This window comes from Choloepus didactylus, chromosome 3, assembly GCF_015220235.1.
Source record: "Choloepus didactylus isolate mChoDid1 chromosome 3, mChoDid1.pri, whole genome shotgun sequence".
NCBI lineage: Eukaryota > Metazoa > Chordata > Mammalia > Pilosa > Megalonychidae > Choloepus > Choloepus didactylus.
This window is the reverse complement of record NC_051309.1, coordinates 172,004,874-172,149,052: the sequence shown is the minus strand read 5'-3', so window position 1 is coordinate 172,149,052 and position 144,179 is coordinate 172,004,874. Positions and strand designations below refer to the sequence as shown.

The window sequence follows — 144,179 nt, the reverse complement described above, 5'->3', positions numbered from 1 at the left end:
CTCATGTATTTTGTGGCACCTTGATTGGGTGCATAGACATTTACGATTGTTATTTCTTCTTGTTGAATTGCCCCTTTTATTAGTATGTAGTGGCCTTCTTTGTCTCTCAAAACATCCCTGCATTTGAAGTCTATTTTATCTGAGATTAATATTGCTACACCTGCTTTCTTTTGGCTGTAGCTTGCATGAAATATTTTTTTCCATCCTTTGACTTTCAGTTTCTTTGTGTCCCTGTGTCTAAGATGAGTCTCTTGTATGCAACATGGGTTCATTTTTTTTTATCCATTCTGTGAATCTGTATCTTTTAATTGGGGAGTTTAATCCTTTTACATTCAACGTTATAACCGTGAAGGCATTTCTTGAATCAGCCATCTTATCCTTTGGTTTATGTTTGTCATATTTTTCCCCTCTGTCTATTAATATCCTTTATTGTACCCATACCGAATCTCTTTAGTACTGAACCTTTCTCCAAGTCTCTCTGTCCTTTCTTTGTTTCTCTGTCTGTAGGGCTCCCTTTAGTATCTCCAGTAGGTCAGGTCTCTTGTTAGCAAATTCTCTCAGCATTTGTTTGTTTGTGAAAAATTTAAGCTCTCCCTCAAATTTGAAGGAGAGCTTTGCTGGATAAAGTATTCTTGGCTGGAAATTTTTCTCACTCAGAATTTTAAATATATCGTGCCACTGCCTTCTCGCCTCCATGGTGGCTGCTGAGTAGTCACTACTTAGTCTTACGCTGTTTCCTTTGCATGTGGTGAATTGCTTTTCTCTTGCTGGTTTCAGAACTTGCTCCTTCTCTTCTGTGTTTGACAGTGTGATCAGTATATGTCTCGGAGTGGGTTTATTTGGATTTATTCTATTTGGGGTTCGCTGAGCATTTATGATTTGTGTATTTATGTTGTTTAGAAGATTTGGGAAGTTTTCCCCAACAATTTCTTTGGATACTCTTACTAGACCTTTACCCTTTTCTTCCCCTTCTGGGACACCAATGAGTCTTATATTTGGACGTTTCCTATTATCTATCATATCCCTGAGGTCCATTTCGATTTTTTCAATTTTTTTCCCCATTCTTTCTTTTATGCTTTCATTTTCCATTCTGTCATCTTCAAGGTCACTGATTCGTTGTTCAACTCCCTCTAGTCTTGTACTATGAGTGTCCAGAATCTTTTTAATTTGGTCAACAGTTTCTTTAATTTCCATAAGATCATGCATTTTTTTATTTAGTCTTGCAATGTCTTCTTGATTTCCTTTGTCTCCTGTACTATGGTCTCATTGTTCATCTTTAGTTCTTTGAGTAGCTGCTCTAGGAGCTGTGTCTCTTCTGATCTTTTGATTTGGGTGCTTGGGCTTGGGTTATCCATATCGTCTGGTTTTTTCATATGCTTTATAATTTTCTGTTGTTTTTGGCCTCGTGGCATTTGCTGAACTTGATAGGGTTCTTTTAGGATTTGTAGACCAATTGAAGTCCTTATCTCTAATTTATCAGATCTACAGCTTCGTGGAGTACACTTTCTCTAACTAACCAGCAGGTGGCGTCCACGAGCCACCTGTTCTCCACAAGCCAGTTCTCCCCTGCTCAGCCTTTTTGGTGAGTGGGGGAGTGAGTCTTGTGGGGTCCAATTGGTGTACCAAGCTTGCGTGTGTAGTTGGTGTTGCCTGCCCTGTATATGGGGCGTGTTTCTGGGCAGTCAGGGAGGGGGAGGTGGCTCTAACAATCAAATCTCCCTGGTGATCCTAGAGTTTTAAGGCTGCTGCAATAGTCTAATCCTTCAGTTCAGTCCTGCCACAGTTTGTCTCTGCCACTGACCTACAAGTCCTTGGTATTGGCGTATGGCTCCTGAGACTTGCAAGTGGGCCCCTCTTCCAGGCCGTGCACCCCCTGGTCCTCTGTTGAGGGATGACTATGCTATGTCACAGGTGAGTGCCGTCCCCCCAGGGCAGTTCTGGGCTGCTGGGCTGTGTAGGGAGGCTCCCAGTCTGCTGAAATGATGGCTGAATGGGGCTTTGTTAATTCACACTGCTCTACCTTCCCAATTCTGGGACAATCAGCTGAGGTTGCAAGGAAGGCTAATGTCCACGCCCAGTTTTGTGGTGTGTTCCTGTTATTTGAAGCACTTCCGTCACACTGGGTTGTCTGGGGCAGTTCTGGGCTATGGGGCTGGTGATGGGCAGGAGTGTTTCCTGTCCACCAGGATGATGGCTGTGCGTGGACACCCCCCTTTTCTTGGGAAGTTGTGGTGTTTAGTGAATTTTCTCAGCCACTGGATTATTGCGTTTTGTCTCAGAGCTCTCCTAGTTGTGCTCTTGACTTGACCTGCCCAAATTGCAGGTCTTTGAAGCTTTCTGTATTGGGCTTCTTAGAGTAATTGTTTTAGAAAAAGAAAAAAGGATTAAAAAAAAAAAACAAAAAAACAAAAAAAACAAAAAAAACGGGCCCTCCTCAGAGATCTAATGGGTTATTGAAATGCTAAGAGACAAAGCAACCAGGGCCATTAAGGAAAGGTCCACAGGGCAGAGAGATCAGCTTTTCTTTGGGATTTGCATATGCGCTTCAGGGCCTGAGCTCGGGCCTGAGCTCTGCCCTTCCCCCTTCTATGTTCACCAGAACTCCAAAAATCCTCCGCTTTTATTTTGGAGTTTTTCGTGTTGTTTTTTTTCTATGCCTGTCTCCTCTCTGCTGGGCTGGCTGCTCTCAGATTCTCTGGTGTCTGTTCTCCATCTATCTATGGTTGGAGTTTGGATCAGCAGAATGAGTTTCCGATAAGGGCTGCCACTGCAGTTCTCCCTTCTCCTTCCCATAGCTGAGAGCCCCTCCTCCCACGGGACTGAGCCTGGCAGGGAGGGGCGCGGGTCCCCTGGCCGCAAAAACTTACAGAGTTCACTGATCTCAGCAGTTCCACGTTTTCATGAGTGTTGTATGAAGTATGCCGAAAGTCAGATTGCTCTGTGGTGTCCAGTCCACGCAGTTCCTGGCTTTCTACCTACTTTCCTGGAGGAGTAACTAAAACATACAGCTCACCAGTCTGCCATCTTGCCCCGCCTCCTAGTTCATATTTAGCAAAATTCACTTTTTATTATGAGAATGATCACCAGGGCTCAGTCTTTGTGGTATCATGATTGCATCTGTGACCCTTAACTTTGATTTTGTGAAAAATAAAAATAAATTACTACATATTAATTTCCACGGATATCTTGAATTTTGCTCTTCCAGAAGCTGAAAGGTGCTCTCATGAGTTCACAAGTTCTTGGCTTCCAAAGAATGGCAAGGTAGGGAGAGAACACCTGATCTGCCTAAGTTCACAAACTGACCCTGTGATTTTCATTTCATAATTACCTTTCCCGTCCACTTCAGTCATATCTCATTTTACCTCAACCTAGTCACAAATGTATACAGTCCACTTCTGTTTACTCATTTTCCTGAAAATATAATCTGTGTTTTCTAGGCCTGTTTTTAAAAAGCTGTTTATTCTCTCTAGACCAACCTATCCTCATCTTCTTAACTGTTAATAGTGGATGTACCATATTTAAAGGACCAGATCATAGTCCCTTTTTCATGAAACTATCATAGGTCCCTCAGTGAAAATTCATCTTTTCTTCCTTATATTTCTGTAGCTCCTTTTTTTTTTTGTCTCCATTAAAACATGTCTTATATTAGCCTTAATTATGTATAAATCTTTTTCTCCCTACTCATGTCCTCTCCCTAAAATTGAGTTCCTAGAAAACAGGTCTTTGTGTTATTTGCATTCTCCTTCAAACAGAGCTCAAGAACAGGCTTTGCCCACTAAAGATGTTCAACAGAGATGTTCTGGTAAATCACGTCGTCAGAAGGAACTATGGTGTGCATGGAAGAAAGGACTGGTTCTTCCCCAATGCCTGCAAGGGTGCGGTGGTCTTTTTCCCTCAGGGAATCCCTGGGCCACTCAGCCATTTCTTCCTGACAAACCTCATTTTGAACCTAAAGCCTAGAAGAGTGTCTGGCACATAGTTAACTTGCAAAAAAAAATCTGTTGAATATTTAACAAATTAAACTCTAGTCTTTATTATTTTGGGAACTACCAAAAAATATATCCTTCCCTTTTGAGTAAATTTTCGAATTGCTCTGTATCTTGGGTGTGGTGGTTACATGACCATGCCTTTGTTAAAACTCATCGAACCGTACACCAAAAAGAGTGACTTTTACTGCATGTAAACAAAATTTTAACTGAATTTTAAAGTCTTTTTGAGCCCAACAAAACATTTACAAAATTGGGGGGGGGGTCTTTTTTTTAGGAAAGGAGAGAGTAAGGACGAGGTCTTTCAAGTCGAGTAGAGCGACCAGACCACACTTACCTGACTAGACTCCTCAGGGACCGGCTAGATCCGCCTCAAAGCCGTGCGCCACAGGCCTGTTGTGACCTCCGAGGCAACCACAGAAAACCCGCCACTTCCTGCGCGCCACACCGCACCTGTGCGCAAACTCCAAGGGCAAGACGTGGTGCTGTCAGTGCGCATGCTCTCCCCTCGGCGCTCATCACACTAGGCCTGTGACACCGGTTCCAGAGTCCGAACAGTTCACACCTCCCCTCCCTCTTTCCTCCAGTTGTGAGGCCAAGGTGGTCTTGGGTTTCAGGGAGGACGAGCTAGAAGTTGCTCGGCTCCGCTGTCCAATTCTGCAATGGGAGAAACTCCACCGAGGGCTGGAGGCTGCAGAGAGGAGACAGGGACTGAGAACCTCCCCTCAGCTTTGGCTTGATCTTGATCTATAGCCTTTGCTTCTCCTGGGATGGTCTCAGCGTTAGGGATTTGGAATGAGAGGAGCTGCTGTGGACACTTAGGGCTGTGGAAGGCCAGCCAGGACTGGGGGAGCTACACTGTGAGAGCCGTGCAAGTGTGGGAGCCATGAGAGGAAGCGGGACTGAGAGGAAGCGGCACTGTGAGGAGCAGAGGATCTGGGCCCGGAATCCACAACGAAGCTCGTGACTGTTTTCAAGGGGAAAATGAGCCGGTCGTCATCGAGGGACCAGGCAAGGGTCCCTGCAACTGCATGGCTGAGAGGTGGGTATGAGGTCGAGGTCTGGGAGGGTGCAGTGCTGGTTTCACCCAGAGGGCGTGGGACAGGGGTCTGGGGGGAATGACCGACACTTCCTCAGACAAACCTTAGTTTGCCCTTTCAGGTGATTGGATGATGCCCACTCGCATTTTCAAGAATAATCTCTTTTGCTTAAAATCAGTTGATTACAAACATTAACCACATCTATAGAATACCTTCACAGCAATAGTTAGATCAGTGTTTGGTAGAACAACTGAGTGCTAGAGCTAAAGTAACTATGACAGATGATATTTCAGTGAACACTTGGAATAGGGCACCCCACAGACTTTGTTTGTAAGTGATGTTATAGCAAGTTATTTGTGTTAAGGTGTCAGATTCTTAAATAGCTAAAATTTTATTTTAAACTCCCCCTATTTTATTTTATACATATACTTTTTTAACTGGAAAAAGATTTTTTTTTAATCTTTTGGGGGAAAATGGCTCTTGTAAGCCTCATAATAAATTGGAAATTCAGAGTAAAAGAACTCTTCCTTTGAATTTCAAATATAGTCATGGGAAGGCCACAGAAATCTTGAATAAAATACATTTAATAATAATATATAGTTAACAAACGAAAGTACTGTGGTGGGGGCTGATTAATGGGATTTCAACTGGTGAGAGTTTGAGTAGCTTTTAAGTTTTGATATAGTGTCATAGTTGCAGAAAAATTGGAAAGAAAAGTACATAGAAATCCGTATGCCTTTCTTTTATGACATGCTAATCTTGTTACCGACCCTCCATGGGCTGGACCCTCCAAAACAGGTCTCCTGCATGGTGTTGCTTTCACCTGTAGAATGAAATCAGGTTGGGGAAAGCAAAGCAGCACCTTATTCTTTGGCCAAAGAATGGAGAAGGGTGGACTCATGTCCAAAAGACAACTTCTCCCCTAAGGGAGGCGAGCAAGATTCTTTTATGGGGGATGAGGAGGCATGGCTTGGGTATGTGCAAGTGGTTCCACTCAGCCCTTTCCATCTGCAGTCAGCATTCCTGTACTTTTCATCTGCACCTAATGTTCAGCCATGGATGTCTGGGCTGTTCTTGTGATATATATTTATATTTGTGTGTATGTATAAAATATCTTGCTCCCCATTAAACTTTTACCCATTGATGCTTCTCATCTGAATTGGTCATTTTCTAATTCCATCATTCCTTTAATATTTGTTAGTATAGATCTAAGGTAGAACTTTTCCTTCTCTTTTATTTGTTCATTTATTTATTATTTATATAAATATAGAATTGTAAATATGTCTTTATTTAATTTGTTTCTCAAATTGTCAAAATTTGGTCAGTTGAAACCTCTTCAAACCGTTTCCTGAGTCCATTTGACTACTCACCATTCTTGAGAATTTTCTTACTTTCTGGCACAAATTGATCAATGTTCGTCTTGTACTTTCTCTGCCCCAGCACTGGATCAGCCATTTCTTTAAGAATAACTAATGGATTATGTGGATAATGATATTTATAAACTGTCTTGTAGTTATCAGTCATTGGTCCATTCATTACTTTGATTTTAGAATTACTGTACATGATTGATCTCACATTTACTCTCCTTGTGCATTTCCCAATGTGAGATAAACTCTAAGAGAACCTTAAAAATATTCTATGTTATTATTAGTAGTATTTAAAATGATCCATAAAATAATATTTCACATTTATAAAAACTATTTTAAATCACTATAGCTTAGTGATATATTTTCTTTTGTTGTGTTGTGACTAACTTATCAGGGGGACAAATGACAGAACTTACTTTTTTCCACCACTCAGAAAGCTCAGGTCATTAAGTTTCAAGGACAGTTAAATATATATATATATATGTATGTTTAAAATATGTATATATTTTTTGTTTCTAAAGTAATTACCAGTTCCAATTTATTCTACATTAACATGTGCAAAACAATCGACCAACTTAATAAAAATAAACCTTTGATAATTAAAATTGACAGGTAAGATTTGCTTGTTCCATTTATATTTGTTGCCTAATCATCTATTTTCATCAGTGTGTTTCTATGGGAGACTGATGCTTTGAAATTTTTGAAAAGTGTAATTATGCTAATATAGTTCACAACATCTTTGACATCTGTTTAGACGTACAAAAGAATAGATTAACTCTGCAAGTGTGTATTTTTGGCAAAGGTAAATATCAGATTTTCCCCAAAATGTATTTTCAAATTTAGTCAGCTAAGTCCTGACTTTAATTATGGAATAGAGTACACATGAAAATCTCCTTGACTTTCTGCCATTGTGATCTTCTGTGTGGAGGCCACTTGATCTTCCCTGACTTCAACCTAGCCCCAGACCTTGGGATGATCAGGGGGATTTGTGAGTCCTGGACAAATGTTTCAATGGCTCCTCATCTCATCAGCCTTCCTACTGACACTACTCTGACCAATTTCCCCCAATAACTGGATATCTTCCTTAAGAACAGGCGCCTGCTGGGTCTGTTAATGGGATACTTCTCTTGTCCACAGTGATGAATCTCTTTAGACTCTTTAGTTCTTCTTCTATCATTATAACTGATACAAATTTAAATAAACTTAGTGTAAACCATATTTTAAAAGTATTTAGACAGATTTCAGTGGGAAAAATTTAATATGTCCAAACTCGCAGGCAAATATGAAAGCTTCCATGCTATGAATGATATATATGAAAAAAATCTATCAATAATGGCATTTTGTGGTTGGAGGGCCTCAGATATGGTATACTTCAGTTTCCTCATATCATAGATTTGCATATGAAGTTGAGATGTAGCTTTATTAAATAGCTCACTAACTCTTAACTTCTTTTGAAAAAAGTCTAAAATAACCCCCAAGTTCAAAATCAAGAGATGACTGTCTTCTCTCAGGCTGTTTGGTTTACTGTGTAACATCTCATTTCCTAATTCCACCTTTTCTTCTCTTCCATGGTTCTTCTGTTTACTTATCTTCTTTTATAATCTATAGCTAATCAGTTTGAAGGACAATTTATTAATCTGGCTTACCAATAATTTTAGTCTTTTTCTGCCTTCTGGAATCATTTGATTATTTTTTAATTACACCTGAATCTTTTAAACTTTTTGAAACCTTTGAATATACCTGAGTGTTCAATTTGTATATTACAAAACAATTTTGTAGTGTAAGAATATTCGCTTAGTACAACTGAAGAGAAGTTGTTTGTCCATAATGTAGTTCAAAAAGATTGTGTTGTATCAGAGATTATAACTCCAAGATCAAAAGAATCAAAACAAACATTTCAACAATTAGTCCAAAGGAATTTAGCATATCAGATTTGGTAACCAGCAGCTTCCAATGACAGAATCAATTTTAAGAGGAAAATCAGAAGATTTTGTATTAGGATATTAAATAGATTCAACTTACATGGTAGCTGATAAACTCACAGGGAACTGATTACTAGAAAAAGATTATTAACATTTTTCAACAAATGATGTGTGAGGAGGTCCCTGGTAAAATACTTGATGTGGTTTGTGTTTTTTAGGTTATTTCTCCATCTGTTTTACATCTATCACTATTAGCACAATTTTACAACTTCCCATTTACCTGAGAGAGAGAGAATATCTTGTTTTATGTCTCTCTTCTAACTTTCAAATTTCATACTACTTGAAGAACCACAAGAAACTGCTTTCAGGCAAGTGTCTGACTTTGGTGTCATTGTTTCCCTGTGTAGATTCAGCCCTAAACTGAGCTTCTCAAGAGAAATGAAAACATGTCTCAGAATATAACTCATGTTACTTCTCAGCTCTTTTCCTGTTTTCTCCCAGGGTGAGAGTTGCACTTCAATTTATTTATCTTAATAGGTTTCTATGGAAACTATGTACAAAACTCCTCATTTTTTATTTTAGATAACTGGGGATCATCTTCTAATGTAAAGTTCCACGAGGTGTATTTTTCCTTACAAGTATTAGAGGGAGCATGGCCCTCTCTACATCTTGATTTTGGACTTCTGGCCTCCAGAACTGTGAGACAATGCATTTCTTTTGTTTTAAGCCACCAAGTTTGTGGCAATTTGTTATGGCAGCCTAGGATACTAATACAGTATTAAAGTTTAAAGTATTGAATTTCTTTCAGCCTTTATCTCCAGCAATACTCAGCATGTGCATGCCCTTAGCTTGATCTGAAAATTTGCAGTCAGAGGACAATTGCTTATCTTCAGACCAGCCCAGCTTCAATCCACACAGCAACCTAATTATTGCCAAATATAACAGTCATTATTCATAACATAGTCTATTTTTGGGAAGTGCTCTGCCACTGTGTATTGATAGCTCCCTTGGCCTGTCTAAATGTTGACATACTGCTTTCTTCTTGTTCAAATTACTGAGAATAAAATTAAAAACAAATACAAGACATCTCCACTCAAAAATGTATCTTCAAGCACTCTACAAATATTAGAACTGTTTCTCTGCAAGGTTCCTTATTTATCATCAGTGATGTTTTGGAAGAAATTAAATTACTTGGATTGGTTATAATTGTAAAAGTTTTAAAAGAAAATATTTTTTATTATCAGACTGAAAAACAGTCTTAAATGATCTTTCAAACTGAGCATTTCACATTGTAATGAAATATAGATTGGTAGGCCAGATTTCTAGAGAAATAGAAAGAAATCTCACAGGGAATATTCAGTAATAGTCTAATATCTAATTCACTTCTGTTTAAAGCTGTATTAACTCTTTTAGACCAGTGCAAAGCTCTAAGTCAGAATTCAGCAACATGTGACTCTGAATGCTAGCAATGAGGTACTCTTCTCTGAGATCAAATATTAGGATCCAGGGAGAGAAAGATAGGAAAGACAATATATAAGACTATAATCTTGAGAGTATATGGTTGAGGAAAGGAAACAAAGGCTGTTGGGGTTGGTTAGAATGTCCCTGAAATTGCTTCAGGGGCCACATAGTGGTATGAATAATGTTAACTTCTTGTCCTCAAATTAATTTGTACTTTTTGTGATTTGCATTTTTTTCAAATGATAAATATTTTTCAAATGTGCCTAACACTGGCCAAGAGTGTTTTTCTCATAGGTAAAAATACACATGTGAGAAATATTTGTATTTACATTTTTCAAAACCAACAAATGTCTCTCTTAAACATCAGTTATATTCTGATGATAAAAGGCACTTAAGAAAGATGGTCTCTGTTCTGAAAGGCACCTGATCAGAATCAATCATAACTGGAGGGGTAATTTATTCATTCTGTAGGACTAAGGGAGAGTTCTCCTCAGAAATTGCCCTTAGAGAATAAATAGGATGATGCCACATCTTCTAGGCATCTCCTAGGCATTCTCCGTTCTAGGGAGTTTCAGGCCAAAGGAGCAGCAATGGGAATAGTTTGTAGGAATTGTTAAAATAATGGTTTTTGTCCACTTTCACATGCTTTAAGCCAGGGGTTCCATAATAAATGCCCAAAGAGTCATCCACATCACATAGTAAGCAACACCTATTCAGATCATTTTAGAATTTAATCATGTTTTGAAAAGGAAACATTACATCACTACCATAAATGGAAAACCATTATCACTGGCTATAGACAGTAACAGTAAAAATAAACACGATAAAAACAAAAACAGTTTCAGTACATCTTAAACTTAAAACAAAAAAATAAAATATAAATAATAATAAATCTAAACAACTTAAATAAAGTGCATACTAGAATGAGAAGAATGGACTTCATGAGCCATCAGTAAAAAAAAAGATATTCAGCTTAGTGTTTCTTAATTTCAGAGGAAAATTAGATTCAGCTCAATAAGACAACTCCATTTGTTTTAAAATATTAACTAGCACAGAGAATCCCAGCCTATGTTACTCCCATACAAAAATTCTTTGGTAATTTTTATTCAACAAATTTGTTTCATGGCCCATAATTAAATGTTCTGAAATTATCCATTTATTTGGTAATGTACTCAAATCAATGGAAAGTGTATTTCATTTCTATTCCGTTAACTGCTGCCTTCCAGTCATGGAACAAACTTATAAAGATCTGTTATTAAGGCTCTCTCAAGTCTTTATAATATTCAAAATGTTTTCAGGCAGTCTGCTAAAATTATTCATGACCAAGTCATTCACAAAACAAAAAGTATGCAACATACCATCATCAGGAAGTGTATCCATAGTTCCAATTTTGTTGTCACATTCACTGCTAGTGCTCAAAGGAAATAGACGCACTTGAAGTTTGGTTGGTCAACTGGGAATATAAATGTGTAAAATATGTTGATGTACCAAGCCAGTCCCAATCACTTAAGAGTGATCTGTCAAGTTGAAGATTTTGTCCAGAAAATCTTGAAAGTTTTGATACTTTATCAGACTGGTGAGAATATTCTGTGCAAAAAGCTGGGTTGGAATGATACTTGTTTGTAGACACTGTCCATATCTATAAAAAGCTAGGAAAAAAGTTAGAATTCAGTGGCCTATGCATAACCTGATCAGCAATTGTAATAATGTCATGAATATCCTAGTTTTCCAGAGCTTTTATCACAATGCCAAAATCAAGTTGTGGTTTATCAAGAATTTATTGGCTAATGGTTTTGAGACTAGAAGAAGTCTAAAATCAAGGTGTCAGCAAGTAATGATGCTTTCTTTCCAAAGTCTGTAGTTTCTGGTGATGGCTGCCAGTAATCCTTGGGGTTTCTTGGCTTTTATCTCTACCTGCCATCTGTCCTCTCCTTTCTCCCTTTCATGACTTCTGGTTCTTCTTTTTAAGGCTTCCAATAATCCAGATTAAGGCCCACCCTCATTTAGTTGACCAGCACCTTAACTAAAAATAGCATCTTCCAGAAGTCTTGTTTACAATGTGTTCATACCAACAGGAATATGAATTAAGATTAAGAATGTGCTTTTTTCTGGGGTACATAATTCAGTCTAGTGCAAATGAAGAACCTAAATATTCAAAGAAATCTTGGATGGTGATGGCCTCTTTTGATAGACTAGACTAAGTAGGTTTCCAATGCAACAGCATATAAAAGTGGATCAGGCCCAATTTTTATTCCCATCATGGCTATAGCACTATCAGAGTATAGTAGGTGTCCTGCTTGTTATCGCTTCTCATGAAGTTATTACAAGTAGGAATGTCCATAACCAGTCCCTGATATCTGTATACTATCTTACTTTCAGTCATGGTGGAAAGTTCAATGACCAAAAATTGCACATATTTACATACTATGAATAAGAGATATTACCACTTGTTCTGGTTTGCTAAAGTTGCCAGAATGCAATATACCAGAAATGGATTGGCTTGTAAAATGGGGATTTATTAACTTACAAGTTACGATTTAAGAATTGTAAATTCTTATATTTACATGAAAATGTTCAAATTAAGGCATCAACAGGATGATACCTTCTCTGAAGAAAGGCCACTGGCATCTGGGACACCTCTGTCACATGGGAAGGCACCTGGCCAGTGCCTGCTTGTCCTTCTTTCCAGTTTCCATTGCTCTCCATTTCTGGTTTCAGTGGCTTACTTTCTCTGCTCCTCTGGGGGCTTTTTCTCTTTGTCCTGCAGGTCCTTTCTTAGCTTCTCCAGGGTTTTTCTCTCTAAGCTCTTTTGGGTTTTTCTGTCCTTTATCCTCTCATAAATGATTCTAGTAAAAGGATTAAGACCCACCTTGAATGGGATGGGTCACATCTCACACTGAAATAACCTAACTGAAAGGTATCACCCACAACAGGTCTGCACCCATGGGAATGGATTAAAACAACATAGCCTTTTCTGGGTACATAACAGCTTCAAACCAGCACACCACTATATATACAAATTATCTATCTATCTATCTATTTGTTTTGTTTTGCTAAAGCTGCCAGAATGCAATATACCAGAACTGGGTTGGCATTTACAATGGAGATTTATTAGCTTACAAATTTATAGTTCTAAGGCCATGAAAATATCCAAATTCAGGCATCAATAGGATGACGCCTTCTTTGAAGACAGGCTGCTGTCATCTGGGAGACCTCTGTTACATGGGAAGGCACATCTCAGGTATCAACTAGTCCTTTGTGAGTTTCATTGTTTTCAGCTTCTGGTTCCAGTGGCTTCCTCTCTCAGCTTCTTTGGGTACTCTGTTAGCTTCTCTGGGGCTTTTCTCTATGAGTTTCTGTTAATTTCATCTCTTAGCTTCTCTGGGGCTTCTCTGAGCTCCCTGGGATTTTTCTGTGTGTCCTTTATCTTAATCCTTTATCTATGAGGATTAAGACTCACCTTGGGACTGCAGATTGAGCTCAACCACGTGGACAGTGATTCTATCAGTCATGCCTATGTAAAAAAGTAATGAGATCCCACATATATTCATGGCACTAAAAGGAGCTTCCAAGATGGAGAAAATATATCTCTGTTCCAGGAAGGTGATGCATTCTGACTCCACGTGGAGAGGAAACATGGAGATGTTTGCCTTTGAGACCCTCCCAGACCTCATCCTATGGGTTGCCTCTTTTTGAGCAACAGTTGAGATGATTGATTCAATGCTTATCAGAAACATTATTGAATAAGGAGAAAAAGAAACCATGCAGTTAGCCCCAGGTGTGCCCTAGGCCTAGTTATGCTCCAAGAGGGACAATGGTTGACTGGTATAAAACGCAAGCCAAAGTGATGTCTTCAACATGGTGAATTAAACAGCTACTGAAAACCTCTTTCCAGAGAGTCATGAAACAAACAAACAAACAAAAAAGGACAATTATGAATTGTTCAGAATTCTGGAGGAAGATATAGACTGAAGGACCATAAAAATACCAAATTGAAGGAAGAGAAAAAATATCAGATAGGGAATCTTCTTTCCCAGACCAGCCAATCCTCTCCCCTCCCTTCACTCACTCAGTCTCACACAGCGTGGGAAAAGCACAGAAACAGCAGCTGGGACCCCTCCCACTGGGGACACAGATATAAAATCTCTCACAGGAGTGTGATAGATCCCCACCATTTGGAGACCCGGGGGGCAGGGGAGGACATTTCAAGGCCCAGGTCAGTGAGAGACAGAGTCTGAGAAAACATGCATAGAGACTGTGTTTCCAACCCTGGGTCAAAACTATTCCCCCACCCCCAAGAGAAACAGCCTCAGGCAACCATTTCCTTGCTGGGGAGTGGCTGAAAAACTGAGACAGCTGGGGGAGTCTTCTGCCACAAGTAAAGTGGGGGACACAGCCCCACATTGAGCCTGAATTTGGCCTACAAAGTGAGGGCATAGGAATCCCACAGTTTTAGCCCCACCTATTCAGATACAGACTGTGCTTGGGGGCAAAACAGCGTCTGAGGACAATTAAGTCATCAAACAGCACTATATATTGGACAGATCAGAAAGTGCAAGGGAATTGGAAGTGTGAGGTCTGCCAGTTGCTAAATATTTCTTTCCTAATTATGCATTCTGGAACTGGGGAAATAACCACTGAATGGGTCTGGAAATGCACTGGACCCACTGTGAGATGGATCTAGGCTAATACCATATTGATCACCTGACCTCCATAAGTCCTTCTCTGACTGATGGACAATAGTGATGTTGAGTCTCCTGGAATTAATGTTCAGAGCCAGTGTCCAGTAATACCCAAAATATCTGATCATTTCTTTTTCCCCAATGCAAAATCACCCTGGTGAAAGGCCATAGGTCCCTTTGGGGAAGGCTTGGAGAAAGATTAACAGTATAAAATTTTGGCAGTGTAGCTGGGTCCTTCCCCAAGGGGGCCAAGACTTCTCTTCTTACAAGAGGTTCTGGGTCTGTAATCTGAGTTAAGTCTGGGAATTGATTGAGGGACTATGACTCTCTGTTTTTGTGATTCAAGTCAGATTTTTTGTACACTTGATGTAGAACTCTTGTGTTTATACTGATCAAGTAATGTAGCAGAATGCCATCTATTTCGCTTCTAGGCACCCCCATGATCAATGAGCCAATGCCATATGTATCTGCAAGTCAGACTACTCTGATTACTGCTTTGACTCTGCTGTCCATTACTGTAGCCAGGCCCACCTTGTCTTTGGCAATTAAATGCTGCCATTTGACTCCTCCCAATGTGGAATCTGATCATCCCCATGTATTTAAGGATCCAAGTTCAGTGGCAGCAGTTCCCACAGTAATATCTTAACCTACACAGATGAGCAACCACAGCACTCTTCAGGGATGATGGTTCTGCTCTCAGGCATTCATTCCTCACAGGTGTGTCCTCTGGAATTTCCTGGGGTGGTAAATAGCTCATTCATGATATATTCACTTAACATTCCAATCTCTCTAAGCCTTTGAAACCCCTCATCCACATTATACCAGGGCGCTTCTGGCATTTCTACTTCAGTCAATGTTTGACTGAAGAACAAGCTGTTTGAGCCCTTTCAAATCCTTTGAGCTAAAACATTGACTCCAGAATCTCTACTTAGTGGATGTATATCAATAAATTCAGCAATATCCAACTTCATATTCCTTCCATCATTTTCCCATATCCTTAATATCCATTTCCATGCATATTCCCCTGATTTGTCTGTATAAATTGGGAAAATCATACAGTACTTTCAGAGTATACTGCACCTCTTAATGGGTCACACTTTGTATCTCACTTTTTTAGACCTATTGGGAATTTATCTAGTTATAGGTCTGGAAGAAAAGAGATGTAGTGTTTCACCAGTGTTTCATCTGGTGAAATTGAGTTGATCTCTTCAGATAAAGATACATTGCAGTTATATTATATACCCAAATCAACTAACCAGTTTTCCGTGTTCTAATTGCTCACTCAGCATTATAACATTTCTGTTTAGTTGTCTTTTCAAGTAGCTTACCTTTGGGGAGAAGATGCATCAGACAAGTTCACATGGCAGATAGCTCTTATTAAAACTAATGCATGATAATTTATACCTATCTCTTCTGTGCTTTGATAGTTTGAGTCACAATTACTGGGGCCAGTCCACTCTGGGGCCACTATGATTTTGACTTTCTCAGCTTTCAAGCCTGAAGGTCAGATCCCAACAGTGATGGAATCTATGAGGACAATACTTGTCAATATCTGATATGGCATATAGCCAGGACTGACCTGGTGATACCCCCTTTCTTTTATTTTACACATTCTTAGAATTTCTGTTATATTATTTTCTCCATTTTACAGATGAGGAAACTGAAATGTAGAAAGTGTACTATACCAAAGTTTCCTCAGATAACATGTGGCAGAGTTGGAGTTTAACCTGAGTCTACGAAATGGCAGAACACAGTCTCATCAGTCACTACATTGTATGCCCTTTCATAAGCTGTACTGAGGTATACAGAAGCAGTAAACCCCCTAAATTCACTAAAAATGATTATTCCATGTGGCCAACCTTGTCATAATATGATTATTGATCCTCTGTCTAGTATAGAAAGAGTTCATTTGCTATATATTACAAAATAAATAAAAGTAAATATCCATCAGAGAACACAGAATACATAAAAATCCTAAATAATATAAACACAGAGGTAGTGACTTTGTTTTCATTCTGTCTACTATATGCAGCAAAGATATTACAACAACCGTTAATCAGACTTACTCCTTACACTTATATTTTTCCAGGATAATGGTGTAAGTAAATCCTTTCTCCTAAGTATACTTGATGAGAATATAATAATGAGCTCTTCAAGTTACAACACATTAGTTTACATAATAATGCTTTCATTTCATCATTGCTCTTGTTCCTCCAAATAATCCGCTCTGTTAGGTAGGATTGCTCTTCTTTATTTTCATTGATTGTGAAAACTTGAGTGTCAGATTGTCAGAAGTGGTTTTCAGACCTTTTAAATAATCCTGGATGTGTAAACTAGCATAAGGCAATCAGAAAATGTTTGAGTGCCGACAAGTACATTATCTTTCTTCTATTTTGACTTTAACATATATCTGATTATTACTTTATTTTACTAGCTGCTGCTTTTCACTTTGTCTCTGCACCCTGGTTAACCCAATTTGGGAGGCCTTTTTCTGAATTAATCCCTTTTCTAATGATTGCTGATACCATTTTGTCTTCTGGGCGCCTTGCTTAAGTGCTCATTTTGTACTGCTTTCTGCTACAAGTCTCTGTAACTTCGCCTTTCCCATTTCTATTCTCTACAGCAGTCTGGCAAAATAGCACATTTTCAAAGACGAAGCAACAAAGGCTCAGAGAGGTTATATTATCCATTGCTAAACTGTTTGTAAGTGGCAGGGTTGGGGTTTTAACTTATGTCTTTCTGACATCAAACCATATGCTCTTCCCAGTAACCACACTACAAGTTACTCTTAAACATGACTATTTGCCCAACTCTTTGTATTAATTCTAATAATGATTCTTGCAGAACTCAAGTGAATCCTCAACTATAATTTTTTTTCCTGTCAAAGACAGAGAACAGTAGGGTTTAGTAAATCACATGTCAAAGCAATATTCTAAATCGGATCCAAGGATCATTTGCATCCTCACTAGTTGCTCCTCTTGAATTTGGAACATTATCATTGTGTGAACTATTTAAAAGTTTTGCCTAAGACATTTACATGTAGAACATATATCACAGGCAGACCTACTATTAGAGGTGTACGTAACAATAGTGAAACAAATGCAAATCAGTTTTATTAACTTCCTCTGACTCTTTATTTTTATCCATCCTTTTGTAAAGTCTTAAAATTTTAAAATGTTGACAGTACCACTTTTGGAATTTTATGTTAAAGAAAAGTATTTATCTCTTTATATTCTTCGGTAAAAAATGTTTGATCCCCTTTCTAAAACTGTGATATCCTTCATGGTTGGTTTCATGTTGAACCAATTTAGTGTAGATTAATGTTGTGTTTTGGAAAACAATAGAGTAAAAGGGGCAGTCAATAATTATTCTAGTCAGTAAATGCATATATCATATAAGAAATTCATACAGATGACATTGAACAATCCTCTGAAAGTAAAGCTTCTAAAGAACAAACACAACTTTTATAAATCATGCAGAGCTAGACTGCTGGAGTAGGGCAGATATCACAAGACTGCTTCTATTTGCCTCACCCAGTAAAAGCTAGACAAAGCCATTGTTTGGCCGAGTTGGGAAGTCATTTAGATTTGCTTTCTGTGAAAACAAATACTTTAAGGAAGGATGATAGCTAGCTCTGTTCAGGAATGGGTTGACTTGACTTTATTGAAGTCAGTTTTGTCATTCATAGACAATTCTTGTTTTCAGTCAGGAATTTGATTGTAGGTCTATTAATTGTGAAATGAAAGGTTTGCCCGTTGTTAAAGCTATTTCAGTCAATAGCATATTTGATCTCATTAGGTACAATAGATTTTATGTACCCACAGTGATTCTTCACGAAGAGGCAATATCATGCAATGGTTAAAAGCATGGGTTCTGAAGCCAGACTAGCCAGGCTTGAACCCTAGTTCTGGCATTTGTTAGTGGTGTGTCCCTAGGCAAGTTCCCTGCTTGTGCCTCCACTTTTAAATCTGTAAAATGGAGGAAATGACAGTAACTATGTTATGTGAAGATTGTATACTAATATGTGAGAAGTATTTGGAGCAATGCCTGGTACATGATGAGCATTCACAAAGTGTTAATTACTATTGCATTTGAATATGCTAGGTTAACATGGCCCACATAAATTAAAAATCTAACAAGAAATATATTGTGTATATTCTACATATACTGAGCCAGCCTCACACTCTGTAATTTGACCCTTAATCTTCTTTCTTCTTGGTTATAGATTTAGTAGACTAGGTATCAAGCCTTGGGTTTACCTGCCTTCAGGGGTAATTGCTTAGAGCTATGCTATGATAACCCCAGTATAAATAATAATCACTAGCTACATGTGATTATTATGTGAAAGTGGATATTAAAATTAAAATGTATTAAAATGGAATAAAAATGAAAATATTTAGTTCCCTAGTCACATTGGTCACATTTCAAGTTTTTAATAGCCACATGTGGCTAGTGATTACCATATTGGATGGTATAGAACTATGGAAAATTTTCAACTTTGGAGAAAGTACTATTGAGTAGTACTGATAGAAGGTTTGGTGCTGTTTTATCTCTCTTGTTCCATCTTAACATATATCTAGCATAAACAGCTTCTAATTTAAAAATGAGATGCATCTCAAAAGTTAATTTATAAGTCTGTAAAGACTTTGTAAATCTCCCTATGGACCAATTATATTAAAATTATGTTCACACAAAGCATATGCGGAGACAAATGGCTAACAAACATAAGAAAATGTTCAAGAACATTAGAAGCAGACATTAAAATAATGAGCTTAGTTTTGCTTACCCACCTGTAAAGATTAAAATAATGATCATATACAATGCTGGGAAGTGTGCAATGAAGCAAAGTGCTTCTGAGTGTATAACTTGGTAAAATTTATCTGTAAAACAATTTGGTAATGCCTAGTAAAGTCTTAAAACTGTATTCTTTGATGCTGTTATTCACCTTCCAGGACACTTAATCGAAGAAACTAATCAGAGATGCTTCCAAGATTCAGTACTAAAGTATTCATAAAGCAGTAATTATAATGACACTTGGAAACAAAATGTTTTACAGTTGAGAAAGGTTAAGCCAATTATGAAATTTTGGTATATTGGAACATGGTATATCCATTAAATATGTTTTTGTAGCATATTTCAAAACATACGAAATAGTCATGTAAAAATAAATGGAAAACTATTAAATACTGCATAGTAGGATAAAATGAAATAGTCTTAGGAACTGCTTAGGAAAAACAAAAATGTTAATAGCTATATTAAGTTTCGTGGGATAGTATGTGATTTTTTCTTTTTTATATGTCATATGACTTCAGCTTGTCTACAGTGTGTATGTGGTCCTTCTAATATCAGGGAAAAGAATAACTATAAAAGTACACTAAAAATTTTATTTAGTGCAGATTATTGATGAATTGTGAATCTAATAGTACTATAACTCCTCAGATGAATAAAAATATTCAATAACTATTGATAAATAGTACTATGTCCTGTGTGAGATGCTTACTATTAAAAATGAAATTGGACATTGAGTAGAATGAATTGAATGTGAACAAATAGTCAGATTAGGGTTGTCAAATGAGATATAGACATTTATTTATATGCCTCTCCCAAATTGTAGTTACTTATAACAAATATCTATTTTTGTTCATGTTATATGTCCCTTGAGTGTTGGCTGCGTTTGTGATCCATGTTCTCTTCACTTGGTGATGAAGGCTAAAGGAGATCTGCTATCTGGAACATTGCTGATCTTCGTGGCATACAGAAAAGAGAGATAGTGGAACCCATAACAGCTCTTAATGCTTCTGCTACGATGGGGCTTACTTCACTTTATATTTCATTGGTCAAAGCAAGTCCCATGGTTAAACCTGATATCAGAGGGCAGGAAGTATAATATTTCTGCAGACCAGGCCAGTAGTGGAGTAATAGAGGTGAGTGGTTTGGATAATCATTGAGTACTTTGATGTTGATGTATTCTGCCACATCCAGCCCTGGAGATTTTCATTTTATAGGTAAGACCCCAAGAAACTGTACCTTTAACAGTTCCGTCTATGATTTTGACAAATCCAATAAAGGGACTCATGTTTGGTTATAAATAATTTAGAATAGAAGAAAAGTATTACCACAATCTATAGCAATTGTGAGGTATAAGTAAGTAGAATGAGTATAAATCCTGACCTGTCAAGACTTACTAGTTGGCCTTAATGTAGTTATCAAGAGTATCCCTTTTATCCTCAGAAGTATCCCAGTTCATAAGATAAATAATATGGTCATTCTAAGAATAAGTCATTCTTTATTGAAGTTGGTAAGATATGCATAGTCCCTTGCCCTCTTCATATTTGCTTATTATATAAACAGTATCTCTTTATCTCTGATGGATAGTATTTCAGCCCTGATCACCCCTTAAATTCACTGGCAACCTATTTCTAGGAATACGTAGGAATAAATTTGCTTTCCAGAAAATTTATTGTGGTAAATTGTATTATTGCCAAAATAATTGCTTCCCCTCTCTATTGGATCACTTCTATCAGGCATCTCTCAACCCACTTGTCCCTGCAAAATGATATAGGTTTTGTCCCATTGATGTTGGGGTTGACCATGACACTTGCATTAACCAGTGAAAAGGTGCCAATTCAGAAAAGAAGTTTTAAGCACCCTCAAATGGTTCTGTCTGTTGACTTTCCCCTCTGCCACAACAGAATGTCCCAGATAGAGGATAATCCTTCAGCCTTGGTCCCAGGAATGTAGAAGATGCAGAAAAAAGCCACAGTCAAACCTCAAAGGACAAGTAGCCAAAGCAAGTCATAGACCTTTTTGAGTAAGCCAGTACAATTCTAGGATCATTTGTTAATGCAGTACGACTTAATCTAAGCTGAATGACAGAATTTCCAGGTAGTAGTTTCCATTTGTTTTCTCTTCTATTTCAGCTCTGTCATGATCAGTCTCTGATGCCATGAAGGTTAGAATGGTTTTAAAAAGCCAAGCCATTGGTATGTAGTGGTATGCTGGAACACTGATGCTGCAATGTTTAAAATTGCTACAGCAATGCCGAAATGACCTGCCTCATCACTTCTAGGCCAAAGTTACTGCTCCTGTGGAAGCTCAGCTGTAGAGGATATGCACTGTTTTTGTTTGATTTACATCCTCCCTTCCTTTGTGAAGTGGTCTTTCCCTCTCTTCAATTATGTTGCTCTATTGGGGAGCCACTCATAGAATCCTGCTTCCTCATGCACGAGTCAACATGAGACCCAGGCCTACTCATTCCTAATATTTCATTCCCCTAGGCCCAGTGATTTATCCTAGGGTGACCATGTAGCTAATGTCCTCTTCTTGGACTTGTCAGTTTCTAGCTGATATAGAAGGTGCTTTCCTTGTGATGTGCTGGAGCTAGAAGAGTATGTAGCTGGAGCTGCTTGTGAAGGGTTTCACTAGCATGTGGGGATGGCCCTTGTGTAACAGAGACAGTGAACTAAGCAAAGACAAGTAGGACTGAGAGACAGAATTTTGGATAGCAGGGGTGAAAAGGAGTAAGATAGGAGGACAGAGGGAGAGAGACAGGGCACACACCAACTCTGAGCTGAACTCTCTTCCCAATTATACAAACGAAGTAATTTATATTTACCTTAAGCTGGTTTTTGTCAGGTTTCTGTTCCTTGAAATCAAGATATCTAACTAATTAACCCATGAACTGAGCTAAGGCGAAGCCATACAGAAGAATGCTATTGCAGCACATTTTGCCAGTACCTACAAATGATAACTACAAATGCAACAGAGACTGTAATTTTTTCAAATCCTCACCGTGCTTTTGGTAAAGCTGGGGGCTAACCTTCTCCTCTCAACTTCATTTAACACAAATGCCAGAGAAGGGCTGCCACTTCCCGCAACTTTATGTAATACAAATTCCAGAGAAGGGCTGACTGAGGTTTTAATATGAAAGCTCTTAGTTTTTACGTATCCCTTTCTCTCCTGTAGGCTCAAGTGTATGGCTATAGAAGCTGGGCCAGAGGATGACCTAAGTGACAAGCTCTGTACAATATCCAATCCCAGTGTTACTCTTCATAATTTTTTTTTTCCTTTTAAAACTGTAGTTGATTCCCATTTGAACAGGAGACTCATATTTCTGGTTTTATGTTCTTTTCATAATATAAAAATGGACTTTATAGTATCATGTCTTCACAGTACAACCAATACTTCTTTATTAAGAAGAGGGAGGAATGGGTAGGAGTAGCCTCAGGGAAAGCTGGAAACATCTCTAGTAAGGATTCTTTGTCATGAAAGAGTAAGGAAAAGTGCAGACATTTCACCTTTATTTGGTCTCGTCTAGATTGACAACGCAGAGAAGAATCAGAAGAACAGAGATAACCAAATGAGAACCTGTGAGCTACATGGTTTTTCTTGGAGCCATGTTCTTTGACTGGGAGTATCTTCCCTCTCTGAACGGAAAACAACAAAAGATGAAGGGACACAATCCATTGGATGGGAACACAGTAGATTTAGTTTAAAAGGATTGTGGAAAAAAATACTGTAATTAAAGCTACAATTAAGTAGACCCCACATACCCAAATTTATCAACCCTGTTTAAAAAATATGATATTCAGAAAGTTCCAACTTGTGACCTTTACTTTGATACTAAAAAATGCAGAAAAGATAACAAGTAAATGGCAAATTAAGAATACACATAAGTAGAAAACTTTCTTTAGTAAACACAGAATGAGACATCTCTTTATAGTCATAAAGAAATTTTGGGCCCACTTGTGGGAAAAAGACATCTAAGGAGATGTTCATTAAATAAAAAAAGGTAACAACTCAACAGAAAGATAAGAAAATTAAGTTATCAAAGCTCAGGAAAGAAATTATAGACAACAATAAGGCTATTAGGGAAATATTGCTTACATCAGAAACAGGAAGAGTGAGAATTGGCCCTGCTGATTGACAGAGTCTAGAAATTTACACAGAAGAAAAACTACTTAGAGAAAAGGTGAAAGGTATGGAAGAGAGACATTATTTATGAATGGACTCCTTAAGTAAAGAAAAAAATTGGAAAAAGAGAAAAAATATTCAATGACATAATAGAAAAACTTATAAAATTAAGGCAGCAAATCTGCATAAAATGGGGCACATTTTGTCCCATTCTGATGAAGGTGCTAAATTTCAAGTGTAAATAATCCTTCATGATCCAGTTAGAAAAAGAAGGGGACTAAGATGGTACTAAACTTTTCTACTGCAAACTTCACTTCCAAAAGGCAAGAGAACAATGCCTATAGAATTCTGATGGAGTACAAGTATAACTTGAGAGATTTAATATTTAGCTAAGTTGTCATTCATATGTACAGGTAACAGAAAGCATTTTCACATATGCAAAGATGTCTTGAAAAACACTACTTAATACATTCATGCAACCAAGGATTAATACAGAGCTCAGGAGTGGGGAAGTTCAATTATAAAAAGACTGACAGTGAGCATTCTAATTAATACATAACCACTGCTATACAATGGTGTGAATCAAGGATAGTGAAAGAAGTATAAATGTCCTAAATCTTGACCATGAAAATCGAATTATATAACTAGCAATATTTGGTAGGTGGAAGGGTAAATTTATTGAAGTTTTTTGGTTCTAATTTCCTTACTTTTTACAGTAGAACATTAGTAGGTATTTTAAGTTATATAAATAAGAGTTTTAAATGTACTATCATATATATAAAAGCTACCACAAGAATAGAGCTTCTCAAAAGTTTGTGTGTATCACACTGGAGTACTATGCAGCTATGAAATAAATATGAAAGATCTCCACTAAGTGATACAGAGGGATTTCCAAGATACATATTTGGGTTAAATTTTTTTTTGAACAGCATATATTAATATGTTGTCTTTATGGAAAAAGGAAAGGGAAAATATTTATTTTTGCAAAAAGAGGTACAGCAAGGATAACCAGACACTAACAAAATGGTTACCTATAGGGGTTGGGGCATGAGAGAGAGATTTCTTTAACACATTTTTATATTGCTTTGCCTTTTAAACTATGTATGGGAACATTTGAAATATTCAAAAGGTAAAAGTATATTTAAAAAATTTGAGAAAAACAGACCCTAAAACTGAAAATAAAACCAAATGAATCTAATAGTATATCAAACTTATAACCTAGCCACATGGAAAAAATAAATAAATTCAAATAACTTTCTACTGAATACCTTTAGTAGGATGTATTCTAAGGTCAAAACTGCAAAAAATTCTTGAATTTTACTTAGTAGATTTGTTGTTAGTAGTGGAATTGTGTAGTAGTTCTGAAACTTATTTTGTGCATATTGTAAGACACAGCAAATGAGTAAATATATGGATATTGTTTGGGAACCAGTTTTCTAACTGTGGGAAAGGAAGATGCAAAAATGAAATAGGGAAGATGAGAAAGAACCTTGTGGTATTAGTTTTGAATTGTTGGTCACAGTTTGAACTCATGAGTTTTTAAAGATATATGCATTTCCTACTTCTGTTCATTGTAGGAACCTAAAAGCAATGAAACCTCAATAGCATATATACCACATATTGCACAGATCTTGGTTTCTAAATATCATTTCCCATTAAAAGGAACTAGTCTCATTGGAGGAAGGGTTGATCAAAGGTTTGGGTGATGAAGGTAGAAGGCAAGTTATTGTACCAAAAAGCAAGAAAGTGTCAAAGACTGATGGAGGCATTGAGGGGCTCATACTGGCTAAATTTGAGGACTTTAAATATCACAAACAATAATATGATAATGCATTATTATATACAGAGCGACAACAACAGTGTTTCCATGAGTTCATAGAAAAGGAGAGAGGAGGGAAAGTTTATCTCTATAGAAGAATGCCAGGTATTAAATGTATGATTGATGATTAAATTACAAAATCATCTTTGCAACCTCTAATTTAATAATTTATTCAGGCAAGGATCATCAATGGATGCTAAAGCCATTGGAAGAAAGATAGTTAGGAGACAGGAGATTAACACACTCTGAAAGGGACATTTTTACAATGGTTAAGGTAGGAACCACCTTAACCAAATTATCCAACTCAGCATCAAAAACAATCATATATATTAAGATTATATGCCACCTGATGTGACGTGAAGCATACAGCATTAACTAGGGTTAGCCAAACTGCAAAGTTTAGGGAACAGTCCCCACAAGACTGCCCTCACTTCAGATACCAGTCACAAGTTCAAAAGTCCCCAGGAATACCATCATTTCAGACCAGCTGGCTAAAAGGTTTGGGGGTCCCCATGGTCACCCTCAGTTTCAATAATTTGCTAGAGCAACTGACAGAACTCAGGAAAGCACTATCCTTACAATTAATAGTTTCATTATAGCAAAAGGATACAAATTAAAACTAACCAAGGAAAGAGACTCAAGGGCAGATTCTAGGAGTGGTCCAAATGTAGAGAAACCTGTCTTCCTCTCCCATGGGGCCTTGGATGGTGTTACCTCCTCCTGGTCATGATATGTGACAAAATACACAGAGTATTGCTTACCAGGGAAGCTCACTCAAGCTTGGATATCCAGAGATTTTATTGGGGCTTTATTATGTAGACATGATTGATCAATTGCCCACATGGTTGAATTCAGTCTCTAGATGGATTGAGCCTCCATCCTAAATCATAAGATTGGTCTCACCCTAAGACTATCAGGAATGGTTGGCTCCACCCTGAGTCACCTCATTAGCATAATCTATCAGTTGTGGTCCAAAGGGCCAACCACACAAAACAAAGACACTCCTGTCACTTGAGAGATTCCAAGAGTTTAGAGGTTGCCTCCCAAAGTCCAGACCTTTCTTCAGGGGAGGCCAAATTCCTTACTACCCAAACACTAACTATTGTATTATGACAAAAATATTTATGCTAAAGTTATTGATATGGAAACAATCAGAGAAATCAAGATTGTGGGATGTACTGACCTGGGTTTTGGAAAAAGTCAGTGTCAGAAAAAGACAAATAAATTAGGAAAGGGAACAACTATAAGTAAAAGGAGACTGGAGAAACATGATAACTAAATTCAATGTGTGAATTAAATGGATCCTGGATCAAAAATGAGATAAACAGCTATAAAAGACATTATTTTGACAATCTGGATAATTTAAATATAAACTCTGAATCAGTTGTGTGTTGCTGTGCAATAAACCCCAAGTGGCTTAAAAAAAATAATTTAATGTTTCTCAGGATTCTGTGGATTGGTTGGGCGAGTCTTCTGCTGGTTTCACCTGCACGCGCTCATGTGATGGTTGGGCCTCTCTCTCTTCTTGTGCTCTTTCATTCTCAAGGAGACTAGACCTGGCTTCCTCATGGTGGCTGCGGCCTTCCAAGGGGGGCTCACCACACTGTTCAAGTCTTTGCTTGTAGCGTGATTCTTTGCTGATGTCCCATGGCCTTGGATAGTGGCAAGAGAGGTTCATTTGGATCATTAATGTAGCAATCTTCCACTGATAGTTTATTAGATATTTTTCATCAATGTTAACTTTCTTGGATATGTTAATATTTGGTCATAAGGGAGAATATTCTAGTCTTAAGCAATAAATGTCAAAGTAGTTAGAGGTAATGTGTCAGGATTAGTGGAACTTGCTTTCTGATATTTGAGAGGGGGGAGGAGAGAGAGAGAGAGAAAGAGAGAGGTAGGGATAGGAGGGAGGGAGAAGTGGAAGGGAGGGAGGGAGAGAGAGAGAGGGAAAGAGGGAAACAGAGAAAGAGGGAAAGAGAGAAAGAAAGAGGGAAAGAGAGAAAGAGAGAAAGCAGGTAAGCAAGCAAGCAAGCAAGCAAAGGGGCCAAAATGTTAACAATTGGTAGAATTAGATGAGGGGTGTACATGTGTTTATTTTACTACTCCTTCAAATTTTCTACAGTTTTAACATTTTGAAAAATTAATCTTGGCAGGGAAGGGTATTTAGTGTGCAAAAGGATCCCTGGGAAGTTTATTAAATAGCAGGCCCCAACTCTTCTCCACATCTTAGGTACCGATTCATTAGGCCTGGGATAGTGCTTAGGAATCTGCCTGTGTATAAAGCACTAAAGGTGACTCTTATTATTCTGTGGACCACACTTTTAAAAACACTATGCTACACTAGGAAAACAAAGAGAAGCCTATGCATGCTCTAATTACAAGGGGCAGATGGAGGGTAGAAAATACAGATCTTATAGAAAATGACTGAAAAAAAGGGAGTTACTAAAAATCAAAAACAAAACATAAAATAAGAGGAAGAATTGAGACCAAACACACTTTTTATTATGATAAATATAAATAGGATAAAATCATTTATTAAATAAAAAGACTCTCATACTGAATCAAAATTCAAATTCAATTATATGCTTCTTACAAGCAACTCATCTACAATCAAGTGATTCAGTAAGGTTGAAAATAAAAGATGTTCAAGCCCCAAAATAAAAATAATACACAATTGCAATATTAATTTCAGATAAGACTGATTTTAAGGAAAAAAAAACACTATAGAAGACAAAGAGTAGAACTCTAATAAAGATAAATTTTTACCTTTTGTAATGAAGATTTCATTGAAATAATTCTTTCTACATTAAGCAGTAAAATATCAGAATTCATGAAGCAAATCTGCAGTAAATATAAAGGGAAATTGTTAGAAAAACAGTACTTGCAAGAAACATTATCTGATAGATTAAATATACAAATAATTACTTGATTTAAAGGATGTGGAAAGACAATAAGTTCAGTTTAATGGGTATATTCTGAATTTAAAAACCTGAGAAGAGTTAACGTGTCTTATTTTCAAGTTTCCATTAAGCATTTACAGAAATTGATCCTATATGAGTGTGCAAAATAGCTTCATTAACCTTTAATAAATAGAAAGAATATAGATTACATTAATTGTATGAAAAATAGAACTTTTAAAAAATAAAAATTTAAAAACCTCAACCACCTGGCAATTTAAAAATGCTATCTTAATTATTCTTATGTAAAGTAGGATATTGATGCTGATAGTACAGAATATCTAAGAAATAAAAATAGAAACTCTAAGATAGAACTTTTGTGATTTGTCTAAAACTATATTCATAAAAATATTGAGACTTAAATACTGTACTTTTATTTACTGAATCATGTTTACAAAAAGGTATAACAAATTCAATGACTTAAGCATTTAACTCAGGCAAAGTAAAATAGAGGATTAAAAATAAAAAAGAAATATAAAAATTAGATAAACAATAGAATTGATAAATAAAACCAAGAATTGTTACTTTAAAACAATAATAATAATTTAGAAAACTATGAGGTAGCATTATTTAGATGTGCAAAGATACTGGATGTTCTTGAAAAGGAAGACAACATTTGAAAGATGCCAGTTGTCCCTAAATTAATTTACATATTCAGATGTTGTCAAATAAAAAATACTAACAAATGTTTTTTTGTTGTTGTGTTTGTTTATTTGGAACTTGATAGTCTTTAAATTCATCTGGAAAAGTGAACATGTAAGAATAGTCAGGAATAACCTAAAAGAGAAGAGTAATGATAGTGGACAAGGTAAATAGATTTAAGATACATTATTAAAACATAGTTAGTATAACTCTGAGGTCCTGGCACAAAAAAATGATTACATAGTCCAGAAAATGAATGAAGTCTTTATTGGAATTTGGCATACATTAAAGATGACATTTCAAGACATTGAAGAAAAGCAGAATTATTCAAGGAATGTTGGTAAGATAACTAATTAGGTGTTTAAGAAAAAAAAAGTGAGTCTTCACTCTTTACTCTAAAGGTAATTCCATATGCATTAAAAATTTAAGTATGAAACATGACAATAAAAGTGCTAGAAAAAGTATCTTGGGATAATGACAAAAATCTGTATGTTAAAAAGGAGCATTTGATACATCTGATCATATAAAAATTAATTGTATGGTAACTGGCACCATCAACAAAATAAAAAAAAGAAAATTAAACTAGAAAAAAATTTACTAAAAATTACCACAGGCAAAGAGATTAATTCATTTATTATACAAAGAGATCTTACAAATTATAATTTTAAATATCAAAACTTTATAGAAAAAATGTCAAGAGATTTAATCAGGATGGAAAGTCCCCCCAAAAAAGAAATAGGGGGGCATATAAACATAGAAAGAAGTGATCACTTCCACTCAAAATTAAATTAACATGCACTTAGACACACTTAGATGCCTAGATGCTATTTTAACCAACCCCCTCACATTGGGAAATGTTTAAAGGATTGATGAAAATCACTTTTGCAAATGCGTGGAGAATCCATTAGTGAGATTAAAACTTAGTTATATTTTTGTATAGATCTATCTATCCAATTAAAAGTGTATCTATCCTATGATACAATTCTACTTCTAAGAATATCCCTTGCAAACATATACAACAAATGCATAAAAATATATGTGCAAAGATATTAATAGCAGCATTTGGATTTTTATGACTGTATGTGTGTGTAAGAAAGAAAGAAATTGAGAGATTGGCAAAAAGAAAGAGTAGAAGTACTGTTTAATTTTCGTTTTTATACTTTTTTCTTTTTCATTATATTTAAAACAAACTTGTTTATTTATAAACAAAAAAGTAAACAAACTTACTCAAAAACCCAAACTATTTCCATTCCAGACAGAATTCAACGAACACAAGAAGTAACATTTAAAAAAGGGGGCGGGGGGGGGCAGAATCCTGTTCTATAAAGAACTTTCTTTTAATGTAGTTTTCTTCTTGCAATTTTATTGAGATATAGTCACAAACCATACAGTCATCCAAAGTGTACAATCATTGTTTGCAGTATCATCATACAGTCATACATTCATCACTGCAATCAATTTTTGAACATTTTCATTATGTAGTTTTGAATGCAACAGATATGAATAGCAATTTAAGTCAATGCGCTTTTCTCTCTCATGGGAAAGTAACTGCAAGTGATTGGATCATTTTGGTCCTGGAAGATTTCTCACAGCCTTTTCTGAAAACTTTGCCTGAATGAATAGAAAGTCAAACAATTGGGGTTGCAGAACCCAGTAAAACCACTCAAAAGCCGAGGAGGAGTAATGACCATGTTTTCTTCCTTTGGTTTATGATCTTGAAATGTCTTTTTAGGAGGAGAACTCTCACAAAGAAAGCATCTAAGTTGGCAATGATTAGCATTTAGAATTTTTGCAGCAGCAATAAAAAGGAGATACACATTTACATAAAATAGCACAGCTGGTAGAGAGAGCCTGGTGTCTGCAGAAAATCCCTCATTTGTGAAACTACAATACCATGTTACCTTCCATTCCCTTCACACCAATAAATGCATAAAATTCTGTTGGAATCTATTGTGAGGTTTAATTTTATATGTTTTGTTATCTCATATTTAGGAATATGTCACATTCTCTTATTAAAGTTGATAGTCTTTTTATATTACTAAGGCACATATATGTAATATGATTCTGTATTTCAGACCTGAAGTATCAATTAGAAGCATCAGGGTTAAGATAAAGGACTCTTAGTGTATAAATGAAAAGAAGTGAACATTCTGCAAAATATCTCAGATTCATGATTTGGGCATTTTAGACATATCCCTCTGTCCACGGAAATGTGTGTGTGTGTGTGTGTGTAGAGACTTTCTATTAGCAATTTCAGAATTGAAACAGGCATTAGGCTCATTTGCTTTTCCTCTTTAGTTCACACATTAACCTTCGTAAAGCATAGCCCTATACCCAGGAAATAGGAATCCAGGACACACCTTCCTTAATCTAGTCTACCAGTGATGATTAATCCCATAAGAATCCATATTCAGTGAACATCCAATTACAGCAAACAATTGATTTAATAGCCTATTGGGAAAACATTTCAGCCTCTTGGTTGCAAAGAGGTCTTCAAAAATAACAGGACAAATAGTCCTAGGTCTCTGTGACCTAAAAGTCTAATAAAGCCAAAGAATTATTGGAGCATTTTTGAGAAACCTGAAGCCATTTGGCCTAATGATTTAGTAATGATGTCTTTGTCACTGGGTCAGAGAATAATATGGCTTCAGTTTAGAAGTTATCCAGCAATATTCACTGATGTTGATAGCACTGACAAGAAGGAATTCTGTCCTAAATATTCTGGGGGAAGAACACACTCTTCTATTTAAGTAAGTTTAAAAATGGATTTATTTTATGATAAGCCTTTAAATTATAAAATCAAATGATAAATTCCAAATAATAAAGTCTAAAGAGTAATGAAAACCCAATGATTGAAAAGCAGATGTCACATTAAGAATTAGACTGATAACAGGATATATAAGAAAGATAGATTTTGTTCCTATTTCAGATTTTAAAAATCAGTAAATGGCTTTTCATGAAGATGGCACTGAAAGTGAGGAAGGAAGCCCCCGCCCCTCCCAAAACTGAAGCCAAAGCAAAGCTTTGAAAGCCAAGAAGGCAGTACTGAAAGGCGTCCAAAGCCACAAGAAAAAGAAGATCCGCACTTCACCTACATTCTGGCGGCCCAAGACGCTGCGTCCCCAAATATCCTCGGAAGAGTGCCCCCAGGAGAAACAAGCTTGACCACTATGCCATCATCAAGTTCCCCCTGACCACTGAGTCAGCCATGAAGAAGACTGAAGACAACAACACACTTGTGTTCATTGTGGATGTGAAGGCCAACAAGCACCAGATCAAACAGGCTGTGAAGAAGCTCTATGACATTGATGTGGCAAAGGTCAACACTCTGATCAGGCCTGATGGAGAGAAGAAGGCATATGTTCCACCAGCTCCTGACTATGATGCTTTGGATGTTGCCAACAAAATTGGGATCATCTAAATTGAGTCCAGCTGGCAAATTCTAAATATAAGTTTTTGACCATAAAAAAACAATCAGTAAATGGTGGATTGTGGTCATTTCAGAGGAGAGATGAGAAAGAGCAAGAGAAAGAGAGAGAAAAGCCTCTCCCCCATCCCCCCCAAAAAAGTGTTACATTTTATAACACGAGACTGTCACAATCTAACCTATACTTCCCTCTGGTGGATAAATTTGAAAATATTTTTACAGAGATGAATTAAATTAATGATTTTTAAAAGTACTTTAATAACTAAAGGTAAGGCAACCCAGTGCCTCAGTTGTGGGACTATACCATTTTAATCAACCTACCTGACAATAATATTTCCCATCATTATTAAAGTTGAATGACTCCTCCTGGGGGAGGTCCCCAATTCTTATAAAGTTTTCAGCCTATTGCAGGGACTATGAACAATAAATTGTATTGGGTGATACTAACTACTTATATACTTGGAATATGGGTGTTCATGTATGTTATAACTTATGCAAAAATAATAGGAGGGAATTTTTCCTAAATATCTTAGACCACTTCATTTTAAGAAAGTAGACTATGAATTATTCAATGCCTATTTTATCATGCATCCTAAAATGAAAATGCTAAGAAAAAACATATACATTATTGTCATAGAATATCAGGATTTAAAATCTTAAACCAGAAACCAAACATAGTGCATTTTGGTGGTTATTGTGTATAAATAGTATATATATCTTACAGTATTGATCCTTTCTTATGGGAGTTAGGGGACCCATACATATTGAACCAATTACAGCTATAAAAACCGTTTTTCTTCACAAATTACTTGGAATATTAATTTTTCTATCTGGAGAAAATTAAAGCCTTATTTTTCTGGCATACTTTTCCTAGGTGCTTATTTTCAGCATCATCCTGGATAATTTTAAATGGTAGCCAATAGAATTTCTTTTTACTAATATACTCCTGAAGTCTCAAAGAAAAAAACAAAGAAAAATATATAATTTTATTCCTCTTCTCTTTTTATTCTAATCATGAAACTTTCTTTAAGGAAGACATGATAGAATTTGTAAATTTTGCTTTTGTTCTTTCTGATACAAAGGAATTAAAAGGTTTTCCCATTATACTTCTACATTCAATACACTGTATTAATTGAATGTGAGCTATTATTAAAAGTGATGTTGCATGATGAAATGGTAAATTGCCTTGAATTTTAATGTCTTTCAAAAAAAATCTGACTGTTTCAATGTGAAACCTGAAAACAGGATACAAGATAACATAATTTTAAGATCAAACGAAGCCTATAGGATTTAGCCACTACATGAACATAGAGAAAGGGGCAGACAATTCAACACAGAGGGTGCATTGGTTTTCTATTGATGCTTTAAGAAATTACCACAAATTTATAATGGTTTAAATTAACACATCTTTTAATCTTAGAGTTTTGAAGGTCAGAAGTCTGACACAGGACTCACTGGGCTAAAATCAAGGTGTCAGTAAGATTGTGTTCCTTTCTGTAGGCTCTATGAGAGAATCTATAATCTTGCCTTTTCCAGTTTCTAGAGACAACCTGCACTGCTTGGCTTGTGGCCCACTTTCTCCATCTTGAAAGCCAGCAGCAACGACTGTTTGAGTCCTTGTCACATCGTATCACTCTGAACTCTGCTTCTGTTTCCACATCTTTTCTGATACTCGCTTCCATGTTATTATTTTTTTTTATTAGAGAAACTATAGGTTTAAAGAAAAATCATGCTTAAGATACAGTGTTCCTGTATACCAGTATACCAACTTATTGTTAACATCTTGCTTTGGTATGGTTTATTACTACTGATGAAAGCACATTTTTATAATTGTACTATTAACTATAGTTCATGGTTTAACTTAGGGTTTATTGTTTATATTATGCAATTCCATGGATATTTAAAAAATTTTTATTCTGGTAACATATATACAACCTAAAATTTCCCTTTTTAACTGCATTCAAATATATAATTCATTGCTGTTAATTATGTTCACAATGTTGTGCTACTATCACCATCATCCATTACCAAAACTTTTTCATAGTCCCAAATAGAAACTCTGTACATTTTAAGCATTAACTCCCTATTCCTTATTTAAAACCCATGCCCTGGTAATCTGTACTCTGATTCTGACACTATGAGTTTGCTTATTCTAATAATTTCTTATCAGTGAGATCATACAGTTTTTGTCCTTTTGTGTCTGACTTATTGTACTCAACATGATGTCATCAAGGTTTATCCATGTTGTCATTATGCATCACCACTTCTTTCCTTTTTACAGCTGTATAAGAGTCTACTGTGGGTAAATTTACCATTTTCTTTATCCATTCATCAGTTGATGGACACTTGGATTGCTTCCATCTTTGGCTATGAACATCAGTGTGCATATATTTGTTCAAGTCCCAGCTTTCCACTTTTCTGGATATATAGCTATAAGTGGGATTGCCTAGTCATATAGTAATTCTGTACTTATCTTTCTGAGGAACTGCCAAATGCCTTCTACAGCAGCTGTACCATTTTTCATTGCCACCAGCCATGAATAAGTGTTCCTACAGACCCCTTCACAGAAAATTTCATAAGGTGGAAAAACAAGAACAAAACTCATAACCTTAAATCCTAGAAGAGAAAACCATCGTTAGCATATTTGTTCCATGCCCCCAGAAATTTCCCTCATGACCCTATGCAGTCAATTCCAACCCCTTCTCCCCCACCACTCCATGCAACCACTATTCTTATTTTTTCCCCATAAATTTGTTTTGTCTTTCTTTACATTTCATATTAATTGAATCATACCATATATTCTATTTTGCCTTTGGTTTGTTTCTGCCTACATAATGTTTTTGAGATTCAGCTGTTTTGCATGTATCAATAGTTTACTTCTTTTTATTATTGAGTAATATTCCATTGCATTTTATGAATATACCATAAATTGCTTATCCATTTTCTAATTGGTTTTAAAAAAACAGCAATTTTGATTCCAATTTTAAATCAAACTACAGGATTCAATCACATGCTTACTTCAGTGGCCTCTGAGAGAAGGAAGATGGAGGATGAAGACAGTCCCACGCAAACCAAGTGGAATGGGCTCTGTATTAGTTTCCAAGGACTGCTGTAACAAATTACCCAAATTGGGTGGCTTAAAACAACAGAAATTTATTCTCACAGTTCTGGAGGCTAGAAATCTGAAATCAAGGTGTTGACATGACCATGCTCCCTCCAATGTCTGTAGGGAAATATCCTTCCTAGCCTTTTCTAGTTTCTGATAGTCCCAGGCATTTTTTGGTGCGTAGGAACTCATCACTCCAATCTCTGTCTCAGTTGTCACATGATATTCTCTGTGTCTGTGTCTGTATCTGTGGGTCCAAATTTCCCTCTTCTTAAAAGGACACCAGTCATTTGGATTTAAGGCTCACACTAATCCTATATGAACTCATCTTAATTTAACTAATTACATCTGCAATGACCCTGCTTCTAAATAAAGCCATACTCTGAGGTTCTGTGTGAACATGAATTTTTGGAGGACACTATTTAACCTAGTACAAGCTCTCTGCAGGAAAATAAAAAGTTTTTGTTACCCAAAGAAATGCCCAGACAAAAAAAAATATAGGGACCGTATGGCCATACTATGTCATACTATGTTGTATTTGGGAGTGATGCTGTGGAAGTATGTTAATGGTTATGAAAATATGTCCACAATATATTCAATAAAAAATAACTTTTCAAAATAGTATACATAGTACAAACTAGCTTTTACAAGCAAAGTGTGTGTGTATATACATATATACACACACACACTCATATATATAAATTCTGGAAGGTTCTATATCAATGTATTACAGTTGAGAATTTTTTGAATATCTACATTTAAAACAATTTTAATTTGAATTTTATTATGTGCACAATAAAAAATATTTTTTTAAAAGAAAAAAAATTGAAATCAAGGGTATCAAATGGTTTTGCTCTAGGCTTCTTTCCTGATGGAATCCAGGTGACCTAATTCAATCCAATGATTTCTCTATTATTTGTCAATTATGATAGATGAACTATTACTAACAATAATTTAACTTTTTCTTTAATTAAACTTTCATTAGAATATCCTGTTGCAATTTGCTCTCCGTCTCATCTCAGATGCTAATCCCTTTGGCACAGGTCATCAGTATGGGATTTTAGACCTAAAGACCTCAGAGTTTCTCAGAAGAATCATTCTGGATTGCTGTTTCCCCAGAATGTTATTGGAGTCACTAACAAAAGATGCCCACTTTCCTCACTGGGGCTATAAGGCAGAGATGAAGGAATTTCTCCGTATTTATCTGTATACTTAAAAAGGAAAATAAAACTAAATAATTAAGAATGTTTGCAAGATTAGACAAGGGCAACTTTCCACTTGCTCCTTTGTCCCCTCTCCCTATTTTCCTTACCTCCACAACAGATTTTTCTATTAGTAATTGCTGGAGAGGTATAACTTTAATTTACATAAATCAATGCTTATCTTACCCATGTTTTGTCAACCTACATAATTCACAAATTGCCTCAATAATAGTAAACCTATTAAAATTTCCCACACACCTCTTTCTCTTACTATAGAATACCTTTAAACCAAATATAAATAGTTTTTGAACATAGGGTCTTAACATGTTTTTCTCCTCACAATTTATGGAATGTTTATCTCAGAATAAAACATTTTATGTACTTCAAAAATTCACCAATCTCTAAATGCTGTGCCCAGTAAAGAATATGATAAGTGATGACTTCTTTGTTTTGCAAGGGCTATATATCATAAGTTTTAATTAACAGATACATTACTATATGTAGAAAGAATATTGAATTTCCTCTTTCAGACTGCACAAAATTTCTTAAAAGTCTAACCATGATTTTATCAGGCTCCTTTCCTCCTTCACTTATCTAGAGCTTAATTTTACTTCAAGATAAATGAATAAAAGTCTAATTAATGCCATACCAGGTATGGTCCAGAAGAAAATGTCTTAAGAATTGCATGTTTCTTTGTGCATGTGTAAGAAACATATTGTTTTCACTGTAATCTCAGACACATCATAAAGCAAAGCAATCACAACAGAATGGTATTATCAAACTGTATTAAATGTTTAAACTGAAACATCTAATTCTTTTGAATTTAAATTCTTTTTAATTTAATTCTTTTTGTATTTGAAGAACTGTATACCATAAAATGGCTTATATATGAGTGTTAGCAACCAGGATCTTTCAAACATTAATAATAAAATACAGAAGCAGTTAAAAGAGATCATTGGAGTAAAGCAGATACTAGCCAATCAAGAGTAATTACATGTGAAGATTGGCATTATCCTGTTTTATAGAGAGTACTCTTAAGTGGCTCTAGGCTAAGTTTACTCCAAAGTCAGTGTAAGCAAATAATGAAAAGCCACATCACATATAATACAACTCTGTTTTAGTTTTATTTTTTGCTTTCTTCAGAATCTTTAAAAGATAGAACAACTGTCTTCCAGATAGTTTGTCTCAATAGGAAAAAAATGACATGGTTTCCCAGATAAGGACTTCAGTGGCCAAAGAACAATTTTGTTTACTCTGATGTCCTCTGTTTACTAGAAGAATCTGACAATAACAAGAAAATTAAAAAAAAAATCTGGTTATTTTTCTTATCTAATTCTTGTCACAGCTTTTATCTATATAGAGACTTCTGCCTAAAATTCCTTACACAGCATTTCAGGTCATCAAATTAGTCTACTTCTTAAAAATAAGCAACCCCCCCCCAAAAAAAAAATAAAAAAAACAACAAACAATTGGACACATTCTACTTCATCTCTTAGGGAAGGAGAGGCATGCCCCATCCCACACACCTAAAAATGAAATGTTCAATTCTGATGCAGCATCAAAGGCACTTTCTGTGACCTTTACAACATTTAATTTTTCTATTTATTCTTTGCAGTCTAGCAACATCTTTATCTTAGCGATAGTATTGCCAGCACTAAAGGTGGCAACAGGTTGGATTTGTGCATCTTATTTTGTGCATTGTCTGGTATATCACTGGATTAGAGATACCTAATCATTTTTTGCTATAACTCATTAAAATGTGACAAAAGTGCAGTTTTCATTAAAATGCTAATCAGAGGACTTCTACTTCTGACCAAGATGGCCTAATAGGAAATAGATTTTGCCTTCCACCGTAAAGAATTTTTCAAAATAGCTAAAATACATGAAACAATGGTTTTCTGACATTGGACAGTAGGCGGCACAGGACAGTGATCCCTAACAGGAGAAACAAAAGAATTGAGCCAAATTGTCCAATCTTACTACCTGGAGAGAGTTTTCAGGCTTCAGCCTGTAATGGGGAATACTGAGCCCAGTATACATTCTGAGTTGAGTAGACAGAGTTGAGAATTTGGGGAGGCCAAGGGAAATGGAATATATATGGCAAAGTAACAGAGTTGAGACAGTGGGGAGAGAGAGAGAGAGAGAGAGAGAGAGAGAGAGAGAGAGAGAGAGAGAGAGAGAGAGCTGGGGGAGTGGGGAGGGCAAGGGTGGGACAAGCAGCAGCTATGCCGAGGATTTACCCTTGAGTCTTGAGTTTTCAGTTTAGTAATGATGAACAGATGTGTGGATGTGCTGGTTTGAATCTGTTATGTACCCCATAAAAACCCATGTTCTTTAATGCAATCTTGTGGGGCAGACATATTGTTGGGTGGGACTTTTTGATTAGGTTATTTCCTTGGAGATGTGACCTCACCCATTCAAGGTGGGTCTTAATTAGTTCACTGGAGTCCTTAAGAGAGACAACACAGACTGAGACACTTAGAGATGCATACAGAAAGACATTTGGAGATGCTAAGCTAAGAGATAAAGCCCAGAGTTTTGCCCTGGAGAAGCTAAGTGAGAACCCATGGACACTTAAGGAGAAGGCCACTGGAATCAGAAGCTAAAAGCAACAAAACCTGGGAGCAAAGGACCAGCAAACACCAGCCATGTGCCTTCCTAGGTAACAGGTGTTCTGGACTCCACTGGTTTGCCTTCCGTGAAGGAATCCTCTTGTTGATGTCTTGGTTTGGACACTTTTATGGCCTTAGAACTTTATTGTAACCTAATAAATCCCCTTAACAAAAGCCAATCCATTTCTGGTATTTTGCATATTGGCAGATTTAGCAAACTGGAAAACTGGGCAAAAAAAATAAAAATAAAAATAAAAAATAAAAAACCACACACTAGAAAGGAGCAGGAGAAAAATCCCCCAAAATGAAATAGGGCTCGGAAGAGTTCACATTTCCCACAGTCAAAAGAGAGAAATCTCATAACACAAAAGGCATTTGAATACCAGATTATTAGCGTACAAAGTACTGGCATACAAAGAAGCAGGAAAATACCAACCATAATGAGAAAAACCAATTTATAGAAACAGGCCTAGAAATAGCACAGGTGATAGAATAGACAAAGACATTAAAACAGCAATTATAATACACTCCAAATGTTTAAGAAGGTACAGGAAAGCATGAGCATGTTAAGAAGAGACATTAAAGACATAAAAAAGGCCAAAGTAAAATTTCTAGTGATGAAAAATATGTCTAATATGAAAAATACATTTAATGAGATTAACAGCAGATTAGGCACTGCAAATCAGTGGATTTGAGACAGATTAATAGGCACAATCCAAAGCGAAAGAGAGAAATGCCTGAAAATGAACATAGAATCAGTGATGTGTAGGACAACTTTAATGGCCTAAAATACATGTATTTGGAGTCCCAGAAAAGAAGGGGAAGGGAGAATAAGAGCAAGGTAAACCTGAAGCAAATAGAAGACAGAAAGCAATAAGAGCATAAATGAATGGAATCGAAGAAATAGAATAGGGAAAACTTAGGGGAACCTAAAGCTGATCTTTGAAAAGAACAAGAAAATTGATAAACTTTTAGCCACAATATACAGGAAAAAGAAGAGATTATCAGTATCAGAAATTAGAGTGGCTATCACTACAGAACCTACAAGATTTTTAAGTGGTAATAACAAAATTTTATTAACATTATGCCAGTAATTTCAACAATATAGATGAAATAAGCAAATTCCTTGAACAATACAAACTCAGAAAGCTCACTCAATAAGAAAGATGACCTGAATTTCACTAGATTTATTAAGAAATAGAGAGATGTAGATGGCTTCACCAGTGAATTCTACCAAACATTTAAGGAAGAAATGATATCAGTTCTTAACAAACCTTTCTAAACAAAGAGGGAACACTTTTCAACCAATACTTTGAGGCCAGCACATGATCCTGATATTACAGACCAATATCCGTTATGAACATAAAAGCAAAAATTGTTGACAAAATTTTAGCAAACTGAATCCAATAATATATGGAAAGGATAATATATCATAATCAAGTGGTGTTTACCCAAGGAATGCAAGGTTGATTTAACATATGAAAATTAATCAATGTAATTCATCATATTAACAGAGAAAAAAGAAAAACCCTAAGATCATCTCCATAGATGCAGAAAATTTTTTCCAAAATATTATATTAATGATAAAAACTCCCAACCAAGTTGGAATAGAAGGGAATTTCCTCAGTCTGTTAGAAAGCATCTATGAAAAAACCTAAATGTAACATTATATTTAATGGTAAAAGACTGAGTGCTTTCCCCCTCTGATCAGGAGTGAGATAAAGGTTCCCTCTTACCACTTGTATTCAGATTGCAGTGGAGATCATAGCTAGTACAATAAAGCAAGGAAGAAAAAAGGCATCAATATGGGAAAGTAAGAAGTAAAACTATTTGCTGGCTGTGCCAGTTTGAATGTATTGTGTCCCCCAATGTAGTGTAGTCTTGTGGGGCAGATATTTTGGTGCTGATTAGATATGCTTGGAATGTGCCCACCCAGCTGTGGGTGATGGCTCTGATGAGATATTCCCATGGAGGCATGGCCCCACCCATTCAGGGTGGGCCTTGATCAGTGGAGCCATATAAATGAGCTGACTCAAAGAGAAGGAACTCAGTGCAGCTGTGAGTGACGTTTTTGAAGAGAGCAAGCTTGCTAGAGAGGAACGTCCTGGGAGAAAGCCATTTTGAAACCAGAACTTTGGAGCAGACGCCAACCACGTGCCTTCCCAGCTAACAGGAGTTTTCCGGACGCCATTGGCTATCTTCCAGTGAAGGTACCCGATTACTGATGTGTTACCTTGGACACTTTATGGCCTTAAGACTGTAACTGTGTAGCCAAATAAACCCCCTTTTTATAAAAGCCAATCTATCTCTGGTGTTTTGCATTCCACAGCATTAGCATACTAGAACAGATTTTGGTACCAGAGAAGTGGGGTGCTTTTGCTGCTGAGTCTGCAAATACCAAACATGTTGGAATGGCTTTTCAAATGGATAAGGGGAAGATTCTGGAAGAATTGTGAGGAGCTTGATAGAAAAGGCCAAAACTGCTTTAAAGAGACTGTTTATGGAAATATGGACTCTAAAGATATTTCTGATGAGGACTTGAGCAGAAATGATGAATGTGTTGTTGCAAACTGGAAGAAAGGCGATCCTTGTTTTAAAGTGGCAGAGAATTTGGGAAAATTGAGTCCTGGCGTCAGATGGAAGGAAAAATTTGAAAGTGACAACCTGGAATACATAGCTGAGGAGATCTCCAGACTACATGTGGAGGAGGTACCCTGGCTTCTTCTTGCAGCTTATAGTAAAATGCGAGCAGAGAGAGATAAACTTAGAACTGAACTCTTGGGTACAAAGAAACCAGAAGCTGATGGCTTGGAAAATTACGAGCTTCTGGGGGTGGAATCCCAGAAGCTACAGCCCAATGTGAGGATGTAACCAAACATGGAACCCAGCCACCATTTCAGTACAAGCCAAGATTGGAGATGGAATTATCCAGAAAGGATTTGTGGAAAGTCCTATAGTCTGATGGCTTTGACCCCTGCATGCTTCATGCGAAGCCAACAGAATTTTTGTGAGATCTTTACAGACAGAGCCATTGCCAGTCTGGACTGGAGAAGACAGACAAGGAACAAACTGAAGGAAAAATTTCTTCAAAGACAGAGCCATGGAGATTGAGGTCTGGAGTCAAGAGGTCTTGGGCTAGGAGGGCGGAGTGGCCCACACGCATGGAAAGGGTGAGTTTGCCCTGGAGGTCGAGGGCGGGCCTTCCGCCTCGATGCTCAGGAAATGTCTTGCCACCCCAAGCCCCAAAGAGGGTGGAGCACATTCCCAGGGAATTGGGGAGAGCCTGGCTGCCACCACACTGTTCTGAAGGGGTTGAGCATGTGCCCCGGAGATGGAAGGGAATCTGGGAGCTGCCCCAATGTTTGAGGAGGGTGGGGCTGAGAAGGTGGTCTCCCCAATGGGTGGATATGTTGGAGCACTCACCCAAGTGTTTGGAGAGGAAAGGGCTGCCACAAAGGCCCTTAGGAAGGGTTAGACTTCCGCTCTCTCAAGCCCCAAGGATGCAATGTTGTTCTGTAAATGACTCTCAGACTTTGAAATCTAATGGAGTTTGTCCTGCGGGTTTTAGGAACTGTTTTGGTCCTGTTAACCCTGTTTTCCCTACTCTTTCTCCTTATGGCAATGGGAATGTTTATCATATGAATGTCCCTCCTTTGTATATTGGAAGCATATAACTTGTTCTAAGTCCAGTCCACAGATCCAAAGCTAAAGGAGAATTATGCCTTAGGACCCACCACGCCTGTAATTGATTTTGATAGGATCTTGTACTTAACTTTTGTTACTGAAATGATTTAAGTTTTTGTGATATTGTGATGGAATGAATGTATTTTGTATTTGGAAAGATAATGTCATTTTGGGGTCCAGGGGGTGGAATGTGCCAGTTTGAATGTATTGTGTCCCCCAAACACCATTATCTTTGATGTAGTCTTGTGGGGCAGATGTTTTGGTGCTGATTAGATTTGCTTGGAATGTGCCCCACCCAGCTGTGGGTGATGGCTCTGATGAGATATTCCCATGGAGGCATGGCCCCACCCATTCAGGGTGGGCCTTGATCAGTTGAGCCATATAAATGAGCTGACTCAAAGAGAAGGAACTCAGTGCAGCTGTGAGTGACGTTTTTGAAGAGGAGCATGCTTGCTAGAGAGGAACGTCCTGGGAGAAAGCCATTCTGAAACCAGAACTTTGGAGCAGACGCCAGCCACGTGCCTTCCAGCTAACAGGAGTTTTCTGGATGCCATTGACCATCCTCCAGTGAAGGTACCCGATTACTGATGTGTTACCTTGGACACTTTATGGCCTTAAGATTGTAACTGTGTAGCCAAATAAACCCCCCTTTTATAAAAGCCAATCCATCTCTGGTGTTTTGCATTCCACAGCATTAGCAAACTAGAACACTGGCATAATGATTATCTATTTTAAGAATCCTAGGGAAGCTGCAAAAAACCTATCAGAGCTAATAGCTGAATTTAGCAAAACTATAAGATACAATCCACCTTTTAAAAAAAAATCAATCAGCACAGAAAACTTTCTTACCTTCTTTTGAACTCACTGTGAATAACTAATATGGCCAAGGTCTTATTTTATGGATTATCTTTCATGATCAGTTCCCCTTATTATATGCTCTCCCAGCACCCTGTCATTTTCCTTCACAGCCCTCTAAGTAAATTTTAAGATTTTAATTTGATATTTCTAGGACTGTCTAATTAAGTTCCATGGCTTGTTTAATGATATATCCCAATGCCTAGGCTTAGTGCCCCAGATGCAAAAAAAGGACTCAGTAAATAGTTAATGTATGATTCAGTAAATTACTGAGCACCTGCTATGGAAGAATCACTGCTAATAAATTTTTGCACTGCAAACACCACTACCTACAGGATGTTCTTCAAGGTACGTGACAATACATAATATTTTTTTCTTGTGTGCCATGAACTGGGCTAGGAATATGGATTATAAAGATGAATGAAACAATCTCTACTTCAAGGAGTTCACAGTCATGTTTGAATGTTGCATGGATACATAGCCAATATAATTCTCAAATATTTTTTGAAAGACATGAAACAATTAAGCTTTCTCTGTTGGAAAACAATATTTGAGGTGAGTTTCAAACAATAAAACTTTATGATATACTGAAGGGCAGATTTATAAATTCTTTAGTTATATAAGGAATGAATGAGTTAGAAATAGTGCTTATAACTACCTTGCCAGTAACAGAAAAATAAAAATAGTGTCTTAGCAGGGCCTGTTAGGTTCTTCAGAAAACCATGTGGAAAGCTTTACTGTTACAGAGTCTAATCTTGTTGCAGCATATTATTTGCACCCAAGAAACTATCCTCATCTTCCTTTCAAGTTAAACTTAGTGATTTATTTAGTTAGGGTTGTTGGAAAGTCTCCATTTGGAAATTTGTAATTTTGTTTGTTTGTTTTCATGGAATCTTGTCAACATGAATTGTGTTAGAGGTTCTCTTACTGGAGATAGAAATAATTATTTAGCAGACTCTGAAATGAAAACAGACCTGGCCCCCAATTTCCTGGAGGTGATTTAGCATGTGAAAGTTAAGCGCTCTGAGCCAAAAAGAAGAGAGATAATATGATGCCCAGTTATTATTATTAATATTTTCACCAAAAGAATTTCATTTAAACAGATTGTCTTCAGGCATTTTATTTTCTCTTCTATAAGATCCTCGTAATATTTTTAATGGATACTTATTTCTTTTTCTTCTCTTTCTCTTGGAGTAGAAGATTATACTTTCTTTTTTTTTTAAATTCAGTTCTTTTAAACCTTTTAAATACTAAATTTTAAGTCATAAATGTAGAAAATCTATAGCAACAATGTGATGAGAATCACCTAGGTTACTTATAAAAATGAAAATTCACACTTTCAACTCCAGAGATTACAATCCATTAGGTTTTTGTTGGAAACTCAATAATATACATTTTTTCTCAACATGTAGAATATGGAGGTGATCTAGTTTAAGCAATCTGACTGACATTTTACAGCAAAAGAGAACATTATTGAGTGGAGACAGACTAAAAAGTAGCTAAGAATTCTTAACTAGATCTTAATTAATTTGAAACATAATGAATTTCTGGAATATTACACATCAAACACTTTAATATCAAAGTTTCAAATATCAATAATTTTAAATTTAGTTGTTATTTTGAATGCAAACATCTGCTTTCTTCCTTTAGAGCAAATCATTAAGAATGGATTATAAAACTAACCTAGACAAGTAAAAATTATTGAAAAATGGTTACAATATGAAAGAAGCCAGACACAAAAGGGTCCATATTGTATGATTCCACTTCTGTGAAATTCTAGAATGGGCCAAGGTAATACAGAGTGACAGAAAACAGATCACTGGTTGCCTGGGGTAGGGGGTAACTGCAAAGGGCATAAGAGAACTTTTGGGGATGATTAAGATGTTCTGTATCTAGATTGTAGTGGTGATTACTTGAGTGTGTATATTTGCTTACTTATGGAATTGTCCACTTTAAAAGAATGATTTTATTGTATGCAAATTTACCTCATTAAAGTTGATTAAAATAGGCTGTAAGATATTTTTAAGTTTTTTTTAAGTAAGGCCAAGTTTCAAAACAACTTTATGTTTTTTTGTCTTTGTGTGTGTGTGTTTTAAAACTTTAAAAAGTACTGAAAAGAACAAGATGAAAACAACATTCACCAATATTCTAATACAGACTCAATTACCTTAACATTTGGACATTTACCCACTTCTTTTTTTGCATTGATTCTTTTTTCTTTTTCTTTTTCTTTTTTTTTTTTTGGCAAGAACTTTAACAACCATCTAGGTCAACTGCTCATGGGATAAACAAGAAAAGCAAAGCCTGGAGTATTGATTCTTTATCACATATTGACGAATACATTTATAATCTCATTGCCATAAAAATTAGAATACTAAAGATAATGCTAAAGTCCACCTCGACCCCAGCATTGTCATTCTAATACCATTCACTCTCACTAGAAGCAGCCACTATTATGAGCTGGATGTTTTCAATCTATTACATGTACACTTATAAAAGTATATCCTACTTTGATTTTTTAAAATTTACTTATGGTATCATGCTGTGCACATGATTCCTCAACTTGCCTTTTTCACTTAATGTGTTTTTTTATCAATAGATAATTCTATCACTATTGATATATATAGGTCTACAAATATCTACAAATAAACTACAGATAGTTTATTTGCCATAGTTATATGTAGAAATAAATCAGTACAACAGGAATAAAAGCAGATTTAATAGTTCAGGGGAAATGCTATACTATTAATCTTTTAAGACACATTAGTATTTTGTGTTCCTATGATAGAAAAGTTCCATAATCTCGATACCAGTCTTAATGGGCTAATACTTCTTTATTTAATGTAGTGCACTCTGTGTACACAAGGTGGCAGAATCTCTATGGTACAGATAAGGGTGGCATAGAAAGGTGAGACAGCTAAGCCAGAAAAAGTGAAAAAAAATGTGAGGTGGGGAATGGGGAGTTAATGCTTAATTGGTAAAGAATTTCTGTTTGGGGTGATGGAAAAGTTTTGGTAATGGATGGTGATCACAATAGCACAACAATGTGAGTGCAATTACCACCAATGAATTATATATTTGAATATGATTAAAAGGGGAAATTTTAGATCATGTGTATGTTATCAGAATAAAAAAAATTTAAAAAACAATAGAACTGTACCACACAAACAGTGAACCCTGATATAAACTATGGATGACAGTTAATAATATAATAATATTGTTTCATCAATTGTAGCAAGGTACCCCATTAATGCAAAGGGTTAATAATAAGGAAAACTGTGCACGTAAGAGATCTGTATATGGGAACTCTGTACTTTATGCATGATTTTTCTTTATACCTACAACTTCTCTAAGCAAATAGACAAACAAATAAATGAATATTAAAAATAAAAGAAACAAAAGAATTTTGCCATAATGAACAATAAGGAAACGTAAAAGTTCAAAATTTCAAGAGAGATAGGCATTTACTTCCCAAGGTAATTAAAGAAGTAGATTTGCAATCGCCCATTTAGACAAACCTCTAATTACTAAGTTGTCTGTTGGGTAATCATTTTGAAAACACTTGTTTTTTTCCACACTGCTCTTACTAACACTATAGGCATTGTCTGGTAGGAGAATCTATATGGTGTTAAGAATTTTTTTTTTCATTTTTCTTCTGCAACTGCTTTATTTCATATTTAATAGTTTGCATATAACTTGGCAAACTAAACTAAAAAATAATTAAACACTACCAAATATAAAACTCTAAGAATAAATTTAAATGAGAAAACAGCTTTTGTATCATGTTAGTTTATTCAGTTTCCCAGCATAATCAATGACATTTCAATGGGAGATTAAAATGAGTTTTATTTATTCATAAGCTGTTACAGTCAAATATTTTACTTATATAAGCAAGTCAACATTTAAACAGAGACACCAATATCATAAGTTTGTATTGATAGATAGAGGAAGAAGTAGAATTGTTTGGATGAGAGGTGAGACATAAGTTTTTACAAGGTATTCTCCAATCTACAGACACATGTTTACTTTCTCAAGCAATACATAATTATAGTAACAATTATATAGTGCTTGCCAAGTGCCAGCCACTCTTGAACTTATTTTACAGATGTTAACTAATTTGAGCCTCCCATGTTAGGTAGGTACTATCATTATCTCCACTCTACAAATTAAGACTCTGATACAAGGAAGCTCAAAAACTTGTCCAAAGTCAAACAACTAAGAAGAGGCAGAGGTAAGATTTAAATTCAGGTAGGTTGGCTCCAGAGTTCATCATTTAAGCAGAATGCTGTTCTGTCTCTCCTGCACATCAGTGTCATATAGTAACAGGTGAGAGCTTGTAGAATTTACATTTTTCAGGAGTTTGCGAAGCATTGTGATAATACATTGCACTAGCATTTACATTTTACTTTCCATAAAGAAATAAAACCAGCGTTTCTGTCATTTCCCTTTGCGTAGTGGAAACCACAAGTTAACACAAGCGGAAAACGGCAAAACCACCAGTTACAACAGAGATTCTAGGAATTTCAAAAAAACAAATTATACAACTGAAGAAATGTTGGTCCACTTAAAATTCTCATTCTGATAAGCTAAAACCTCACTTCAGTGACTTTAGAATGTTCCCCCAAACTTGGAATAGTATACTTCTGTGTGTGTGTATTGTATGTATCCTCAGTTCTCTGAGGAAGGATTTTATCTGAAGATAAAATCATTTAGAGCTAAGATGGTGGATGAGGCAGAATTGGGCAGTACTAATTTGAAACAAAAATAAGTTTTCAGTAAAAATGAAATGTCCTTTTGAACATTCAGTTACCAACCTTGACATTTTCTCTATCTAGAATCCCGGTAATTTGGAATTTAATTCTATTATTATAGAGTAAGTTTTTCCTCCCTTAGGTATTTCTGCCTTTCTTGATTGAGTGTGGTAAGATGGAAATTTGGACTGTAAATTCTTTGTAAATGGGCTCCATATGGTTTTCTAAATTATGCAATAATTACGTATTGTGGTAAAAGGAGCTCTTTCAGATGTAATGCCATAAGAATGTAGACATTTCAATCACTCAATTAAGTCCTACCTTCATATACAGCTCATCAGAAGAATTTTCCATTTTCATACTTGAATGAAACCCAGTTTTCCGTCTTTCTCACATTTGAGGGGAAAAAATCATTTACAACTTCAAGAATGGTTGAGATCCATTTGCAATATGAAAATGAATTCTCTGCGTCATCTCTAGTGTCTTCAGCAGAAATGGTCTCTTAACCACTGCTGCCATCTGCTGGTTTTGAGATTGTTAGATTTTAGAAAAAGCAGTGCATAACGCTCCAGTCAAGATGATACAAAATGCAAATATCATTAATATGTAGTTTTGTAGACCCTGAATAATAAAAAAATAACTGTAATTAAAAAACCCAAATCAAATACACAAAAAGCACAGATTCTCAAGATTGCCAGGGAACTTACTCCCTAACGCACAGGCTCTTTTGCTACCTATCCAAGCAATCATCCAGACTCTCCTTGAAAGACTGCAAGAGCTTCACTAGTTCACATTCAGTAATTACATGTTGGCACCCTCCAAGCCAACATGTGCTGAGATTAAAATAGCGAGCAAAAATGGGGCATGGGAGGCAGAAATCAATCAAATAATCATATAAAAGATTGTTACAAAGTGAGAGGGTGTTGATAAGTAATGTACCATGGTTGTTTGAGGGTGTGTTATAAAAAATACTAACTTGTCTGGTGTGGGGAATGAGGGTTGAGCTGCTAACCATGAATACCAATATAGTAGGCAGGGGAAAAGCAGCAGCAGGTAGAGATTCTAGGAAGAAGGAATTTATGTGCATGATAGCCCTGTTGTATCAGAAAGCATGATTCTTCCCAGAGACTGAAAGATGGCCAATGTGAATGGAACAATGAGAGTAAATTGTAGCAAGATGAGCTTGGAGGGCTATGGGCTCAAGCACACAGGGATATTTTATGTGACATCAAGGCTTTTGGGTTTTATTTTAGCAAGCAATTAAAGGAAAGGGAAAGTGGGTGTTGTGAAAATATCAGATTTGCATTTTCTAAAGTCCACGTTTTGCAGATTCAAGGGGACCAAAATGGATGCAAGAAGACCAGTAAGGAGGTGACTGTAGTCTTGCATGGGAGAGATGATAAAGGACAGATGGAGAAGCAGAGAGGAATGTAAAGGGTGAGGAAGAAACAGAGAGCAGTGTGAAGAATGACTATGTTTGGGGGCAGTGGTTTTAAAGATGGAAACCACAGAACCACTTCCCAATGTAGCCCAGTCCATCTTTGGATTAACAAAGAAATATCTTCCTGTGTTAAGTAAAAATATTTTATTTCCTATAAGTTCTATCTCTAGGGGCACAGATATATTGGTTCTAATATCTTTTCCACAAAATAAGCCCTTTAACATTGAAAAATAACTATCTTTATATCCCCTGAGGCATCTCTTTTCCTAGTTAATATTTTAGCCCCTTCAACTGTTTTTCATATGGAATGGTTTCAAGCTCCCTTGCTGTTTTTACTGTTCTCCTCTGAATGATTGACAATTTGTCTATATCCCTCTTTAAATATAGAGCCCAATACTCTAGGGCAAGGTTTAAACATCACAAAGTAAACCAGGACTAGTGCCTCTCTAATTCTTGATATATGATCTAAAACTACATTCAGAGTTTTTAATAGTAAAATCATATAATATTTTTAGATTTATTAAGACAAATGCTAATTAACACATAGCCCAAACTCCCCCAAAATGTATAGCCCCTTTCTACAACTTAATAAGGAATTGGGTTAGAGTGGATTAATTTAGCTTTGTTTGATAACCAGAGACGGGTTTTGTAAATTAGGTTGGGGCCGGCTGTCCAAGTCACTGTAAGCCTCAGCACTCCTAAAAATCACTCTAATCACAAACTCTATAAGTGAAAGACAGCACCACAAAGCATTGCCAATACTGAACAGCTTATTTTAAAAATACACACACACACATACACACACGTGTGTGCTCATACTCAAATCCTGCATTAAGGCTTTTGTTTTCCTAACACCTTTTTCTTAGTTTTTAAGACTGCAACGTTTACCTAAATACTAGTATTAGTACTGGTGCAGAGTAGGCACTCAATAAATATTTGTTGAAAGAATGAATACACTCAGATGATTTCCAAACATACTCAGTGAATTAGACCATCGATGCAATGGTCTTACTTTAAATAAGAAAAAGCAATATATTGGGCCTCAATTAACAGCACTTGATGACCTAATTATGTGAATGCTTTACTAAGCTTTCTCTTTATTGTCTATGAAAGACAGAAGAATAATGTTTTCAGGGAGTAAAATATTTTCCCCCTTTAAGGTTAAAATCTGTCAGTATTGCCTAGTCTTCTCCCTGGGTTCTAGATTACTTTGGTAGAAAAGGCTGATTATATTTGGGCAATAGCAATGGTTTGACTAAAGTACATTGGTAAAAATATAATTTATTTATCTAGCTTAAAATGGCTAAATGTAAGATTCTAAAACAAACTTCCCCAAGAGTGACAGATATCAGATATTAAGAACATCAGAAGTGCAAAACATCCAATAGATGCAATGACGTCATTTTAACTAAACAAAATCATTAAACTCTTTCACACAAAAGGAGCTTGGATCTCAGCCTAAGTGTTTGCTGCTGAAGTTGTAGGCTTTTAAATATGTGGTTCAAGCATTGTTTCAAGATACATGATTGATAGGACTTAAAAGTTATAAAGGTATGTGTTTTTGTTTTGTTTTTCTCTTTGGAGTTTAGAGGATTTTGTTTTGTTTCCAAAAAATACTTTAAAAATTCTGAAAGGATTTTAGTTTCAGTGCTTAGTTTATGACTTTTTCTTAAACTGGTTGGCATGTAAAGTGCTTAAAAATTTCCTTAATAGCAGCCCTTAAGAGGCAATTAGTCATTGCATTGAATGCTAAGCACCTCTGGATATCCTTTACATTTTGTTTGTAGACAGCCTAATGTTTTTTAACTCTATAAAGGTCTAATGTTCAATGTTCAAAGCCTCTTATTTTATAAGGAAACTGTTCTAAGCTAACCTAAATTAAATATGTGTCAGAAATATGGGGAAATTTGTACTGTTATTATTTTTATTTTTTATTTTTGCCTGTTTACAGATTGACTTCTCCTTTCTTTAGAACCCATTCTCTAGTCCCAGAAAGAACTCTACCAGGATTTTACAAAACTCACACTTAACGTAAATGGAGAGAACTAACCTAGTTACAACAGTGAGGTGTTCCATCAGGAATAGGGATCTTCTCTTTATGTCCCATAGTAAATTTTTGTAGTGAAATAAAAGATTGTATGAACCTGGCACAATTCTTATTTTTTTTAAGATTTTTATAATTTTTGTGGTTATCAAAATATTATTATTAATAAAACATTTTCTCTTTTTTATTTGATTAATGATGGTATATTGGAAGGCTATTTTATATTTATCTTGTATCTTAGCACTTTACTAAATTATCTTATTGGACCTTAATATTTGCTTAAATATTTAAAACAGATAATGTTATCTGCAAATGATAATTTTTGCATTAACTTTCCTATATCTATTCTTATTTCTTATTCTTGTCTTACCAAACTGGCTAAGGTCTGCAGAAAATATTGAATAATAGCAGTGATGGAGAAATCTTTGACTTCCAACTTACAGAGAACTCTTAGATATCTCATTAAGTATGTATTTGCTATTATTTTTTGATAGAGATTCTGTATCAACTAAGGTTTCTTCCTATTCCTAGCTTTTAAATAGGTGGTTTCCTTAATTAAAAATTGGTTTTTAATTTTGGTAAATGCCTTTTGAGTATATATTATCACATAGTTTTTTCTGTTTACATAACATTGTAATAAATTACATTTGCATGTATGAACCATCTTTGCATTCCTGAATTAAACTCTACTTTGTCATGGCATATCATTCTTAAAAGATATTTGTCCATTTGGTCTTTTAAAAGGTGTTTAAATAATTTTTTTTATTCGAATGTTTTCTGATAGCCTTTCAGAGGATTCTGAGGAATTAGCACAAGGCTTAATGGTTAAGAATTCTCTCTTTCAGGGAGATTCTTATATCTATGTAAGAGGATTTTCAATTTGTATTATGTAGTAGTAACAAAAATGCTTTAGAGTAAATCTATTCTTAGTGTGTGCTACTTTATACCCGATTACCAATAAATTGTGATCACTTTTTTTAAACTTTATCAAAAAATAAAAAAAAAAAAAACTTTTCAAACAATGAAAAATGTAAAATAAGTATTTTATATTGTAGAATTAGGGGACTTAGCGATAGACCACAATTAGCGAAGGGGGAATGATAATCTAAATAGAACAGATAAGTTATGGAGAGTAATCGTAATGTTATGGGAATGCTCAGGAATGACTATGGTTTGTTAATTTTCTTGGGGTATGGTAGGAACATGTTGGAAGCAATGTAGTTATTTTAGGTTACTTGTTTTTCTTATTCCTTTGTTTTGTTTTGTGTGATCACTTTCTAAGGCAGCTTATAAAAAGCATATTATACTGGCTAATATCCAATTCTTGAATAGAAATCATTAACCTTTTTGAGAAAGATGAAATATTTTCAGAGGGATTTACAATATGTTTTGGACATAGAGTGAGTTTTTGTGGAAAGTAACCCTAACTAAAATAAATGAGAGATATGCACGAAAGTAACTTAGGGTCTGTAAATGTTATATGTTGCCTTTAATGTATTTTTAAAAAATCAGATTGTGGTCTGAATAACTTCTTTTTTTTTTTTTTTTTAATCTTCATTTTATTGAGATATATTCACATACCACGCAGTCATACAAAACAAATTGCACTTTCGATTGTTCACAGTACCATTACATAGTTGTACATTCATCACCTAAATCAATCCCTGACACCTTCATTAGCACACACACAAAAATAACAAGAATAATAATTAGAGTGAAAAAGAGCAATTGAAGTAAAAAAGAACACTGGGTACCTTTGTCTGTTTGTTTCCTTCCCCTATTTTTCTACTCATCCATCCATAAACTAGACAAAGTGGAGTGTGGTCCTTATGGCTTTCCCAATCCCCTTGTCACCCCTCATAAGCTACATTTTTATACAATTGTCTTCGAGATTCATGGGTTCTGGGTTGTAGTTTGATAGTTTCAGGTATCCACCACCAGCTACCCCAATTCTTTAGAACCTAAAAAGTGTTGTCTAAATTGTGCGTAGGAGTGCCCACCAGAGTGACCTCTCGGCTCCTTTTGCAATCTCTCTGCAACTGAAGCTTATTTCATTTCCTTTCACATCCCCCTTTTGGTCAAGAAGATGTTCTCCGTCCCACGATGCCAGGTCTACATTCCTCCCCGGGAGTCATATTCCACGTTGCCAGGGAGATTCACTACCCTGGGTGTCTGATCCCACGTAGTGGGGAGGGCAGTGATTTCACCTTTCAAGTTGGCTTAGCCAGAGAGAGAGGGCCACATCTGAGCAACAAAGAGGCATTCAGGAGGAGACTCTTAGGCACAAATATAGGGAGGCCTAGCCTCTCCTTTGCAGCAACCGTCTTCCCAAGGGTAAAACCTATGGTAGAGGGCTCAACCCATCAAACCACCAGTCCCCTATGTCTGTGGTCATGTTAGCAACCATCGAGGTGGGGTAGACGAATACCCCTGCATTCTCCACAGGCTCCTCAAGGGGGCACTACATCTTTTTTTCCTTGTTTTTCTTTTTTTTTTTTAACTTTCCCTTCTTTTTTAAATCAACTGTATGAAAAAAAAGTTAAAAAGAAAACAAACATACAATAAAAGAACATTTCAAAGAGACCATAACAAGGGAGTAAGAAAAAGACAACTAACCTAAGATAACTGCTTAACTTCCAACATGTTCCTACTTTACCCCAAGAGAGTTACCTAATATAGCAACATTTCTGTGAATTTGTTCCTACTATATCCATCAGAAATTAACAGACCATAGTCATTCCTGGGCATCCCCAGAACGTTAAATAGCTTATCTGTTCTTCTTGGATTACTGTTCCCCCTTCTTTAATTGTTCTCTATTGCTAGTTCCCCTACATTCCACATTATAAACCATTTGTTTTACATTTTTCAAAGTTCACATTAGTGGTAGCATATAATATTTCTCTTTTTATGCCTGGCTTATTTCGCTCAGCATTATGTCTTCAAGGTTCATCCATGTTGTCATATGTTTCACGAGATCGTTCCTTCTTACTGCCACGTAGTATTCCATCATGTGTATATACCACATTTTATTTATCCATTCATCTGTTGAAGGACATTTGGGTTGTTTCCATCTCTTGGCAATTGTGAATAATGCTGCTATGAACATTGGCGTGCAGATATCTGTTCGTGTCACTGCTTTCCGATCTTCCGGGTATATACCGAGAAGTGCAATCGCTGGATCGAATGGTAACTCTATATCTAGTTTTCTAAGGAACTGCCAGACTGACTTCCAGAGTGGCTGAACCATTATACAGTCCCACCAACAATGAATAAGAGTTCCAATTTCTCCACATCCCCTCCAGCATTTGTAGTTTCCTGTTTGTTTAATGGCAGCCATTCTAATTGGTGTTAGATGGTATCTCATTGTGGTCTTAATTTGCATCTCTCTAATAGCTAGTGAAGCTGAACATTTTTTCATGTGTTTCTTGGCCATTTGTATTTCCTCTTCAGAGAACTGTCTTTTCTCTTTTGCCCATTTTATAACTGGGCTGTCTGTACTATTGTCATTGAGTTGTAGGATTTCTTTATATATGCAAGATATCAGTCTTTTGTCAGATACATGGTTTCCAAAAATTTTTTCCCATTGAGTTGGCTGCCTCTTTGCCTTTTTGAGAAATTCCTTTGAGGTGCAGAAACTTCTAAGCTTGAGGAGTTCCCATTTATCTATTTTTTCTTTTGTTGCTTGTGCTTTGGGTGTAAAGTCTAGGAAGTGGCCGCCTAATACAAGGTCTTGAAGATGTTTTCCTACATTATCTTCTAGGAGTTTTATGGTACTTTCTTTTATATTGAGATCTTTGGTCCATTTTGAGTTAATTTTTGTGTAGGGGGTGAGGTAGGCGTCCCCTTTCATTCTTTTGGATATGGATATCCAACTCTCCCAGCCCCATTTGTTGAAAAGACCATTATGACTCAGTTCAGTGACTTTGGGGGCCTTATCAAAGATCAGTCGGCCATAGATCTGAGGGTCTATCTCTGAATTCTCAATTCGATTCCATGGATCTATATGTCTATCTTTCTGCCAGTACCATGCTGTTTTGGCAACTGTGGCTTTATAATAAGCTTCAAAGTCAGGGAGTGTAAGTCCTCCCACTTCGTTTTTCTTTTTTAGAGTGTCTTTAGCAATTCGAGGCATCTTCCCTTTCCAAATAAATTTGATAACTAGCTTTTCCAAGTCTGCAAAGTAGGTTGTTGGAATTTTGATTGGGATTGCATTGAATCTGTAGATGAGTTTGGGTAGAATTGACATCTTAATGACATTTAGTCTTCCTATACATGAACATGGAATATTTTTCCATCTTTTAAAGTCCCCTTCTATTTCTTTTAGTAGAGTTATGTAGTTTTCTTTGTATAGGTCTTTTACATCTTTGGTTAAGTTTATTCCTAGGTACTTGATTTTTTTAGTTGCTATTGAAAATGGTATCTTTTTCTTGAGTGTCTCTTCAGTTTGTTCATTTCTAGCATATAGAAACATTACTGACTGTGCCGGTTTGAGTGTTGTGTCCCCCAAATGCCATTATCTTTGTGGTCTTGTGTGGGGCAGGCGTTTTGGTGATGGTTGGATTTGCTTGGAATGTGCCCCACCCAGCTGTGGGCAATGATTCTGATGAGATGTTCCCATGGAGGCGTGGCCCCACCCATTCAGGGTGGGCCTTTATCGGTGGAGCTATATAAATGAGCTGACTCGGGGGGAGGAAAGAGAGTGCAGCTGGAAGTGATGTTTTGAAGAGAAGCAAGCTTGCTAGAAAGGAACGTCCTGGGAGAAAGCTGTTTTGAGGCCGGAGCTTTGGAGCAGACACCAGCTGCCTTCCTAGCTAGCAGAGGTTTTCTAGACGCCATTGGCCATCCTCCGGTGAAGGTACCCGATTGCTGAGGTGTTACCTTGGACGCTTTGTGGCCTTAAGACTGTAACTGTGTAGTGAAATAAACCCCCGTTTTATAAAAGCCTATCCATCTCTGGTGTTTTGCATTCTCCAGCATTAGCAAACTAGGACACTGACTTATGTGCATTAATCTTGTATCTGGCTACTTTGCTAAATTTGTTTATTAGCTCTAGTAGCTGTATCGTCGATTTCTCAGGGTTTTCTAGATATAAGATCATATCATCTGCAAACAATGACAGTTTTACTTCTTCTTTTCCAATTTGGATGCCTTTTATTTCTTTGTCTTGCCGGATTGCCCTGGCTAGCAATTCCAGCACAATGTTGAATAACAGTGGTGACAGCGGGCATCTTTGTCTTGTTCCTGATCTTAAAGGGAAGGCTTTCAGTCTTTCACCATTGAGTACTATGCTGGCTGTGGGTTTTTCATATATGCTCTTTATCATGTTGAGGAAGTTTCCTTCAATTCCTACCTTTTGAAGTGTTTTTATCAAAAAGGGATGTTGGATCTTGTCAAATGCCTTTTCAGCATCTATTGAGATGATCAATTGATTTTTCCCTTTTGACTTGTTAATGTGTTGTAATACATTGATTGATTTTCTTATGTTGAACCATCCTTGCATGCCTGGAATAAACCCCACTTGGTCATGGTGTATGATTTTTTTAATGTGTCTTTGGATTCGATTTGCAAGTATTTTGTTGAGGATTTTTGCATCTATATTCATTAGGGAGATTGGCCGGTAGTTTTCCTTTTTTGTAACATCTTTGCCTGGTTTTGGTATTAGATTGATGTTAGCTTCATAAAATGAGTTAGGTAGTGTTCCATTTTCTTCAATGTTTTGAAAGAGTTTGAGTAAGATTGGTGTCAGTTCTTTCTGGAAAGTTTGGTAGAATTCCCCTGTGAAGCCATCTGGCCCTGGGCATTTATTTGTGGGAAGATTTTTGATGACTGATTGGATCTCTTTGCTTGTGATGGGTTGGTTGAGGTCTTCTATTTCTTCTCTGCTCAGTCTAGGTTGTTCATGTTTCCAGGAAATTGTCTATTTCCTCTACATTATCCAGTTTGTTGCCATACAGTTGTTCATAATATCCTCTTATAATTTTTTTAATTTCTTCAGGATCTGCAGTTATGTCACCTTTTTCATTCATTATTTTGTTTATATGGGTCTTCTCTCTTTTTGATTTTGTCAGTCTAGCTCGGGGCTTGTCAATCTTGTTGATCTTCTCAAAGAACCAACTTTTGGTGATATTTATCCTCTCTATTGTTTTTTTTGTTCTCTGTGTCATTTATTTCTGCTTTAATCCTTGTTATTTCTTTTCTTCTACTTGGTTTAGGATTGGTTTGCTGTTCATTTTCTAGCTTCTTCAGTTGATCCATTAGTTCTTTGATTTTGGCTCTTTCTTCCTTTTTAATATATGCGTTTAGTGCTATAAATTTCCCCCTTAGCACTGCTTTTGCTGCATCCCATAGGTTTTGGTATGTTGTGTTCTCATTTTCATTCGTCTCTATATATTTAGCAATTTCTCTTGCTATTTCTTCTTTAACCCACTGATTGTTTAGGAGTGTGTTGTTTAACCTCCAGGTATTTGTGAATTTTCTAAGTCTCTGATGGTTATTGACTTCTAATTGTATTCCATTGTGGTCAGAGAATGTGCTTTGAATAATTTCAATCTTTTTAAATTTATTGAGGCTTGTTTTATGTCCCAGCATATGATCTATTCTGGAGAAAGTTCCATGAGCACTAGAAAAGTATGTGTATCCTGGTGATTTGGGATGTAACGTCCTGTATATGTCTGTTAAATCTAATTCATTTATCAGATTGTTTAGGTTTTCAATTTCCTTATTGGTCTTCTGTCTGGTTGATCTATCTATAGGAGAGAGTGATGTGTTGAAGTCTCCCACAATTATTGTGGAAACATCAATTGCTTCCTTTAGTTTTGCCAGTGTTTCTCTCATGTATTTCGTGGCACCTTGATTGGGTACATAGACATTTACGATTGTTATTTCTTCTTGTTGAATTGCCCCTTTTATTAGTATGTAGTGGCCTTCTTTGTCTCTCAAAACATCCCTGCATTTAAAGTCTATTTTATCTGAGATTAATATTGCTACACCTGCTTTCTTTTGGCTGTAGCTTGCATGAAATATTTTTTTCCATCCTTTCACTTTCAGTTTCTTTGTGTCCCTGTGTCTAAGATGAGTCTCTTGTATGCAACATATTGATGGTTCATTTTTTTTGATCCATTCTGCGAATCAATATCTTTTAATTGGGGAGTTTAATCCATTTACGTTCAATGTTATAACCGTGAAGGCATATCTTGAATCACCCATCTTATCCTTTGGTTTATGTTTGTCATATTTTTCCCCTCTCTCTATTAATATCCTTTATTGTACCCATACCGAATCTCTTTAGTACTGAACCTTTCTCCAAGTCTCTCTGTCCTTTCTTTGTTTCTCTGTCTGTAGGGCTCTCTTTAGTATCTCCAGTAGGGCAGGTCTCTTGTTAGGAAATTCTCTCAGCATTTGTTTGTCTGTGAAAAATTTAAGCTCTCCCTCAAATTTGAAGGAGAGCTTTGCTGGATAAAGTATTATTGGCTGGAAATTTTTCTCACTCAGAATTTTAAATATATTGTGCCACTGCCTTCTCGCCTCCATGGTGGCTGCTGAGTAGTCACTACTTAGTCTTATGCTGTTTCCTTTGTATGTGGTGAATTGCTTTTCTCTTGCTGCTTTCAGAACTTGCTCCTTCTCTTCTGTGTTTGACAGTGTGATCGGAATATGTCTCGGAGTGGGTTTATTTGGATTTATTCTATTTGGAGTTCACTGAGGATTTATGATTTGTGTATTTATGTTGTTTAGAAGATTTGGGAAGTTTTCCCCAACAATTTCTTGAATATTCTTCCTAGACCTTTACCCTTTTCTTCCCCTTCTGGAACACCAATGAGTCTTATATTCGGACGTTTCATATTATCTATCATATCCCTGAGGTCCATTTCGAGTTTTTCAATTTTTTTCCCCATTCTTTCTTTTATGCTTTCATTTTCCATTCTGTCATCTTCCAGGTCACTGATTCGTTGTTCAACTTCCTCTAGTCTTGTACTATGAGTGTCCAGAATCTTTTTAATTTGGTCAACAGTTTCTTTAATTTCCATAAGATCATCCATTTTTTTATTTAGTCTTGCAATGTCTTCTTTATGCTATTCTAGGGTCTTCTTGATCTCTTTTGTATCCCGTACTATGGTCTCATTGTTCATCTTTAGTTCTTTGAGTAGCTGCTCTAGGTGCTGTGTCTCTTCTGAACTTTTGATTTGGGTGCTTGGGCTTGGGTTATCCATATCGTCTGGTTTTTTCATATGCTTTATAATTTTCTGTTGTTTTTGGCCTCGTGGCATTTGCTGAACTTGATAGGGTTCTTTTAGGATTTGTAGACCAATTGAAGTCCTTATCTCTAATTTATCAGATCTACAGCTTCGTGGAGTACACTTTCTCTAACTAACCAGCCGGTGGCGTCCACGAGCCACCTGTTCTCCACAAGGCAGTTCTCCCCTGCTTAGCCTTTTTGGTGAGTGGGGGAGTGAGTCTTGTGGGGTCCAATTGGTGTACCAAGCTTGCGTGTGTAGTTGGTGTTGCCTGCCCTGTATATGGGGCGTGTTTCTGGGCAGTCAGGGAGGGGGGGTGGCTCTAATAATCAAATCTCCCTGGTGATCCTAGAGTTTTAAAGCTGCTGCAATAGTCTAATCCTTCAGTTCAGTCCTGCCACAGTTTGACTCTGCCACTGACCCACAAGTCCTTGTTATTGGCGTATGGCTCCTGAGACTTGCAAGTGGGCCCCTCTTCTAGGCTGTGCACCCCAGGTCCTCTGTTGAGGGATGACTGTGCTATGTCACAGGTGAGTGCCATCCCCCCAGGGCAGTTCTGGGCTGCTGGGCTGTGTAGGGAGGCTCCCAGTCTGCTGAAATGATGGCTGAATGGGGCTTTGTTAATTCACACTGCTCCACCTTCCCAACTCTGGGACAATCAGCTGAGGTTGCAGGGAAGGCTAATGTCCACACCCAGTTTTGTGGTGTGTGCCTGTTATTTGAAGTGCTTCCGTCACACTGGGTTGTCTGGGGCAGCTCTGGGCTATGGGGCTGTCAATGGGCAGGAGTGTTTCCTGTCCACCAGGATGATGGGTGTGAGCAGACACCCCCCTTTTCTTGGGAAGTTCTGGTGTTTAGTGAATTTTCTCAGCCGCTGGATTATTGCCTTTTGTCTCAGAGCTCTCTTAGTTCTGCTCTTGTCTTGACCTGCCCAAATTGCAAGTCTTTGAAGCTTTCTGTATTGGGCTTCTTAGAGTAATTGTTTTAGAAAAAGAAAAAAGGATTAAAAAAAAGGGCCCTCCTCAGAGATCTAATGGGTTATTGAAATGCTAAGAGAGAAAGCAATTAGGGCCATTAAGGAAAGGTCCACAGGGCAGAGAGATCAGCTTTTCTTCAGGATTTGCATATGAGCCTCAGGGCCTGAGCTCTGCCCTTCCCCTTTCTATGTTCACCAGAACTCCAAAAATCCTCTGCTTTTATTTTGGAGTTTTTCGTGTTGTTTTTTTCTATGCCTGTCTCCTCTCTGCTGGGCTGGCTGCTCTCAGATTCTCTGGTGTCTGGTCACAGTCTATCTATGGTTGGAGTTTGGATCCGTAGAATGTGTTTCTGATAAGGGCTGCCACTGCAGTTTTCCCTTCTCCTTCCCGGAGCTGACAGCCCCTCCTCCCACGGGACTGAGCCTGGGAAGGAGGGGCGCGGGTCCCCAGGCCGCAGAAACTTACAGATTTCGCTGATCTCAGCAGTTCCACGTTTTCATGAGTGTTGTATGAAGTATGCCCAAAGTCAGATTGTTCTGTGGTGTCTAGTCCACGCAGTTCCTGGCTTTCTACCTACTTTCCTGGAGGAGTAACTAAAACATACAGTTCACCAGTCTGCCATCTTGCCCCGCCTCCTGAATATCTTCTAAACATATTTGCTTATTTTAATCTGAGAACCTTCCTTGTATTATAAAATTATAGCTTTTAGAAATAAAAGTTTATTTGGAATGCTTGAAATTGATGCTTTAAATCGAAAATTAAACAATCATTTTAAGGATCAACCAGGAATACAATTCTACTTACGGTTTCTAGAGATAAGCAACATCAGCTCTTCTTAGTATCAGAAATTATTTGCTATTATAGCTGCTTATTAAGACAGAAAATACTATGATCCCTTAACAGTGAATCTTCAGATTTATGTTGTTTTTAATAAAAAGTATTACAAAAATACTCTTCATATACACTCCTCAACTGAAGACTTTTTCCACAAATAAGGTAAATGGGAAAAGTTTTAAATTATTTTTTAATGAAAATACACACACACATATACACACGTGCACACTCATACACATTTCCTAAACTATTTGATAAATGCAATTTTAAATTACCATCATTAATATTTGAAAGGGAATTGGGCTCTCTGTGGGGCATGGACTGTTGGAGATGTGTTAGTAGCCACCTGTTAGCATGATGCATTCTTAAAAAGCTGTTGGTTTGATTTGGAGACCTTTGGGAGGAATGAGGGCCAAAGGAATTATCTATTCCCAAATCGCATTTGCCTCAAGGGATATTTTAACCTTTGAGATGAAAAATATTTCACCTTATCATTTTGTACCCTGTTAAATTTACTTCTATCATATTTTATTTGGTTATTTAACTAAAATAACGTAAGGTAAATTGAAGTCAACTAAAGCATTTTCCCACTGGGGGTGGGAATGGAGAGAAACATGATGTTTCTTCATACGTATCATAACTACTATTTTCTTTGTTAATTAGGGATGATAACATTTGAACATTTAACCTGTCAAATCTATTAGTGTGTTGTTGTCCCTGGAGTTAGGTGTCACATGCAGTTTTTAAAAAGTAACATGAACATAATATTAAATATCTTTTTACATGAATATACCCCTATTTTCTAAATTTGCCTTTCTTGTACATACCTGTATTTCCTTAAACATGAACACACCCCATATTGCTGCTATAAATCCTGGACCCTTAAATAAAAATAAACATTAATTAAAATGGATATTTTTGCATGTCTATATTCTGTGTAAATATGGTAAATTGGGGAGCTGAACTAACAATGTAATCAATTTTCAAGAAAAATGAACCATAATCTGAACCTACTCAACATTAAATAAAACATCAAGTAACATTCAGTAAAAAATGAAGACTTCTTATAGCTTTTCTTCATTTCTGTTATTTTGATGGTTCTTAATATTTTGTGCCATAGAATGCTTTTCTTTAATGTGATATATTTATAATAAACAATATTTTAATAAATAGAGTTTTTTCTATTGAACTAGTTCCTCAGGATACGAGAAATGGGATTAAGAAGAAAAAAATGTATGAAGCTTCTGACTTTCAAGTGTGATAATATACACAAAAACATTTTTATATTTATAACTGTTATGCAAAAAAGGATTAATAATGTTATAATTAGCAAATTATACAATGTTTCAATAATGGCATCAGATAAAATGAGCAAATAAAAAGTGCCAGAACATGAAAGTTACAAATTAGCAAACCTGCTAAAATGAGATTAGAAATGTTCCTTAGCAATCAAAGACATAAAGATTAGAGAGTGTCAGTTTACCTAAATCTATTGATATTAATTGTACTTCCAAATAATCAAACTCCATGACAGTCTTTAGTGATTCACTAAGAATGCTTCAGAGAAATTAGATTTATAATTGAAGAAAAATTGGAAAAACAATTCAGCTACTTACAGCAGTGATTATTGGAAAACTGACCACAGCACTTAGAGAGTGATTAGCTATTAGCCAACAGCAGGTAGCTATTGCCCAAAGTATTCCTGAAAGGAATCCTGAAACACAATCAACATCACACATTTACAAACCACATGCTTCTCCCGAAAAAATCTACAATAAGAATATGAATATCCACATATAAGTATATTCTTTTTTTTTTTTTTTAATTCAGTTTTATTGAAATATATTCACAAACCATACAGTCATCCATGGTATACAATCAACTGTTCACAGTATGATCATATAGTTATGCGTTCATCACCACAATCTATTTCTGAACATTTTCCTTACATCAGAAAGAATCAGAATAAGAATAAAAAATAAAAGTGAAAAGAGAATACCCAAACCATCCCCCCATCCCACCCTATTTGTCATTTAGTTTTTACTCCCATTTTTCTACTGATTTTTTTTCAATTTTTTAACTTTGTTTATCAAAAAAATTAAAAACAAACAGGCAAACAACAACCAAAAAAACCCCACAACATTTCAAACAAAGCAATGGATTAAGGAAAACAAATAACCTAAAATAACTACTTTGTTTCCAATATGTTCCTACCATACCCCAAGAAAATTAATAAACCATGTCCAAACAGAGGAGTAAGAAAAACAAATAATCTAAAATAACTACATTGCTTCCAACATGTTCCTTCCATACCCCAAGAAAATTAACAACCCCTAAGAAAACAAAGGAATAAGAGAAAAAAAAAACCTAAAATAACTCTATTGCTTCCAACATGATCTTACTATATCCAAGAAAGTTTATAAACCATAATCATTCCTGAGCATTCCCATAACATTGAGATTACCCTCCATAGTTTATCTGTTCTTATTAAATTATCATTCCCCCTCCACTAATTGGTATCTCTAGGTCCCCTACATTCTACAGTATAAAACATTGTATATTTTTCACAGAATTCACATTAGTGGTAACATACAATATCTCTCTTTTTGTGCCTGGCTTATTTTGCTCAGCATTATGTCTTTTTTTTTTTTTTTTTTTTTTTTTTTAATCTTCATTTTATTGAGATATATTCATATACCACACAGTCATACAAAACAAATCGTACTTTCGATTGTTCACAGTACCATTACATAGTTGTACATTCATCACCCAAATCAATCCCTGACACCTTCATTAGCACACACACAAGAATAACAAGTATAATAATTAGAGTGAAAAAGAGCAATTGAAGTAAAAAAGAACACTGGGTACCTTTGTCTGTTTCCTTCCCCTATTTTTCTACTCATCCATCCATAAACTAGACAAAGTGGAGTGTGGTCCTTATGGCTTTCCCAATCCCCTTGTCACCCCTCATAAGCTACATTTTTATACAACTGTCTTGGAGATTCATGGGTTCTGGGTTGTAGTTTGATAGTTTCAGGTATCCACCACCAGCTACCCCAATTCTTTAGAACCTAAAAAGGGTTGTCTAAAGTGTGCGTAAGAGTGCCCACCAGAGTGACCTCTCGGCTTCTTTTGGATTCTCTCTGCCACTGAAGCTTATTTCATTTCCTTTCACATCCCCCTTTTGGTCAAGAAGATGTTCTCCGTCCCACGATGCCGGGTCTACATTCCTCCCCGGGAGTCATATTCCATGTTGCCAGGGAGATTCACTCCCCTGGGTGTCTGATCCCACGTAGGGGGGAGGGCAGTGATTTCACCTTTCAAGTTGGCTTAGCTAGAGAGACAGGGCCACATCTGAGCAACAAAGAGGCATTCGGGAGGAGGCTCTTAGGCACAACCATAGGGAGGCCTAGCCTCTCCTTTGCAGCAACCGTCTTCCCAATGGTAAAACCTGTGGTAGAGGGCTGAACTCATCAAACCACCAGTCCCCTATGTCTGTGGTCATGTTAGCAACCATGGAGGTGGGGTAGGCGAATACCCCTGCATTCTCCACAGGCTCCTCAAGGGGGCACTACATCTTTTTTTTTTTTCCTTGTTTTTTTTTTTTTTTTTTAACTTTCCCTTCTTTTTTAAATCAACTGTATGAAAAAAAAGTTAAAAAGAAAACAAACATACAATAAAAGAACATTTCAAAGAGACCATAACAAGGGAGTAAGAAAAAGACAACTAACCTAAGATAACTGCTTAACTTCCAACATGTTCCTACTTTACCCCAAGAAAGTTACCTAATATAGCAACATTTCTGTGAACTTGCTCCTACTATATCCATCAGAAATTAACAGACCATAGTCATTCCTGGGCATCCCCAGAACGTTAAATAGCTTATCTGTTCTTCTTGGATTATTGTTCCCCCTTCCTTAATTGCTCTCTATTGCTAGTTCCCCTGCATTCTACATTATAAGCCATTTGTTTTACATTTTTGAAAGTTCACATTAGTGGTAGCATATAATATTTCTCTTTTTGTGCCTGGCTTATTTCGCTTAGCATTATGTCTTCAAGGTTCATCCATGTTGTCATATGTTTCACGAGATCGTTCCTTCTTACTGCTGCGTAGTATTCCATCGTGTGTATATACCACATTTTATTTATCCACTCATCTGTTGAAGGACATTTGGGTTGTTTCCATCTTTTGGCAATTGTGAATAATGCTGCCATGAACATTGGTGTGCAGATATCTGTTCGTGTCACTGCTTTCCGATCTTCCGGGTATATACCGAGAAGTACAATCGCTGGATCGAATGGTAACTCTATATCTAGTTTTCTAAGGAACTGCCAGACTGACTTCCAGAGTGGCTGAACCATTATACAGTCCCACCAACAGTGAATAAGAGTCCCAATTTCTCCACATTCCCTCCAGCATTTGTAGTTTCCTGTTTGTTTAATGGCAGCCATTCTAACCGGTGTTAGATGGTATCTCATTGTGGTCTTAATTTGCATCTCTCTAATAGCTAGTGAAGCTGAACATTTTTTCATGTGTTTCTTGGCCATTTGTATTTCCTCTTCAGAGAACTGTCTTTTCATATCTTTTGCCCATTTTATAATTGGGCCGACTGTACTATTGTCATTGAGTTGTAGGATTTCTTTATATATGCAAGATATCAGTCTTTTGTCAGATACATGGTTTCCAAAAATTTTTTCCCATTGAGTTGGCTGCCTCTTTACCTTTTTGAGAAATTCCTTTGAGGTGCAGAATCTTCTAAGCTTGAGGAGTTCCCATTTATCTATTTTCTCTTTTGTTGCTTGTGCTTTGGGTGTAAAGTCTAGGAAGTGGCCGCCTAATACAAGGTCTTGAAGATGTTTTCCTACATTATCTTCTAGGAGTTTTATGGTACTTTCTTTTATATTGAGATCTTTGGTCCATTTTGAGTTAATTTTTGTGTAGGGGGTGAGGTAGGGGTCCCCTTTCATTCTTTTGGATATGGATATCCAACTCTCCCAGCCCCATTTGTTGAAAAGACCATTATGACTCAGTTCAGTGACTTTGGGGGCCTTATCAAAGATCAGTCGGCCATAGATCTGACGGTCTATCTCCGAATTCTCAATTCGATTCCATTGATCTATATGTCTATCTTTGTGCCAGTACCATGCTGTTTTGGCAACTGTGGCTTTATAATAAGCTTCAAAGTCAGGGAGTGAAAGTCCTCCCACTTCGTTTTTCTTTTCTAGAGTGTCTTTAGGAATTCGAGGCATCTTCCCTTTCCAAATAAATTTGATAACTAGCTTTTCCAAGTCTGCAAAGTAGGTTGTTGGAATTTTGATTGGGATTGCATTGAATCTGTAGATGAGTTTGGGTAGAATTGACATCTTAATGACATTTAGTCTTCCTATCCATGAACATGGAATATTTTTCCATCTTTTAAGGTCCCCTTCTATTTCTTTTAGTAGAGTTATGTAGTTTTCTTTGTATAGGTCTTTTACATCTTTGGTTAAGTTTATTCCTAGGTACTTGATTTTTTTAGTTGCTATTGAAAATGGTATCTTTTTCCTGAGTGTCTCTTCAGTTTGTTCATTTCTAGCATATAGAAACATTACGGACTTATGTGCATTAACCTTGTATCCCGCTACTTTGCTAAATTTGTTTATTAGCTCTAGTAGCTAATTCAGGGTCGGCGGGGCAAGATGGCAGACTGGTGAGCTGTATGTTTTAGTTACTCCTCCAGGAAAGTAGGTAGAAAGCCAGGAACTGCGTGGACTGGACACCACAGAGTAATCTGACTTTGGGCATACTTCATACAACACTCAAGAAAACGTGGAACTGCTGAGATCAGCGAAATCTGTAAGTTTTTGCGGCCAGGGGACCCGCGCCCCTCCCTGCCAGGCTCAGTCCCGGGGGAGGAGGGGCTGTCAGCTCCAGGAAGGAGAAGGGAGAACTGCAGTGGCTGCTCTTATCGGAAACTCATTCTACTGATCCAGACTCCAACCATAGATAGACTGAGACCAGACACCAGAGAATCTGAGAGCAGCCAGCCCAGCAGAGAGGAGACAGGCATAGAAAAAAAACAACACGAAAAACTCCAAAATAAAAGCGGAGGATTTTTGGAGTTCTGGTGAACATAGAAAGGGGAAGGGCCCTGAGGCGCATAAGCAAATCCTGAAGAAAAGCTGATCTCTCTGCCCTGTGGACCTTTCCTTAATGGCCCTGGTTGCTTTGTCTCTTAGCATTTCAATAACCCATTAGATCTCCAAGGAGGGCCCGTTTTTTTTTTTGTTTTTTTTTTTTTTGTTTTTTTTAATCCTTTTTTCTTTTTCTAAAACAATTACTCTAAGAAGCCCAATACAGAAAGCTTCAAAGACTTACTATTTGGGCAGGTCAAGTCAAGAGCAGAACTAGGAGAGTTCTGAGACAAAACGCAATAATCCAGTGGCTGAGAAAATTCACTAAACACCACAACTTCCCAAGAAAAGGGGGGTGTCCGCCCACAGCCATCATCCTGGTGTACAGGAAACACTCCTGCCCATCTCCAGCCCTATAGCCCAGAACTGCCCCAGACAACCCAGTGTGACGGAAGTGCTTCAAATAACAGGCACACACCACAAAACTGGGTGTGGACATTAGCCTTCCCTGCAACCTCAGCTGATAGTCCCAGAGTTGGGAAGGTAGAGAAGTGTGAATTAACAAAGCCCCATTCAGCCATCATTTCAGCAGACTGGGAGCCTCCCTACATAGCCCACCAGCCCAGAACTGCCCTGGGGGGACGGCACTCACCTGTGACATAGCACAGTCATCCCTCAACAGAGGACCTGGGGTGCACGGCCTGGAAGAGGGGCCCACTTGCAAGTCTCAGGAGCCATACGCCAATACCAAGGACTTGTGGGTCAGTGGCAGAGACAAACTGTGGCAGGACTGAACTGAAGGATTAGACTATTGCAGCAGCTTTAAAACTCTAGGATCACCAGGGAGATTTGATTGTTAGAGCCACCCCCCCCTCCCTGACTGCCCAGAAACACGCTCCATATACAGGGCAGGCAACACCAACTACACACGCAAGCTTGGTACACCAATTGGACCCCACAAGACTCACTCCCCCACTCACCAAAAAGGCTAAGCAGGGGAGAAATGGCTTGTGGAGAACAAGTGGCTCGTGGACGCCACCTGCTGGTTAGTTAGAGAAAGTGTACTCCACGAAGCTGTAGATCTGATAAATTAGAGATAAGGACTTCAATTGGTCTACAAATCCTAAAAGAACCCTACCAAGTTCAGCAAATGCCACGAGGCCAAAAACAACAGAAAATTATAAAGCATATGAAAAAACCAGACGATATGGATAACCCAAGCCCAAGCACCCAAACCAAAAGACCAGAAGAGACACAGCACCTAGAGCAGCTACTCAAAGAACTAAAGATGAACAATGAGACCATAGTACGGGAGATAAAGGAAATCAAGAAGACCCTAGAAGAGCATAAAGAAGACATTGCAAGACTAAATAAAAAAATGGATGATCTTATGGAAATTAAAGAAACTGTTGACCAAATTAAAAAGATTCTGGACACTCATAGTACAAGACTAGAGGAAGTTGAACAACGAATCAGTGACCTCGAAGATGACAGAATAGAAAATGAAAACATAAAAGAAAGAATGGGGAAAAAAATTGAAAAACTCGAAATTGACCTCAGGGATATGATAGATTATAAGAAACGTCCAAATGTAAGACTCATTGGTGTCCCAGAAGGGGAAGAAAAGGGTAAAGGTCTAGATAGAGTATTCAAAGAAATTGTTGGGGAAAACTTCCCAAATCTTCTAAACAACATAAATACACAAATCATAAATGCTCAGCGAACTCCAAATAGAATAAATCCAAATAAACCCACTCCGAGACATATACTGATCACACTGTCAAACACAGAAGAGAAGGAGCAAGTTCTGAAAGCAGCAAGAGAAAAGCAATTCACCACATACAAAGGAAACAGCATAAGACTAAGTAGTGACTACTCAGCAGCCACCATGGAGGTGAGAAGGCAGTGGCACGATGTATTTAAAATTCTGAGTGAGAAAAATTTCCAGCCAAGAATACTTTATCCAGCAAAGCTCTCCTTCAAATTTGAGGGAGAGCTTAAATTTTTCACAGACAAACAAATGCTGAGAGAATTTGCTAACAAGAGACTTGCCCTAGTGGAGATACTCAAGGGAGCCCTACAGACAGAGAAACAAAGAAAGGACAGAGAGACTTGGAGAAATGTTCAGTACTAAAGAGATTCGGTATGGGTACAATAAAGGATATTAACAGACAGAGGGGAAAAATTATGACAAACATAAACCAAAGGATAAGATGGCTGATTCAAGAAATGCCTTCACGGTTATAACGTTGAATGTAAATGGATTAAACTCCCCAATTAAAAGATATAGATTCGCAGAATGGATCAAAAAAAATGAACCATCAATATGTTGCATATAAGAGACTCATCTTAGACACAGGGACACAAAGAAACTGAAAGTGAAAGGATGGAAAAAAATATTTCATGCAAGCTACAGCCAAAAGAAAGCAGGTGTAGCAATATTAATCTCAGATAAAATAGACTTCAAATGCAGGGATGTTTTGAGAGACAAAGAAGGCCACTACGTACTAATAAAAGGGGCAATTCAGCAAGAAGAAATAACAATCGTAAATGTCTATGCACCCAACCAAGGTGCCACAAAATACATGAGAGAAACACTGGCAAAACTAAAGGAAGCAATTGATGTTTCCACAATAATTGTGGGAGACTTCAACACATCACTCTCTCCTATAGATAGATCAACCAGACAGAAGACCAATAAGGAAATTGAAAACCTAAACAATCTGATAAATGAATTAGATTTAACAGACATATACAGGACATTACATCCCAAATCACCAGGATACACATAACTTTTCTAGTGCTCATGGAACTTTCTCCAGAATAGATCATATGCTGGGACATAAAACAAGCCTCAATAAATTTAAAAAGATTGAAATTATTCAAAGCACATTCTCTGACCACAATGGAATACAATTAGAAGTCAATAACCATCAGAGACTTAGAAAATTCACAAATACCTGGAGGTTAAACAACACACTCCTAAACAATCAGTGGGTTAAAGAAGAAATAGCAAGAGAAATTGCTAAATATATAGAGACAAATGAAAATGAGAACACAACATACCAAAACCTATGGGATGCAGCAAAAGCAGTGCTAAGGGAAAAATTTATAGCACTAAACACATATATTAAAAAGGAAGAAAGAGCCAAAATCAAAGAACTAATGGATCAACTGAAGAAGCTAGAAAATGAACAGCAAACCAATCCTAAACCAAGTACAAGAAAAGAAATAACAAGGATTAAAGCAGAAATAAATGACATAGAGAACAAAAAAACAATAGAGAGGATAAATATCACCAAAAGTTGGTTCTTTGAGAAGATCAACAAGATTGACAAGCCCCTAGCTAGACTGACAAAATCAAAAAGAGAGAAGACCCATATAAACAAAATAATGAATGAAAAAGGTGACATAACTGCAGATCCTGAAGAAATTAAAAAAATTATAAGAGGATATTATGAACAACTGTATGGCAACAAACTGGATAATGTAGAGGAAATGGACAATTTCCTGGAAACATATGAACAACCTAGACTGACCAGAGAAGAAATAGAAGACCTCAACCAACCCATCACAAGCAAAGAGATCCAATCAGTCATCAAAAATCTTCCCACAAATAAATGCCCAGGGCCAGATGGCTTCACAGGGGAATTCTACCAAACTTTCCAGAAAGAACTGACACCAATCTTACTCAAACTCTTTCAAAACATTGAAGAGAATGGAACACTACCTAACTCATTTTATGAAGCTAACATCAATCTAATACCAAAACCAGGCAAAGATGTTACTAAAAAGGAAAACTACCGGCCAATCTCCCTAATGAATATAGATGCAAAAATCCTCAACAAAATACTTGCAAATCGAATCCAAAGACACATTAAAAAAATCATACACCATGACCAAGTGGGGTTTATTCCAGGCATGCAAGGATGGTTCAACATAAGAAAATCAATCAATGTATTACAACACATTAACAAGTCAAAAGGGAAAAATCAATTGATCATCTCAATAGATGCTGAAAAAGCATTTGACAAAATCCAACATCCGTTTTTGATAAAAACACTTCAAAAGGTAGGAATTGAGAGAAACTTCCTCAACATGATAAAGAGCATATATGAAAAACCCACAGCCAGCATAGTACTCAATGGTGAGAGACTGAAAGCCTTCCCTCTAAGATCAGGAACAAGACAAGGATGCCCGCTGTCACCACTGTTATTCAACATTGTGCTGGAAGTGCTAGCCAGGGCAATCCGGCAAGACAAAGAAATAAAAGGCATCCAAATTGGAAAAGAAGAAGTAAAACTGTCATTGTTTGCAGATGATATGATCTTATATCTAGAAAACCCTGAGAAATAGACGATACAGCTACTAGAACTAATAAACAAATTTAGCAAACTAGCGGGATACAAGGTTAATGCACATAAGTTCGTAATGTTTCTATATGCTAGTATATTCTTATCAACACTTTTGGTCAACATGGATGTGTTTCACATCATTTGGGAAACCAAATGATTTCTCTGCTTTTGACTGCTGTTGATCAATCCTTTCAATTTACTGACATTAAATAGAGTACCCGCAGTAATGGTTGACGTAAAGATGGGGTAGAGAAGAGAGGCTTAGGGAAGATACATTTACTTTAAACCATGAACATAAAAAGAAGTGAAACTTAGAATGAAGCTATAGCTAAGAAAAGAAAAACTAGTATTTAAATGAAAATACCAGTTAAATTTTCACAATACTTCAGTTACGAATTCAGTGAGTTTTCTATCACTTTTTATAAGGCGGCATACTTTGGCTTAAATGAATCAGGCATTCAAAATCAATCAATAACATGCTTTATTAAGTTGTTTTGAAAATATTAATTGTGGACCTAATGAATTAATAAATTCCTAAATAAATGGGAAATTATGTTTTCACCACCAGTGCCTAATGGTTTCAATCCAAAAGCATGTACCTTTTTTGAACCATAAAACAATGTCTCTTTACTTTTTGGAGCAATTGTTTCTTCAAAACTACAGATTCCTATTTGTTGAAAATTTTTTTAAATAGAGTCACAGGACTCTGACTCTTAGAAACCTTAGATACTAAAAAAGAAATAGTAAATATTGATGGCCAGTGTAAGTTGATGGTCAACTTGTCCTAAGAAAAAATCTGAGATTCATTGTTTAAGTTTTAGGTTCTGTGAGAATGACCAGCATTTCATATCCAGTTTCATGGTTTAAAAATACTTAATATTAGGTGGTGAACTGGACTACAGCAATTAAGAGATCCATGAAAACATACACACGCAGAAACATAGACATACAGAGGATGATTTGGTTTCCAGGAAATAATTATTCAAGCTAAATGAGTAGAGGATAGTATTTTCACAGAGTAAGAACATTTGAAGATTTTTTTTGTAGTAAATATTCTTACCTGGTAAGATTGCTTCGGGATATAGTTTAGGACTATTTTTCATGGCTACACAGTAGACCAGAAAGTAGACTGTACTTGTAAGAAAGATGCCACTGCAGTGTGCAAAAACATAGTCTAAATCTGAAAATACAGATTATAAAACTCTCAAACATATCATTTTAGTGTTTTTAAATATATTTAGATTTCTGAAAAATTAAATACACAAAAAAATTAAAGGAACCTTTACTTATATTCAATCATTCAATTTTTCTACATGTTTATATAGAATTTTAATTAACTTATATAAAACATAAAAATATTAAGTAGTAAATAAGTTAACATAAACCTGAAAGGTTGGTTTTAAGATCAAGCAAAAGAAACAATAAACATATGAATGCGATGTTAATACCTCCTTTTTAAGACTAGGTATTTAGAACTAATTTTACTTATGACTCTATCAGTTGTAGAAAATCCCCAGGTAGATTGTGGGGGGTGTGTATGTGTGAAAAAGATTTGGGTACTAATGTCATATGGTCTATTGATCAATTTGGAGATGAGCATATCCATTGCAGATGACAGCCATACAGAAGGATAATCAGGAAGTTATTACAAAGAGGGTTTTATTCAACTGTTTATTGTAAACCTAATTACAGGGGGGAGTTAGTCATACATGATGATGGCACAATCTATGAGAAGACCCAACACCCCTATTACGGGCACATTCCAGGTTCTGGCTGAAATGCGACGTTGCATTCAATGTTTCTCTTACCTAAAATTTTGACAAAAATGAGTGGTCATGTTTAGGGAGGAAAGCTTGAAAGACAAGGAATTGTCTGCCCTTCTAGAATCTTAGCTCCTATTTCTGGATCATAATTTATGGACCACCACAAAAAGACAACATAGCACAGAGATTAAGAGCACAGACCACCTGGATGCAACTCCTTTTTATACTCCTCACTAACTTTGGGACTTGGGCAAGTTACCTAATCTATGTCTCAATTTTCTCAATTGCAAAGCAAGGATAATAGTATCCAGCTAATAAGGTTTTGTTTTTTTAATATAATTTTTTATAGCTAATAAGGTTTCATGAAGTTAATTTGCATTGTTTGCAAAGTGCTTAGAATGGTACATAGCACAGAGCACATAATACATGTTTGTTAAATAAATGAAATAAAAATGTCCTCCTAAAATTATCTTGAATATACTGAACTAAAATATTTTACTATCTAACTACATTTAGACTTGCCATAAGAAACATCCTTAAGAATGCACTGCTCTATTACATAAAGAGATTGTTGAGGACATTGTTTATTATGTCCCAGTACCAAGAACAACTGTACTCCTGAACAACTGGTTGTTTTTATCTTGTGTTCACGAATTATGGGACTGATATGATTTCCGTTGTGAGCTGGCTACAAGAAATCTTCAGCCAAATTCATGCCTCATTTCTAGCAAGTGTACAAATATGGAACAAATTGTTTAGACTCATTTTTGGTTCTGTTTTATTTCATCACCCTTGTTTTTACTTCTCTCTTAATTTACCTTAGCCTTATATTATTTTATTTTTGTAAGTTTTATCCTTTAAAATTAGAAAAATAAAATACAATATTTATCCAACATCTTAACATTATCATAAAAGAAAGACAGAAGTCAATAAAAGATTTGAATACTGTACATGAGCCTGAATATAAACAGGAGGAATAAAACTATTGTTATCTATATAGAGCCTATCCACTCTTTTAAAGTCAAGTTCAAATCACAACTTCTTAATCAATCTATCCCTAATGACTTTTGCCCACTAAATTTCTTCATCCTTATCTGAACCGAGATCACATTAATTTTTTGCATCATCCAATTTATCACTTTCTTATACATGATCTCATTCTTTTATTATTTCTTGAGAGTAAGCTCCAAGTTTCAACATAATTATTGGACCCCCAAAGTAGATACTCTTTCATTCCCTTTGAATTTATACAAGGTTATTGCACACAGGGTTGATTTTTTGCCAGAGATTAAGTCTATCACTGGAAACCAAGGAAATCTGGAAATTGTATATAGTGCACTTCTCTGTAGTTGAAAAATAATATCCACAGACTAAATAAGCTATACTTTGACCTTTAGGAACATTTACTTGATTTTAAAGTACTACTTTTTTAAAAGGAGGAGATGAATACATATTTTCCCAGAGATCATCTAACTAGAAAATAATCTCCAAATATCACTGAGAAACCTGAAACCATGTGTTAAGAACCAAGTAGCTGAAATGACTCCTGACTACAGTTGACTATATTTATATGTTGAAGACCACATACAAATGTAAATACTAAAACAGTCCTTTATTACTTTTTGTCTTCAGTACTTACTCAAAAAAGTAAGACAAATCTATTTACCAATACTTATTAACACAGTTCTTTTTATATCCTAAAATAAAAAAAAATCATTTTAATGAGTTTATTTATAAAGTGAAATAAAATAACTTTTTGCTCTCACCATATTGACTTGCCCCTGCATATATACTACCATTTCTTTTACTGTGGTCCTTGATATAAATAATTGGCACAAATGCGGATCCATAAAGTATTCCAGATATCGCTGCAAGACTACAGCCCCTGAAAACAAATAAATCATTAATCATTACTTATAACAGTATTTCTGACATACACACAAATGGAGTTATAATGAAAGCATGCCTCAAAATGTAAACCACAGGCGCTTATGCAGAAATTGTCCCATCTACTTCAAGCTCTATGACTGGTGAAAGTCAAAGAACTCTTCTGTGGTGTCCAAGTGGCACTGAGACTAAGAGTGTGATTTTGCTTTCTGCTATCTAATTTTGGAAGCACATTATTTGCAGAAATTATAATGGATTCTCAATATAGGCTTCCATTACCTAGATGAGAATATTGCTATCATTATATAGTCTACATAAATTTAGTTCTCAAATTAAATTACAAGGTATTTGAGGATTGACACTATGTTTTTGCTTCTTTTTAAACACTCTATAATATCTAGCAGCTAGGGTAAACCAAGTACTAAATATACTTATGTTCAAAATAACCATTGAGATCCTTAGTTAACTATGGCATGGTCAAAAGGAAGTGCTGAATCAAATAAATCTGGATATTTCAGATAAAACTTTCCTTTTTAAAGGAAGAAAATGTTTAATTTTCAGCACTGGAGCCATGTGGGCTCCTTAACTTAGACCTTACCTGCATGAAGCAAGAGTATCCAATGATTTTGGGGGTAGACGGTTAATATTTTGCAATTGTTCTTTTAACATAATACAAAGGACAATGACATGAAACTGTTTTAGCCAAAAACTATTCCCTCCAAGCTTAAAAACAAATTCCCAAAATCTACTTTAATAATGTTTTCAGGAATACGAGACAGTAGGAACTCACAGGGCTACCTTAGCTATGTACTCTATTCCCACTGGAAATCCCTGTGTCCTGGTGTGATGGTTAAGTTCATGTGGCAACTTGGCCAGGTGGTGGTGTCCATGTGTCTGGTCAAGCAAGCACTGGCCTAGCTATCACTGCAGGGACATTTGTGGCTGGTTAATAAACCAGAAGGCTGGTTTATTAAATCATCAGTCAATTATGGCATCTATGGCTGATTACATCAACGAAGGGCGTGTCTTCCACAATGAGAGAATTCAATCAACTGGATTGAAGACTTTTAAGGGAGAAGAGAAAGAACTTTCACTTCTTCAGCCAGCCAGCCTCTCCTGAGGAGTTCATTGAACACCTTCATTGGAGTTGCCAGCTAGCTGCCTGCCGTACAGAATTTGGACTCATGTGTCCTGCCCTACAGAATTTGGACTCTTACATCTCTAGTTGCATGAGACACTTTTATAAAATCTCATATTTACAGATACATACTGTTGATTCTGTTTCCCTAGAGAACCCTGCCCAATACACCTGATGAAGTCTCGACTTCATACACATAGACCAGGCCTGGCTAATTATGTGACAATCACAAATATTTTTCTTAATAAATATTCCCTTAATGGAGGAGACACTTTCTGAAGAAAATGTTTTGTTTGAGAGATCTATTTTATTCTGAAGTACCACCCACAAAATCTGCAACATTTATTTCTTCCAAAACTTGTTTGTTCATTAATTCATTAATACATTCAAATATTTATTGAGCACTTACTATGCACCAGGCATAGCCTCTTCCCCACGATAAAAATAGTGAACATGGTGCCAAAGGAAAAGCTTTATATTTTTGAGGCAACAGAAAGTGTCACCATATAAAGTCCAAATAGCCATTAAATGTACAATGTAAGTTATATATTATCACATATTTTCATATTTCCTTGCCAGTGAAAAAAAAAACAATAAAAACCCCAAACATAAAATATAGGGCCTGATGTTGAGCTAAATCCTTCCAGTCCTCATGGAGACATTGGGGTAGGACCCACATAAACACAGAATATGCCACTGTATTTGGCAATGAATGTCCTGGGAATGTAAAATTGTCTAACACAAAAGTGGAGGGATTCCTGTGTATGGCAGACATCATGGGCAGAGCAGTACTGGAGAAGTGTGTTGCTTAGATTCCATTGTGTTTGTTGAGAGCATGTGGGTCACCATACACTGTCCCATACTAGCATTTTACTTTAGGCACAAAAATCCTGCAAAATGACATTTATTTTGTAAGCTACTTATTGGCTAGAGATACTGCAATGGCTTGGTAAATCCTTGGGACCTCTATACCTGAGCTCAAGTACCTCTGTATCCAAAAAGTCAGCTGAGGACAAAGAAAACTTCATGGAGCTAAGAAAGTCATAGCTAGTGTTACCATTTTCCTCTTGAATTTAGATGAGTATCACTTCACTCTGGTAGTTCTTGCTTTAACCAAAATATGAAACAGAGTAATACAGCAAAGAAGTAACCTCTTCTTACACTATGCGGTGTTGCACTGTAGAAAGTTTATCCACCCAGGAATAATCACGACAGTTCTCTTGAGTTTGGTTGATTGCCTATTGAAAACCGTGGAACAAAACAAAACAAACAAAAACAGCATTCAGTTGATAATCACACTGGTGATAAAAAGATTTCCAGTGTTTTGCTTTCCTCTCTCAAACATGTTTTAAAATATGAACATGTCATACTACACATTTTGATTCTGTAGGCATCTCAGCTCCACTGTTCCTATTTCTGTTCCTCTTCTACTTAGAATGGTTTGGCAGCTGTCAGGTTTTTCATTTAAATTTTTCAGTTTATATATGCCTATTTTGATTCAACTATTAAAATCAACAAAAGTTATTAACTCTTGTGTTTTATTTGCATATATAAATTATCTTCAAAGAAGTTACAACGAAGGAAAACTCAAGACTCTCCTAGTACAGAATGCCTAAGATCAAAATAGTATTTATACTGAATTAGCTAACAAAATGCTTTCAGTCATGTTTCAAAATTAGGCTTCTTCTAAGCTAGGAAAAATTATGGAGCAAATTTATAATATTTCCATTAAATAATCATATGTGCCTCTTAGCTTAAGTTTCCTTGATGTTATAGTCACTGCTACTTTGTAAGAGATAAGAATTTAGATTTATGAACTCTTTGTAACAGGCCAAGAAAATATTTCCTTTGGCAATAGTCCTTTCTTTAACAATGAGGAGACTATGAAGTATAGTTGGATGCTAATCAAACATGCTGTTTATCTGTCTTTAAACTTAGTTTGTTTACATTCTTCCACTTGCCTAAAAGAATCTAAGGCAGTTAGCCTGGTATATATCTTTTACCAAGTAGGTATATTTTATTTTCTTGACCCTTATATTGAGAATGGCTAGTTAGGAAGTATCTGAATCCCTTAAGAAGGCTAGGAACACCGAAACTTTCTCCCAGTCCCAACTCCTTCAATCTCCCTGAAGCACTGCGCCACTTAGAGATGTCTATAGATTAATAAATCTCTTCTCTATTACACTTAAGTAATTATTACTCAATTTTAGTGTCCATTCAACTAAGGATTCAGTTGCCTTAGTTGATAAGAGTTTTGATAGGGGGAGAGGCAGCAATTTCCCAGGAAGCAACCCTCAATGGGAATGTGGGACGTTGGATCCAGAGGATAGCTAGATAGTACGGGCCTGTGGCAGGCAGAGGAAATACTTGAAATAGGAAGGACTAGAGTCTGTGTTCATGGCAACAGGGATGGCCCCTGGGATCACTTTTATATATGTAGTCACTGGCATTTTGCTGTGTCTGGTCTCTTTTAAAGGTTCTCTCCATTTAACCCAGACTTGCTATTACAGACTAATTTAGATTCTACCAGGTCAAATAGTGATTCCTTATATATTCCCTGTCTTTACTTTTCGGTGGAACAGGATATGGCAGGAAAGAGAAGTAGGAAAACAAAGAGAAGAATAACAAGTCAGATGCCTACTCTCATATAACTTAACATTTGGTTGGCTTCCTCTCATTCATTGGGCATACTTAAAAATTCCTTCCTCCCCTTAAGTCACTCTCATATTCCTCTAAAGTATTCCCTATTCCCCTATTGTATAAATCTTTAGCCATTCCAAAATATGAGGTTGTATCTAGATCTTCTAGCAGAGATCTTCTGTTAATAAAGTTAAGTAATACTCTGTGCTTGCTGAGAAGCATTACTATGGAAATACTGATTGCTACATAGACCTAGGCATAATAAATATGCTAAGATATTTTATATAACCTCTATTGAAAAAAAAAGAAAATACCTTCTCATGTGTTTCAAATTTATGTTTTTTCCTTTTATCTTAATTTTATATTTCAGATTAAGTTGTCTCTCATACTGTCATATACCATACTCACATGTTCTGTGATTAATGGTGTGGTATCCAGGGAGCATGTGTTACTTGGTATATCACTTTTGATGAACAAAAATATGAAGGCACTGTAAAGAAAAATACACTTTAGTAATATTTATCGTATTCCTGGTTTTTAATAAAGCTGCCTGATTTTCAAGAGAAAACAGAGTTTAAATAAATAAAGTCTATTGATATGATGATTATCTCCAATCTGCCCCTTCAGCAGTCCTGCCATTTCTCCAGAACTGCCATCCTCTTTGTTGTCTCTCATTTTCCTTAAATGCAACAGGTTAAAGGCTAAACCCACAAACTTTCCCCCCAAATCAGATCTGTCTTTGACTTCCTTGTGTCAATCAATGACATCCCCTTTCCCTTTATTCATGCTTAACCCTGGAATCACAAAGTAAGAGAAATACAAATGAAAACACATGGAAATGGTATTTCTCACCTATTAAATGGACAAACATCCAAAAGTTTAAGGACATTTTCATTTGGCAAAACTGTAGGAGACAGGTACTCTCATACAATGCTGATGTGAGCACAAATTAGTACCCTCAGGGAGGGGAATCTGGAGCTATCTACTAAAACCACAGGTGTGCCCACACTTGGCCTTAGCAATCTCACCTCCAGTACTCTAACACAGGTACACCCAAACTCAAGAAGAAATGATCTATATGCCCACACAATTAAATGCTACACAGTTGAACAAAATGAATGAGGATGCACTCTATGCTCTGATATAGAAAAATCTCCATGACATATTTGAAGAGGAAAATAAACACATCTAAGCCCAATGCCTTTTTTTTCTTTAATGTTTCTCTTATTATCTTCCCTTGTCCAGTATCTTTGAGACAGATGCAACACTTACTATTGACTCTTGATCCATGAAAATATGTTAAACTATATTAAAACATTAACAAGAAAACTAACAACTTATTTCCTTTTTAATACTTTTGAATACATTTGCAAGGTTCAAATGTTAAAACAATATAAGAAGTTTTCAAAGCATGTATGGGACTGAATAGAACAGGTAGCTAGATGCAGAATAGTGTATATGACATGCTATCATCTTTTTATACAAATTCAAAATTTTCTAGTTGTGTTCCTTAGTTCAGCATCTTACTTGCTTTCATCCTGAATGTGGCAGTTTGAAGCTGCTATATACCGCAGAAAAGGTCATATTCTTTTAATCCATTCCTGTGGGTGCAGACCTATTGTGGGTGGAGAACTATTTTAGGTGGGACCTTTTGATTAGGTTGTTCCAATTGAGATGTGAACCACCCCATTCAACGTGGGTCTTAATCCTCCTACTGGAGTCCTTCATAAGCGGATAAAAGCCACAGAAAAGCTAGGAGATGAAATTAAGAGAAGGTTGCAGAGAAAAGCACCACAGAAGCTAAGGAGGATCCACAGGGAACACAGAGGAAGCAACTGAAGCCAGAAGCTGAAAGCAACAAAACCTGGAGAAAAGGACCAGCAGATGGCAGCCATGTGCCTTCCCATGTGAAAGACGTGCCCCAGATGCTGGCAACTTGTCTTCAGAGTCCAGGTATCATCCTGTTGATACCTTGAGTTACATTTTCATGACTTAAGAACTGTAAATTTTAAGTTAATAAGTCCCCATTGTAAAAGCCACTCCATTTCTGTTATATTGTATTCTGGCAGCTTAGCAAATTGAAACCCTGAGGACTGTGGAAAGATGGTGGCGTACGGAGCTCCAGGACTCAGTCCTTCGACCAAAACAACTATTAAACAGGCAGGAACTGCCTGAAACAAAGATTTTAAAACTCCAGAGGCCAAAGGAACACTGTACAACAGCCAGGAAAAAGAGGGAGGAAGATGCTGATAAACTAAGTAATAACAGTTAATTACTCTCTCTGTGCAGTGGTTATTGGCACCTATTCCCCTACTCTCATAGCAAGCCACTGTGCAGTCCAGTCCCCAGCTACCTGCTGGTGGCAGAAAGGGATATAAAAATCTCTTCCCCAAGAAAGGGGTGGGCACATCACTGGTCACAGCTTTTAATTAGTGAGTTTGGATCACTGAGGGTCCAGCTCTGAGGACAGCCTTTGTTTCAACCTGCCCCAGACAAGGGTGGTGGCAGTGGACACTTAAAGATGCCATGCTTCCTCAGGGCTGACAGAGACAGTTACTTGAAGGACTGCATTTACTGGGCAGGCCAGGGAAGCTCAGCTTTGGGGAGCTGTCAGAGAAGCTCTTGGTGCCCTTCCTGATCTCCTCCCCAAAGCATGTTGTAGCTTGTCTGTGCCCCCTTTGTGGGTCCCTGGCCATTTTTGGCTAGGAAAGATTGACTTGGGAAAGTCTTTGCCATTGTGCCCCCCTCCAAGAATTTGCTCTTCAGGCAAAAGCAGCTTGAGACAACAAAAGGAGGATAAAAACTATAAAGGACAGTCTGGGACAAAGGCCTTCTAGCTTCAAACACCCAGGAAAAGGAAGTCTCTGTCCTGGGAAACAGAGGGCCCAACCAAACACCTGTAAACAGGGGAACTCCAAAACAACTAACAAGTAAAAGCCCAAGACAAGACAAAAGCCCAGAAAGGGAAAACCCTGTACACTGCATTCACCTTGGGCAGACCTTCCTGATAGGAGGGCTGAAGTTCAAGAAAATCTCTGTCTTATCACCAGCTGATTACAAAATCAAGAAACAGATATCTCAGGGATTAATTCCTGAGTTAACATTTAAAAATATTAAAATATACAGTGTGCAGTAAGAGTACAAGACAAACAAAGAAACAAGAAATGATGACCCATCCAAGGAAAGAGAATAAAATCCAGAAAACACGAATGAAGAAGATTAAAATGTGAACATACCAAACAAAGCCTTTAAAAAATGATCTCAAAAATGCTCAAGGAGACAATGGAAAAAACAGAGAAAGAACTAAAGGATATCAGGAAAACAATGAGTGAGCAATATGAGAGTCTTCATAAAGAGATAGAAATTTTTAAGAGGGACCAAATAGAATTACTGAGTTGGAGACTACAATAACTGCAAAGAAAAATGCCTGGTAGGGTTTCAAGAGAAGATTGGAGCTGGCAGAAGAATCCGTGAACTTGAAGACAAGATACTTGAAATGGGTCAGGCTGAGAAGCAAAAGGAAAACAAGAAATATTAAAATTGAAAATAGCCTAAGACATCCATAGGACACCATCAAGCACACCAGTATACACATTATGGGAGTCCCACAAAAAGAAAGAAAGGGTCAGAAGGAATAGTCAGAGAAATAATAACACAGAACTTCTCAAACTTAGGAAAAGACATGAATATGCACATCCAAGAAGCCCAGAGAACACCAAACAGGAGTAATACAAAGAAAAATATACCCCATCAAATATTGAACACACTATCAAATGCAAAGGATAAAGAAAAGTTCTAAGTTCTTAAAGCTGTAAGTGAAAAGCAACATGTTATGTAAAAGGGAGCCCCAGTTAGATTAAGTGCTGATTTCTCATCAGAAACCATGGAGCCAAGAAGGCAGTGGGTTAAAATATTTAAAGTGCTGAAGATAAACAACTGCCAGCCATGAATTTTATATCTGGTGAGACTTTCTTTCAAAAATGAGAGAAAGATTAAGACATTCTCTGATAAACAAAAGCTGAGGGAGTTCATCACCACCAGACCTGCCCCTCCAAGCAACACTAAATGGAATTCTTCAAAAGGAAAGGGCACTAGACAGTGGGTCAAAGCAGCATAAAGAAATAAAGACTGGTGGTAAAATTAACCATTTGGGTAATTATAAATGGTAGTATTACTGAAGTGTGTTGTTTGGTATGTAACTCCATTTCTTAATTTCTACAGGTACTAAAATGCAAATGAATAAAAAGTAATGAGAAATCTATGTTTTTGGACATATAATGTACAAAGATATAGTAGTAACAGGTAAAAACAATGGTGAGGGGATAGAGGGGCATAGGAAAACTATACATGCATACTATTGAAATTAAGTTGGTATCAAACCAAATATGTTTAGTGTACATTGTTAAATTTTAACCCCATGGAAACCACAAAGAAAATAGATAGAAAATATATACACATAGAAATGAGAAGTCACTCAATATGGTACAACACAATAAAGAAAATAAATATAAAAGTAGGCATTAACAGAAGTGAGGGGAAAAGATATAAGAATTACAAAGGCTAAATAGCAAAATGGCAGAAGAAAGTCTTGTATTTTCAGAAGTGACTTTAAATGTAAATGGATCAAACTCTCCAGTCAAAAGTCAGAGACTGTCATAAGAGATTAAAAAAGCATGATCCAACTATATGTTGTCTACAAGAGACACACCTTATATTCAAAGATAAAGTAGGTTGAGGGTAAAAGGATGGAAAAAATATACCATGCAAGTAGTAACCAAGAGAGAGCTGGGTGGCTATACAAATAACAGATAAAATAGACTTTAAGTCAAAATCAGTTATGAGTGACAAAGATGGTCATTACATACTGATAAAGGAGACAATTCAACAGGAAGAGGTAACAATCATACATATAAGCACCTAACATCTAAGCCCCAAAATATATGAAGCAAACACAAATTTGAAGGGAGAAATTGACAGTTCTACATTAATAGTAGGAGACTTTAATACACCACTCTCAATAATGGATACAACATTTAGTCAGGAGATCAATAAGGAAGTACAAGACTTGACTGATACTCTAAACCAACTAGATCTAACAGATATACACAATATACATTCTTCTCAGGTGCACATGGAACATTCTCCAGGATAGACCACATGTTGGGTCACAAAACAAGACTCAATAATTCAAAAATATTGAAATCATACAATGCATATTCTCTGACCACAAAAGAATGAAGCTAGAAATCAGTAACAGAGGGAGAAATGGAAAATTCACAAATATGTGGAAATTAAACAACATACTCTCAAACAAGCAATCAGTTAAAGAGGAAATCAGAAGCAAAATTAGTAAATAACTTGAGGAAAATTAAAATGAAAATACAATATACCAAAACTTATAGGATGATCAACAAAGGCAATGTGAGACCTAACCCCAAAACTGGAAGAACTAGAAAAAGAAGAGCAAACTAAACCCAAAGCAAGCAGAAGGAAGGAAATAACAAAGATTAGGGCAGAGATAAATGAAATTGAAAACAACAACAAAAAAACAATAGAATCAACAAAACCAAAAATTGGTCCTTTGAAAAGATCAATAAAATTGACAAACCTTTAGCTAGACTGACAAAGAAAAAAAGAGACAAGATACAAATAACAGAAATCAGAAATGAAAAGGGGGACATACTACTGAAGTAAAAAGCAATATAAGGATACTATGAGCAACTGTACGCCAATAAATTTGGTAAACTAGATGAAATGGAAAAATTTTTAGAAACATACACCTACCTACATTGACTCAAGAAGAAATAGAAGATCTCAACAAACCAATTACTAGTAAAGGGATTGAATCAGTAATGAAAACTCTCCCAAAAAAGAAAAGCCAAGGACTAGGTGGCTTCACAGGGGAATTCTACCAAACATTCCAAGAAGACTTAACTCCAATTCTGCTCAAATTCTTCCAAAAAGTTTAAGAGGAGGGAACATTCCCTAACTCATTCTATGCCTCATACCAAAGCCAGAAAAAGATACCACAAGAAAAGAAAAGAAAATTACACACCAGTAACTCTTATGAAGACAGATGCACAACTCAACAACACTAGCAAAGTGAATTCAACAGTGTATTAAAAGAATTACATACCATGATAAAGTGGGATATATATGCAAGGTTGGTTCCACATAAGAAAATCAATTAATATAATATATACTACATTAACAGATTGAAGGGAAAAAACCACATGATCATCTCATTGATGCAGAAAAGGCATTTGACAAAATCCAGCACCATTCATGATAAAAACACTTAGAAGTAATAGGAGGAATCTGAAATATATCTGACTATGATTAAAAGGGGGAATGTTAGATTGTATACATGGTAATAAAATATTTAAAAACCCATGGAACTACACTAGTTGTAAGCTAAACCCTGAACCATAATTAATAGTACAACTATAAAAATGTGCTACCATCAATTGCAACAAATGTTTCACACCAATGCAAGGTGTCGGGTGTGGGGTGGTATATGGGAATCCTGTATTTTATGGATGTTTGTTCTGTAAACCCACAACTTCTCTAATAAAAGAAAACTGATTTAGAAAAAACTCGAATGGTTCCATATTCTCTTCCATACAAAATTTAACTTTCCTTTTTGATTTTTATTGCTTTCTGCATTATGTACCACCCAGTGTGTCTGAATATAATTTCTCACATGGACTTGTATTCCTGACCATTCCCTGCTCCATGCTCTCCACCACTCCTAATCTTTTACAACAACTTTCCCTTGCTTGTGATTCACCCTTAGGTGGATACACTATCCATTCTCCACTTCCCATCCAAATTAAGTGCTGACTGTGAGACGAGAACTTCCTCCTCGCAGGCCGGTCCTCACCAAATCTTTCTCTTCTGATGAAGTACCATAACACTGAGAATAGTTATGACACAATCCTAATTGTTCTCCACAATTCCATGTTAAGCTTTTCTCTAAAGATTTTCTAAGTCAATAGAGCATAGGAATGGGCATCTATATCTCCTTCAGAGTCTTTGAAGTACTTACCACTCAGTAAAATTGAATGTATATAACCTAATTATACTTGCATATCTTAGTTATATATATGTGTATGTGTGGGTATAGTTGTGTGCATATATATGTAATTTGCAATGCTAATATCACATAATGAAATTGCATTTTTTCTTCAAAATTATATAATGAAAACCCTCTACTTTGTATGGCCCTAACTGTTTTTCTAATAAACTATACAGAATGATAAGTTAGAAACATGTGGAGGATAGAGATAAGGGTCCTTGATTTTTTCTCAAACAGATGTATGATCCTCAACAAAATATTTAACTTCTCTAAGCCTCATCTTGTTTTCACCTAAAAAATCAAGATACACCCACTTTACAGAGCCATGATGAGGATAATGCATACAAAATTCTCAGTGTATTTTCCAGCACATGGTAATGTCTCAGACATTTCTCTAAATAGAAAGCCTTTACTAAATGGATGGAAGAAAGGGGTCCTGGGCACAAGAAAGAAAGACTAACCCAATGGTTTCAGTGCTAGTCACAAGAAAGGATGCTTTAGAAAGAAGAACCCCAGCTCTGTTAGGTCAAGATGGGGTGGGGTGGCAGTAAATTAGAGGAAGGCAATGAGATTTATTTTATGTATATGAACATAAAACTAAATAGATTATGAGGTCTTTTGGCCAAGAGATTTAAAAACTTGGTGCAGTATGTCAAACACAAAGTTCCGTGATCAAGTCACTTTAAAACAAAATCAATACATTATACCCAAGAGTGATTCTCTACATTTTCAAGCTTTCCAGTTTTTCCAGATTTTCAATCCTAGACCTCTTATTACTCGAAAAACTCAAGTTGTGTGTTTTTGTTTTTTTGTTTTTTTTTGCCACTGATAATTCAATTAGACAAGCAGTTATTAAGCATCTATTATGTGCCAAGCATAGGGCAGAAAAGTCTGTGGGAGAGATGGTATACAAAGAAAACAATGGACATTGTCCCTTAGGATCTCACAGTTCAAAGATAAAGATTTGTATGAATAATACAAAGTAGAACCTGAGAATTTTGATAATAGAAGTACAGAATCAATGGAGGTATGAGGCAATTCATTCTAACTAGGAGGTGGAAAATAAAGAAAACATTGCATAGGAAGGAGAAGCCCATCTTACATTAAACAATGGCTTAAAAGGCTGAGGAAAGGGCCTTTCAGGTTGAGGGGGATATTTGGGATATCTTATGATAAATAATCTAGTGTCAATGACTGCACAATACAGAGAAAAAGAGTGAAAGATGTACTAAGAAGAAATGCTGGAACTATACACTGTGAAGAACATATCAGATTAAGGAGAAAGATTTATTCTGAATCTTATAGGGAGACTTCAAAGGTTTTTTTTGTGTTTTTTTTTTTTTTTTTTTTGCAGATTTTATTGAGATATAGTCACTTATCATGTATTATATCCAAAGTATACAACCAGTATCTCACAGTATCATCACTTAGTTATGTAATCATCATCACTCTCAATTTTAGACCATTTTCATTGCTACAAAAAGAAAATTATCAGATAGATACACAAAAAGAAAACCCCAAACACCCCTTATCCCTGATCTTCTCCTATTATTGACCCTTAGTATTGGTGTGGTATAGCAGTTACTATTAATGAAAGAATTTTAAGGAATTACTGTTGACTATGGTCTGTAACTTGGAATAGGCAATTTTCCCTCACATACCACTCTATTATTAACTTTTTGTACCAGTGTCACACATTTGTACTAGTTCATGCAAGAAACTTATTTAAATCCATAGTGTTAATCAGTGACATAAGTGACTCTAAAAACCCCTTTCAACCAAATTCACCTACAATACAGCACTATTACTTATATTCCCAATAACTAGCTACCCTTACTCCATATCTATTTTCAAATATTTTAAGTGCAACCTCATTATACATTCTGAGCATATTAGGTTACCACTCCCCCTCCTCTAGCTTCTGTCTATTTCTAGGTATCCTATTTTAAGACTGAGTTTACATATTCTAGTTAGTTCATATTAGTGAAATCATTCAACATCCGTCCTTTTGTGTCACTTCACTCAGCATTATGTCCTCAAGATTCATCCACGTTCTTGCTTGTTTCTTCTTACTGCTACATAATATTACATCATATGTATGGATAAACATTTTGTTTACCCATTCATCTGTTGATGGGCTTTTTGCCTTGTTTCCATCTTTTGACAATTGTGAATAATGCCACTATGAACATTGGTGTGTAAATGTCTCTTTGTGTCCCTGCTTTCAGATCTTCTGGGTATATACGGAGTAGCAAAATTGCCAGGTCATAGGGCAACTCAATATTTACCTTTCTGAGGAGTTGTCAAACTGTCTTCCACAACGGCTGTACCATTTTACACTCCCACCAGCAGTGAACATCTTCTCCAACACTTGTAGTTTCTGGTTTATTTAACAGCAGCCATTCTTATAAGTATGAGATGATATCTCATTGTGGTTTTTATTTGCATTTCCCTAATAGCTAATGAAGATTAACGTCTTTTCATGCGCTTTTTAGCCATTTGTATTTCCTCTTTTGAGGCATGTCTATTCATATCTTTTGCCCATTTTATAATTGGGTTGTTTGTCCTTTTATTGTTGAATTGTAGGATTTCCTTATATATACTGGATATAAAACCCTTATAGATATATGGTTAGCAAATATTTTCTCCCATTCAGTTGGCTGCCTTTTCACCCTTTTGCAAAGTCTTTTGAAACACGGAAGTGTTCAGTCTTGAGGATTTCCCATTTATCTATTTTTTTCTTTCATTGCTTGTGCTTTGGGTGTAAGATCTAAGAAGCTACCTCCTATCACTAAGTCTTGAAGATGCTTCCCTATATTTTCTTCTAGTAGTTTTATGGTACTGGCTCTTATGTTTAGCTCTTTGATCCACTTGGAGTTAATTTTTTATATAGGGTATGAGGTAGGGGTCCTCTTTCATTCCTTTGGATCTGGATATCCAGTTTTCCCAGCACCATTTACTGAAGAGACTATTCTGTCCCAGTTCAGTGGATTTGGGGGCCTTGTTGAAAATCAAATGAACATAGATCTGAGGTTCTATTTCTGAACTCTGAATTTGATTTTGTCCGGCGCCGCCCCGCTCGACCCCTGTTCCCCGGCCGGCGAGGGGAGAAACAAGGGATGAGAGAGAGAGAGATGCAGACCACGCAAACTGACCTGGCTGGAAGTCACGACTCGAGCCACACGGCGGTTGCGAGAGCAAGTCTTTTACTGAAGCTAGATAAGCATTCTCTGTTACAGGTTTCCACGCGGGGCAGAGTGCCTCGCGGGAGAGCAGCCTCGATGTGGCCGTCAGGTACGGCTCCTAGTGGGCTGTCTCCCCGAGGTTCGCTTGGGCAAACTCTTAAGTACTCTACTCATAACCAATGATCTAGCGCCGCGCATATGCACTCAATTGGCAGATAGGAATAGTGAGTGTGCACGTCATAAGCGGAAGCAGGATATGGGCGCTATCTTGGCTCATTCGATGGGCGGGGGGACTTTGGAGCAGGTTTACAGCGCATGCGCTATGCCCGTCCCGGGAGACGGCTCTCCACATCTCCCCCTTTATTATTTATATCGACCCAGTGTCCCCAGTGATGAGTGTGCTCCCGTGAACCCAGATGGCTCACAATTTGTTCCGGTGCTTTGGGGAGTCTGGACTAGGTCTCAGCCATTTAGCGGCGGAGCCTCTAGCACCGACCAGAATGCTCACCTCATATGGAGACAGGAGAGTCCGTGAGCTGGAAACAACATGACTCTCCCTGCAGTGCTTTGCCTTGCAACTGGGGGACAAAGGCGGGGGCAGGGATAGCATTAACCAGAGTCGGAGGCGTCACTAGGCGTCCCTATGCATTGGCTAGAGTCAAGTCTGGCCACAACTATGACTCTGCCTTAGGGACCTACCTGAGACAAAAATTATGACTGCTGGCGTCGCCCGTTATACCCGGGACACAGCTGCGCGCTTAGCTACAAACCTCGCTCCCGAGTGCCCCGCCCGAGGCGGCCAGGATGGGGTATGGCCATCAGAATGGTCGCTGTTGGGGGTATCAAAGGTGGAGGACATAGCCATCATAGTGGTAACACGGTACTGCCGCGCTTGAAACAGGCGTTCTAGCAAAGATTTAACAATGACTAATCCCGCCAATGGTCCCACCATCAAGAGAATCCAATTAGTCAAATTGGGCCAAGAGAACCAAGAGGTGACTTGGTCCCACAGATTTTTTACAGTCTCGCCCAGTGTGGAAAGGTCGAAACTAACAGGCTTCAATTTCCTAATGTTCTCAAGTCCCGGAAGGTCGGATTTCACTTGGTCGGAGAGATTGGTGAAGTTGGGGAGATAAGTGTCCTTGAGCCACTCGGCGACATCTTGCTGCTCCTCTGTCAAGTTCACCCTAACCGGGGTGACACAAAGCCTCCCGAATAACCATCGGGTATCACACGTCTGCTGGAGAACTCTCCAGAGTCCATCTATTTCTAGTCCAAGTTCATCTATCTCCGCTAGGAGTTTCTGAATGGCCTGGAAATTTAAGTTCAGCATCTGATTGTGGCGGCGTAGCACGTCTCGGGTAAGGTATGCCTCTTGGACGCCTAGACTTAGAGAAGGGGATATTGTTAAGTGAAACAACTTGAGAAACAGGGCCAACCCAGTCGGTTGCCTTGACGGGGAGCCAGACATAACTTGGGCGATACACTAGGATAGCGGGGCGGCGAGGCATCCGGGTCTTTGGAACGGTTGCAGACTGTAGGAGCAAACCCCGGAAGGAAAAGGCACCTTTGAGTCTCATTTTTACTCAAGATCCCTTCACAAGACTGGCGGCTCTTCCCTGTAACGTTAAGAAATTCAAGCAAGACTCCCTTACTTAACTCGCCATTACCAGTTTCACAAGTAGCATTCGCCGCAACTGTGGTGTTGACAACCTTGACAGAGAGGTTAGCAAAAGAGAGGATCAGTGTGTCATTGGTGAGGGGGAAGGACTCGTTGAAGCTTGTGGAGGAAATATTTCTGTCAGAAGGCAGGTGGTGGAGACCTAGAGACAGGGTACGAGTGAAAAACACAGGAGAGGCGGGAGACCCAGCAGAGAATGGGGCCAGGGTCGGGGGATGATGCCACAGGCCCCAAAGACCACTCTCCTGCGCTACCACAGTTCCACTAAAAAAAGAAAAAGGCAGATTAGAAGGATTGCTATAGGAGAGCAAAGAACAGAGTTACCGATCCTCTTTTTGGGCAACCGCGGGGTGGTCAGTCCTACTATTATCGTCTTGTCGGTCGTCGCCATCATCAGCAGGGTCGGAGGCTTGGTCTAATGGTTCAGGTTGTATATTCGTTGGCGTTTCTGACAGCTGTTCCTTGGCTTCTTCAGGTGATGTCACGGTTCTCACCAGTCTTTCCGGAACCCACACTGGTTGACGTCCTGGTTCCTGGGGAAAAACACAAACAGAGCCTCTGGCCCAGCTGAGCACCGGGTCAGGGCCTTTCCACTGTGACGTGGAGGGAGCGATATGGCCCTTTTCTAGTTGTTCTGATACTAGGGCGTGCAACGCTGCAAGTTTTTCCTGTGGCAAGGGCCACTGAGGCACCCACACCGGAGCCTCGGTTTTCCATTTTAGTTTTATAGGTGTGGGTGGGAATCTCTCCTCAGTGGCCCCTATGAAAAACCCAAGCCTCGTCTGTCAGACTTGGGGGCAGCTTGTATAGGCTCCGCACGTCCGTGCAGTGAAGCTCCTAAACCCTTGCCGGGGGTATACCCCATTTCTTTTAGCAGTCGCTTAGAGGTTGGGGAGTAGCCGCTAATTAAAGTAACGTCCATTTGGGTCAGAATGTCTCTTCCCCACAAAGACACAGGCAGGGCTAATACATAAGGCTGGAAACTGCCTTGGTGTCCTTCTTCATCGGCCCAATGAAGGGCAGCTGCACTGAGCATGGGCGCTGAAATTTGGCCTATTCCTCTAATGGGCTCTTCCGCCCTGCTCGTTGGCCAGGTGGGGGGCCATTCTTGTTGTCTTATGATAGACCGATCGGCCCCTGTATCGAGCAGGCCCAAGAAAGATCTGCCTTGCACCTTAATGGTTAGCATAGGTCGAGACTCCAGGGACATATGGAGTCCCTCAAAAATCGCTCCACTGGATCCGAACCCTTTTTCCCCTCTCTGTCTGATTCTGCTTGGAAAGACTGCATGTAAGCTGGGTAAGAGCAGGAGCTGCGCCAGCTTATCACCTTCTGCAATGACTAAGGTGCCCCGCTGAGATTGAACCATAACTTGGGCACGGCCTGTGAAATCTGAATCTACAAGTCCTGGTATAACTGTTAATCCTCTCAGGGCCGTGGATGCTCTCCCCAATATGAGCCCTACAGTACCAGCCGGTAAGGGCCCCTTGAAGGAGGTCCCTACTAACTGGACACCCATGGAGGGGGTTAGTACGAGTCTGGAGGTGGCACAGAGGTCCAGTCCTGCTGAGCCGGGGGACGCACGAATTTGATCGGATCCTGTGTTGTCGAATGGCATGCAAGGGGGTCCGTCGAAAGGGCGGACCCCCTCTTCCCGTTTTTTGGAATCTGCTCGGGGCGGCCAGAGAGGCGTCTACCCTGCGCATCGAAAACCGATTTACAATCTTCTGCGCGGTGGGGGCCTTTGTGGCAACGGCCACACGGCCTGGTTACTGCACCTGGTTCGCCAAACTGTTGAGTGGCAGAGGGCTGACGTCTATTGGGACAATCTCTCTTAAAGTGCCCTGATTGGCCACAGCCATAGCACCCGTTAGACTTTGCCCCTAAGGTTCTCGGGCCTTTTGTAGCCACCTGTAGGGAGCTAGCTAGCATGGCAGCTAGACCTGCATTAGTTAAAGGGCTGCCAGTATCTCTACAGAGCCTGACCCACTCTGTCAAATTTTTTGCTCTGTTTTGTGCCAGGATAACTTTGCACTCCTTGTTGCACTGCTCAAAAATCATTTGCTTAACCACAGTCTCTGCTACTCCTGGATCTGAGAAGATTCTCTCAGCCGCGGTTTGCATCCTGGCTACAAAATCCGCAAATGGTTCTGTGGGGCCTTGGTGTATATTGCTGAGTGAGGCCTGAGCCTCTCCCTTACCTGTTAGCTTTTTCCTGGCACCCACAAAACAGCGGAAGATCTGGGCGTAGACCTCTTGTGGGAAACCCGTTTGGTTCTGGGCATGGGCGCCTCTCCCCAACAGCATGTCAGCATTCCACCCGCCACGTCTCCCCGCCACATTCCTTGCGGCCTGCTCTTCAGCTAACTCCTCAAACCATGCTTTCCAATCTATGAATCGGCCTGACGGCAAGCAAGCACGGGCTAGCTGAAAAATATCTGCGGGTGTATGATTTAGAGCAGAGAGGTTCTCGATCATGTTCAAGGTATAAGGGGCATTGGGGCCATACTGATGGACGGCCTGCCTCAATTCCCTCAATAGTTTGTAATCATATGATTCGTGCTGATTGCCACCTTGGGGATTGATAATAACTGGGTACATTTCTGAGACTGGCTGCGGCTCAAGTGGCTGGTAGCCACCCAGCATGCCAAAAGGTCTAAATGTTGTGAAAGGGTTCCATCTCCAGAAATGTCTCCCACCACTACCTAATGGCAAAGGGTCCTGAGGGCCTGTGTACTCGGGCGGGGGGTACGGCAAAGGTTGCCCCTCCCCTGACCGGCCCATCGGGGTTTCCGGGTCTGGCAGCAAAGGATAATTACATTTACTGGGCATGGCCACTAGAGGGAGCTCTCGGCGAGGTCCTTTGGTGGGACCGCCCAAGGCGTCAGTTGGGAGCTGGGGTGTCCCTGGGGGTGCAGCGGTAGACATTGGCGGGGCGGAAGGCCGCACGGGTGTGGCGGGAGGCTCCTCCCACTCAAGTAGCGGGGATGCTTCCGCCTCCTCGCCAGTATCGCTATCTGACTCTGAGTCAGAGTCACTGGACTCCGGCGGTTTGCCCTTATAGGAGCCGTCCGCTGACGAAACTGACTGGGTTTCTTGGAGCGCGCACCGTGCTTCTTGCAAGGCAGAGGACGGGCTTAGGCCGGCAGCCGATTCTAGTTCAAGGACCGCACGGACGGTCTCCCATATGGGTACTAGAATCGGGTCCATACACACGCCCGTCTGGCGCGCTCGGTCTATGTCGCGACCGAGCTTCATCCAAGAGGGTAGGCTAAGGCTGCCGGTGCAGGCAAACCAAGGGGCAAAAGTATCAACATCATCAAGAAAACGCTGAAGGGAGCTTTTCCTGACCGAGATACCCCGTTGTTTCAAAAGGTTCTTTAAGGGAGCTAAGAGAGATGAACTTCCGGACTGCCCCATGATTGCAGTCGGCACTATACTTCAGTCACTCGGAGAGCTCTTCCGAGTCCCCCGGGGTCACCTGAAAACCCACGGGCCCTAACTATCATGTAATAAGACGCACTCACCTTCTCGCGTTGATCAGGCGCGGGAAGTCCGCCGTAAGCTCGATGCGCAGCGCTGCTCTCCTCACAGAGGGACCGTCGAGAGCGAGGCAGGAGGAGGAGCGTTCCCCGTACGGGCCACCACTTGTCCGGCGCCGCCCCGCTCGACCCCTGTTCCCCGGCCGGCGAGGGGAGAAACAAGGGATGAGAGAGAGAGAGATGCAGACCACGCAAACTGACCTGGCTGGAAGTCACGACTCGAGCCACACGGCGGTTGCGAGAGCAAGTCTTTTACTGAAGCTAGATAAGCATTCTCTGTTACAGGTTTCCACGCGGGGCAGAGTGCCTCGCGGGAGAGCAGCCTCGATGTGGCCGTCAGGTACGGCTCCTAGTGGGCTGTCTCCCCGAGGTTCGCTTGGGCAAACTCTTAAGTACTCTACTCATAACCAATGATCTAGCGCCGCGCATATGCACTCAATTGGCAGATAGGAATAGTGAGTGTGCACGTCATAAGCGGAAGCAGGATATGGGCGCCATCTTGGCTCATTCGATGGGCGGGGGGACTTTGGAGCAGGTTTACAGCGCATGCGCTATGCCCGTCCCGGGAGACGGCTCTCCACATGATTTCATTGCTCAGTATGTCTATCTTTGTGCCAGTACCATGCTGTTTTGACTACTGTGGCTTTATAATAAGCTTAAAAGTCAGGAAGTCTTTGTCCTTCCACTTCATTCTTTTTCAGGATGTTTTTGGCTATTCCAGACCCCTTTCCCTTCCAAGTAAATATGATAAGTAACTTTTCCAATTCTGTGAAGTAGTTTGTGGGAATTTTGATTGGTATTGCATTGAATCTATAGATCAATTTTGGTGGAATTGACATCTTAACAATATTCAGCCTTCCTATCCATGAACACAAAATGTCTTTCCACCCATTTAGGTCTTCTTTGATTTCTATAAGCAATTTTTGCACTTTTCTGAGTACAGGTTCTTTACATCCTTGGTTCAGTTTATTCCTAGGTACTTGATTCTTTTACTTGCTATTGTGAATGGAATTTTTTTCTTAATTGCCTCCTTGGTTAGCTCATTCCTAGTGTATAGAAACACTACTGATTTTGAGTGTTGATCTTGTATCCTGCCACTTTTGTGAATTTATTTATTAGCTCAAGTAGTTTCTTGCAGATGTTTCAGGATTTTCCAAATATAGGATCATTTCAGCTGCAAATAATGAGAGTTTTACTTCTTCCTTTCCAATTTGGATGCCTTTTATTTCTTTTCTTGCCTAATTGCTCTTGCAAGAACCTCTAGCACAATGTTGAATAACAGTGGTGATAGCAGGCATCCTTGTCTTGTTTCTGATCTTAGAGGGAAGGCATTCAGTCTCTCAGCACTGAGTATGATACTGGCTATGGGTTTTTCATTATGCCCTGTAACATACTGAGGAAGTTTCCTTTGATTCCTACCTTTTGAAGTGTTTTTATCAAGAAAGGATGCTGAATTTCATTGAATGCCTTTTCAGCGTCAATCGAAATGATCATGTGATTTTTCCCTTTCGATTCGTTAATGTGCTGTATTACATTAATGCACCCCGGCATGCCTGGAATAAACCCCACTTGGTTGTGGTGTATAATTCTTTTAATGTGCCATTGGACTTGATTTGCAAGTATTTTGTTCAGAATTTTTGCATCTATATTCATTAGGGAGATTGGCCTGTAGTTTTACTTTCTCGTTTTATCATGTTTTAGTATTAGAGTGATACTAGCTTCATAGAATGAGTTAGATAGTGTTCTAGTTTGCTAATGTTGCTGGAATGCAAAACACCAGAAATGGATTGAATTTATAAAAGGGGGTTTATTTGGTTATAAGGTTACAGTCTTAAGGCCATAAAGTGTCCATCAACAAATGACACCTTCACTGGAGAAAGGCTATTGGCATCCAGAAAACCTCTGTTAGCTGGGAAGGCATGTGGCTGGTGTCTGCTTGCTCCTAGGCTGTGTTTCAAAATGGCGTTCTCCAAAATGTCTGCATCAGCTTCCAACAGCCATCTTCAAAATGGCTGTCTCAGCTCCAGCTCTCTATGAGCTGCTTCTTTCCAAGCTTGTATAGTGCTCCAGTAAACTAAACAAGGCCCATGCTGAATGGGTGGGGCCACACCTCCATGGAAATTATCCAATCAGAGTTATCACCTACAGTTGGGTGGGTTACATCTCCATGGACACTGAACCAATAGGTTCCAACCAAATCCACACTAATACATCTGCCCCCACAAGAATGCATTAAAGAATATGGCTTTTTCTGGAGGACACAAATATATAAACCGGCACAGATAGTGTTCCCTTTTTTTCAAAATTTTGGAAGAGTTTGAGTAGAAATGGTGTTACGTGTTACTTCTTGGAATGTTTGATAAAATTACCCTGTGAAGCCATTTGGTCCTTGGTTTTTCTTTCTAGGTTGGTTTTTGATGACTGATTGAATATCTTTACTTGTGATTGGTTTGTTGATGTCTTCTATTTCTTCTCAAGTTAGTATAGGATGTTCATGTGTTTCTAAGAAATTGTCCATTTCATCTAAGTTCTGTAGTTTGTCGGCATACAGTTAGTTGTACATAGTATCCCCTTTGTGATCTTTTTTTCTTTCTTTGGGATCCACAATAATGATTCCCTTCTCATTTCTGATTTTATGTATTTGCATATTCTCTCTTTTTGACTTTGTCAGTCCAGCTAAGGGTTTTTCAATCTTGTTGGTCTTCTCAAAGAATAGCTTTTGGTTTTATTGATTTTTTTCTATTGTATTTTTGTTCTCCACTTAATTTATTTCTGGTTTAACCTCTATTATTTCTTTTCTTCTACTTGCTTTAGGGTTAGTTTGCTGCTCTTTCTCTAGTTCCTTCAGTTGGTCAGTTAGGCCTTTGGTTTTATCTCTTTCTTCCTTTTTTTAGGTAGGCATTTAGAGCTATAAATTTCTGTCTCAGCACTGCCTTCACTGCATCCCATAAGTTTTGATATGTTATGTTCTCATTTTCATTTGGCTCCAGGTACTTACTGACTTCTCTAGCAGTTTGTTTTTTTACCCAATGATTGTTTATGAGTGTGTTGTTTAACCTCCATGTGTTTGTGACAGTTCTGGTTCTTTGGTGGTTATTTATTTCCAACTTCATTCCATTGTCATTGGAGAACATGCTTTGAATAATTTCAATCTTTTAAAAATTATTGAGACCTGTTTTCAGCCCCAGTGTATGATCTATCCAGGAGAATGTTCCATGAGCACTTGAGAAAAATGAATATGCTGCTGTTTTGGAATGCAATGATCTATATATGTCTGTTAGGTCTAAAATTCATATATTGTATTATTTAGGTTCACTATTTCCATATTGATTCTCTGTCTATTTGTTCTTTCTGCTGAAGAGAGTGGTGAGTGGTGTGTTGACGTCTCCCACTATTAATGTAGAAACATCTATTGCTCCCTTCAGTTTTGCCAGTGTTTGCCTCATATACTTTGGATCACCTTGAATGGGTGCATAAACACTTATGATTATTATTTCTTCTTGGTGAATTACCCCTTTTATTAATTAATAATGTCCTTCCTTGTCTCTTATAACATCTTTGCATTTAAAGTCTATTTTATCTGATATTAGTATAGCTATTCCAGCTTTTTTTTTTTTTTTTGGTTATTGTTTGCATGGAATATCATTTTCCATCCTTTCACTTTCAATCTATTTGTATCTTTGGGTTTAAAGTGAATCTCTTGTAAACATCATATAGATAGATCATATTTTTTATTCATCTGCCAATCTGTGTCTTTTTATTGGGGAGTTTAATCCATTAACATTCAATGTTATTACTGTAAAAGTTGTCCTTAGTTCAACCATTTTATCCCTTGGCTTTTATTTGTCAGATCTAATATCTTTATCTCTTTTATCCTTTTAATTACCCTTACTGATAATCATCATATCTATACTTTCCTCCATGTCTCTCTCTCCTTTTTTTTTTTTTCAGCTGACAGAACTCCCTTTAGTATTCCTTGCATGGGAAGTCTCTTGTTAACAAATTCTCTCAGCATTTGTTTATCTGTGAAAATTTTAAACTCCCCCTCACTTTTGAAGGACAGCTTTGCTGGATAAAGAATTCTTGGCTGGCATTTTTTCTATTTCAGAACCTTAAATATATCATACCAATGCCTTCTCACCTCCCTTGTGCCCAACAAGTAGTCAGTGCTTAGTCTTATTTGGCTTCCCTTGTATGTGGTGAATCGCTTTTCTCTTGCTGCTCTCAGGATTCTCTTCTTCAGCATTTGACAATCTGATTAGCTCATGTCTTGGAGTGGATCCATTTGGATTTATTCTATTTGGAGTTCATTGGGCTTCTTTGATTTGCATATTTATGTCTTTTATGAGATTTGGGAAGTTTTCACCAATTATCCCTTCAAATAGTCTTCCTAGCCCTTTACTCTTCTCTTCTCCTTCTGGGAAACCAATGATTCTTATATTTGTGTGCTTCATGTTGTCCATCATTTCCCTGAGCTCCAAGTCAGATTTTTCCATCCTTTTCACCATTTGTTCTTTTTGTGCATTTGAATTCAGTTGTCTGTCCTCTAGTTTGCTTATTCTTTCCTCTGCCTCCTCAAATCTGCTGTTGTGTGATTCCAGTATATTTTTAATTTGATCTACAATATCTCTCATTTCCAAAAGATCTGTTTTTCTATTTATTCTTTCAAATTCTTCTTTATGCTCTTCTAGTGTCTTCTTGATATCCTTTATCTCTTTAGCCAACTCAATGAAGTTATTTAGGAGATTTTTTTGAACATCTTTGATTAGTTGTTCCAAATTCTGTCTCCCCCGGTTTTTTAATTTGATCATTTGGCTTGACCGTATCTTCTTGCTTCTTCATATGGTTTGTGATTTTTTGCTGATTTCTTGGCATTTAATTATCTTGATAAGGTTATTTTGAAAGTTGGTTTCCCTTGCTTGTGTAATATTTTGCTTTGCTTGGGTTTGTGTTGAAGGTCTCCTTGGGCACTTGGTTTATCAGTAATTCCCAGCCAAGCCAAGGCCAGGGCCTAACTCAGGGGGTGCAGCCCTTTTCAGAAATCTGTTGGTGGCTGGGCAGAGAAGCAGCTCGCCAGACTGCACTTTCCCTGTATTCCCAGCAGATGGCACTGTTGGGGCACCTCTTCCCCACAACCCCACCTCTCCCTGACTGTGGCAGCCTGCTGGGCAGGGTCCAGACCAGGTGAAAATCCAGTCAAGGGCAGAGGTCCCCCAGGTGTGCTGGAAGCTGCTGGCTCTGGGGATGGGGGATGGGCACTGTGCACCACAGTGAAGACTCTGGCTTGTAGGTGCACTGCATATGGTGTTCCCTGATTCCTGTGTGAAAGACTCCAAGCTGTGGGACTGAAAGGTTCAACTTCCCCAGCCAGCAGCCAACCCAGGAGTGCTTCTGCTTTTCACTGGCCAACAAGACCACCTCCAGGGTAGGGAAAGAGTGGCTGGCATTGCAATGCAGCTGCCTCACCCATACCTCTCTGCTCTTGTATGCAGTGAGCACCCTGAGCCCCTGTGTAGATAGGATCAAGGCAGCAGGACCCAGAGTGTCTCTCTAGCCAGCCAATTGTCAAGATTGGCTCTGCTTTGCATCACTCTCTCCTCCTGAGGGGAGGGCTTCCCTGACCTAAAGTCCAGGCACCTGCAGAGGCCTGCCTCAGGGATGGGGATTAGGCACTGAGCAACACAGCACGGTCTCTGTATGTGGCTACTGGCTCCAGGTTCCCACATGGGAATGCCAGACTGCAGGACTGAGAGGAATGCCTCTCCCACCTCACCAAAGCAGGGGTGTGCCACATTTCAGCTGCTTGATCTGGCTGTTGCACTGAGGTAGATCTTAGGGCATGTCATGATTGAGTACATTCACCCCAATATCTCAGTCAGACTTTCTCTGCTTTTCCATACAGGTCTTGCTTATATAATGCGGAGGTCCTTCTCTGGTCACCAGAATCTGGAACTGCTGCTTTGGTTGTTTTCTGCTTGTTCTCTAGTTGTTTTACGGTGGAGGAGTGAGTTCTGCCTATCCTATTCCCCAAAGGTTTTTAAACAGAGGAGTGACATGACCTTACTTGATAGCAGATATGTGCAAGCTGGGCTGGCAAAAGCAAAGAATGGAATCAGGAAAATTCAATGGGAGATTTTTACAATTGCGTACAAGCGGGTAGATAGTAAGGGATGGAGGAAAAGAAGAACTTGAGAAATATTTAGAATGCTAAAGGATTAGCTGTGTGGTTGGGTATAAAGGGAAAGAAATTAAAGATGATTGAGTTTTGAATTTGAATGACTGTGGCTAATACTTTCTTCAGAGAGAAGTAACTCAGAAAGAGTAACCCATTTGCAGGGAAAGGTAAACAAAGAAAAGTAATTTTGTATGGGAAAAATTGAAAGCAAAGAGACAGGAATTAACACTCTAGTGTCCACAGAGTGCTGACCATGTGCCTGACCCCACACGGTCCCCTTAGATATGTTATCTCACAGAATATGGAGTAGGAGGTGCCTGTGGGCATCCACATGCAGATGTCTAGCCTAGTCTGTGGTTAGACATAAGGACTATGACTCTAAAGAAAGATTATGCCTAGAAACAAAAATTTGGGTTTCCTCACTAAATAAAAAAAAATAGCTGAAACCATGGGAGTACATACAACTCTCCAGGGAAAGCAAGTTAAGTGAGAAAAGAATGTCAAGCAGACTCTGGGGGGATAATTCACAATACATTTTTTTATTGTTTTTTTTTTTTTAATTGAAAAGGAAACCTGCCTTTTTAAAAGCCCTTACTCCAGGATTTCACTAAAGCAAATGTTTCAGAGATTTCCTGGATATTGTCCCTTGGTGTCACCTCTACTCCCACCCTTATATATTCTCCCCAAATCATGAGGCCTACATATATGCCATTTAGGTTCTTCAGTTGGAGGCACTCACATATAAAATTAAAAGGTGGAAGATGCCATTCTATTCTGGTGGCAGCTCCAGTAGTTTCAGCAGCAGTGGCAGCTCAGCAGAGGCCATCATTTCAGCAGTGCCAGCTGAGATATGGGCCTCAGGGATTTGGGTGATGCCACCTTCCTTCCTTTGCTCCACTGGGCCTTATAACACTTTTATAAACAACTCCCTGTATTAAATCCCCTGGAGTCAGAAATATCTAGAGTGGTTTTACAGACTGACAATTACCTTATATAATAAAAGAAAAAATGTAAGGCTAGAAAGGATCTACCCAATCCTTTAAAGCCTGGACTGTATAGAGGATAGGAGCAATAAGAATCTAATTTTAAAGAGGAAAGTAATACCCTAAACTAAAGAAACCATGTTCCAAGTGTCCTTACACTGATCCTGAAGTTCCAAGTTATTTAAATTAATGCCTTTCAGGACAAACTGATTTAACTGTGTTAAAAATAATGAGGGGAAGGAAACAAACAGACAAAGGTACCCAGTGTTCTTTTTTACTTCAATTGCTCTTTTTCACTTTAATTATTATTCTTGTTATTTTTGTGTGTGTGCTAATGAAGGTGTCAGGGATTGATTTAGGTGATGAATGTACAACTATGTAATGGTACTGTGAACAATTGAATGTATGATTTGTTTTGTATGACTGCACGGTATGTGAATATATCTCAATAAAATGAAGATTAAAAAAAATAAATAAAAATAAAAATAAAAATAAAAATAATGAAATGATATATTCTTGAAATCCCTCCCAGTAGAGAAAAAAAGAAGTAGCCTGCATGCTCTAAAGGAAGAGATAATTGCATTTCCTTGTGTCTTAGTTTGCTAGAGGAGCTATGACAAATACTACATACTAGTTGGCTTAAACAACAGGAATTTATTGACTAATGGTTTGGAGGCTATAAGTTCAAAATCAAGGTGCCCCCAGACCCATGCTTTCTCCCAAGTCTGTGGTGTTCTAGTGGTGGCTTGCTGGCAATAAATTTCCACCTCCATCACATGGTGCTCTGTCTCCTTGGTCTCCTCCTGTGGCTTGAGCTACTAAAGTGTCCAATGCTTATAAGGTCTCCCACTATATTGAATTAGGGCCCACCTTGATCCAGTTTGGCCTTAACATTTTCAAAGATCCTATTTATAAATGAGTCCACACCTACAAGACCAGGGAATGGTAGATTAAATTCGGCATCCCAATAATGGTAGATTAAATTAGGCATGCTCTTAATCTTAAGCCTTATTCCTGTGGGTTTGAATCCATTCGTAAATAGGGCCTTTTGGAGATGTTATTATTAGTTTAGGTTGGCTAACTGAATCAGTATGGATCTTAATCCATATTACTGGATGCCTTATACAGAAAAGAAACCAGAAGCCAGAGTCAGTGAAAGCCACAAGGAGGAGCTAGAAACAGAAGTCACTGGAAACCAGGAAAGAAAGCACAAGGAGAGAGAGATACAAGCCAAGTGACCCTAAAGATTGTAAAAACTATCACCAGAATGCTACAGACTTTGGGGAGAAAACATAGCCATGGTGACACTTTAATTTTGGACTTCTAGCCTCCAAAACCATGTGCTAATAAATGCTTGTTATTCAAGCCAACCCACTGTATGGTATTTATCATGGCAGCCTAGCAAACTAAGCCAAGGGGTTAGGACTTGAACATGGCCTTGTGGAGGACATGATTAAATCTACCACAGTTTGCCCAATGAACCCCAAAGGACATGTTATTCCCACATGCAAAATACCGTCACACCATCCCAATATCCCAAAAGCCTTAAGCCATTTCAGTAACAACTGTAAGTCCAAAATATTCATCAAAAAATCATTATGTGATTCCTGAAGATGAGCCTGGACCCAGCACTGTGGGACTGAGAGGATTTCCTTGACCAAAAGGGGGAAGAGACATGAAACAAAATAAGATTCCAGTGGCTGAGAGATTTCAAATGGAGTCGAGAGGTCACTCTGGAGGGTATTCTTATGCCCTATATAGATATCACCTTTTAGTCTTTAGTGTGTTGGAATGGCTAGAGGGAAATAACTGAAGATGTCAAACTGCACCCCAGTGACCTTGATTCGTGAAGACAACTGTATAACCATGTAGATTATAGTGTGACTGTGTGACTGTGAAAACTTTGTGTCTCTCACTCTCTTTATCCAGTGTACAGACAGATGAGTGGAAAAATGGGGACAAAAACTGGGTGAAGAATATGGTGGAAGAGAGGGAATGGAAAGATCTAGGTGTTCTTTTTTATTTTTATTTTTATTTTTATTTTATTTTTATTTTGGAGTAAGGAAAAGTTTCAAAAATTGATTGTGATGAATGCACAACTGTATGATGGTGCTGTGAATAACTGATTGTACACTGTGGATGACTGTAGGATGTGTGAATATATCTCAATTAAACTATATTAAAAAAATGAACAATGGGGGGAAGAGGGAAATGGAATGTTTTGGAAGTTCTTTGTTCTTTTTTATTTTAATTTTAATTTTATTTTTTGGAGTAATGAAAATGTTCAAAGTTTGTGGTGATGAAAACACAACTATATGATGATACTGTGAACAACTGATCGTACACTTTGAATTATTGTATGTTATGTGATTATATCTCAATAAAATTGCATTAAAAATCATTATGGGTGTGTCCATCCTAGAGCAAAATTCCTATCCATCTGTGGACCTTGGAAACCTAGAAGAAAGTTATCTTTGCATCCATGGCTCTGCACTTGAAGTCATTCTTTCTCTTTTTGTCTCTTCTCCATCCTTTTCCATCCAGGCTGGCAGTATTTCTCTTCATATAAAATTCTCAAAAATCTTGTAGTTCAAGGGGGTTCAAGCCATCAGACAAAAGGATCTTCCACAGAGCTTTCTGGATAATTCTATCAATAATCTTGACTTCCTCTGAGATGGCTGATTGGATCCGGGAGTCATACACCAAAACTCCTTAGCAAATGGCTGTTCAGCCATAACCTCTGTTCCCATGGAACCCCATTTCTGTGGACTCACCTTCCCAAAATTCAGAAAGGGCACTGTTAGTGCCAGTTTTGGCCCTAGTCTCAGTGCATAATACCTGGATGGCCTGAGAATTTTCAAATCATCATGTGCTGGTTCTTTAGTGCTTAGAATTCAGTCCTCAGTCTCTTTCCTCTTGCATTTTACTATAAGCAGTTGGAGAAACCAGGTGACTCCTTTCATACTTTACTTGGCAATCTCCTCAGGTCCATTGCTTACAAGTTGTGATGGTTAGCTTCATGTGTCAACTTGGCTAGGTTCTGATGTCCAGTTGTTTGGTCAAGCAAGTACTGGTCTGATTATCAATGTGAGAAAATTTGTAGATGGATTTAGTCAGTTGATTGCATCTACAGCTGATCACATCTACAATCAATACAGGAGATTGCCTTCAGCAGTGAAGACGGTCTCCTCATCCAATCAGTTATAGGTCTTAAAGTGAGAACAGAGGATTTTAGAAGTTAGAAGAATTACTGCCACTTCTTCATCCAGCCAGCTTCTCCTGTGAAATACACCTTCATTGGAGTTTCCAGCTTATGGCCTGCCCTACACAGTTCAGATGTGCCAGTCCTCATGGTTGTGTGAGCCAATTCCTACAATAAATCATATCTATCTATCTATCTATCTATCTATCTATCTATCTATCTAATCTTGTTTCTGTTTCTCTGAAGAACCATGATTAATACACAAATATTGCCTCCCATCTGACATTCTAACACAGTTTCCCCAAGTTCCCTGCCACTTTATAGCAAGGAATCACCTTTTCTCCAGTTTCCAAAGGCACATTCATCATTTCCTTTTTTTTTTTTTATCTTCATTTTATTGAGATATATTCACATACCACACAGTCATACAAAACAAATCGTACTTTCGATTGTTTACAGTACCATTACATAGTTGTACATTCATCACCTAAATCAATCCCTGATACCTTCATTAGCACACACACAAAAATAACAAGAATAATAATTAGAGTGAAAAAGAGCAATTGAAGTAAAAAAGAACACTGGGTACCTTTGTCTGTTTGTTTCCTTCCCCTATTTTTCTACTCATCCATCCATAAACTAGACAAAGTGGAGTGTGGTCCTTATGGCTTTCCCAATCCCATTGTCACCCCTCATAAGCTACATTTTTATACAACTGTCTTCGAGATTCATGGGTTCTGGGTTGTAGTTTGATAGTTTCAGGTATCCACCACCAGCTACCCCAATTCTTTGGAACCTAAAAAGGGTTGTCTAAAGTGTGCGTAAGAGTGCCCACTAGAGTGACCTCTCGGCTCCTTTTGGAATCTCTCTGCTTCTGAAGCTTATTTCATTTCCTTTCACATCCCCCTTTAGGTCAAGAAGATGTTCTCCGTCCCACGATGCCAGGTCTACATTCCTCCCCGGGAGTCATATTCTACGTTGCCAGGGAGATTCACTCCCCTGGGTGTCTGATCCCATGTAGCGGGGAGGGCAGTGATTTCACCTTTCAAGTTGGCTTAGCCAGAGAGAGAGGGCCACATCTGAGCAACAAAGAGGCATTCGGGAGGAGGCTCTTAGGCACAACCATAGGGAGGCCTAGCCTCTCCTTTGCAGCAACCGTCATCCCAAGAGTAAAACTTATGGTAGAGGGCCCAACCCATCAAACCACCAGTCCCCTATGTCTGTGGTCATGTTAGCAACCATGGAGGTGGGGTAGGCCAATACCCCTGCATTCTCCACAGGCTCCTCAAGGGGGCACTACATCTTTTTTTTTTCCTTGTTTTTCTTTTTTTTTTTTTTTTAACTTTCCCTTCTTTTTTAAATCAACTTTATGAAAAAAAAAGTTAAAAAGAAAACAAACATACAATAAAAGAACATTTCAAAGAGACCATAACAAGGGAGTAAGAAAAAGACAGCTAACCTAAGATAACTGCTTTACTTTCAACATGTTCCTACTTTACCCCAAGAAAGTTACATAATATAGCAACATTTCTGTGAACTTTTTCCTACTATATCCATCAGAAATTAACAGACCATAGTCATTCCTGGGCATCCCCAGAACATTAAATAGCTTATCTGTTCTTCTCGGATTATTGTTCCCCCTTCCTTAATTGCTCTCTATTGCTAGTTCCCCTACATTCTACATTATAAACCATTTGTTTTACATTTTTCAAAGTTCACATTAGTGGTAGCATATAATATTTCTCTTTTTGTGCCTGGCTTATTTCGCTCAGCATTATGTCTTCAAGGTTCATCCATGTTGTCATATGTTTCCCGAGATCGTTCCTTCTTACTGCCGCGTAGTATTCCATCGTGTGTATATACCACATTTTATTTATCCACTCATCTGTTGAAGGACATTTGGGTTGTTTCCATCTCTTGGCAATTGTGAATAATGCTGCTATGAACATTGGTGTGCAGATATCTGTTCGTGTCACTGCTTTCCGACCTTCCGGGTATATACCGAGAAGTGCAATCGCTGGATCGAATGGTAACTCTATATCTAGTTTTCTAAGCAACTGCCAGACTGACTTCCAGAGTGGCTGAACCATTATACAGTCCCACCAACAATGAATAAGAGTTCCAATTTCTCCACATCCCCTCCAGCATTTGTAGTTTCCTGTTTGTTTAATGGCAGCCATTCTAATCGGTGTTAGATGGTATCTCATTGTGGTCTTAATTTGCATCTCTCTAATAGCTAGTGAAGCTGAACATTTTTTCATGTGTTTCTTGGCCATTTGTATTTCCTCTTCAGAGAACTGTCTTTTCATATCTTTTGCCCATTTTATAATTGGGCTGTCTGTACTATTGTCATTGAGTTGTAGGATTTCTTTATATATGCAAGATATCAGTCTTTTGTCAGATACATGGTTTCCAAAAATTTTTTCCCATTGAGTTGGCTGCCTCTTTACCCTTTTGAGAAATTCCTTTGAGTGCAGAAACTTCTAAGCTTGAGGAGTTCCCATTTGTCTATTTTCTCTTTTGTTGCTTGTGCTTTGGGTGTAAAGTCTAGGAAGTGGCCACCTAATACAAGGTCTTGAAGATGTTTTCCTACATTATTTTCTAGGAGTTTTATGGTACTTTCTTTTATATTGAGATCTTTGGTCCATTTTGAGTTAATTTTTGTGTAGGGGATGAGGTAGGGGTCCTCTTTCATTCTTTTGGATATGGATATCCAACTCTCCCAGCCCCATTTGTTGAAAAGACCATTATGACTCAGTTCAGTGACTTTGGGGGCCTTATCAAAGATCAATCGGCCATAGATCTGAGGGTCTATCTCTGAATTCTCAATTCGATTCCATTGATCTATATGTCTATCTTTGTGCCAGTACCATGCTGTTTTGGCAACTGTGGCTTTATAATAAGCTTCAAAGTCAGGGAGTGTAAGTCCTCCCACTTCGTTTTTCTTTTTTAGAGTGTCTTTAGCAATTTGAGGCATAATTACAATCTTTTTAAATTTATTGAGGCTTTTTTTATGTCCCAGCATATGATCTATTCTGGAGAAAGTTCCGTGAGCACTAGAAAAGTTATGTGTATCCTGGTGATTTGGGATGTAATGTCCTGTATATGTCTGTTAAATCTAATTCATTTATCAGATTGTTTAGGTTTTCAATTTCCTTATTGGTCTTCTGTCTGGTTGATCTATCTATAGGAGAGAGTGATGTGTTGAAGTCTCCCACAATTATTGTGGAAACATCAATTGCTTCCTTTAGTTTTGCCAGTGTTACTCTCATGTATTTTGTGGCACCTTGATTGGGTGCATAGACATTTACGATTGTTATTTCTTCTTGTTGAATTGCCCCTTTTATTAGTATGTAGTGGCCTTCTTTGTCTTTCAAGACATCCCTGCATTTGAAGTCTATCTTATCTGAGATTAATATTGCTACACCTGCTTTCTTTTGGCTGTAGCTTGCATGAAATATTTGTTTCCATCCTTTCACTTTCAGTTTCTTTGTGTCCCTGTGTCTAAGATGAGTCTCTTGTATGCAACATATTGATGGTTCATTATTTTTGATCCATTCTGCGAATCTATATCTTTTAATTGGGGAGTTTAATCCATTTACATTCAACGTTATAACCGTGAAGGCATTTCTTGAATCAGCCATCTTATCCTTTGGTTTATGTTTGTCCTATTTTTCCCCTCTCTCTATTAATATCCTTTATTGTACCCATACCGAATCTCTTTAGTACTGAACCTTTCTCCAATTCTCCCTGTCCTTTCTTTGTTTCTCTGTCTGTAGGGCTCCCTTGAGTATCTCCAGTAGGGCAGGTCTCTTGTTAGCAAATTCTCTCAGCATTTGTTTGTCTGTGAAAAATTTAAGCTCTCCCTCAAATTTGAAGGAGAGCTTCGCTGGATAAAGTATTCTTGGCTGGAAATTTTTCTCACTCAGAATTTTAAATATATCATGCCACTGCCTTCTCACCTCCATGGTGGCTGCTGAGTAGTCACTACTTAGTCTTATGCTGTTTCCTTTGTATGTGGTGAATTGCTTTTCTCTTGCTGCTTTCAGAACTTTCTCCTTCTCTTCTGTGTTTGACAGTGTGATCAGTATATGTCTCGGAGTGGGTTTATTTGGATTTATTCTATTTGGAGTTCGCTGAGCATTTATGATTTGTGTATTTATGTTGTTTAGAAGATTTGGGAAGTTTTCCCCAACAATTTCTTTGAATACTCTTCCTAGACCTTTACCCTTTTCTTCCCCTTCTGGGACACCAATGAGTCTTATATTCGGAAGTTTCATATCATCTATCATATCCCTGAGGTCCATTTCGATTTTTTCAATTTTTTTCCCCATTCTTTCTTTTATGCTTTCATTTTCCATTCTGTCATCTTCCAGGTCACTGATTCATTGTTCAACTTCCTCTAGTCTTGTACTATGAGTGTGCAGAATCTTTTTAATTTGGTCAACAGTTTCTTTAATTTCCATAAGATCATCCATTTTTTTTATTTAGTCTTGCAATGTCTTCTTTATGCTCTTCTAGGGTCTTCTTGATTTCCTTTGTATCCCGTACTATGGTCTCATTGTTCATCTTTAGTTCTTTGAGTAGCTGTTCTAGGTGCTGTGTCTCTTCTGATCTTTTGATTTGGGTGCTTGGGCTTGGGTTATCCATATCGTCTGGTTTTTCCATATGCTTTATAATTTTCTGTTGTTTTTGGCCTCGTGGCATTTGCTGAACTTGATAGAATTCTTTTAGGATTTGTAGACCAATTGAAGTCCTTATCTCTAATTTATCAGATCTACAGCTTCGTGGAGTACAGTTTCTCTAACTAACCAGCAGGTGGTGTCCACGAGCCACCTGTTCTCCACAAGCCAGTTCTCCCCTGCTTAGCCTTTTTGGTGAGTGGGGGAGTGAGTCTTGTGGGGTCCAATTGGTGTACCAAGCTTGCGTGTGTAGTTGGTGTTGCCTGCTCTGTATATGGGGCGTGCTTCTGGGCAGTCAGGGAGTGGGGGTGGCCCTAACAATCAAATCTCCCTGGTGATCCTAGAGTTTTAAAGCTGCTGCAATAGTCTAATCCTTCAGTTCAGTCCTGCCACAGTTTGTCTCTGCCACTGACCCACAAGTCCTTGGTATTGGCGTATGGCTCCTGAGACTTGCAAGTGGGCCCCTCTTCCAGGCTGTGCACCCCGGGTCCTCTGTTGAGGGATGACTGTGCTATGTCACAGGTGAGTGCCGTCCCCCCAGGGCAGTTCTGGGCTGCTGGGCTGTGTAGGGAGGCTTCCAGTCTTCTGAAATGATGGCTGAATGGGGCTTTGTTAATTCACACTGCTCCACCTTCCCAACTCTGGGACAATCAGCTGAGGTTGCAGGGAAGGCTAATGTCCACGCCCAGTTTTGTGGTGTGTGCCTGTTATTTGAAGCACTTCTGTCACACTGGGTTGTCTGGGGCAGCTCTGGGCTACGGGGCTGGCGATGGGCAGGAGTGTTTCCTGTCCACCAGGATGATGGCTGTGAGCGGACACCCCCTTTTCTTGGGAAGTTGTGGTGTTTAGTGAATTTTCTCAGCCACTGGATTATTGCCTTTTGTCTCAGAGCTCTCTTAGTTCTGCTCTTGACTTGACCTGCCCAAATTGCAAGTCTTTGAAGCTTTCTGTATTGGGCTTCGTAGAGTAATTGTTTTAGAAAAAGAAAAAAGGATTAAAAAAAAAAAAGGGCCCTCCTCAGAGATCTAATGGGTTATTGAAATGCTAAGAGACAAAGCAACCAGGGCCATTAAGGAAAGCTCCATAGGGCAGAGAGATCAGCTTTTCTTCGGGATTTGCATAAGCACCTCAGGGCCTGAGCTCTGCCCTTCCCCTTTCTATGTTCACCAGAACTCCAAAAATCCTCCGCTTTTATTTTGGAGTTTTTCGTGTTGTTTTTTTCCTATGCCTGTCTCCTCTCTGCTGGGCTGGCTGCTCTCAGATTCTCTGGTGTCTGGTCTCAGTCTATCTATGGTTGGAGTTTGGATCAGTAGAATGAGTTTCCGATAAGGGCTGCCACTGCTGTTCTCCCTTCTCCTTCCCGGAGCTGACAGCCCCTCCTCCCACGGGGCTGAGCCTGGCAGGGAGGGGCGCGGGTCCCCTGGCCGCAAAAACTTACAGATTTCGCTGATCTCAGCAGTTCCATGTTTTCATGAGTGTTGTATGAAGTATGCCCAAAGTCAGATTGCTCTGTGGTGTCCAGTCCACGCAGTTCCTGGCTTTCTACCTACTTTCCTGGAAGAGTAACTAAAACATACAGCTCACCAGTCTGCCATCTTGCCCCGCCTCCAACGCTGACTTTTAAAAAGGCCATCATTTCCTTTTAAGGCATCACTGGAAGCACCTTTAACATCCATATTCTACCAACATTCTGTCCATGAAGAGATATGTATTCTCTAAGATGACAGAAAATTTCTCTGTAGGTCTTCTCACTTTTTCTAAGCCTTTATTAGAACTGCCTTTAATGTCCGTATCTCTACTAACAGTCTTCTCAAGAAATTTTGGGCTTCTTCTATCAAGTGCCTCAAAATTTTTCCAGTCTCTATCCATTACCTAACTCCAAAGCCACTTCCACCTTTTTAGATATTTGTTATAGCTGCACCACACTTCTGGTACCAAAAACTGTCTTAGATCTGACACAGACCAAACCCCAAATCAAGCTTCAGGATTCCCTAGGTACATCAACTGGTTTAACACAGAGCCAGGTAATAAATGCCCAATTGGGAACCAGTAATTGAACATGGAATAGTTATTAACAAAGATAGCGATTATTAAAGTGAAAACTGGGATAACATATGTAGCATTATTAACCATGTGCCTAGTCCCATACAAAGCACTTAATAATATTATTCCATTTATTAAATGTCATTAAAATGTCTTATGAGGTTGGAATTATTACTCCCACTTTACAGGCGAAGAAACCAAACTTAGAGAAATGAAGTAACTTTCCCAAGGCCATATATGTAGAAGTGGTAGAACATAAACAATTGATTTGTAATTTTAGAAAATGTACTATTTCTAAAGAAAAAGGAAATGTGGAGAAACACAATGCCTGATGGACTAGGTAAAGCAGTCTTGAATTATGAGGTCAAAACTAAGGCATGCTACTTTACAATTTTTAGGTGTAAAGAAAATGTTTTTAAGAGAGATTTTCAAAGCTAGAAAGCTCTGTGTATTGCACAAAATACATAAAATTGCCTCAAACTAAAAATGTCAGGGAAGTGCTATTTTAGAATAATCTATGTTATTTCTCCTCCATTTGGCCAGGGACCACTCTCTAAGGCAACATTTCGATGACAGAAAGATTGTTTGTGAATGTGGCTGGGGAAACGCCATCATTTCCAAAAGAAAGGAAATATATTGTTCTTTCCCTAAAGAATAAAAAAGTACTAAAATCTTTTCATGTAGCACTATCCATTCTGTGAAACACTGACAGGGAATATAAACAATCCAAGGAGGAAAGGGGGCTGAATTTAAGGTGACCTAATGCCTGTTAGAGTTTATTGATCAAACATTGCCATATAGATATTCAAAGTCATTTTCATCCTCATTCATATAATAAATACAACTAGACATAGATATATCCAAAAGTAGGTATTTGAGAGAGCATGTTTTTCACAGGTGAGAGAGTGGTTATAGAGCTGGGTTAAGAAGAGGGAGTGAAGGGACAGGGAAGTGGGAGCTGGGTAGTAAAGAGGGAGTACTACAGAAGTTTTACTTAATAAGTCGATTTTCTCAGAAACTTAAGGCTTCCAGATTGTTTCTATGTCATATAAGCCCTGAAACCCAGAGGTATCAGTCTTTCCAAGAACATCATCCAGGTTCATTCCTCTACCCCATAAAGTTGACACCCCTTTTCAGCACAAAGAAGTTAAAATGGTCAGATATCCCTGAAGATTGAGAGAAGAATCAAATGAGAAGGAGGAGGTGTAGCTGAGAAATTAGGTTTTAGCAAATGGTTATAACTACTGAATCATTATATGGACATTTCTTTTTAGTTGTCAGTGTATTGGAATAGCCAGAAGGAAATACTTGAAATTGCTGAACTGTAATCCAGTAGCCTTGATCTTTGATAAAGATTGTGTAACTATGTAGCTTTCATCTTGTGACTGTGTGATTGTAAAAGCCTGTGACTGACACCCCCTTTATCCATTTTATGAGTAGGTGAGTAAAATAAAGACAAGCATGAAAAAAAGAAGAATGAGTTTTAAGTAGAAGAGAGAAAAAAGGGTTATTCCAGGGGCATCAGGAAGCCAGTATAACATTATTTGAACAGTATTTTTTAACTTTGAAATTACTTTAATATACCATTTGATTCTAATTTATGAGCTATGCCTTACGATCTTATACATATTACAGAAAATGAAACCAAGCTCAAAGCAGTTAGAGAATTTTGTCAGTTTCATAGCTTTTGAGAGCTAAAGCCAGGACTCCTGACTCCACAGCTAGTTCTTTTTGTCCTCTAAAGCCAACTCTCCTATTGTAAATGAAGAAGTCTGAGGAAAAGTCATGTAGATTTTATAAAATGCAGCTTTAAGCAAATGCAAACACATGAGGACCTTAAGTACTCTAAATATGTAGAAGAATAGCTAAATAATTAGAAATGGCCGTGTACCTTACTACTGATAGCCCAGCTCCAATGTAATTTAGAAGGGGTTTGGATACTTCTTGTGCATCCATTCCAAACCAGCCAAACCTGGAAATTGAGAAAGTCACATCAAATTAGATATTGTTGAGAATGTGCTCAATCATAGTGTTTGAGAGCATGGACTGGGGCCAGATTCCTGGGTTCAAAGTCTAGGTCCTTCACTTATTGTGACTTTGGATAAGTTACTTATCTTCACTTTGTCTCCGTTTCCCACATTTAAAATGGGAGTAATAATCGTATCTATTTCATAGGATTGTTATGAAGAGTAAATGAGTCAATGTATGTAAAAGTACTTGAAAATGTCCCTTTCTTACTAAGACCAATGAAGAAAGAGGAAAAAAATAAATCGAGCAGCTAAGTGAATGCTACTTAATTGACTACAATCTTGTACAGTACTTGAAATAGACTTTTATATAACTCGTTGGTTAAAAATCCCTACTTTTTGGCATCACCCTGAATTCTCTTTTTCCATGCCTTGATACTGTAGTGATCATTACTAACAGTCACTGAGAACCATCCAGAGAAAAGGAGGCAAAAAGGAAAAGAAAAAGACAACAGAATTTGTAAAAAGCAGGGCAAGGAATGTGGAGAGAAAGAAAGAACAAGAAAGAATGTATTGGAGGTTTGTTTGTTTTGTTGTAATTGAAGTTGTTGTAATGTGGTTTTTTTTTTTGTTTTTTTTGTTTTTTTGCAGGGGAGGGGTTGAAGTGGAGTAGAATTAGAGGGAGGTTCAAAAAGTAAGGTAAGAGTGCCTCCATTCTACTCATTTTCCCAAACTCAACTTGATTATTAATTTTAATACTGATCAAGGGCAGCAGTGTTCTCTGGTGCAGTACTATCCAATAGAATTTTCTGTGATGAAAGGACTATTCTCCATCTGTGCTGTTCAACAGCAGCTCTACAGGAAGGGCTGCAAACTTTTTCTTAAATGGCCAAAGTGTAGATATTTATGGCTTCATGGGCCATAGGGTCTCTTTCAAGTACTCCACTCAGACATTGTAATGTAGAAGTAGCCATAAACAATACTTAAATGGATGGACTTAATTCCAATAAAACTTTATTTACAAAAACTTCTGGAAGGCCAGATTGATCCAGTGGGTGATAATTTGCTGAATCTGCTCTAGAGGGAAAAGCAAGTGCTTTGGAACTAGAAGACTTGGTTTAAATCCTGGCTTATTAGCTTGGAAACTTTAGCAAATTGTTCGTTGTGCATCAGCTCTCTCATCATTAATTTAGTACTTACCTTACATATTTATGAAAATGATGTATATATGTCCAACAAATTGTCGCACAATAGAAAGGGAAAACAAACTTCATTTCCTTTTCTTCCTCTCTACTTACATTCTTTCAAAATAGTCCTTTACTATATCTTGATCAAATGCCTAGATTACTTATTTAGAATGTGAGGCACATAATAATTAAAGGTGGCCTATTTTTATGTGTCTTACTAGCTGTAATCTCTGTGAGAGTAAGAACCATATCTCATTCCTCTCAGTAAGTCTAATCTTTAGCACTCGCCTTACATTGAGTATGGTACAGAGAATTTTAGCTGAAATAGTTTTACTTGGATTACCTTGAGCTTGCCCAGCCAGTTAATGCATTAAATGATCCCCAGATTAAGATTCCAAGGCCTAAACCAATGGTTTTGATAACTGGGACAACAGCAATGTTCCCTGCAGATGTAACACATAAAAGAAAAGTGTTATTTCCGATACAGAAAATGGATTGATAAATTGAATTAGTTTTGAATATAACTTCAACTGAGGCTTAGCAGATTCGGACATATTTAACACTTAAAATACAGTTCCTCATTTTAAATAAAATAACCACATTTCTTTGGCATTAAATTCCTCATTATGATTGCTAAAAGAACTGAACCTAGGGCAAACTCCTACAAAGAAAAGCACTGAATTAACTGCTTGCCTAACTGCCCAGATGCTCTTCATCTTTAACTTAGGTGTCTTTCTGTTCTATGACTTTTCACAGAAGCCGTCAATCATTAGTTTTAAAATGATCACCCTTTTAGAGTCAAACCAGGGCCAACCACTTGCAAAAGTCCTCAGCCCCAATGTGACCCAAGACTCTACTCTTGCTCACTGACAATTCTTCTGGATCCCTGCATTCATTGCCTTGTGCTCTTGAGGGTCACTCCGGACCAAATCCACGATCTTTTTTTTTTACACTTCTGAATCTCTCTGCAATCTGGCCTCAGTCAACTCTTGAAATGTTTCTTCTCTTGGCTTCCAAGGTGCCTTTATCTCCTGATCTTCCTCCTGTTTCTCTCTTTAGTTCCTTCTATAGCTATTTAATTGCCCCTTGAACACCTCTTCTTGACCATATTCCTCCACTTGATATATTCTTCTTTGGTACTTCACCTAATTTCATGATTTCAGCTGTCAGCTAGAGGCAAATGTGCCCAGCATTATAGCTCTAGCCTGGACCTTCTCTAGAGTTTTGGGGCTATGCTTCAAACTGCTGATAAGAGACCTCTAGCCACATGTCCTATATTGTGGGCACAACAGTAACTTCAAAGTCAGAATGTGCAAGCTGAAGTCATCATTTTTCCTTTCAAACAGGTGTTTTCCTTACACATGTCAATGATACCGCCACCTGCCTAATCACTAAGGTAAAAACCCTGTATCATCATCATCTGCTTCCGCCTTTCCTCTACTCCCCACATCAGTTGCTATGATCTATAGCATCCACATCTGAAATATTTCTCAAATTAGACCCTTCCTGCCCTTCAATCCCATTGAAACTTGCTGGGTGAGAATAAATACTCGGGTGCTTATAAAGATTTGCTGGATGGATGCTTTCTCTGACCCTCTGTTCCCATTAGACGTGATAAACATAATCACATTGAGGAATAAATGAGGTAAATTTTAAATTCTATTGGAAATTTATAAGTTTAACTCTTAGTTCTGTCCTCTGACTTGTGAATTTTACTGTCATGTAATCCCTCAGAGATTCAAATTAAGTGGATACCCAATAAATAAATGTAAAATTGATTTGTTTTTAACCAAATTATCTCTAAAGATACTTGGTGCTTAGAAATTCTCTTTGCTTAAAAGATGGAAGTTCTCCTGGGGTATATTTATATTAATGGAAGGAAAACATTCCTGATTGGCCAAACAAAAGGCATGAATTCTAGTTTATATAATTTCAGGCATTGATAAGGTAACAGAGGGAGATTTTGTTGTTGTTTTTGCTTTTCTGCTAATCAGTGCTTTCAAGATGATAATGTATCAGTATTTGCCTACTTTTAGGACAAGTCCTAAAAATTATATTAGTAAAGACTACCTAATTTAAAGAAATATTTTCTAATAAACATCCTAGAGAAAGGCAGTCCAGAGCACTTAAAAAAATATCAGTTATACTTGGACAGATAGAGAATAATTAAAACATTTTTAATATAATAATTTTTTACCAGGCACTTGGAGGGAAATCATTAAGAGGAAAGTCAGGAAATGCACTAAAAATATTTAGTGAGCATCTGGAAGAAAGTAATTAGTTAATTTCCAGTATTTATGACTGAGAATTATGCAGAATTACTGATTTGTACTATTTCCTCCCATGGTGAATAGGAATTATTTTCATCATAGTATTAAAAGATTAAAGAATAAGATATATTATACATTACCTGTTGCCCAAATACAGCCCCCAAGCATTGCAAAAGGCCAAAACTTAGGACAATGCAAGATCAGATTGACCACCAAGGCAACCAGCCATATGGCAGCACAAAGAACCCATTGAAGAAACACTCCTGGAAATCAAAGAAATTGATGTCAGTGGTTCAAACTGATTTGGTGAAATCAATGCATAGAAATAACAATGAGGTATTATTTTAGAAATGGCTGCAATTTATTGTTACCTATATATAAAGTACCTATATGCCAGGTACTTTGCACATTTCATTTAATTCTTACAACTGCTCTGCAACATAGTTATCCCTAGTTCAAAGATACATGAACTCTTTCTAAGAGAAATTAAGCAAGTTGTCCAAAGAGCTAGTAGTTTGACTCCAAAGCTATAAAACAAATCAAGAATTTTCTACCAAAGAGTGAAAGCAGTTGTCAAGACCAAGCCTGTATTTTCCAACTGGTGCTACATTTAGTGCCATCTCCCAACAAAATATGACATTGAGAACTGCAGAGTAGCACAACAGTGATTCAAACCTTTAGGGATCAATTGTGCCACCTTTGGGATAAAAATAATTAACTACTGCCACATATAGATCTCATACAGTTAGAGTTTAACACCCATCATGAGCCAGATATTAAACACCTGGAAATTAGCCTTCTAAGTCAGGGTTACTCTACTTTCTATGCTCTGGGTTGCCATTTGCCAGTTATCTGAAGATCATCTAGTGATATGAGTTATATCTATATCTTTCTGAAACTTCTGTACCACTAAGGATTTAGAATAGAAAGGATAAAGAAATAATAGACATAAGAAGAACTCAGTGTAGCACTGCTGACTCTCTAACTTTGGAAATTTTTTTTCTTATTTCTTATCAATCTAATAGCTGAGGAAAGAGAAAAATTGGTTCTTAACCTCTGAGACTAAAAAGTAAGGTTATAGTGAAAGGGAACTTCATTTTACAAGTTTGTCATTTTACAAATGAGAAACTGAAAACAGAAGAGCTTATGGCACTTGCCCAGGGTCATATAGCTAGTTGTAAAAGAGCTAAAAGTCAGGTCCTCTAACTCACAGTATGCTTTCTGTTAAGTTTCTCATTGTTTCTATTCCCTCCACAACTCCAACAGAAAAGAGAAGAAACACTGTTCTGGAGGAAAAAGATTTGTAATCCTATTGTCTATGTAGTATCATGACATTAGGAATTGTGGAGCTAACATAAACAACTGCTGTCAAGTGGTTACCTCCCAAAAGGTGTTCACCATAGCTCCAATTCCTTTTCCAGGGTTTGATATGGAATGCAGGTAGATAAAAATAACTCCTGATTCTGTTTCTATAAAATCCACATTATAATTCGTTCTGCTGTAACAGAAACTGCATCCTTAAAAATCAATGTGCTATGCAAAATCGCATGAAAAAAAACACAGAGCTTACAGGTAAAAAGGAGTTAGGGACATGGCATTCCAAAATTTCATCAGTGATACATAAAAACAAATAATAGGAACCTAATAAAAATGGTAGTACAGTTTTACACAGGTTAAACAGTTACAAACTGATAAATAATGCAATAAATATGGAAATTTACCTTGGAAATTACCTGAAGATTGTTTGTGGATGTGAGCCTTGGGAAGGTTGCCGCTTGTGAGTTACCGTGAGATTGGTGGATGGAGAATTGTAAAACCAGATGTTGATGGGTGTGGCACATACATAACACATGCAGTTAACTGAGGGAGCTGCTAAATGCTCAAGATTTGTGTGTATGTGTGCGTTTTGTGTTCTACCCATCTTTATTGATCTGGATGCAATTTTCTATGTTCGTCTAGTGTTTTCTTGGGGATAAAATTGCACATAAGCAAACACATTATTGAGCCTTAAGCTCAAATTATTCCCTAGTATACCCATTTGTTGGAATTTGTGTTTTCATATCAAGTGTTATAATAGTACTGACTGTTACTTGCTTCTTTTGTAAACACAACAGTTACAGATAAAAAGCTTTCCTGACAGCATACCCTAGGTTTACCATGAAGCACAATCGTAAGGGTTATCTTATACCAACTGTGATGGTTTAGATGTACCCCAGAAAAACACGTTCTTAAACTTAATCCATTCCTGTGAGTGTGAATCCATTGTAAGTAGGGACTTTTGGTGACGTTACTTCAGTTAAGCTGTGGCCCAACTCAATAGGATAGGTCTTAATCCTATTATTGGAGTCCTGTATAAGCAGAATGAAATTCAGACAGAGAGAAAGAAAGTCAATGGAAGAAAGAGCTAAAGGTCAACAGAACCTGGAGAGAAGGGAGAGGCCGCCATGTTCATTGCCATGTGACAAAGGAGCTCAGGACGAAGCATCACCAACAGCCAGTCCCAGAATGCCAGTCTTCAGGAAGAAAGCATTGCCTTGATGATGCCTTGATTTGGACTTCTGGTCTCAAAACGGTGAGCCATTAAATTGTTTAAGCCAACCCAATGAATGGTATTTGCTTTAGCAGCCAAGGAAACTAAAACACTGACTATAAGATAAACTGGCATGGGGATTATCAAAAGATTTATTTTAAGCTATATTCATTATGCACCAGGGTACCCTAACCCTAACCTTAACAAAATTTATTTTTGTAGCTATCATTTTAAAAAGACCAAAAAACAGAACCCCACATTTAAAAACAATTTAAGGTTAACAAAGAAGGAAAAATAATTACCATCACCAGTATCACACTTTTTAAGTGGCACAAAGTTTGAGCCAAACAAAATGACAGCTACAGAAGAAGAGATGAAACCAGTGGTCAGATCTGTTCCATTACTGCTCATAATTCCCATTCTGCCTGACAGTGAGATGGTTCACTTTAGACTGGATGTACTTTTCAAGTCTTCTGAAATAAAATAAATAAAAATGTAAAAATTAAGCAATGGTGACAACTTGTGATCAGTGCATAATATTTACTGACCTTTTCAAAAGTGTTAAGATTCCTTCTTGCAGATAAAGGGGTAGGACATTATAAAATTATGTATTATGTTCACATTCCATGTTCATTTATTCTTTTATTCAATCAACAAATATTTTTTTATTACCAACCTACAATTTTGTTAACTTTGCCTTCAGAGCTTGAAAATTTATCTTCTTTCAAGATTTGGATATAATTTTTACTACAAGAAACTTCTCCTGTATAGGTGGACTGGTATCCTGAAAAGATTTCTGGACTAAACTCTGTTTACTTCAGTGAGTTGTTGTAAGGATCAAATGAGAGTATCTACAAAAAGACTTTGAGAAGTATCAAGTGCCTTACAAGCAAAAGTCTTTGTTATATTTCAGATGTGAAATTAAAGGCACACTTAGGGTGTATTACTGCTACATCCTCAGGATCCCCTAAAGGTAAAGGCACTTCTCTTCATCAGGATTACTTTCACCTTGTGTATTATTGTGAACAGTCTATGAATCTCTATATCTTTTTTACCTTTGCAAAGCTGAACAGATGGAGACATGCTTCAAGAATTTCCTAAAGTACAAGCTCAGCAGTGATGTGTTGCATTAATACTATCAGCCATCAGAACAGTGTGATGCAACTAAGTCAGCTGTCTGCACTGTGCAATCCTATAGCCACTATCCAAATGTAGATAATTAAACTCACTAAAATTAATTAAAATTAAAGAAAAGTAATTCAGCTCCTCAGTAATGCTACTCACATTTCATGTGCTCATAGTCACATGTGGCCAGCAGCTAACATACTGGACAGCACAGATTATAGACCATTTCCATCAAGACAGAAAGTTCTATCGGACAGCACTGCTAGACTTTTTTAAAAGGTCTGGTTCTCTTATGAAGAAGACAAGAACACAAAAAGCCAAGAATCAGCCATTTTTTCATAAGATAGTATTTTGAAAAGGCCACTGAACACAATTCACCTTTTTTAGTTGTTCCAGCCATATAAGGAAAAAAATTTAACAGTCATTTTATCACAGCAGGTAATCAGTTCACATTTTGCATATTAAACTTTTGTTCACTTCACTATCTAAGGCCTTTGGAATGGAATTTAGTGCGGTCGGGGTTACTGCTTCTAGGGGGAGTGGCGGCCGGTAGCCGAGCCCTCAGCTCTCGGGGCTGCTTAAAGGTTACCGGCGGCGGGGGCTCTTTCCCGGAGGCGAGGGCGAGGCGGAGGACGTGGCCAGAGTCCTCGGCGAGAGGCGTGCAAGGAGGGCGGCGATAAGGACAAAAACACTCTTCATCCAGTAGGGGTATGCGCCAAAGAGATTTATTTAGGGGTGATTACAGGTTATATAGGCTGGTAAGAGGGGCAGGGCTGGAAAGGAGGTGAAGTAGCCTAAAATGGCAATATTGAATGGAGAGGGGCTAGGATTGGTTCTGAGAGGATTCAGGAGCCGTTGCAGCGGGCGGGGGTTGTTCTGGCCACGGTGCATGCGCGCTGGCGGTGGCAGGAGCGGCCTTGGCACCAGGGAGTGTGTGGGTAAGATAAGGAAGTGAGGAAAGGGCAGTTGGGAGAAAGGCGGTTTCCTCCGGCAAGCCTCCCCTGCCAGTGGCATTTTGGGTGAGGAAAAGGGAGCTGCCTTGACCTCGCTCCTCAGGCTCGGGGGGGCTGCAGAGGGCACTCACGCCCGTACCTACTACCCTCCCCAGGGGGTGATCAGGTCCCCTGGCCCAGGCCTGGTAAGTCGAGGCACAAGCTCAGTCCCCGCAATTCCCCTTTCTTTTTTAATTAGAGGAAGAGGCTTTACCGGAGAGGTCCGCTAAGGGTGAGGGAAGGGGGAGGTAAGGGAAGGGAAAAAGGGGTTGACGGTGGCTCAGCGAGGCTGGAGCTCAGTGTTGGTGTGGTGCCCGGGCGCTTGACAATGGCTCCGCTGCAGCGGGCTGGGAGAAGGTGAGGGGTTTAAAGTTCAGGGGTTTAAAGTTCAGGGGTTTAAAGTTCAGGGGTTCAGAGAAGCTGGAACTCGAGGCGAGAGCGATGTTCAGGTGATTGAGAAGGGCCTCGCGGTCGGCGGGTTGACCGGTGGCGTTGAGGTCGCGGAGGGTTGGCTGTCATCTCGGAGTGGGGGGCGTCAGAGGTGGCGAGTCGTTGATACTGGATTTGCACGAACGAGGAAAAAATGGCATCTGTTTGTTTTCTTACAAGCTGGACAATTTTGCGGATGAGGCAGGGTCCTAAGATGAGAGCTAGAATAATTATTAATAGGGGGCCAAGAAAAGGAAGGATGTATGGGAGGATGGGAGTGAAAAAACTGGACCAATAACTGGTGGCTTCACGATCTCTTTTACGCTTTTCCAGTCCCTCTCGGACCCTTTTCAGGCTGTCCTCGACGAGACCTGTGGAATTGGCATAAACACAGCACTCTTCTCCTAGGGCGGCGCAGAGGCCTCCTTCTTTGAGGAGGAGAAGGTCAAGACCTCGGCGGTTTTGGAGCACGACTTCAGAGAGGGAATTGACAGAATTTTTTAGATGGTAAATAGCGTTTTGTAGGTGACGAATGTCCTCGTCAACAGCCGCCCTGAGGTGAGTTAGGGCGGAGCCTTGACTGGCTAACGCAGCGATTCCGGTGCCAGCGCCGGCAAGACCTAGGAGGGAGGCAATTGTAAGGACGGTGATGGGCTCTCGCTTTTGCAGAAGGGCAGGAGCTGCAGTTCTTTCCAGACGGAGGAAGAAGTCTTCTTCGCTGTGATATAAGACCCTAGGGATAAGGACAATTAGGAGGCAAGTTTCTTTATATTCACTGATGATATTCGTGCTGAGACAGGGGGTAAGTCCTGTAGAGGAGCAGAGCCATTGGGAGGAGTTATGAGGAATGAGAAATTTTGCCGAGCTGCTGGGAGATGAGTAGCTGGCACAGGCAGTGAGGTCGGGAGAGTTACTGGAGCGAGGACGGACGCACTTTCCCGTATAGGAGACTGAATGAAAGGTTAGGGGGACGGCAGAGGTATTCCAACTGCATTCCGAGGGGCTGTCTTCTGTGCTTTCTGAAAAGGAGAGGTTGGAGGCAACGGGCTCGTACAGTGAGGAAGAGGTGGAGAGGCAGAGCCAGCAGGAGGAGGTAAAATTGGGGTTGGAGGAGTTCACTGAGGCAAAGGCGGCTTGGATGAGGCTGAGGAGGGGAGAGGAATAACGAGAAGGGGGCAGAGGAAGCTGGGGTGGTGGGGTTTGAGATGTAGTTGAAGTACGTTTAGTTGGAACTAAGGTGCGGCTGGAGAGCTGTGGAAAAAGGGGGTTAATGACTTTATTGGGACCTATGCCAGAGGGTGTTTTTAATGCAGTATTTTGGCCTGGTTGGTTTACAGCCTCCTTTTTTATAAGAATAAGTGATCCTCGGTCGCCTCCTTTTTCATAGATTCTGAAGCCTCAAGTTTGACCGAGTAACCAGGAGGGATCAGTGGGGAGCTGCACTGTAAGATTAAGATGTGTGCAGGATCCTTTACTTTCTTGGCCGAGCCAGTTAACAGTAGGGAGTTTGCACCCTGTAGGGGTCCATTTTAAGGTAAGGAAATGATTAGGAACAGGAGGCTTCCAATTAGTGGCTAATGTTTCACACCCCCAGTATGCACAGTAGTACTTGTTGGGGGAATTACAGCGCGATTTTCCAGGATTTGAGGATGGGCACATGTAATATTGGGCCTGGGGGTTACTTACCTTTTGAGCGCAGGTTTCTTCGACTCTGGAGACACAGGTGGTGAAAGGCTTACTCGGCTCCTGGAAGAGCTTGGTGAATTTATTAGGCCGACAGGCAGAGCAATTGGCAAACGCGCGTAAGGCGATGCCTGTGAGGACAGTTCAGAAGGTGGCAGGGACATTAATATAAGCAGACGCATTTAGAAATGCTCCAGTGCTCAAACAGGCTTCAGGGGGATGATAGACTCCAAGGGCTGCGTCTTGCTCACTTTGCTTAGCTGCTTCCGCCTGGAAGTGAGCACGCCAGTCAACAAACTGACCGGGGTTAAAAATTGAACGGGCAAGCGAGGCCCAGTCTTGGGGGAGGCAATAGTTCATGGCGAGATCCTGTAGTATTTGGGAAGCATATGGGCTACCTAACCCGTCCTCCTTGACGGCCTTGCGAAGCTGCTTGATAGTATCTAAGTCAATGGGATACCAGTCATGCGGCCTCTGTGGGGTGGGGGCAAGGTTAAGAGGAAAGCAGCGAAAAGCACGAGAGAAAGGAGGACACGCTTGCAGAGGACTTGGCGCGGGAGTGGGGGTAGGGGGAGCGTTGCCCCAAGGGTTGCCTTGAGGTGTAGAAGGCAGCCAGGGGTTGTTAGTCGGCAGGGTGGGAGGAGCGGCGGCAGCTGCCGGTAGCGGCTCCGAAGGGGAGCTCGCCGGAGGGAGAGGCGGGAGTGGGAGGCCCCAAGCGTCGCAAGATGGCGGCGCGGTAGGCGTGGCTAAGACACAAGATGGTGGATCAGCCCCGCCCTGTGAAAGGGTGGGGCCCAAGGCATAAGATGGTGGACTAGCTCCGCCCTGTGGAAGGGCGGGGTAAAGCGTACGCGGTTTCCGGCCCAGCTTAGGGCTGATGTCATCACCGGAGCATTTCCTCCCCTCGATGGAAGAAGAAGGAGGAAGTTCGCCATCTTGGCGTGGCGCAGTGTTATTTTGCTTTTTGGGAGTCACCTCGAGCGCGTTGTTAATCTGCTCGACTAAGGACTCCGTGTCCGAGTCATGATTTGAATTAGTATCGCTATCTGAGTCTGTTGGCTGGGTTGATAGGGCCTCTTTGGATTTAACGGGGCCTCTATCAGGGGGGAGGGAGCCTTGAAGGCAGGAGCGGACGGTTATCAAGGTGGGGAGCAAGCCGGGAGGGAAGCGCTTGCTCTCATGTTCCATGGCGTTAGTGACTCGATCAATAAGGCGATCATAAGTAACAGGGTCCCAAAGATGGCAAGTGGTGAGCCATGGGTTAAAGGGCAGCAGGAGATCCCAGTATATCTGCAGCTGCCGGACAGACACTTTACAGCTATGCGTGTCTAGGAGACCCGCCAGAGCACGAACTTGAGGTGCCTGACATGTAGATATACGATTACCCATAGCTGAGGGGAGAGGAGGGGGAGTTGCTCCCGAGCCGGGCCGGCCGGCTGGCAGGGAGGAGAAGGAGGAGTTGTTTACCGAGCAGAGAGAATGAGATAAACTGTGGCTGCAAGGCCGAAGGAGACGGCGAGAGCAGAAAGCAGTGCCCTTTGGCAACGAGAGCAGTCAGGGGGGGCAGTTGCAAAGAGGCACACGGCACCAAATGAGGAAATAAAGATACAAAGAACTACAGCAAAGTAATGGAGGGGAAGAGGGAGAGTGTTAGGAGGAACGGGGGTCATAGAAGTGCGCATACAAGAGGACGAAGAGAGCGTGGGGGAAGGGAGGAGTTCCTACTGGACGAAGAGAGCGTGGGGGAAGGGAGGAGCGGCTTCGGAGCAAGGAACCTCACACGGCTCCAGAAGCGGTGAGGGAGAGGCGGCCCTTTACCTTGCAGGCGAGGAAATGGGAAGCTGGAGGGGCGTCCGGGCGAGCGGGTGACCTGCCAAACTGTCGTGTGGAGACGTTCCTCACACGGGGCACCAGTTGCGGTCGGGGTTACTGCTTCTAGGGGGAGTGGCGGCCGGTAGCCGAGCCCTCAGCTCTCGGGGCTGCTTAAAGGTTACCGGCGGCGGGGGCTCTTTCCCGGAGGCGAGGGCGAGGCGGAGGACGTGGCCAGAGTCCTCGGCGAGAGGCGTGCAAGGAGGGCGGCGATAAGGACAAAAACACTCTTCATCCAGTAGGGGTATGCGCCAAAGAGATTTATTTAGGGGTGATTACAGGTTATATAGGCTGGTAAGAGGGGCAGGGCTGGAAAGGAGGTGAAGTAGCCTAAAATGGCAATATTGAAGGGAGAGGGGCTAGGATTGGTTCTGAGAGGATTCAGGAGCCGTTGCAGCGGGCGGGGGTTGTTCTGGCCACGGTGCATGCGCGCTGGCGGTGGCAGGAGCGGCCTTGGCACCAGGGAGTGTGTGGGTAAGATAAGGAAGTGAGGAAAGGGCAGTTGGGAGAAAGGCGGTTTCCTCCGGCAAGCCTCCCCTGCCAGTGGCATTTTGGGTGAGGAAAAGGGAGCTGCCTTGACCTCGCTCCTCAGGCTCGGGGGGGCTGCAGAGGGCACTCACGCCCGTACCTACTACCCTCCCCAGGGGGTGATCAGGTCCCCTGGCCCAGGCCTGGTAAGTCGAGGCACAAGCTCAGTCCCCGCAATTTAGGATAATCCAGTCATTTTTTTCTTCTTTTAAATTTAATGTTAAAGTGATAACTTCATGAATTAATTATTCCTGAAATCACCTTCCCTTATTATTTTACTTTATAATGAGAAATGTTTACTTTAAAGGTGTTTCATTTTTCCATGTATTGTTCCTTATGCATTCTTGGAGAGAATAATAAAAATACAATTATCTACAAAATTTGTTGTCATTTTTATGGACAATTTAACTGAAACAGGTAACTACCAAATTTTTACTAAAAAATTTTAATAAAGAAAATATGTATTTGAAATGGTGTGCATTTTCTTAAAAAATGCTAATAAGAAAACATCCTTCATGTTGATGTAGTTGAGGAAAAGAAACACTGAGGTATATTTAAACATTGACACAGTGACACTACTTCAATAAAAAAAATAATAATAGTTTTACTTTTAGACTTAAAGAAGTCTAAACTGCAAGGTTTAGCCTTGCAGTGGCCACATGGTTTATTGCTCAAGGGTCTAGAATCGATAACCAGAATCAAGTAAGCAGATTGCTGCTAAGATAGAGCTGCAGTAAGTCAGATGTGCAGGAGATACCTGAGAAGGACAGCATGTGACTAAAAAGACACATGATTAGGTATTAGCTAAGAAACCATTTTTTTCCCATTTTAATTAACCTTTGTATGTGCATAGATACAAAGCGAATGCCTAAACTTCAAAACTGGCAAATTATTTTGCCAAACAGCTCTCAACCTCTTCAGACGTCAACCCAGACGGAAAGAACAAGTTCAAGTGCATTTACAATACTTAACCATCTTTAGAGTCTAGCTCTTTCTAAATCAATAACATTTCTGAGGTTAAGGAAAAAAATTAACATTTTATCTAGCACATTGTCTCCTCCCCCCCTTTTTAGAGCAAACTTGTTAGCATGTCTTAAACTACTTTTAAGTAAAATCAAACATTATTTTAACGTCTCCTTTCAAGTCTCCACTGATATTTTACGTCCATTCCTTTTTATTTTCCTATTTTATTAGTTTTATTTCATTTCACCCCCGTATCCTTAGTAAATTTTTTCCTCTATCAATTTTCCCTACTAATTTAAAGTTCTATGCAGATCTTTTTATTAGTATTTGTTATGATCTGATCAGTGCGGCTTGTTGGACTTCAACTAAGATTTCATTTTTAGTTTCAGGTTAATTCATTTCCTCAGTCTTCCGGCAAACGCTGCCGGCTTCTGGGCAAAAACTGAGAGTTTTTTGCTTGTTTGTTTAAAATACTTGAACTTATTCTGAGCCTGGAATTTTCTTCACCACAGACACATTTTGAAAATTCATGAGATGCCTCTTTGCGAAAGCTCTTCGTTTTCATTTGTATTGTGCACTCACCGGGCTCCAGGCCGGGCTGCGGGGCTCAGCAGACGCAAGATCCGCCTCCAAGGCGCCGGAGGGAGCCCGCGCCTGCCTCTTTCCCTCCGCTCGCCGGCGGCCTCGCCAGGCTTTACTTCCGGTCAAGACAATTAACTACAGGTTGGGTGGGTAGAGAGGGGAGAGCTCTAGCACCCATGACCCAGAAAATCTCCGAGAGGGCAGCAGGTTGGGAAACGCCTTCGTTCAGTGTCTGTCAGCTGCTGTGCTGGAGTGAATTGACTTGTGACTCAGATGAGGAGTAGCCAGACCCTTTGTCAATGTAGTGGCAAACTAGAAAGGCTTTCCTGCATTTTAAGAGGTGATTATTCAGGGAATTGGAGCATGTCACCCTCTCTAAATGTCATTGAACTGAGTATTATCTGTACTGTTCATGAATAAAACAACAAAAAGAACAACAACCAAAAAAAAAAAAAAAAAATTGTAAAAAACTATCCAAAGCTGAATTTTTCCACTAAGGAGCAGGAAATTCACCGGAACTACTGATGTCACTGACATCATTTGTGACATCACAAGGTTGGTCTTGGAATCACAACTCCTTTATAAATGAACCCAGATCATTTATCTGCATATTTATCTGATATGTACTGAATGCCTACAAGTTCTAGGCTTCTCCTCTCAAGATTAGCTACACATTACAGCCACCAGTGAGTTTTGTTTGCTTGTTTGTTTAAAATACAGGTACAGAACCTCTTACCACACCAATTGAAACAATCACTGGGAATGGCTCAGGAATCATTTTTCTTTTAATACCTCCTCCAGGTGATTCTAATATTCATCCAGGCTTCCAATAGTTGCCAATAGTTGTCAAATTTTTATTGCCCATAAGAATCACCTGGGGTATGAGTTAAAATGCAGGTTCCTGGGCCTACCCCTGACATCTTGATTTAGGTTTTGAGAAACATTGCTTTAGTCCTCTGCTGTCCAGTTCAGTAAACCACTAGCCACATGTGACTAAATTTAAATAAGAGTTACAAATTCACTAGTTCACTTGCAAAATTTCACATGCTCAATAGCCACCTATGCAGAGTATAGACCATTTCTATCACCATAGAAAGTTCTATTGTACAGCACTGATGTAGACTGTTCCCACTGGGAGTGTAGCCATTACCTAAACAATGTAGGCCCCTGTATTTCCAGTACAGCAAAGGACATTGACATTAACAAATAAGGACAAGTGGGACTAAAGATATAAAAGAGGAAGCACTGGGTTTTGTCCTAGTCTGACAGTTCAAAGAAGGCTTCTCTAAGGAAGTGACATTTAGCCAAGACTATCCAGTGGTTGTTAATGGTTGTGCAGTTCACAATAAGAAGAAAACATAAGGAATGTCAAAAGGTGAAATTTCCTGGAAGGAAGGCCTACTTTAAACATTATTCACATCATAAATTAAAGTGTAAGATAAGCAGATGTGAAGGTGAAAATATCATCTCATTAAAAGACTAAAGAGGCTAATTAGCCTTCTCACTTAAGGGAAAAGACTAATTTAGGAGTTCAGAAAGATTTTGAAGAAATAAGTTCCCCTTTCCACACACACACTCATATGCACTGACTCTTGTCTTTTCCAAAATATAGGAGCTAAATACAACCTAGAATTGTTTCGCTTCATGATTACAAGAGTCTTCAAGGATCATGGAGTTCAAAATCCTTACTTCATAGATGAGAAACTGAGGGCTCACATTACTGTGAATTTCCTAAAATCTGAAAGTGAATTGGGAGCTGAGTCAGGTTTAAGGACACATGTGGCTGGATATCCCAATTCAGCCCTTTTTACATTGTGCCACAGTGGCAACCCGAAAATGTGTGACCCTTTGCTTAACTTTATATTTTTTTTAAATTGCTTTCTTAGTGCATGAATGCCTAAACATAAATGTCTGTAGTAGAAAGAGTCTTGGCATGTACCAGAAGACCTGGGTTCTAATTTCAGCTTCACCTACTATCCATATGACTCTGGGAAAGCCACTTAATCTCTCCAAACCACAGTTTACTTCTATGTAAATGGCAATAATAAAACCTGTTTACCTCACCCTTTTATGTGGTCAAAATATACAATGTATATAAAATATCATTATGAGGACTTTGGTTTCTGCTGCAAAACACGAAGAACTTGGAAGTTGTCACCCCCATCCTCACAACAAGAAAAAAGCTGAACAGTCTGAAAATCAACACCCTTTTTAGAGTCATTAGAGAATTGAAATCATGAGCAAACCACCACCCCCAAAACTGAAGAAAGGGCAAATACAGAGATTCACAACTTACCAGGAACAGAAGCTGCTGGAGCCAGTAATAGGTAGAAATACTTAAACAGAAATTGACAAATGCGGGAGGGTGAGTATTGACTAGCTTGAGAGTTGAAAACTCCAGGAAGGCCTGTTTTAGGCACTCTCTGTCCCATCCCCCTTTCATGAGTTTTCCCTCAGGAACTCTAATAGACTTTCATGGTGAAGATGGGATAAAAATTCCTTACTGCTTTGAGAAGGGAGGGGGGCAGGAAAGCAAGGGGTAGTAACCACCTTGAAATATATCCAGAGTATTCTGTTCTCCAAAATAAAGGCCTGCCCTCATGGAAACCACTTTATCAGAGTTTATCTGATTTAGGGGAAGGTCAGTTAGACAACTTGAGCCTTTTCTAGCCTTCTTGTCTCACATAAGGGGAGGAATAAAAGGTTAAAGAACTCTTTTGAAGGTCATAGTGCAAGGACTCTGGTCCAATTAAAAAATTGTAGAAGTAATCATAAGATTATAAAACATTTCCCTTCCCCAATACCTTACCACCACATCAAGTGCTTGAGTATCATAGCAGTGGATTGTAACTGAAAGAGCTTCAAGGCACAGATTATTTAAGAAGGAATTTCTATGGAAACTCAAAGACACCAGGGGAGACAAAAACAAGGATACTAGAAGAAATTAAAGCCTCTGACTCTTATGGATACATCAAACATTACATGCAGCCTAATTCCTAGCTAGATGAAAATAAAGCTTCATATCCTCACAAGCATTGGGAACTATCAGTTTCATAGACCAAGCCCTCAGTCTTGGGGCTTGCCCTTATGAAGCTTGTTATTGCAAAGGAGAAGCTAATTCTAATTATAATTGTGCCTAAGAGTCACCCGCAGAGAACCTCTTTTGTTGCTCAGATGTGGCCTCTCTCTCTAAGCCAACTCAGTGGGTAAACTTCCTGCCCTCCACCCTACATGGGATATGACTCCCAGGGCTGTAAACCTCCCTGGAACATGGAACGTGACTCCCTGGAATGAACCTGGGCCCAGCATCAAGGGATTGAGAAAGACTTCTTGACCAAAAGGGGGAAGAGAAATGAAACAAAATAAAGCTTCAGTGGCTAAGAGATTTCAATTGGAGTCAAGGGTATTCTGGAGGTTACTCTTATGCATTATATAGATATCCCTTTTTAGGTTTTAGTTTATTAGAATAGCTAGAAGGAAATACCTGAAATGAATTGCAATCCAGTATCCTTGATTCTTGAAGATGATCATATAACTATACAGCTTATACAGTGTGACTGTGCAGTTGTGAAAACCTTGTAGCTCACACTTACTTTATCCAGTGTATGGACCAATGAGTAGAAAAATGGGGACAAAAAGTAAATGAATAATGGGGGGCAGGTGTAGGAGAGTTATGGGATGTTTTGGGTGTTTTTTTTTTTTTACTTTTATTTTTATTCTTATTTTTATTTTTTGGAGTAATAAAAATGCTCAAAATTTGATTGTAGTGATGAATGCACAACTATGTGATGATACAGTGAACAACTGATTGTACACTTTGGATAATTCTGTGGTATTTGACTATATTTCAATACAATTGCATTAAAAAATAAAACCTCAAACTAAAGACTAATTTACTTCAATTTCTATTTTCTGATACATCATGTCTGGTTTTCAAGAAAAAAAAAATACAAGGCATCTATAAGGCAAGTAAAAACACTGTTTGGAGAGACAAAGCAAGCATCAGAACCAGACTCAGATATGGAAGAGATTTTGGAATTAGCATAGCAGGAATTTAAAGATTTGTGATTACTATAATAAAGACTCCAGTGGAAAAAGTGGACAACATGCAAGAGCAGATGGGCAATGTAAGCAGAGGAATGGAATCTCTAAGAAGCAAAAGGAAATGCTAGAAATCACAAATAGTGTAACAGAAATGAAGAATGCCATGATAGGCTCATCAGTAGACTGGAAAAAGCCAAGGACAAAATCGGTGAGCTTGAAGAAATGTCCTTAGAAACAACCCAAATTGAAATGCAAAGAGAAAACAAATGAAAAAAAAAAAAATGGAACAGAATATCCAAGAAATGTGGAACAATTTTAATAGGTGCAATATGCATGTGTGGGGATACTAGAAGGAGAAGAAAGGAGCAGAAGAAATATTTGAAGTAGTAATGGCTGAAAATTTTCCAAAAGTAATGACAGACACCAAACCACAGATCCAGAAAGCTCGGAGAACACTAAGCAGGATAAATCAATTGTAACAAATGTACCACACTAATGCAAGATGTTAATAATAGGGAAACTGTGTAGGGGTAGGGTGGGTTGGGTGGCAGAGGGGCTATGTGGGAATGCTTCATACTATCTGCTCAAACTATATTTTTATTACTTTAAATTTGTGATTATTTTAAGGTAGTGAAACCATTTTTCTTCCCAGCCAGGTGAGGTACCCCAACCACAATTATCTTATCATATTTAAACATATAATTAATTATAATTCATCTGATTGTCTTTTTCAACCCTTCTCAAATACATGGGAATTACTTATAAAGTGAAAAATCTCTCAAGTAATATTTCATTCTTTTCTATTTCTGATTTTTTAAATTTGCATAATGCAATTTAAAAGACATTATTGACCACAAAGACTATATAATCAAAGCCAGTATTTCTCATATTTAATCTCTGAATACCTGCTTATCATTATGCAGTCCCTTGGGGTGTGTCTGGCTGTGGGATCTTTAAAGAAAAATTAAGCTGCTTGTTCTCCTTCCCCTAATTGATAAATGATCCTACAGGATATGTTCTCCTGCTTCTCACTTTGAGGGTCTCTCTATAAAATATGAAGTTATGAATTGTGTAAAGGTGTATAAAGCCTAATGATTCATCAGACAATGTACTCTTGTATTATTTGTTTGAAAGAACTCTCCTTGGATTCTTTGGGAAAGGAGAAAGAATCAATTTTGCACAAATAATTTTCAAGAAGAGTTTTATTACCATGGGAGCAAGCAAAATTTCCAAGAATAACCTGATATTAGGGATTATATGCTATACTGTGAAGAATTGATGATGTTATGCCAGAATAAATGTTCCTGTCCTGATTCAAAATATATATTCATATGACCATGCTTTGTAGCATGAAAGTTACCCCAATGAATTATAAAACTAATACCTTTTGTTGATTTTTTTTGTTTGTATAGTATTCAAAAACACATTAAAGTATTATTCCTTAAAAAGTTCACAATTTGGTAAGTATAATACACTGAGCCAAAGGTAGTATTAATCACCTATTCTGAGCTTTAAAAACACTATAACTATTTAGATATTTATTTATATATGTTCTACTTAATTTCATGAAGTCTTTAAGACAATGTAGAATGATAACATATAATGAAATAATAAAAATAAAGGATAAGTGTTCTAGTTTACTAATGCTGCCAGAATGCAAAACACCAGAGATGGATTGGCTTCTATAAAAGGGGGTTTCTTTGGTTACCCAGTTACAGTCTTAAGGCCATAAAGTTTCCAGGGTAACACATCAGCAATCAGGTACCTTCACTGGAGACTGGCCAAGGGTGTCTGGAAAACCTCTGTTAGCTGGGAAGTCATGTGGCTGGTGTCTGTTCCAAAGATCTGGGTTCAAAATGGCTTTCTTCCAGGACGTTCCTCTCTAGGCTGCAGTTCCTCAAAAATGTCACTCTCAGTTGCTCTTGGGGCGTTTGTCCTCTCTTAGCTTCTCCAGAGCAAGTCTGCTTTCAATGGCCATCCCCAAACTGTCTCTCACCTGCAGCTACTCTCTCAGCTTCTGTGCACTGTTCAAAGTGTCCCTCTTGGCTGTAGCTCCTCTTCAAAATGTCACTCTCAGCTGCACTGAGTTCCTTCTGCTTGTCAGCTCATTTATATGGCTCCAGTGATTTAATTTAGACCCACCCTGAATGGGTGGGTTAACACCTCCCTGGAAATTATCCAATCACAGTCATCACCCACAGTTGGGTGGGGCACATCTCCATGGAAACACTCCAAGAATTACAATCTAATCAACACTGATACGTCTGCCCACAGAAGATTGCATCAAAGATAATGGCATTTTGGGGGACATAATACATTCAAACCAGCACAATAAGATATGGGGAACTTAGAAGAAAATCAAGAAGAAACAAAAGAAAAGACTCTGAGGACCCATGTAGTTACTAGAGTAGACTTTCAGTTGTGGACTGCGCTTCAACAGGAGAAAAAGCAGTTGGTTTCCTATATAAAGCTTCCCATTTAATCGCTATTTATGCAAATCAATTTCTCAGGAAAGAAAAGCTGTTTTTAGCAGTAAATTTTAGAAGAAGCTTTGTAAAGTGGGGGTGGAACACAAAAGATCTATTTTTGAGGCATTTTAAAAAGTAGTATTAACTGGGTATCCTTACATCCTTAACATTCATTCATTTAACAAATCATTCATTTAACAAAGTTCCTAGTATGAACTAGATACTGTTTTAGAGATTAGGAATAGACAAAGTAGACAAAAATTCCTGCACTAGTTTCCAAAGTACTGTGAGGAGCTAGATAATAAACAAGATATTAGGTATATTGAAGACTGATACATGATAAGAAAAAAGTAAAGGAGGGAAGGGAATGAGAAAATGGACATGGATGTGGGTATGTGTAGAGATGTTGAAGTTTTGAAAGGACAGGCAGGGAAGGCCTCACTGAGAGGGATTTGAGTACAGACCTGAAGGAGAGGAGAGAAGAGGCAATGGCCAATAAACAAGCCCTGAGGCATATTTAAGGAAGAGCAACGAGGTAGTTAAAACGATAGCTGATAGAGATCAGGTATTTGATGCTGAAGACTACAGGAAGTTCAGCAGGATTGAATGTATAGATCCAGAAATAGATAGCATAATACTGTGTTATGGTAGCACAATATTGTAAGCACACTGAATGAAGATATCCATGAGTAAAGCTGAAAGAGATGGGCTAAGGGCATGAATGACACCTGAGGTAAAGATAGAAAATAAAGACTGGGACTATTTAACTTAGCAAAAACTGGAGTGGTCAATGTTTGTTACTAAGTGTACAAATATAAAAATGTTTTTACATGTGGGAGAACAAATGAATGTCCACCATGCAGAGTGTTGAAACAGGGAAGGTATTGGAGAAAAAATATAATCAAAGCAAACTGGAGTCTATGTTCAACAGTAACATTGTAATATGCTTCCATTAAATGTAGCAAAGGCAATATACCAAATCTAAATGTGTATGAGAGGGGGATATAAGGAAGTGATATGGGATTCTTGGTAGTGGTATTATTTTCTGACCTTACTATTATATTGTATTGTATGATATTTTATTTTTCTTTTTATTATCTTTTTTATTATTCATTAAAAAAAACAACTGTTTTCACAGTAATCAATATGTTCAAGTGCTAACTGTGGTGATAAATGCACAACCATATGATGATACCGTGAACAACTGTACACTGTGGATAATTGTATGGTATGTGACTGTGCCGGTTTGAATGTATTATGTCCCCCAGAAAAAGCCATATTCTTTGATGCAATCTTGTGGGGCAGACATAATAGTGGGGATTAAGTTGGAACGTTTGAATTAGGTTGTTTGCATGGAGATGCGCCCCACCCAAATGTGGAGGATAACTGATGGGATATTTCTGCGGAGGCATGGCCCCACCCATTCGGGGTGGGCCTTGATCAGTGGAGCCATATAAATGAGCTGGCTCAAGGAGAGGAAAAGGAGTGCAGCGGTGAGTGACGTTTTGAAGAGGAGCAAGCTTGCTAGAGAGGAACGTCCTGGGAGAAAGCCATTTTGAAACCAGAACTTTGGAGCAGACGCCAGCCACGTGCCTTCCCAGCTAACAGAAGTTTTCCGGATGCCCTTGGCCATACTCCGGTGAAGGTACCCGATTGCTGATGTGTTACCTTGGACGTTTTGTGGCCTTAAGACTGTAACTGTGTAGTGAAATAAACCCCCATTTTATAAAAGCCTATCCATCTCTGGTGTTTTGCATTCTGCAGCATTAGCAAACTAGAACAGTGACTATATCTCTATAAAATTGTAGGAAGAAATATAAGTAGGGATAAAAGTGCTGGAGAAAACATGGAGAGAGGGATGTATGTATTTACTGTTGGTTAGGAGGCAGAACGATGTAGCCTTTCTGGAGGACTGTGTGGTGGTTCCATAAGAAGCTAAGTACGTGGGTGCTGCAACCTCATTGTGGGGTATATCCTTGGAAGATCTGGGAGTAGGGACATGAATGTATATTTGCAAACGGGTGTTTATGGAAGAAGTATTCAAGATTTGCAATGGGTGGAGGTGGCCTAAGGGTATATCCACTGAGGAGCAGAATGGTGAACTGTGGGGTATGCATACAACAGAATATTCAGCAACTGCTAGGAGTGTAACTGCGAAACATGCAATGAGGTGAATGGATCCTGTAGACAGCATTTTGAGTGAAGTCCACCAGAAACAAAGGCAAACAGTATAATGCCTCATGAATATGGACTAATTACAATGTGTAAACTCAGAATTGAATCTTAGAGCACACCTTATCAGGGAAACACTTATTGTAATGGTCCACAGATTGTAAGCTCTTATAGCAGCCACATCTATTCCTGAATTGGAATGACTATCTCCAGATTCTTTGATGCTGATCCCTTTGTGTATAACCTGATTGGTCTCTGGAACTGTGGGTATCTGTGTGACATCTGAAACTCCAAACTAGAGCTCAGCAGATATGAATGTCAGTATTAGTGCAAATAGCAACTATTAAAAATGCTAAAAAAAGAGTGCAAACTTCAATTAGAGATTTGAATGAAGCAGATCTGGTTAGGACTAGGGCAAACTGGGCCAAAGGGTAAAAGATGATACTATGTTTTTTTTTTAAATTCAGTTTTATTGATATATATTCACATACCATACAATCATCCATTGCGGTTGCAGTTGATTTGTCTGGGGGGGGGGGGCGGCCGGTTGCTGAACCCTCGGCTTTCGGCGTTGCTCGGAGGGTACCGGCGGCGGGGGCTCTTTCCCGGAGGCGAGGGCGAGGCGGGGGACTGGGCCCGGTCCCCGGCGTAGGCGTGCAAAGTATGGAGGGCGGCGAGAAAGGAACAAGCGGGACACGGTTCTTTTAGGGTGAAGAAGCTAAGAGAGTTTATTAGGGGAGAGTACAAGCTTATATCGGGCGTTTAGAGGGCGGGGTAGCTGTAGAGGTTAAAGGCTTGGATTGGTTCTGAGAGGGCGCGGAGGTTGATTGAAAAGGAGCGAGAGTTGCTTAGGTAACGGTGTCTGGCAACAATGTATGCGCACTGGTGGTGATGGGAGTTGCACTGGCAACGGGGAGTGTCCGGGCAAGATAAGGGGGTGGGGAAAAGGCGGTTCCCTCCGGCAAGCCTCCCCTAACGGTGGTATTTTGGGTGAGGAAATGGGGCCTGCCTCCGGCCTCACTTTCCCAGGCCTGGGGGGCTGTGGAGGGCGCTGTCGCCCGTGCCCACCACCCTCCCCAGGGGCTGATCAGGTCCCCCAGCCCAGGCCTGCCAAGTTGAAGCACGTAATCAGTGTCCCGCAATCCATGGTATACAATCAACTGTTCACAGTACCATCATATAGTTGTGCATTCATCACCCCAATCTATTTTTGAACATTTTCCTTATACCAGAAAGAATCAGAATCAGAATAAAAAATAAAAATAAAAATAAAAAAGAACATCCAAATCATTCCCCCCTTCCCACCCTATTTTTCATTTAGTTTTTGTCCCCATTGACATCCATCCATACACTGGATAAAGGGGTGTGATCCACAAGATTTTCACAATCACACTTTCACCCCTTGTAATCTACATTGTTATACAATCGTCTTCAAGAGTCAAGGTTACTGGGTTGGAGTTTGGTAGTTTCAGGTATTTACTTCTAGCTATTCCAATACATTAAAACCCAGAAATTGTTATCTATATAGTGCATAAGAATGTCCACCAAAGTGACCTCTCGACTCCATTTGAAACCTCTCAGCTACTGCTGACTATGCTTTAAAACTTCAACCTTCATGTGAGACCAAGGGAAGAGATGCTTATTTGGTGCAGGATCTATATTTTCTAAACAATTTAACTTGTACAGTCAGTATGTTCTGTATGTTCAAATACCATAATTACATGCAACTTTGAATAGGAAGTGAGACCTGGTAGGTTTGTACAGGTTAGTGTGAAATAGCAACACATCCCAAAGTAATTTAGGCAGAGAAAAAAATTAATATGCAGGGTCCCCCTGAGGAACTGGGGGGTTGGAGAATGTGGAAGTGTTGGACTTCCTCACCTGATTGTTGCTGATGTTCTCACAAACATTGAGGACTGATGGTTTGGTATGCCAAACCCTCTATCTTGTCCTTATGAAGTTCATTACTGCAAAGGAGAGGCTAAACCTGCTTATAATTGTACCTAAGAATCTCCCCATGAGTACCTCTTTGTTGCTCAGTTGTGTCCTTTCTCTCCAGCCAAGCCAACTTGGCAGGTGAACTCACTGCCCTCCCCTCTATGTGGAACCTGATTCCCAGAGGTATAAATCTCCCTGGCAATGCAGGATATGACTCCTGGGGATGAATGTGGACCCAGCACTGTGGGATTGAGAACATCTTCTTGACCAAAAGTGGGATGTGAAATGAAACAAAATAAAGTTTCAGTGGCTCAGAGATTTTAAATGGAGTGGAGAGGTCACTCTGGCGGCATTCTTATGCACTATATAGATAACACTTTTTAGGGTTTAATGTGTTGGAATAGTTAGAAGTAAATACCTGAAAATATAAAACTCCAACTCAGTAGCCTGGACTCTTGAAGATGATTGTATGACAATGTAGCTTATGAGGGGTGACACTGTGATTGTGAGAGCCTTGTGGATCACACTCCCTTTATCCATGGATGGATGAGTAGAGAAATGGGGACAAAACTAAATGAAAAATAGGGTGGGGTGGGGGGAATGATTTGGGTGTTCCTTTTTTTACTTTTATTTTTTAATTTTTTTTCTATTCTTTCTGGTGTAAGGAAAATGTTAAAAAATAGATTGGGGTGATGAATGCACAACTATATGATGGTACTGTGAACAGATGATTGTACACCATAGATGACTGTATGGTATGTGACTATATCTCAGTAAAACTGAATTTAATAAAAAAAAAAAAGACTATAGCTAAGATGGTAAGGGAAAGATTGGAGTGGTAGAAGATGAGTTCAGAAAGGCAATGGGGGGAGGTGGGTTAGGCAGGACGTGAAGGGCCTTGTGGGTGTTGAAAGGACTTTGGCCTTTCCACTGAGGGAAATGGGGAACCACCAAGGTATTTCAATCCCAGGAGAAGTATTAGTTATCTATTTCTACGTAACAAATTATCCTAAAATGTTGTGTCCAGAAACCCCAATTAATTAGATCCTCCAGACAAGAGTGGAACATTTCATTCTTACTGAAATAATTTCAGACAGCAATATTTCTGATGGTCTCTGATTTTAGAGAATAAAGTTTCTCAGTAGGAAAGCAGCAGTTAACTCTAAGAACTGGATTGTTATGACATTTTACATCTAAAAGAACACTAAACAGTTATCTCTCACAGTTTCTATCGGTCAAGAATTTGGGAGCAACTTGACTAGGCATTTTGGCTCAGGGTCTCTCAGAAGATTGCAGTCAGATGTTGCCTAGGGTTCCAGTCATCTGAAGATGTGATTAAATCTGGAGGAGTCAAATCCAAAGTGTCTCACTTACATGGCTGGCAAGTTTATTCTAGCTGCTGGTGGGAGACCTCAGTTCTTTTTCACATGAGCCTCTTCACAGGAATGCCTGAGTGTCCTTGTGACATGGTGACACTCCATTCCAGAGTCAAGTAATCCAAGACACCAAAGTGAAAGTTTCATTGTCTTTTATGAGCTAGCCTCAGAAGTGAAACATCATCAATTCTGCAGCATTCTATTAGCCACACAGGCTGATTTAGTGTGAGAAGAGACTACCTGGATAAAGGAGGCAAAAGTCTTTGGGGACCATATTGGAGGCTGAGTACCACAGAAAAGAAAGGAGAAAACTATTGGAACAATGCCCTTGCATGGGCACAAGTATATGGAATCAAGTGCAAAGCAGAAAGGATAGTCTTTGCTGGGTGCAGAGTAGTACCAGTGCAATCCATAGAAACACTACAGAGTTGCAGATGCAGGAAGGTGGGCAGATGTGGAGTTAATGCACATTCTCTTCTGATTTTTTTCTCTTAGTGAAATAGAAAGCAAGTTCATAGGTCAATATTGAGGACTGGGGAAGAGTCATTGAAAGTTCATTAGTATTTCATTTTCCAATATTTCTCAAGTAATGTCCTGGTCATTCTCATTAATGCTTTCATGTTCATATTATTAAGGAAAAAAATGAAAAGCTGTTTTGATCACTGTTGCATAGTATGAGGCACAGCCTGCATTTTAGTAAAGTGAAAGAAAAATAACTCTGTGTAGCTGTTTCATTTTAAAGACAGTGATTTTTCACTCTTTGATCTCAAAACACTTTGATGTTTATAGCACGAAAAGTTCTTTTGGTTTGTAGTTAGACTACTTCGTTACTTCTGCTTACGGAAATGGAATAAAATATGGACAATTAAGTGTGTTTAAAGGAGACATTTACAAATTAAGATATGGCCTTGTACTAGCCCAATTAGCCTAAGACTCCCAGGGACAAACCTGTAGACCAAGTAAGTATTGCAATGTGGGAGACTGAACACTTGAACTATGGGGTGTGTATTAGTTAGGGTTCTCTAGGGAAACAGAATCAATGAGAGATATCTATAAATAAAAGATTTATAAAAGTGTCTCGTGCAACTGTGGGCATGCACAAGTCCAAATTCTGTAGGGCAGGCAGCAAACTGGCAACTCCAATGAAGATGTTCGATGAGCTCCTCAGGAAACAAACTGGCAACTTTGATGAACTCCTCAGCAAACACTTCACTGGTCAGCTGTAGAAGAAGTGAAGGTCTTCTATCTGTCTTGCTTAAAAGTCTTCAAGTGATTGGATTAAATCCAGATGACTGCATTCTCTCATTGTGGAAGACACACCCTTCATTGATGTCATCAGTCACAGTTGCAGCCAATTGACTGATAATTTAATAAACCAGTCTGATGGTTTATTAACCAGCCACAAACTTCCTTGCAGCAATGGTTAGGCCAGTGCTTGCTTGACTAGACAGCTGGGTACCATCACCCGGCTAAGTTGACACATGAACCTAACCATCACAGTCTAACCCTTGTCAACTTGGCAGTTATACACTCACCTAAAACCATACTTTATCTCTAAGTAGAGAACAATAACAGACATATATTTTGCCTAATAATACTCTGCTGTACTGCATACAACTGGAAACACACTAAATCTCTCCAGAATAGGATGCAAGTCCTTGGGTAACATTAACTCTTAAAATTGATTTCCTTTAGCTTAAATACAGCAAAACGAACAATACAGCTTATGTCATATGATAAGAGGATAAGACAGAGAAGAGAGTAAAGATATTTGCTTTACAGACAAATACAAACATACTCACAACAAAACACGGAGGAAATATTCATGCCATCATAGTCCTCATTTCTGAAACTGGTCATGTGGCCATAGTTCATATTTATCACCACCTTCTTCCACTACCCATTCCATGTTCCCTTTACCCTCAGCAAGCACTTTAGCTGGCCATGGTTCTTTGCCTGGTGGGGTGATCCAAACCTTCATTCCTGAAGTTTCTTGGCCATTGGTAGTCCTGCCTGGATTGGGCTGTTGCAGTTTTCCATTGACTTTAATCACATGGCATCGTAGTACTAAGAGACACCCTAGGGGATCCCCTGGATTCCAGGAAAACTCTTCTTGACTTCCATTGTGTAGTTGCAGTGCTATTTTCCCTTGACAGTCAGGATCAATCATCTCAGCCAGTACAGTAATCCCCTCACTTGCCTGTTGATTCAGAGGTGTAAGAAGCCCAAAGTGGCCAGGTGGCAGTCTTAACTTCCAGTTCAATGGAATTATTGTTGTGTTTCCTGGTGGGAGCACTCCTCCTTTTGGAACAAAGACTTGTAGGCCAGCAGAGCTTAAGTTTGCAGGGACGGGAAGCAAAAATTTACCTAGTGGATCACTAGGAGTGATAGTGAATGGTGCCTCTCCTGTTTCCACCCCTTGATTCCTAGACCCATGAATCCTGACTATGGGAGAAACAGCACTATAGAGTGGACACTGATTCAGAGCATACACAGCCGCCTGGAGAATACTGCCCCAGCCCTGCAAGGTATTGCCACCTAGTTGGCACCATAATTGAGTCTTCAACAGGCCATTCCACTGTTCTATCAACCCAGCTGCCTCTGGATGATGGGGAACATGGTAAGACCAGAGAATCCCATAAGCATGTGCCCATTCCCTCACTTCATTTGCTGTGAAGTAGGTTCCCTGGTCAGAAGCAATGCTGTGTGGAATACCATGACAGTGGATAAGGCATTCTGTAAGTCCATGGAAGGTAGTTTTGGCAGAAGCATGTCATGCAGGGAAGGCAAACCCATATCCAGACTATGTGTCTACTCCAGTAAGAACAAATTACTGCCCCTTCCATGATTGAAGAGGTCCAATGTAATCAACCTACCACCAGGTAGCAGGCTGATCACCTCAGGGAATGGTGCCATATCAGGGACTGAGTGTGGGTCTCTGATGCTGGCAGATTGGGCACTCAGCAGTGGCTATGACCAGGTCAGCCTTGGTGAGTAGAAGTCCATGTTGCTGAGCCCAGGCATAACCTCCATCTCTACCACCATGACCACTTTGTTCATAAGCCCATTGGGCAATGACAGGAGTTGCTGGGGAAAGAGGCTGATTGGTATCCACCAAACAGGTCATTTTATCCACTTGGTTATTAAAATCTTCTGCTGAAGTCACCCTCTGGTGAACATTCACATGAGACACAATATCTTCATGTTTTTTGCCCACTCATAAAGGTCCATCAGAATGCTTAACCATGAGCCACGAAGTTACCATGAGACCTGAGTTACCTATCATGAGCTGGGTATTGCCTGACCCAGACTTTGTTGTCACCAATCTTCCAGTCATGTTCCTTCCAAGTCCCTGACCATCCAGCCAAACCATTAGCAACTGCCCATGAATCAGTATACAAATGCACCTTTAGCCAGTTCTCCTTCCAAGAAAAGTGAACAACCAGGTGCACTGCTTGAAGTTCTGCCCACTGGCAGGATTTCTCCTCACCACTGTCCTTCAGGGACATCCCAGAAAGGGGCTGCAGTGCTACAGCTGTCCACTTTTGGGTGGTGCCTGCATATCGTGCAGAACCATCTGTAAACCAGGCCTAAGCTTTCTCTTCCTCACTCAACTGATTGTAAGGAAC

General features: G+C 38.6%; 1 protein-coding gene across 1 annotated transcript; it reads right to left on the bottom strand.

Moving 5' to 3' along the window:
- Positions 1-47,627: 47,627 nt before the first annotated feature.
- On the bottom strand, positions 47,628-120,809 carry TMEM144 (transmembrane protein 144). The gene is made up of 11 exons (XM_037829097.1): positions 120,684-120,809; positions 117,992-118,114; positions 115,925-116,024; positions 114,319-114,399; positions 80,265-80,346; positions 78,378-78,454; positions 75,958-76,076; positions 73,489-73,608; positions 63,573-63,670; positions 62,784-62,837; positions 47,628-49,047 (listed from the first exon to the last, which is right to left on the bottom strand). The coding sequence occupies exons 1-11, from the start codon at positions 120,799-120,801 to the stop codon at positions 48,964-48,966; spliced, it is 1,056 nt and encodes a 351-aa protein (XP_037685025.1). The 5' UTR covers positions 120,802-120,809; the 3' UTR covers positions 47,628-48,963.
- Between the last annotated feature and the right edge of the window lie 23,370 nt (positions 120,810-144,179).

Bases quoted from the DNA above. Each gene is read 5' to 3' on its own strand.
- TMEM144 (XM_037829097.1), bottom strand. From the start codon at position 120,801: ATGGGAATTATGAGCAGTAATGGAACAGATCTGACCACTGGTTTCATC. The intron at 80,347-114,318 runs GTACACGGCCAT...TTTTCTTTACAG, and splicing joins GCTGGGCTATCAGTAGTAAG to TGCCTTCATATTTTTGTTCA. The intron at 73,609-75,957 runs GTGAGAGCAAAA...CTGTATTTTCAG, and splicing joins TGCAGGGGCAAGTCAATATG to ATTTAGACTATGTTTTTGCA.